General features: G+C 39.7%; 5 protein-coding genes across 14 annotated transcripts in view; all 5 read right to left on the bottom strand.

Moving 5' to 3' along the window:
* The window catches only part of smad10a (SMAD family member 10a), a 74269-nt gene extending 66759 nt beyond the window's left edge, over nt 1-7510 (bottom strand). Inside the window, exons 1-6 of the mRNA XM_028460890.1 lie at nt 7427-7510; nt 3769-3868; nt 3560-3673; nt 3213-3269; nt 2673-2810; nt 598-645 (exon numbers count right to left, since the gene is read on the bottom strand). Of these exons, the coding sequence (XP_028316691.1) occupies nt 598-645; nt 2673-2810; nt 3213-3269; nt 3560-3673; nt 3769-3864 (453 nt within the window). The 5' untranslated portion in view covers nt 3865-3868; nt 7427-7510. The remainder of the gene's footprint in view (nt 1-597; nt 646-2672; nt 2811-3212; nt 3270-3559; nt 3674-3768; nt 3869-7426) is intronic.
* A 1377-nt stretch (nt 7511-8887) lies between these two features.
* LOC114472654 (semaphorin-4A-like) lies at nt 8888-40636 on the bottom strand. 2 transcript variants are annotated; one of them, XM_028461968.1, is made up of 15 exons: nt 40440-40636; nt 32118-32283; nt 31313-31473; nt 28635-28694; nt 27554-27652; nt 27396-27489; nt 21589-21711; nt 21374-21501; nt 17716-17897; nt 17493-17637; nt 17149-17335; nt 16948-17066; nt 14810-14976; nt 14599-14693; nt 8888-10784 (listed from the first exon to the last, which is right to left on the bottom strand). In XM_028461968.1, exons 2-15 carry the CDS (start codon nt 32221-32223, stop codon nt 10003-10005), a joined length of 2448 nt encoding a protein of 815 aa, XP_028317769.1. In that variant the 5' UTR covers nt 32224-32283; nt 40440-40636; the 3' UTR covers nt 8888-10002. The 2 variants fall into 2 exon arrangements, with proteins under 2 accessions (XP_028317769.1, XP_028317770.1); XM_028461969.1 differs by lacking the exons at nt 28635-28694; nt 31313-31473; nt 32118-32283; nt 40440-40636 and having other exon boundaries at nt 21589-21736; nt 27554-27653.
* Nucleotides 40637-46545: 5909 nt separating this feature from the next.
* LOC114472236 (ankyrin repeat and MYND domain-containing protein 2-like) lies at nt 46546-58346 on the bottom strand. 3 transcript variants are annotated; one of them, XM_028461426.1, is made up of 11 exons: nt 58267-58346; nt 57542-57606; nt 55847-55985; nt 55672-55770; nt 55447-55607; nt 55165-55370; nt 54943-55078; nt 51873-52001; nt 49662-49785; nt 46907-47036; nt 46546-46840 (listed from the first exon to the last, which is right to left on the bottom strand). In XM_028461426.1, the coding sequence occupies exons 1-11, from the start codon at nt 58331-58333 to the stop codon at nt 46780-46782; spliced, it is 1317 nt and encodes a 438-aa protein (XP_028317227.1). In that variant the 5' UTR covers nt 58334-58346; the 3' UTR covers nt 46546-46779. The 3 variants fall into 3 exon arrangements, with proteins under 3 accessions (XP_028317227.1, XP_028317228.1, XP_028317229.1); XM_028461427.1 differs by having other exon boundaries at nt 54970-55078; XM_028461428.1 differs by lacking the exon at nt 57542-57606 and having other exon boundaries at nt 58267-58345.
* Nucleotides 58347-59739: 1393 nt separating this feature from the next.
* Nucleotides 59740-66361, bottom strand: s100v2 (S100 calcium binding protein V2). Its single transcript, XM_028461973.1, has 3 exons — nt 66210-66361; nt 61975-62106; nt 59740-60620 (listed from the first exon to the last, which is right to left on the bottom strand). Exons 1-3 carry the CDS (start codon nt 66216-66218, stop codon nt 60456-60458), a joined length of 306 nt encoding a protein of 101 aa, XP_028317774.1. The 5' UTR covers nt 66219-66361; the 3' UTR covers nt 59740-60455.
* Nucleotides 66362-72204: 5843 nt separating this feature from the next.
* Nucleotides 72205-85001, bottom strand: LOC114472608 (uncharacterized). Of its 7 annotated transcripts, XM_028461924.1 has the most exons (8): nt 82839-82921; nt 82652-82765; nt 79091-79190; nt 78547-78739; nt 76708-76787; nt 75055-75192; nt 74835-74942; nt 72205-73446 (listed from the first exon to the last, which is right to left on the bottom strand). In XM_028461924.1, exons 3-8 carry the CDS (start codon nt 79168-79170, stop codon nt 72642-72644), a joined length of 1404 nt encoding a protein of 467 aa, XP_028317725.1. In that variant the 5' UTR covers nt 79171-79190; nt 82652-82765; nt 82839-82921; the 3' UTR covers nt 72205-72641. The 7 variants fall into 7 exon arrangements, 6 of the variants coding, with proteins under 6 accessions (XP_028317725.1, XP_028317727.1, XP_028317724.1 ...); XR_003675153.1 differs by lacking the exons at nt 79091-79190; nt 82652-82765; nt 82839-82921 and adding an exon at nt 84317-84974 and having other exon boundaries at nt 72205-72455; nt 72528-73446; XM_028461926.1 differs by lacking the exons at nt 82652-82765; nt 82839-82921 and adding an exon at nt 84906-85001.
* Between the last annotated feature and the right edge of the window lie 17964 nt (nt 85002-102965).

The following is a 102965-nucleotide window of genomic DNA, read 5'->3' as shown; positions in this document are numbered from 1 at the left end:
AAAGATGGAAATCCTGGTTTTAATCACTAATAAAATGATTCAAAGTGACCAAAAATGGTGGAAAAGGAGATGAAATGAGATTTTTAAAAAACACAGAAATTGGTTAAAAGTTGCAAATTAGAGTGGATAAAAACAGACAGAAAAAGTGTTCAAAGTTGAACCATTATATTGGGATAATTAGTTTAAACTGGTAAATAATGGGCATGACAAATGGTGAATGTGGTTAAATTGGTAAAAAATAAGCATGAAATATGGTGAAAAGAGGTTAAAAGTGATAATAATGGGTCAACATATGTGACATTAGGTGTAAAAGTGGTAGAAATGGTTTATAAGTGATGAACATGTCTGGAAAGTGGAAAAAATGTGCAGAAAAGTCATTGAAATGTGATGTAGAAGTGTCAGAAATGGGAGAAATGAGGCAAAAATACAGTAAAAGTAGCAAAAATATAGCAAGAAAAAGTGTTGAAAATAGGTTAAAATATGGTGAGTTATGTGTAGTTGCAGAAAAGGGTAAAAATAAGCAAAAATAGGCCAAGGTTGAGAACCCTTGCTCTACATGCACTGTACTCAGAGTGAAACGTACGAACATTCACTTACTTTACACTTTTGCTCGATCAGTCCGGTGCATTTCCTGAAACAATGTTGCTGCAGTGGACAGTGAAGAAAGAAATAGATGGTCTTAAAACTAATCTTAAAATTTAACTAAAAACTAGTCTTAAAACTTAACTAAAAACTGATCCTAACTTTAAACATCAGTGATGAAGAACTCTTTGGTCATCAGGACTTTAAACACAACTTAAACACATCTTTACCACGTTAGTTGCAAAGTAACAGATTACAAGTACTCACGTTACTGTAATTGAGTTGCTTACATATTATATTATATTATATTATATTATATTATATTATGTTGTTACCCACATTTGGCATGCTTTAGAGTACATAAATGTATCTATACTTAGAGCCTGAGAAGGTTTTTTTTTTGTTTTTTTAATTGAAATAATTGGTGTTATTTTATTTAAAAAGTAATTGTACATTTTGACAAACCTTTTATTTTATACAGATGTCTTTGTGTAAAATAAATTAAGTTCCAATTGTGGGAGATTTGGTCTTTTTCTTTTTATATATGAGATATTTACTGTGTGCACGGGAACCGTACCAAGATTAACTTTTATTTTGAGTACTATTTAATTAAGATACTTTTTACTTGTACTTCAGTATTTCATGTATGACTTACTTGTACTTGTATTTGAGGACAATTTCAATCAAATAACAGTACTTCTACTTGAGTAGAATATATCAGTACTCTTTACACTTCTGCACCAAAGGTGTCTGAGTTTGTCCTGCACACATTGTTTCAGTCGAGCACCAAACCACTCAGAGCCTAGCTGCTCACTAGCTGCTCACTAGCTGCTCACTAGCTGCTCACTAGCTGCTCACTAGCTGCTCACTAGCTGCTGCTCAGTAGCCGCTGCTCACTAGCTGCTCAGTAGCTGCTCAGTAGCTGCTCACTAGCTGCTCAGTAGCTGCTCAGTAGCTGCTGCTCAGTAGCCGCTGCTCACTAGCTGCTCAGTAGCTGCTCACGAGCTGCTCAGTAGCTGCTGCTCAGTAGCCACTGCTCAGTAGCCGCTGCTCACTAGCTGCTCAGTAGCTGCTCACTAGCTGCTGCTCAGTAGCCACTGCTCACTAGCTGCTCAGTAGCTGCTCAGTAGCCGCTGCTCAGTAGCCGCTGCTCACTCGCTGCTCAGTAGCTGCTCAGTAGCCGCTGCTCACTAGCTGCTCACTAGCTGCTTACTAGCTGCTCAGTAGCTTCAGTGCTAATGGCTAACCCTGGATTTCCACTGGATCCGTAACGCCTCCACTACGTAACTCCAGCAATCCCCACCGCCTCCGATTTTGCTGCGTATCTGTTGCAGCAAGAACTCAGAAGATCCCGCGAATTCACGTATTATTGCGCATTATACTGTATATTGTACATAAGATTAAACATGGATAAGTGCAATATTTATATGTGACACACAGAAAAATAAATAAACTCATTAATAAATGATTTTTAAAGTACTTGGATCGAGTAAAACGTGGTATCAACTGAAAGGTCTGGTTCCCTCGAGTCCAAATGTGTGCTTGGTTTTTGGGTAAAATCCAAATTGCGGCCGCTAGAGCCGAAACGCACAATGCACGGGCCGAAAATGCTATTGATTCCTCATTTTGTAAAAAATGTGGTATCAGCGGACAGGTTTGATCTCCCCAATACCGAATAAGAGCTCAGTTTTGGGCTACAGTCTGAAATGGTCCCATCGGAGGCCCCGGAACGTGGTTGCTTTCCTCTGCCAGGGGTAACCTTAGTCACATCCATTGACTGATTCATTGACTGAATTACGATCTTCCTTGAACACTGAGTATTTTACTTTGAAAATAATCCAGATATTGTATTCTGTCTATGCACTACTTCCTGTTCTGCACAGGCTTATTTTTCTTAAATCACTGCAGCACAGCTCCAGCATCCAGCAAAATAGAAGCTTTGCGTATCTGCTGCAGAGGGCTCAAGCATGACTCAGCAGTTACGTAGCAGTGTTCGGAAGCAGTTACGTAGCAGTTTCGGATACGGTGGAAATTGGGGGTCAGAGTCAGAGCAGCACCATGTGATCTACGCTGGTTTGTAAAGCACGTACCACAGCGTGGAGCTCCAGGCGGCGACAGTGTTCACAGTGGTAGGAGTCCTGACGGTACGGCAGGTGTTTGGACATCAGACCCAGGGCGGCCGTGGTGAACGCTGCACTGATGAGGTGAAGCACCAGCACAAACTTCACCTGCAGCAGCACACGTGCAGCAAGCGGTCAGACTACAGTCAGCTGATCACGCTCACATGGGTCATACCACGCACTTCAGTTAAAAACATTCTGTCAGACACGGAGTCAAGCTAAACTGACTTCACGTGAAGGATTTACATTCACAGGTGGTGAAATAACCCAAAGTTGGGGTCCAAAATAAAAATGAAGTCAAATAAAGAAAAATAGTTTTATATCCCAATAAAGAATAACCTTTTATTACAAATTTCCCACATGCAGTTATGAGTTTGTTTAATAAAACATCGCTAACATTAGCCATTTGTGCTGAAAACTAACACAGCTATGTTAGCATCTGTCGCTTTAAACAAGACTCAGCTCTACTGGCTACCATGGTAACCATGACTGAGATGAAGACGAACTCACCCAGAACATGGTGGGCCTCCTCCCACTGTGGACCAGCACGGAGCCCGACAGCGTCACCTGCAGGTCACAAACACATCATTGACTCCTGTTATTATTATCATCATCATTATTGTTACTATTATCATCATTATCATTATTATCAATATTGTTATTATTATCATTATTATTATCGTTGTCGTTATTATTGTTGTTGTTGTTGTTGTTGTTGTTGTTGTTGTTGTTGTTGTTGTTGTTGTTGTTGTTGTTGTGGTTGTTGTTGTTGTTGTTGTTGTTGTTGTTGTTGTGGTTGTTGTTGTTGTTGTTGTTGTTGTTGTTGTTGTTGTTGTGGTTGTTGTTGTTGTTGTTACCTGCAGCACCACGATTAGGAACAGAGCCACGTCCCCAGTGAAGTGGACCTCGTGGATCTGGAGCACTGAGGAACTGAGGCAGAGGATCAGCGCTCCAATCACGATCTGGATGGCCTGGGGGGGGGGGGGGGGGGGGGGGGGGGGGGTGCACAGGGAGAGTGAGTCTGTGTGTGCAGAGGTCACACACTGAGCCACACTCACACACTCACCCCCAGAGTCTTGGGCTCCATCTTCAGGTGGGACTGCAGCTGGACTGCAGTGAGCGTGCCCACTGCAGTCCTGGGGTCTTTGTCATCAGGAGCCATTGTTCTGAGGAGGAGGGGGAGGAGCCAATCAAAGATCAAAGCATGAAGGACAAGAGCAGCTGAGCCTTTTATATACACACTAACAGACAACCATTCATATGAATGATCAGCCAATCACATCAATCAGCCAATTGTGGGCGTGTGGCCATTATAATGCATTTTGATTTGTCTTCTGTTCTTTATTTGCACGTGTTATATTGTTTGTCAATTTTATTAGTTTGCCGTGATTTACTGCAGTTCTGTTGCATGTTTTTGTTGGCTGTGTTTTAGTTGAAAACCTTTTTTTTTTAGTTAATTATGCCAACCCACTACCTTTTGGACAATTGCTGGCGTTCAGAGCAGCTGTGGAGCGGTGGAGCCCCCTTTCGGCGGCTGACCATCAACAGAGGGACCTCTTGCACCGCGGAAGAGCCCCCTGTCGGTGGGACAGTGCCATACCCCCCAGAACGAGCGTACTCCACACGTTCCAGGGGACAAAGTGACAAAAGGAGAACTGCCACTCCCGACCAGGAGGGGCAGTGATGGGTACAGTGAGCAGGCCTGGGTACGGAGACACACATCAAATATCTCCTCCATTATCGCTGGGTCCTGGGACAGTGAAATCCTCACAAAGTTCTGCCTGATAGGTGGTGAGGAGGGAGAGGACATTCATGGCCCTGATCGAGAGGGTAACTAAGTCCTACAGGACAGGTCTGACTGGAGACGGTCCGATTTTGATGGCAGCATTGGTCTCCATGGAGACACGGCAGGCTGACGTGGGAGTAGGTGCGTCACTACAAAGTGGCTCCACCGGCAGCATCCTGAGCAGTCGGTGATGGAGGCATCTGCTACCGGGGTCCGTGGCTACCCCAGGGATGCGCTACTTCGATGAGCAGCTCAGGGAAGACAGGAAGGATTTGCCTCGGTGCGCCCCTGGAAACGGGCAGCTTCTTCCGCTCATAGCGGGACTTGGTGGTTTCAGTCACAATGACGGCCTAGGAATGGCCAGCTGTGTGGCAGCACGTTTACAAACGTCCATCATGTCCAGTTTTGGAGGATGGGAGACGGGCGTCGAGCCCTCCATCTCCTCCTGAGAGGCGGCGAAGGAGGCCGACAGCCCGTCCCGAGCCAGGGCGACGAACAGCTTGTTCTCATCGTCCGCACTCGATATGAGTGGGTTGGAAGAGTCCTCAAACTTTCCACAGTCTCTCACGAGGACATCCTCGTCAAGTGGGGAGATATTCCCCAGGTTCAGCTGAGAGCCCTGAGCAGCAGCAGCATCCAGAGGAGTTACCTTTTCCCAGTCCACCGTGGCAGGAACGCCGGTGCTAGCGAGAATGCGTTTAAACGTGAGCCGTAATGTCCAAGACGTCATGGACAGCATTGTGTTTCCAAAAGCATCTGGGTCGCTGAAGTTCGGAAGCTCGGATACAGCAGTTTGGAGCTGAAGCCGGGCCGCACACTGCAGTGAGGACCCAGGAGGGAGACCAACGTGTGGCAGCTAGCACCTCAATGCTAATATGTAGCAGCTAACACCTCAATCAATGTTAAACATATAGCAGCTAGCACCTCAATGCTAACATGTAGCAGCTAGCACTTCACTGCTAGCGGGTTGCAGCTAGCACCTCAATACTAATATGTAGCAGCTAGTACCTCAATGTTAACATGAAGCAGCTAGCATCTCAATGCTAAACATGTAGCAGCTAGCACCTCAATGCTAACCATCTAGCAGCTAGCACCTAAATGCCCCCATGTAGCAGCTAGTACCTCAATGCTAATATATAGCAGCTAACACCTCAATGCTAACATGTAGCAGCTAGCACCTCAATGCTAAACATGTAGCAGCTAGCACCTCAATGCTAACATGTAACAGCTAACATCTCAATGCTAACATGTAGCAGCTAACACCTCAATGCAAACATGTAGCAGCTAGCACCTAAATGCTAAACATGTAGCAGCTAGCACATCAATGCTAAACATGTAGCAGCTAGCACATCAATGCTAAACATGTAACAGCTAGCACCTCAATGCTAACATGTAGCAGCTAACACCTCAATGCTAACATATAGCAGCTAACACCTCAGTGCTAACATGTAGCAGCTAGCACCTAAATGCTAACATGTAACAGCTAGCACCTCAATGCTAACATGTACCAGCTAGCACCTTAATGCTAACATGTAGCAGCTAACACCTCAATGCTAACATGTAACAGCTAGCACCTCAATGCTAACATGTAGCAGCTAGCACCTCAATGCTAACATGTAGCAGCTAGCACCTCAATGCAAACATGTAGCAGCTAGCACCTCAATGCGAGCATGTAGCAGCTAGCATCTCAATGCTAAACATGTAGCAGCTAGCACCTCAATGCAAACATGTAGCAGCTAGCACCTCAATGCGAGCATGTAGCAGCTAGCATCTCAATGCTAACATATAGCAGCCAGCACCTCAATGCTAACATGTAGCAGCTAACAGGGACAATGGTCCTAGTGGAGCAGACAGTGTCTCCAATCCACACTGACACTCAGACAGGGTTCAGAACCAATAATAAATCCATGAGTGACAAATGAACAAAGTCAGTGATAAATGATTGTAGTGACAGTCGACCACTCTGTGGTAGAGGATGTGGGCGGGGCTAGAAGCGCTGCTACAGATAGCATCGTCTGACCCAACTTATCAACTGTTATGTAGAAAAACTATTTCAGACTAAATTCATCATCTTCATCAGTTGTTCTGTTTATTTCATGATATCAACAGATATTATAAATATTTTACACTGTTCAGTTTATATTTCTCTGGAATAAGTGATGTTTTTATTTTAATACAAAAACACATTTGTTTTATAAAGTTTACTAAAAATCCAGAAAAGCATGAATATATTTCAGTTAAATATAAGTTAGTGTTTTGTGAATAATGTAATCATAATATTATTTATTAATATTACACATTATGTTATCACTCAGTGATGGAAATAATAAACATTAATTAGTTGTTAAAGATCATTTATTGTTTTCATTGATTCAGTCATAAACCAACATATATTTAAACTTAAATGTTACTTCTAGTGAGAAATATTGAAGGTTTGATGGAAGATGAACTACATGAAGAACAATGAATCACACACACACACACACACACACACACACACACACACACACACACACACACACACACACACACACACACACACACACACACACACACACACACACACACACACACACACACACACACACACACACACACACACACACACATCTTTGGTCCTCTTGCGTTTTTATTGATCAGCAATAGTAAATGCAATACTTCATTATTACTTTACGACGTTATTAATACAATCCCCCCCCCCCCCCCCCACCCCCCCCCCCCCCCACACACACACAATAAGCTCTCTCTATGTCTGTGTGTGTGTATATGTGTGTGTGTGTGTATGTGTGTGTGTGTCCTCCAGCTCTGCAGCATCCTGCGGGCCTTCACAGAGACATGATGAGGACATGAGGACAGGTGACACCCCCCCCCCCTTGTGTCTGTCCTAAGCCCCCCCTGTATAAACTAAAGGTGACCCCCCCCCAGCAGCAGCTCCTACCTGGGTGGGGCGGTGTCCCGGGTCCTGGTGCAGTCTCTAACTCCTCTGCAGTCAAACAGGCTGTGGGACAGTCAGCAGGGGGCGCCAAAACCATGACGTCAGAGCCGTGACGCTCCGCACAGAGCGTGTGTTTTTAAAGGTAAACAGCAGCTTTAGTTGTTTATTTCACTTCTACACAAACCTCACTGATTGGTTGGATTAAAGCAGTGATTCCCAAACTTTCCAGTCCCGAACCCTGAAGCCACGCCCCCTTTAAACCAATTTTTACCTATTTTCATTTTGCAAATTTTTGTATCCAATTTTTTGCCTCTTTTCAAAAGGTTCTGACACTTTTTTCAGACTTTAGCTTCTTTTGTCAATAAACATATATTTTTTTCCTATTTTTGTCCATTATCGCAAGTTCATTTTGACACTTTTATCCAATTATTGTCCTTTCTTGATTTATTTTGGCCATTTTTCATCCAAGTAAGCTAACTTTTGCCAAATAAATACCATTAATTTCCTTTTTTTCCTACATTTAGCCTCTTCTTGTTCCACATTTTTGCTTTTATTCACTATTGTTTGCCACATTTTGCTCATTAAAGCTATCCTTTGCTATTACATACCACCTGGTTCCTCATTATTTACCCATTTTTTTGGTCACTCTTGACTCATTTTAGTCTTTTTCACTCCTTTCTTTCCATGTTTTTGCTATTTTTTTCCACCTCTTGCCATGTCAGCCTCCACTCGTTCCTCAAAAATCAAAAACAAGGTAGCAGACCGGATGGGCCCACTTTGGGTCGATGACCGGTATGCCAGAGGGCCAGCGCACCCAGATTGAAACACTTTCCTAATGTTAGATTCTATTCACACGTCTGTGTTAATGCGTTTCAGGAGAACCAGTCTGTGTTCTCCTCTCCCTCTCTAATCCAAACTTACTGTATTTCATCAAACATAACTTTATATTTTGTCTTTGTTGTGTTTCCATGGTGATGATAGAGTAGATCTGTGTTTCCTCAGCTGCTTTCACGCCAACATCTAATGTTTCTCCACAGGTCACAAACATCTGCTCATCTGTTCATCATTGCACAACACAGTCACATCCATGTTTACTGAGGAAGAAAAATAACAAGAACAAGAGGAAAAATAAGAAAAGGAGGAAGAAAAAGAAAAAAAAAGAGCAAAAAGAGGAAGAAAAAGAGGAAGAGGAGAAGGAGGGAAAAAGCATAAAAAGAAGAAAAAGAAAAAGTGGAAGAAGAGGAGAAAAGAAGAAAAAGAGGAAGATGAAAAAAAAAAAGTGTAAAAGAAATAATCAAACAGAAGATGAAGCTTCACATGATGAAACATTAAAACTCATTCACTCTTTATAAATACATTATACTGTGATACTGAGGAGAAAGTAGATACTGTCCAAACAGGAAGTCACATGACCTGATGAGGAAGTGTCTCACCTCATGTTGAACATCAAGTGGATAAATGTCACTAGTTCACTCACACTTTATTAATCCACAGGAAACCATGATGACTTTTGAATGAATCATTACACATATTCTTTACAGTTCAATGACCTTACATAAGGACAGACCTGTGATGACATCATTGCTGTGATGTCATCAATGCTGTAGTTACATCATTAAAATAAACACATGTTCACACCCTGACATTCATCCTGTCATCGTTACACAGTCACTCACTGATGAAGGCACAGAGTCACTATGACATCACTGATGATGTCACAGATCAAAGGAAAAGCTGTGGCTCCTCCCACCTGCTCTCAGACACCCACAATGCAGTGGGAGTGCAGCCCTTTGGCCCCGCCCAACAAAAAAACAGCTGTTAGCTCTCAGGATGATGCAACAGCATCGCACTCTTAGGTAGACACACGCCCCCAGGTCATGGACACCTCAGTGGACACGCCTCCAGGTCCTGGTCCCACGCCGCCCGTCCAGCAGCAAGACAATAAATCAAAGAGGTTTGGAGATGAAGGCACACAGTGGAAACTGGGGGTGGGGCTTCACTGCAGCGCTAACACTGCTAACAATGCAGCGCTAACACTGCTAACGCTAATAGTGCTAACACTGCAGCGCTAACTAATATTGCAGCACCAACTCTGCTAATGCTAACACTGCAGCACGAACACTAACATTGCAGCACTAACACTCCTAACGCTAATGGTGCTGAAGCTAACATTGCAGCGCTAACGCCAACACTGCAGCGCTAACGCTAATAATGCTGATGCTAAAACTCTAACGCTAATACTGTTAGCACTAACACTGCTAATGCTACCACTGCAGCGCTAACAATGCTAACGCTAACACTGGTAATGCTAACACTGCTAACGCTAACACTGATAATGCGAACACTGCTAATGGTAACACTGCACTGCTAACACTGCAGCTTTAACACTGCTAATGCTAACACTGCTAACAATGCTAAGGTGAGTGAGACGATCACTCTGACGTCTGTTCATTGCTCTTGTTGGATTACAACCAATGACTAATGGCTTCTGACAGGGGGCGGGGCTTCACTGAAGCCGCCTCCAGACTCTCCTCATTGGCTCAGAGCATTGGTTGGCTAAGTTTCTCTGATTGGACGGTTCAGATGGGCGTGTTTGGTAGGTGTCCATTGGAGCCTGTCAGGGTTCCGTTACACGTGAATCCACTGGTGTTTGCTGCAGCATGAAGTGACGCCGTGTGTTTGAAGAGCGAGTTCCCCCCTAAAGCCTCCACAGACGTCCTCCTCTCAGACGGCGTCCTCCTGTTGGGTGTCCCACCCTGAGGAGCGGTCCTGCTGGAACAGGGCGGTGTGATGGCGTAGAGCAGTAAGGTGGCGAGCAGACTGAGGCAGAGAACCAATAGGACGCTCACAGCCAGAAGCTCCTTCAGGTAACAACCACCTCCTGATGAACCTGCAGGTTCTCCTTCTCTGAGGTGCGTGTCCTCTGGTCGGGGCGTGTCTGTGGGTGGGCTGAGGGGCGTGTCCTTCTGTCTGGTGGTGAACTGAGGGTCTCTGATTGACAGGGTGGGCATGTTCATGCTGGACCTGGGTCCTGGTCCTGGTCTGGCCCTACTGCTGGTCTGAGTAGACTCTGGTGGTCCTGGTGGACTCTGGAGCAGAGGGCTGCTCCTCTGCTTCACCTGGTAGATGGCCATGGTCTGTTGGTAGCCGTTCTCCTCAGACAGACACAGGTAGTGGCCCAGGGTGGCAGGCGTGGCCACGAAGCTCAGAGCTCCGCCCTCCAGGTGCAAGTACAGGTCCGAGGACAGACGGCTGTTAGGACGCTCCCACACCTGACGGGACAGACGGGATGCCACAGGACACTGGAGACGCACCACCTGGTTGAGGGACACCGACACCAGCTCACCTGGAGGACACGACACTGACACACACACACCATAGATAAGGTCAACATTTATAAGTGAAATATGATCCTATCCAGGGTGTAGCGCTGCCTAGCGCCTGAAGAAAGCTGGAGATAGGCACCAGCAGACCCCCACCACCCTGAAAAGGAGCAAGAGCTGCAGAAAGTGGATGGAAATAATAATCTGCCTTCAACACACAGTATCTCTAGTCAAATCCTGCCTCACATCTCTTCTCCTGGAAACCATCAACTCATTGTCCCACCACCTTCAACACCCACACTTCAAAAACCTGGACTTGACCATGAAAACAACTTCTGTCCCATCTCAAACAACCCAATTATTTCAAAAATCCTTGAGCAATGTGTTGCCCATCAGCAGAAACAACATCTTCTTTGAGTCATGGATTCCCACCCATCACACTGAAACAGCTCTGATCAAAGTCACTAATAACCTACTGGCCTCAGACTTTGGATCCCTCTCCAAATAATAATAATAATAATAATAATGCATCAGTTTTATATAGCGCTTTATCATAGACACTCAAAGTCGCTTTACAGAATTAAGGCATTATTCTTTCACTCCACACTTAGTGGTGGTAAGCTACTATTGTAGCCACAGCTGCCCTGGGGCAGACTGACGGAAGCGAGGCTGCCATAGTGCGCCATCGGCCCCTCCGACCACCATCAACACTCACTCAAACACTACATTCATACATACAAACTCCTCCTCCTTCTTCACCTCAGCTCCGCCTTCAACACCATCGACCACTTGATCCTTCTTCACCGTCTACAGAACCTCATCGGCATCACGGGGTCAGCTCTCTCTATGTTCTCTTCCTACCTTACCAACGTTTCCAATACATCTCCAGAAACAAATGCACATCCCACACCCACCCAGTAACTTATGGAGTCCCCCAAGGCTCGGTGCTTGGTCTCCTCCTCTTTATTCTTTACATCCTACCCCTTGGAAATATCATTCGCTGCCAAGGACTCAAATTTCACTGCTACTCCGACAACCCTCAACTCTACCTTTCCACGAAAACATTCACCCCTGGCCCAGTCTCCACCCGTACAAGCTGCCTCTATGAAATAAAATCATGGCTGACCACCAACTTCCTTAAAAATCATCATAATTGGTCCTAAATCCCTCCTCCACTCCGCTCAGGATTTCACATTTGACCATCGATGGTCACATGGTCAACCCCTCCGCTCATATCAGAAACCTACTCTACCTTTCTGCCTTCGTCCCACCCTCTCCAAACCCGTCACAGAAACTCTAATCCACACCTTCATTTTCTTCAGACTCCATTACTGCAACAGCCTTCTCTAATTATGCTTCGTAATTAATTAATCTAATTCATCTCTTTCTTAATCTCACCTAAAAATACTGAGGAAAACCCTTAACTTGAGGTATTTTCATTTAAATTAATGACATTATTGTGGCAGATCAAAAGACTGATATACAATAAAGTGTCTTTATAAAGTCATTTATTGAATTTAACACATTTCCATTCCTCTGTATATGACACTAGTCCCAAGGGCTGCTGACACCTTTAGTTTAAATCCACTGGTAGATCTTTGAAACGTCCCCTGTAGATGACTTCTCCTGTGTATGAAAGTGTGTGATTCCTCAGACACCTCATCCACACAGTTGCTCCGGTCAGAGAGCACACAGCATGACAACAGTGATCAACTGTTCATGAGTTCACTGATGTAAAGGATAAACCATGTGATCAGATGATATCTTCCTCATTTGTGGGGTGTGACCCTGGATTTCCACTGGATCTGCACCAAAACTGCTCTGCTGTGTGACTTCAGCACAATCTGCAGTCCATCAATCCCCACCACCTCCGTTTGCTGCTCATCTGTTGCAGTAAGAACTCAGGAGATCTCACTAATTCACGTGTCATCACGCGATACATATGTGTGATTCTACCATGGATAAATTCAATATTTATATGTGAAATACAATTTTAAAAGTGCTCAGATCGGGCCAACCATGGTATCATTGGAAAGGTCTGGTCCCCCTGAGTCTGAATATGTGCTTGGTTTTTGGGTAGAGTCCGTATTGCGTCCGCTAGAGCTGAAACGCACAAGTGTTCATTTTTTACAAAATGTGGTATCAGCAGACAGGTTTTATTCCCCTGAGTCTGAATATGTGCTCGGTTTTTGGATAGAGAATGAAATGGACCCGTTGGAGGTCCCGGAAGGTTGGTGTTTTTCCCCTTGAACACGTAGTATTTTATTTTGAAAATAATCCAGATAGTTTGTTCTGTGTTTATGTACTACTTCCTGTCCTGCACGGGCTTATTTTTGTTAACTTGCTGCAGCACAGCTCCAGTGTCCAGCTAAAATAGAAATGCTGTGTATTTGCTGCAGAAGGCAGCAGCATGACTCAGCAGTTATGGTGCTGTGCTGGAGCAGATTTGCATGCGGTGAAAATTGACACATTGGCTTTAATGGAAACTTATCAGTTATGTTGCTGTTTCACAGCAGTTACGATGCAGTTCATTCAGTAGAAATCCAGGGTGACAGAGAATATTATTATCCATACATTCTGCAGTCAGGACCCCTTAGCGGCCGAACACAACGGTGTAAAAAACAATAGCTACCCGTTTAGATGCCTGAACACAAATGAAAAATAGGAAATGTATAATAATCGCAAAAAAACCCCAAAAAACCAAATACATTATGACTGATTAATGTTTCTGTCAATCCAGTCCTTGTATTTTTTCAGTGTAACAGGGACATTAAATGGACCAATAAGATCAAATGATACGGCCAGTTTAATATGCTAGTTACAGATAGCATTTTGGATTCATTATTTTTGAATGTCGGACCAGCATTTCATGAATAAAAGTGTGAAAGTGGAAGTGTTTTTTTTTTTTTTAACACTTCATTGGGGAGATCTTGCCGTCACCAAAGGTGGAGGTCAGGAAAAGGTTGGAGAAATACTGATGTGTACTTTAGTCAATCTACAAATAATAAAACATACAAATAAAATAAAACATCTAGTGATATAAGTTAGCACATCATAAACAGTAAGAACACTTTTATGATCAATACAATTATTGAACACAAAACTTGTTGCTTTTTCTCACCTTCAGAAAATAATATTTATCACTGACTTTGTTCATTTGTCACTCATGGATTTATTCATTTTGGTTCTGAACCCTGTCTGAGTGTCAGTGTGGATTGGAGACACTGTCTGCTCCACTAGGACCATTGTCCCTGCTAGCTGCTACATGTTAGCATTGAGGTGTTAGCTGCTACATGTTAGCATTGAGGTGCTAGCTGCTATATGTTAGCATTGAGGTGTTAGCTGCTATATATTAACAATGAGGTGCTAGCTGCTACATGTTAGCATTGAGATGCTAGCTGCTACATGTTAGCATTGAGGTGCTAGCTGCTACATGTTAGCATTGAGCAGCTAGCTGCTATATATTAACAATGAGGTGCTAGCTGCTATATATTAGCAGCAATTAATAGCATTATTTTTTCCTGTAATAATTAATCAATTACAATTAATGCGTTAAAGTGACCCCCCTAATTATTATTATTTTATTTTGAAAATAAACCAGATGTTTTATTTTGTCTGTGCACTACTTCCTGTCTCACACAAGCTTATTTTTGCTGAATTTATGCGTTGTTGTTCTGTCAAAAATAGAAGGTCTGAGTACGTGGTGGAGTCGTTACTCAGCAGTGATGGAGCACAAACACAAAAGGAGAAAACTGATACATTGACTTTGATGGAAACCTATCAGCTCTGTCGCCATGACTCAGCAGATACGCCTCAGTTCCACATCCAGGAGTGGGGTTGATCCTTACTCACCTGCTGACATGTTGTTTGGACTCAGTCCGGATCTGTGAGCCGACGACAAACTGCTGCAGGAGTCCTCCACACCCCCTCTGTCCACGTCCTGAGCCCTACACACACACACACACACACACACGCACATGCACATGCACACGCACACGCACACACACACACACCTCCTGAGTGAAGCATTCTACAGGACGTGTGAGACGTGTGATGTTCTTACAGAACCCTGTCCCTGAAGTGGGAGACCCTCACACAGGCCCTGCTGACGGGGTCCCAGCCACAGAACGGGTCTCGTGCCAGAACGCACTGGGCACAGGTCCAGTAGAAAGAGCAGTTGGCGGTGGGAAGCTTGGCCACGCCCTCTGACGTGCCCACATAGATGGTTTCCTGCAGTGGGACAGCACAGATCAAAGTAGTGTTGTGGTGGTCATGACCGGTCTTGGTCTCGAGACCAAATTTTAAAGGTCTTGGTCTCGTCTCGGACTCTGAAGCATTTTGACTCGGTCTTGTCTCGGACTCGGGATTTTCCGTCAAGACCGTTAGAGACCAGCACTAATTCCTGCTATTTTTAAACTTTTTTATAATGTGATAAAAACACGGAGAAGAACGGGATAAAACAATCCTTTATTCATTATTTAATCCACCCTGTATAATGACCACAACCTTCCTTAATGTGACTGTGTGTGTGTGACACTCATACGTGTGTGGCTACGATGTCAGTTTGGAACGCGGAGCGCAAGGTAGATATGAACTAATCACTGGTAAAAATCCCAGTAAAACTCCAGAAAACAATCACCAGTAATAAATATTATCTCCCTGGTAAAGACAGTAGCTCTAATAACTGGTAAAATGATAAACTGATGATATTACAGCCTGTGAATGTGGTACAGGGGACGCATTTACTCCGCCTCTGGGTCCTAGTGCCAGCCGAGCGGTGAAGCATGTTCCATTTACCGTGTTTACTGAGGTCTGTGTGTGTTTAATAAGTCTGTGTGTGTTTAATAAGTCTGTGTGTGTTTAATAAGTCTGTGTGTGTCCGTGTGAAAGTCTACATGTTTATGTCTCTGTCCATCCACTCTTTTCATTATATCCATGTCTTTTAAGGCTTTATTACATAATATCAGCTGTAGTCCAGGCCGCCGCCATCTTGGATTATGTTGTCCCCAGCGCGTCATCACCACAGAGTTGCACTAGCCCAGAATAAGTCAAATAACTGTAAAGACGTCTTATATTAGTCTATTTTCTTTTTAAAGTGGTGTTTTTTTGTGTCTTTAGACTCTAATTACATTTATGTATATAATATGTTCCCCACAATATAAACAGGTTCATAATATAATTATTTTTATAGTTTCTGTTTCCACTGTATCCAGAATAATAATAATAATTCTCAACAAAAACTATTGATTGATTTGTCACATGACTGTTCCAGGGTTTGTTTTATTTAGTTTCACATCTACCTGTAGATCTGTGTTTTTTACACTGATGACAACTTGTTTGTAGTTTTATTTCAGAAAGTTTCACTTTTACAGTTACAGTTGGAAACCTTTGTTAATTGAATATCCTAGTTATATTACAGTAACTAAATTAAACTTTATCAACTAAGTGAATTAATAAAAAATAACCTGTTAAAGGATTTTTCAAACTAAATAATGATCTTATTAAATCTGTGACCTGTTAAACCTGAACAACTCAAAGAATCAGAATCAAGAATCATTATTTATTGGTAGAAATACTTTTAAACACTTGCTGTACATTCAGCTGACATAAAAATATTGTTTTCAAATATGTAGAATAATTGTGAATTTATCAGTAGCAGCAGTAGTTTTAATATTTTAGTTAATTTTTTGCAGGCACCTTTTTGTCCATCAAATGTATTTAAAATAAACTAAAATTAAAGAGAGAATGTTATTTAACTGTTGAACCTTGTCATAATTTTATTTATTTATAGATTTTTTTAAATTGAAAAAAAAAATGTTTATGGTCTTGGTCTCGGCTTGTCTCGGTCTTGGTCTTGACTCGGTCTCGGCTCCCGAAAGTCTTGGTCTTGTCTTGGTCTCGGTGCATTCTGGTCTCGGACAAGTCTTGGTCTCGGATAGTGTGGTCTTGAACACAACACTAGATCAAAGACCTGAGTGAGGACGTGAGGAGCTCCATCATTTCATTACCGTTGCCATGGAGACCTCCATCGGTTCCTTATTGTTGCTATGGAGACCTTAATAGGTCCCTTAACGTTGCTATGGAGACTTTAATCGTTTTCTTTACTGTTGCTATGGGGACCTTAATCTGTCCCTTACCGTTGCCATGGAGACTTTAATCTGTCCCTTACCGTTGCCATGGAGACTTTAATCTGTCCCTTACCGTTGCTATGGAGAGCTTCATGCTGCTGACAACCTGAGGCGGGGCCTCGTAGACCTGCACCTCCTCCACGATGTGGGCGCCGCCCTGCAGCAGGATGGCTTTGTGCAGGTAACCCGAGCCTGAAACAACAGAACAGTCTCATGGTTCTCAGCATGTGGTTACTGTCACACAAAACCAAGGACAGCACAGACTGCGATGTACCCGTTAGCAGGAAGAGGACCGTGTAGAGGCGGCCGTTAGCGGCCCTCGCCCTCTGCACCGCTACGTGGCTGTAGCGCTCTGCAGACACCAGGGTTAGGCTCCGCCCCAAGGGACGCACACTTTCATCAGCCAGGAAGTTCTCTTTAACGAATCGCAGAGCGTTGTCTGACGCATTGTGCAGCCCACACTGACAAACAGGAAGTGATGCAGCAGTGTTCATCATCACCTTAGTGTGTCCTTACAGGAAGTCATGTGACCCTATACTGTATATGGATATTTAATCCAATCTGAAACTAAAGTTAGGCCACGCCCCCCACAGGTAAGTGTGAGTGTTGGTCCTGTACCTCTCCAGGGTTGGCGACCTTCTCCTGAACACGCGTGCTCCACTGTAACGTGTCCCGGTTCAGAACTTTGTAGTTTCCAGAGAACACAGACTTGATGTCAGTGAGTGTGAAGGAACAGACGGCCGAGCGTCCAGAGTTCACAGACCTGAGGGTGAGAACACACAGACATGTTACAGCGTGTAACCCTGAGAGTCTGCTCCTCTCTGATAGGCTGAGGACCAACCACTGGGAGGTGAAAACGCCGTAAAACATTGTGTCATCCTCAGAAGCGCCCTCTGCTGGTGGCAGCGTGTCAATATCCTGGATCACGTTGTAGGGAAGCTCGTTGTCAGCCTGACACAGTAGCTGAGCTTTGGCAAACGTGGTCCAACGCCGCTGTAGCGTCCTCTGGCCTCCCACGTCACTCTGAGGAGACGACGTTTATTAGAACCCATAACACACGCTCATTAACCGCTTAATAACAGATCTTCTAATGGCAGATCTTCTAATGGCAGATCTTCTAATGACAGATCTTCTAATGGCAGATCTTCTAATGGCAGATCTTCTAATGACAGATCTTCTAATGACAGATCTTCTAATGACAGATCTTCTCGCGTCTGCATTTGTGGGAGTGGAATGTAACAGCTCATCTACATACTGCCTTTCTTTAGTTTTACAAACACTTTAGTTATTGGTTGTTAGAAACACTTTTAGTGCTGTCAATAGATTAAAAGATTATTGTGCGATTAATTAATTACGCTCTGTGATTAATTAATCTAATTAATCTATTTTTTAATCCCACTTAAAAATTGCTGAGAAACACCCTCAATTTGAGGTATTTTCATTTAAATGACATTACTGTGGTAGATCAAAACATTTATGTATAACAAAGTGGCTTTAAAAAGTCATTTATTGTTTGTTTTTAACAGACTAGAACCATTTACATTCCACTGTATGTGAGATTAGTCCCAGGGGTTGCTGACACCTTTAGTTTAGGTCAGGCGTCTGCAACCTTTACCATTTTATCTAATCTCACCTGGATTAAAATCTTTCTGGAACCAAAAAAAATAATCTCAATGAAGACAATACAGTGTCTATACAGTTAAAATAATATCAAATCATTTTGTGAGTTAATGGATTTGTAGGGCTACAAAAAATAACTTGAATTTGATAACGCATGATCATGTAGGTCAACACATGCTAATTGCTAATTTCCTGCAACGTATCAAGCATGCTTATTAACCCAACATGTTAGCAATTAAATGAATCTGTTCCCACACAATTAAAATCTGTATTTTGTTCCAGAATAGTGTTTTTGTTGGTTTAGTTTTTTACCAGGGATTTAAAACTTAAGGTTAACCACAGGTGCAGGAAAGTTGATGGTCTGTAGATGTTGTAGGAGGTGAAGTAGGAATGTGCTGAGTCATTAAACAATGTCATTTATTTTTAGATTAACCAACTGTTTTATCATAAATGTATTTGACGTTAATATCATTAATACCCTCTGTAAGGAATAACCATTCATTATTATAATTTTTTTCAAAACTACAGGGAGCCACATGTTGCAGACCCCTGGTTTAGACCATCAGGGGTCAGTCTACAAATAATAGAAAATACAAATGTTAGCACATCAAAAACAATAACAACACTTTACTGATCAATACAATTATTTAACACTAAAGCTTTTTCTCTCCTTAAGATAATATATAATAAATAAAACAGACCCGTCTATCACAGTCTTGTAAATTAGCACATCAAAAACAACATTGTTCATCACAAAACAAAGTACTGTAATAACATCAAGTAATCACTTCTAGTAGTAGCCCCGCCCACATCCTCTACCACAGAGTGGTCGACTGTCACTACAATCATTTATCACTGACTTTGTTCATTTGTTACTCATGGATTTATTATTGGTTCTGAACCCTGTCTGAGTGTCAGTGTGGATTGGAGACACTGTCTGCTCCACAAAGACCATTGTCCCTGCTAGCTGCTACATGTTAGCATTGAGATGCTAGCTGCTACATGTTAGCATTGAGATGCTAGCTGCTACATATTAGCATTGAGGTGATAGCTGCTAGATGTTTAGCATTGAGGTGATAGCTGCTACATGTTTAGCATTGAGGTGCTAGCTGCTACATGTTTAGCATTGAGGTGCTAGCTGCTACATGTTAGCATTGAGCTGCTAGCTGCTACATGTTAGCATTGAAGTGCTAGCTGCTACATGTTTAGCATTGAGGTGCTAGCTGCTACATGTTTAGCATTGCAATGCTAGCTGCTACATGTTTAGCATTGAGGTTCTAGCTGCTACATGTTTAGCATTAAGGTGGAAAAGCTCAGCTGGAAGATTGGAGGCTAGCAGACCTACGCTGATCCACAAACTCTTTCTTGCACAACTGGGCTTTAATTTTCCATCCGATGTATTTTTTTTAACTGAAATTAACGCCCAAAAAGACTTCTCCTCAGCTTCAACCATTGTAGCCGGTGCATCAGTATCATGGGTATACCAGAAATGCGGGCAAAGAGAAAGGTTCCGCGCTATTGGATGTGCAAATAAAAAGAAGCGATTAACACGATTGATTTTTTTTGCTCGTTATTTTTTCCTGTAATTAATTAATTGCAATTAACACGTTAAAGTGACAGCCCTAGTTCCTATGCGGTACTCAGCGTAACTATAGTAACATTTAAAACCACACGTTTGATAATTAGAAGGAAATGAAAAGGAAAATGAAAAGGTCATTGAAAGGAATCCAATGACTGATCTCTGTATGTGAATGAAAGGCAGATCATTAACTTGTTCCTGATGCAATCAGTCCAAACCTGGTGTTTAGTCTGTACTGATTATGAGCATGCACACTACCGGAAAATGGATTTTTGCCAGTTCCGCTGTGAGTTTTGCGACTTCTGCCATGCTGAGATTGAAAATTCAATTTCAAAGCAATGTGTTTGTATTAATTTTTGTTTTTGTTTTTAAGTATTACATGTATTGTTTGTACAAAAAAAAAATATATTCTGACGCTGTTGTATTTATATAAATATGATCATGACTATCATATTTTTTTTTTTTATCATTGGTCGATTTTTTATCGATGGTCGACAGATGTGACGTTTTAAGCATTTTTAAAAATTAGTACAGTAATCTCTGTGTATGGGTAATCCAGCACGGGTACATCTCAGTACGGAGTGGTCACGTACTGTGATTGTGAGACAATCTCAGTACGGAGGTAAACTCTGGGCTACCGGACTAAACACGCCCTCACTTTGTTGTTGTTGTTGTTGTTGTTGTGCACACTAGTTAAAATCACTCTGTTATTCGAGAACGGATTGGCTTAAATTTGGTAGCTATAATCTGTGGATGGGAACTCCCAAGTTTTGAGGGGCTCAAAAGAAAAAAAAAAACAAAAGCCAATTTCATAATTTCCATTATTCTCGATAGATGGGAATGCAGTTTGGTATTAATACTCTATGAATGAATATGATGAGACGCTCTGAGCCCTTTTTTTTTTTTAAATGGGGGCCCACCCCCCCATTTCCGGTAATTTCCAAATTTCTGGGAATATATTGTTTCAAAGGTAATTCCACGTAGATTACGATTATGCCTCACACAATTTGAATTTTCGGCAATTTTCATTAAAGTCGTTTTCCCATTTATTTGTGAGTTGGTGGTACCGAATCATTGACACATGACCAATTACTCCATATGTGCCACGGGGGCGCCAGGGCCCCCATTTTTTTACTCGGTAGAACCGAGTCATTTGACTGAATTCTCGGGACCCTAGCACGTGCTACTCGGCGCGGAGATAGTTCTTCTGAGCTTATTAAAATATCTGGATGTGTGTTCTGATGTTTTATGTCCTTTTACTGAAGCTCTTAGAAGGGAATGTAGTAGTACTGGTACTCACCTGGCAGACCTGGGACACACGAGACACCATGAATTTGTCGATGAAGTCGTACTCTCTGCCCACCTCGCTGAAGAAGAAGTAGATCTTTTCTTCATGTGGAACGAAGCTGGCTCTTATGAAGGTGGGATCTGCAGCAACCAGTAGAATGTTTTTAGTTAAAATGAACCACAATGACTCAGCAGTCTGTAAGTATGAACTGAACACAGTGTCCTCACCCTCCAGCCATCCTAACGTGTCATCCAGCTTCAGATCAACGCGTGTGTTCTCACTGAGGTGGCGAGAGATGACGGGACGGTTTCCTCTGTAGTCTGCTACGGTTCCTGTGTAGAGTTCTCCATCTGAGGGACACACAAACATCTCCATCTGAGGGACACACAAACATCTCCATCTGAGGGACACACAAACATCTCCATCTGAGGGACACACAAACATCTCCATCTAAGGGACACACAAACATCTCCATCTGAGGGACACACAAACATCTCCATCTGAGGGACACACAAACATCTCCATCTGAGGGACACACAAACATCTCCATCTGAGGGACACACAAACATCTCCATCTGAGGGACACACAAACATCTCCATCTGAGGGACACACAAACATCTCTATCTGAGGGACACACAAACATCTCTATCTGAGGGACACACAAACATCTCCATCTGAGGGACACACAAACATCTCCATCTGAGGGACACACAAACATCTCCATCTGAGGGACACACAAACATCTCTATCTGAGGGAGACACAAACATCTCCATCTGAGGGACACATGAGGTCAGTTGTAGATATGTCAGCCTCTTCTAAATCACACATTTAATAAAACTCTACAATATTCGTATGGTTTACAGTTTGTTTTTCCAAGCTTATATCACATGATGGCAGCCAATTGTAATCACAAATTGATGAAAGAACAAAAGAAAAAAATTTAATTAAAAAAAATCCTGTAATTTCTCCAAAAAATTATCTAAATTACACAAAAATTGGTCAAAAAAATCAAGGAAATTTAAAGTAAAGTTCCTACCTGTCACTTATGTCTTTGATATCGTCGTCCCTTTACATATTTCTCATATGATGTATATGTGGAAACATTAAAGGTCCAGTATGATGCTATTTGTCACTCATCTCCACTTGTTTTCAGAACCCCAACATAGTATTTCAGGTTTATTTTCCCAAACTCGCCTGTTACCTGGAGTTTTAGCCTCTGAAAAGTCACTTTCATTACGCTTCTAAAAACTGGCTGTTTAAGGGCCTTCATGAATATTCATGAGTGGGTGTGTCTGTAGATGCTGACTTCATGCCTCGCTTTAGTAGAGGGTGATCAGTGATCACCAAAACACACCAAAATCGTGAATCAAAAACACAAGCCCAAGATCTGTCAGAAAAATTGCAATTAGATTTTTCTGTCACAATTGTGCAGCCCTACTATATACTGGATTATCTATATACTGAATGTAGGTAGGAGGAGCCAGGATTGTCAGCAGGAGGAGTTTCAACCTTATGATGTAATATTGGGGCAAAAATCCAATTGTCCCGTTAGGAGCTGACTTTTTACAAAATGTGGAATAACAAGTGAGGAAACAGAACTTTCTCAATTTGAGGAATTTTTCATAATAATAATATAATAAATATAGCCGCAAGCATCGATAAACGACCCTTGCCTTCGCCGCTTTTGCTGCGCCACCTTTGCTGCGCCGCCTTTACCGTACCGCCATTGATGCGCTGCCTCAAGTTCATACAAAGACATAATATAACAGTGAATTTTATACTATCAATACATTATTATTGATTTGTTTAGACAGAAATTTAATATTGAGATATGAACTAAGACATATTTATGATTTTTGTTGTTGTACTAACACATCCCAGAACAATGCCGGAGTTGTAGTAGTAGTAATAGTAGTAGTAGTAGTAATAGTAGTAATAATAGTAGTAGTAGTAGTAATAGTAGCAGTAGTAATAGCAGTAATAGTAATAGCAGTAATAGTAATAACAGTAATAGTAATAATAGTAGTAGTAGTAGTAGTAATAGTAGTAGTAGTAATAGTAGTAGTAGTAATAGTAGTAGTAGTAATAGCAGTAATAGTAATAGCAGTAATAGTAATAACAGTAATAGTAATAATAGTAGTAGTAGTAATAGTAGTAGTAGTAGTAGTAGTAGTAATAGTAGTAATAGTAATAGTAGTAATAGTAGTAGTAGTAATAGTAGTAATAGTAGTCATAGTGATAGTAGTAGTAGTAGTAATAGTAGTAGTAGTAATAGTAGTAGTAGTAGTAGTAGTAATAGTAATAGCAGTAATAGTAATAACAGTAATAGTAATAATAGTAGTAGTAGTAATAGTAGTAGTAGTAGTAGTAGTAATAGTAATAGTAGTAGTAGTAATAGTAGTAGTAGTAACAGTAGTAGTAGTAATAGTAGTAGTAGTAGTAACAGTAGTAGTAATAGTAGTAATAGTGGTAGTAGTAGTAATAGTAGTAGTAGTAACAGTAGTAGTAGTAATAGTAATAGTAGTAGTAATAATAATAGTAGTAATAATAATAGTAGTAGTAGTAGTAGTAGTAGTAGTAGTAATAATAATAGTAGTAATAATAATAGTAGTAGTAGTAGTTGTAGTAGTAATAGTAGTAGTAATAATAATAGTAGTAATAATAATAGTAGTAGTAGTAGTTGTAGTAGTAATAGTAGTAGTAACAGTAGTAGTAATAGTAGTAATAGCAGTAGTTCTTCTTGCTTCTCTCGACGAGGACAGTCGCACTCTGTGTTTCTCCCTCCCTTCCTTTCTTATCCCCCTCTGCTGCTGCTTTGTCTGGTCTTGTGAGCCTAACAAGAGCCTCTCTCTGTAACTCATCCAAAACCGGAATAATGGAATTAATTAGTTGGTCTCTCAGTGCTATCGATCAGATTGTTTCGATGAAAAGAACCAGGGGTGGTGAACCCGCATGTCCAAGCGGGACGTTTGCGGCTGGATACGCACTTGACCCTTGGAACAAGTGGCGAGTTGTATGTCTGTCCATCCTTTCCGTGGAAGACGTGGAGGACATCTACATGATTGAAATAATGATAGTAGGCATGCTGCTGATCGGAGCTGGTGGTTTCCTAATCTATCGTAAAGTCCGTACTACGCTGTCGACTGTTTTAGAAAAGCTGCCAGTGATTTCTGAAGGTTGTAGCAGGGCTCTGAACACTCAGACTAATGTGTTGATCGATATCAAAAGCAAGCAAGAGCTGCTTTTGGATCGTCTACGCGTTATGGATAACAATTGGGAGAAGTTGGAGGCCCGGCTTGGAAGTAGTAGTTAGGCCACTCACTGGATTACAGCAGAGAGACCCAGGACAGAAGGCTATTGAAAAGTGACATAGCCTGTATCAAATCACATTGCTTATCTCCCTTTCAGCTCCCCAGCTAGCCAAGGCTAAAGCCAAGGTTGTCTCATCTCTTATCATCAGGAAGTTTCTGCAGACGGCGGCTCTTACCCCCCCACTCCCTCCCCCCGCTCCTTCCCTACATTCCCACCTGGAACTGTTGATGCTGAACTTTTCCACACGTCATCTGGCTGTTGTCAGTAGTGCAGCTACAGGTCTTCAACTTCAAATGCTTCGTCGGCCATCTTTCCCCACCTCCCATCTGCAGCTGCATGGAGGCGTGGTTGCAGCACCCATTGGCAGCACGCCCATGTCCCCAAATGGCTGGAACCCTGCTGTTCTTCCCACCCGACCCCCTCCCCCAGCCAACCTCCCACCTAACCCTTCCCACATGCCTTGTCTCGAGTTGTTCGACTGTGTAATGCTTACGTTTATGTTTGTGGAGGCATTTTTTTTCCTGGTTTCACACTGCTTTCTCTGTTTAGGGAAAGCAGTTTCAAACTGGCAGTTTTTTCCCCCTCACCCCTCCTCTCCTCCAGTTGTTGATCCCTTTTTCACCTAAATATGTGGGCGCTGCAAATGGGTGCTCTGGTGTGTTGATGTGTCTTCTGTCACTGCAACTACCAAGTCAAATTCCTCGTATTGTTCTAAACTGTACCTGGTCAATAAAGCTGATTCTGATTAGTAGTAGTAGTAGTAGTAATAATAGTAGTAGTAGTAATAGTAGTAGTAGTAATAATAGTAGTAATAGTAGTAGTAGTAGTAGTAGTAGTAATAGTAATAGTAGTAGTAGTAATAATAATAGTAGTAGTAATAGTAGTAGTAGTAATAGTAGTAATAGTAAGAGTAGTAGTAGTAGTAATAATAGAATTAGTAGTAGTAGTAATAGTAATAGTAGTAATAGCAAGAGTAGTAATAGTAGTAGTAGTGTAGTAGTAATAATAGTAGTAGTAGTAGTAATAGTAGTAGTAGTAATAGTAATAATAGTAGTAATAGTAGTAGTAATAGTAGTAGTAGTAGTAGTAATAGTAGTAATAGTAGTAATAATAGTAATAATAGTAGTAATAATGTAGTAATAGTAGTAATAATAGTAGTAATAGTAGTAGTAATAGTAGTAATAATAGTAGTAATAGTAGTAATAATAGTAGTAATAGTAGTAGTAATAGTAGTAATAATAGTAGTAATAGTAGTAATAATAGTAGTAATAATAGTAGTAATAGTAGTAATAATAGTAGTAATAGTAGTAGTAATAATAGTAGTAATAATAGTAATAATAGTAGTAATAATAGTAGTAATAATAGTAGTAATAGTAGTAATAGTAGTAATAGTAGTAATAATAGTAGTAATAGTAGTAGTAATAGTAGTAATAGTAGTAGTAATAGTAGTAATAATAGTAGTAATAATAGTAGTAATAGTAGTAATAATAGTAGTAATAGTAGTAATAATAGTAGTAATAGTAGTAGTAATAGTAGTAATAATAGTAATAGTAGTAATAGTAGTAATAGTAGTAATAATAGTAGTAATAGTAGTAGTAATAGTAGTAATAGTAGTAATAGTAGTAGTCATAGGAGTAATAATAGTAGTAATAGTAGTAATAATAGTAGTAATAGTAGTAGTAATAGTAGTAATAATAGTAATAGTAGTAATAATAGTAATAGGAGCTCCAGTGTGTTAAAGGTTGAGCTGACAATTTTCAAGATTTGGCCAATTTCCTATAAACACCAAATGGAGAGAATATCGATACAAAATAACACGATAAAAACTAAAACATGCATCTCAATTACTTTTTTGAAACATTTTTAATTTTTTTTCTCCCCTATATTAAATTGTCTTCACACTGTAGGGGGCGCTAACGTGCCAATTTCCATATTTCCACATTGAGCTGGTTTAGGGCTGAGGGTTTAACAACAACAAATGCAAGTTATGAAAAATCTATTGATCACTATTCCACTTCTCTAGATGATCTCCAGTGATTTTGAACCCTGTCAGTGAAACGCTCTAGGAGAAATGTGTTAAAATACAATGTGAGCAAAAATAGCAATTTTGCAATTTTCAATTCAAGATTCTGGACTTCCTGTGTGTTTTTTGGCATGGTCTTAATAATAATTTTTACTTGTCTTGTCATGGTCTACTTTTGTTTCATTTGTCATGATTCTTTGATGAATTAATCTTTTTGGCAATTCCTATCTCGTAATGCATTTTTGGCGTACTTGGGGGCGCATGATTGAATTTTGAAACTCTACATAAAAGAAAGAAAGAAAGAAAGAAAGAAAGAAAGAAAGAAAGAAAGAAAGAAAGAAAGAAAGAAAGAAAGAATAATAATCCAACCCAATAACAATGTTTCCCCTTTTTGAGTACCATAAACTATACTTTTTTGGAAAGTGCAGGGGCATGTCTACCACATGACAAGGGTCCCTGGTCACTGACGGGCACGTGGCGTTTGCATAGGCTCCGCCCCTTCCCTCGTAGTGTGGCCACTACGAGAGCAAGAGGCCCTTCACCAGCTCGTGGCACTCGAGTCTAATAATAATTTATCTTTAATGTAAAGGCCTATGATCTGTGTCCCACCTGAGATCAAACGGGTCCATATTTGGCCCCTGAACTAAACCGAGTTTGATACCTCTGCCTCAGAGTGTGTGTGATGTGTGTATCTTACCCACAATGATGGCCGTGTTGCGTTGGTAGGGGTCGTAGGGACAGCGCCCCCTGCCTTCATCAGACCTCAGGCTCATTGTAAACGTCTCTGTGTCCTACAATAAAGATGTGTGAGAGCTGCTGTTCAACCTGAGGTACCCACCACCCTAACACACTCACTATGTAGGTGCAGCGGGGGCTGAAGGCAAACGTCCCACAGGCGTAAATGTGGGAGGAGTTTAGGAACTGCAGCACACGGATAAAGTTGGGACAGTCGGCCTAAAAACACAGGAACACAAGCTACTATTAAGGCTTTTAAAAAGTTTAATGGTCATTTATTTATTATTAAAGCAGAACTAAGTAACTTGTGCTTAGAGCTCCCCCTAAAGGTCCCTTTGGTTATGTCACTGTCGTAAAACACTCCACACCTCCTGCCCCACCCCACAGCTACATGCACACCTTTGCTTTCCCAAGACAGTAGCGTTTTCACACATTTAGTCCCATGTGACCATGTGACCAGTATGAGGAAGAGAGACAAGTAAAATAAATAAATGATGTGGGAGTAATACGGAAGGGAGTGTGGAAATGTGTGTGTGTGTGTTTGTGTGCTGACATAGCGGCTCTGAGGATGGATGGATGGATGGATGGATGGATGGATAGATGGATAGATGGATGGATGGATGGATGGAGCGATATTTGTGTGTGTGCTGCCTGATGGAGCACTGGGTTGCGAGTGTGTGCGCGTGCCTGTTGCCGTGATGACGGTACTTGATTGCTGTGTGTTGCTGCTGAGCTGTCACTGCATGGAGTTGCTCTGTTCCTCAGACAAAGGTCTTTTTTTTGCTGGCTCCGCCCTGATATAAGTTTGAGAAAAGTGAATTTGTAGACCACCCTGTGCAGCCACGGGGCTGGTCATAACCTAGCATTAGTGTGTATCCTGCTGCTGTAAAGCACTACGTCTGCCACTGGCTCGGAGGCAGGAAAGTTGCTGTTTGCAGGGGGGATGAGAGACCCCCAATCACCCCATAAACACTCACAAGGACTATGAGGAGGATTTGTTAAGGTGAAAGAGTTACTTAGTTCTGCTTTAACGTGTTCTATTCATTCATTCTGAAAGGTTTACAGGGTTTCAGGGTCAGTTCTTCAACCCAAAGCTTCAGTGAAACTCCTGATGGAAAGGATTAGTGCAGTAATACACAGTGTAATATCAGCTCAATGTCACTACATCTGAGTGTAACTTCATGTTTTCATGTTCACTCACCATCTTCTTCCCCTTCATAGAGCACTGCTCCAGGTCTTTGCCTGAGGGGCTCCAGTCCAGCTGAAAGAACACATGCATTCACTTTGTTAAAGGTCTGTTTATTAAATATATATAATAAATAATACTGGGCAAGGTAGCGCATTATCATTGTGTTAACGCAGTAATTAATTAATGCAGACAATTATTTTATCACGCATTAACTCAGTTTTTTTAAGGATTATTTTATTTTGAAAGTCCGTTGCTCATTGGGTCAGATGTTATGTCACATGATGAAAAGAACTCAAGGGACAGACACATGGAGAAAGGTACGGAGCTCTTAAATGTGTGTGTGTGTATGTATATGTATAAATATAAAAATTTAAAAATTAAATAAAAGAATAAAAATGAAATAAAATAATTAGAAAAATTAATAATAATAAAAAGTGAAAAAAAATTCTACATACGTAAGTGGATGTGTGTGTATGTACGTATGTATGCTATATATTTGCACATATGTTGGTAAACACGCATAGACACATACAATCTCACAGGACACTCTCTACTCCCTTGTCAACTCTTTCTCCTCCAACCCCTCACCCTGCAGTGTGACTCTAATCAGAAAGTATCCTGTCTGTGGCGCTTTAATACTTCATTACTTAATGACAGTGAATTTGGTAAAATGATAAGAAAAGAATGGGAGGACTTTCTATTAACAAACGATTCTCTGGAAGTGTCTCCGTCCTTACTCTGGGAAACCAGCAAAGCTGTCGTCAGAGGAAAGATTATATCATATTCTTCTTATAATAAAAAACAGGAACAGATAGCAGAAAAAATGATTGAAGAAAAAATGAAGAAACACAGAAGAATACGCAGCTAACCCGTCTGAACTTTTATGGAAAAACCTCCAAAATACAAAACTTAATCTGGACATCATCTTTGATACAATAATAAATCAGGCAAATATTTAGCAAATCAGCTCAAACACAAAGAAAATTCCTTTATAGCAGCAATTTCTGACAATTCAGGTCAAACTTTAAACTTACCTCAAGACATTAATAAGATTTATCATGATTATTATCAAAACCTATACTACCTATCTAACGTAAACCCTGACCCTGAAGATATGAAAACATTCCTCAATAACAGAGATTAACAATAAATGTTACGTAGGAGGTCAGATGAATACAGCAGCAGGACGTGACACAGTTACACGTTCTGTTAGATTAATAACTGATATTTTAACGTCTACCACAGCAGAAGGAACCACGTAAGTCACCATGAAAAATCATCCAATCACAAGCTCCACAAATATACACTGTTTATAAAGTGTTAAATAATGTAAAGTCTGTAATAAATGTGTCTAATAAGTCATTAGTGAATACCAGAGAACCATATGAGTGAGTATGAGAAATTATAATAAAATATATAATAAAATAAAATGTTAATGTCTAACTTAAAGACAAACAATGTGAAATTAACAGTAAATATGCAACGTGTTGATTTGTATATAAACTGTAAGTATATTAAATAAACACATGTGATTCATATACACATTTATGTTTTTATTTAGGCTGTTTTATAATTTAGGAATTAGGGCTGGGTAATATATCAAGATTCAAGATGTATCAAGTTTTCTATTTTGGCGATATAGAAAACTATAATATCACATATATCAATAAATATCGTATTTTGTATAAAAATACTAGTTTTAGGAGTCTCTGCTTTTACTTCTCAGAACAACATGTAAAGCTCAGATGGATTAATGAGTGTGTTCTAACCCAGACCTTCACCATAACAAGCCACACTACAGAACTCACTCACACGTGCTGTCTCTCACAGGTGAAAAAGCCAAAAGTGGCACATATTGTGCATCTGTTTGTTAATAAATGAGCCTGTGCAGCATTTTTCATCAGCATATTTACTACTTAGGGGTTCAAGTTAATAATTAATTTATGATTATGGTCCAAAGCAACATCAAATGCAGTTTTTTAAATCACGGGACATGAAACTCGTGTTGCCGGCTCGTGGGCCAATCTGTCAATAACTCCAGGGCCACTGGGAGGAAAACGAGCTGCTGAGGAGTTTAATCCCATGTTTTTGGTGCATATATAGTTAATCTGTGTGTGTCCCACCTCCATTACACAGAGGGGATCCCCAATGATCCTCCAGCTTTTTGTGAAGCTGAGCTCCGCCCCTTTCCTCCAGCTGTTGAACAGATGTTCTTCCTATGGAGAGTAATCTACATTTTCTCCTCCGCTTTTATGTGTGATCATTTATTTTTCAGCTGTCACAGTCTGATGGGTGTGTCCACCTCAACTATTAATATCTCCACCTCACATTGTGTGAAATTTGTTTTATTTGCTCTTTTTCTCCCTCGGTCCACTGTGAAATTTGTATTAGTGAATATTCATTAAGGGCGTTCACCTGACCTTTTATAGGCACCATATGGGCGGAGCAAGATGTTTCCTCACGTGCGATAACTTTCGAGTTAATTGTATTTATAAACAGAAACAGGCGTGTGACGTACGCGTGCCCTTGTTTATAAATCGTTAAAAAAAAAAAAAGTGTGTACTCACCTCCTGGTTTTTATTGTACGCTAGCTGAAGTGTGCTTACCTAGGCACACTTTTATAAATGAGGGCCCTGATGAAGGAAATATGAGCCAATCAGATGATCAGAGTGCAGGACATGTACACACACCTTGTCTCTGAGTACGATGGCGTCCTTGTGTTTAACATCCAGAGCCAGAACACTGTCACGTGCCCCCACGTAGAGCACGTCTCCACCCTGGCTCAGCAGCAGCGTGGTTGTGTTGGTCACATCACGGCTTCTGAACACAGCCACACGCCTTCCTGAACTACCTGTTGGAGACAAAAACCCAGGGATTAGTCACTTTACAGGAGAAGTAGATCTAAACTAGACCACCTCAAACCTCCTCCACATTAAAAAAAGGATCAGAAACCAGTCAAACTTAAATAACAAGTTGGGATGAACAACGGCCGGGCCCGCAGAACGTCTCCGCGTCGAATAGCACTTACCACGTTCCCGAGAATTCAGTCAAATGACTCGGTTCCACCAAGTAAATAAAGGTCTCAGAGACTCTAGACATCCGCTCATAGAATATCCATGTCAGATTACAGCCTGATTCAACGAGCGTTAACGGAGGAGTAGTCATTTGAAAAATGGGCCCCCATTATACATACAGAGTAATGGCACTTTGGAGCCCCCTGGGCCCTAGATAAAACATTGGGCTCTGTGCATGGATGCGTATACATCCATAGATTATATCTACCACATTTCAGCTTGATCCGTTCATGAATAACAGAGGAGTAGTGATTTTAACTAGTGTACACAACAAGAAGAAGAATAGAGTGAGTGGCGTTTAACGAGTCCTGTAGCCCCGCCCTAATAAAAACATAGACGTCCCTCTTTGTGATGGTGTCCTTCATGTTCTGACATGGAGAGTCAGGAGAATCATCCGATCGATAATGAGAGCTGTACTCACCCATGGGGAAGGAGACCCTGGGAGTCAGCGTGGTGGAGCCTGGGTTCAGAAAGACCAGCAGAACCAGGGACAGGAGTGTGGTCCTCCCCATCACAGCCAGAACCATCTCAGGTAGAGCAGAGGAGGGGAAGCTACCATCACAGGTTCTCCTCAGGCCTCAGATGATCTGAAAGAGACACAGATGTTGATCATGTGACCAGTGTTCATCACTGTGTTAAATAGTAAAGGTCAGTGGGTCAGGTAGTGATGGACCCTCCTCACCATAAGGGGGCGCCACGTGTGATGTTGGAATCATCTAACATCACTTCATTGATAAAATATATTTATTTAGAGAGCAGATGTTTTTTTTGGTTGAAGAAGCATCAGTAGCTGACAGTGAAATACCAATAGTGTCCAGAGGGGGCAGTAGACAGCACTATAACACACAGGCTAGGGCTGCGTCCGAATACTCCCTCCTATCTCCTTTCCTATCCACTTAGTTAGGAAAAAGCCATCACATTTGTTTAGACAATCAGACACACTTCCACTAGGTGATGTAATAATCTGATGGTGGTGAAAACTACACATTTCCTAAAATGTACTAAAAGCTCATTTAAAACACTTTCTGCTGACATCATCACAAATATCATAAGGTTAGAATGTAAATCAAAGGAAAAGAGGTTACCAGGCTACGAGGAACAAAAGGTCAACTAAAAGAACGTCACATTGAGAATGGTTGATCACACTAATAATATAAATTATGTTGAATAAAACATAATGTGGATAAAAATGTCTCTGATCCTTTTTTTAACCACAGTGTTTTATGTCAGTTATAATCTGATAATATGTCTAACATATAATAATATATGGGACAGATCACCCATCACCAATATTTTTTTAAAACCTGACCTGCTGATTCTGATTTTAGTCTATTCCAATTTTTTTAGAGCATACACCTTGAATATTACAATTTTATTTTATTGTAAAACATTGAACAATATCCATGAAACAATACTAAAGTGTTGTATTAACTGCACATGAGGTAGTTATCTCAAATATAAATCAAAAGTTAAATAAAATTACTGTCCAAAATACTAAATTATATCACATTTTAAAAACTAAATAAACGTGTCCATCAGGTTCGTCTGTAGACATGTTGAAGCGCTTTGCTAAAAAATAAAGTGCACAGTCAGCAGTATTTTGGTTTTACAAATAAAGAAAATGACAGGGTTTGAGGGAGATTATAAAATAATAATCTACAGGACAAACTAACAAAACATCTTAAACCACCAATAAAGAGTTTTAAGTTTCCTTGTAGAGCAAAAATTTAAAAAAAAAATGTCCAAATGCAGCAGCTTTGTGGATATTTAAATGTAAAATTATTATTCTAAAAAAAATCTGCAACTGTTTACAAGATAAAAGCTCCTAAAAGTCAAACATTCTAATAAATAATAGTTTATCATGTGTAACATTTTCATAAGTCAAAGTGTAATAACAGAATAAACATGACACAGGTCATAGTTGTTCTCACACTTATTCAGCTTTTTATTCATGTAAAAAACACCATCATTTTCTTCTTATTTGCTCTTTTCACTGATCATAAGCTGTAACAGCACTCCACTGGCTGTTTGCGCCGTTAGCTTTAGCATTAGCTTGATTTCTAGCTTCAAATACTGCAGACTCAGCGGTGTGGTGGTGTCTTATAGTGAATGACGTAGCGTTTAATTTGCTGCTCCACCAGGACTTATTACCACGTAACAGGAATTACAAATTGCGATCCTTTGCTCGCTTTTTTTGTGTACTACTGCCGAACTGCGAACATGCTAAGCTAACCCTGCCTTTGCGACTGTCATTGTTGTTATCCCGTGTAGCAGAGGCATGCGCAGCACGCACACGCGCTGGTAGGCGGGGCCTAGAAGAGGCCAGTGACAGACTTTAAGACATTTGCAGAGGTAGAAAAAATCGGTTTCATATGCAAAGATCATCCGATCGCAGATCCCCCAAAATACTCGGGTGTGCGTGTCCCTTTAAATGTTGTCGCTGCAATGAATTGTGGGTCATCATTATGTGTCTCCTTTGGTAAATGATGCATCAGTGTTTCCTCGACTAAAGGAGGTAAAAAATCAGTCCCTCCAGGATTTCGCGGGCATTTTTTGTGACTGTTGTGGACTGAAATACCTGATTTCTAGGAGTGTGACGATATCTCGATATATCTCGCACGATCAATTATCGATATCGATTTTTTTTTTTTTGGATGTAAGATTTATTTTATTATTTTTCAAAACCTTTTCTGCTTCTTCACTAAAATGTGCAGGTACGTCGTCACAGAAATGTTGTCACTGTTTGTTGAAGGAACCAATACATTGTTTACTGGAATATTTCACTGGTTTACAGAAAGCACAATTAGAGACACTTATTCATTTACATTGATATGTTGACACTTATTTACAGAAATGTTGCACTAAAATAGTGTCACTGTTCATAGGACACTTATGTTATGTCATAGATTATCGTAGATTGATTTCTGACCAATATATCTATAATCGCAGTATCGTCATATCATGAGATAATCGTTATCGTGAGCTGTGTATCGCATATCGTGAGGTACCCAGAGGTTCCCACACCTACTGATTTTGGGGCCATTTTTCCAAAAGTTGCGGGAAAAAGTTGCAATGTTTTCTTCAGCCCTAAAACATACTTTACTCACAATTAAGTTAATTATTTCTTCCAATTATAAATACATATTGACCAGACATGTTCTAGAAAAATATGCTTTATTGTTGAAAAGCAAACACCAACACAATTTTGTAAAACATGCAAACACTTATTATTTTTTTAGCTTATACACTGAACACACCCTGAACACAAAAGATGCAACAGTTTTTAATCAAAATGATCATCAGAAGTTCAAAGTAAACAATAATGAACTTAAAGAATCTTAAAGTGCATAACATGAACCTGTCATGAAGACATAAAGAAAAATAATTAAAAACTACAAAGCATTAATGAACATACTGTATGTAATGATATTGTGTACTTCCTGTTTGTTCTCCACATAGGGTTGTTCACTGGCTTTTATTCTATTGACGTGCTTTGCAGAAGCAAAATATTTGTCCATAGATGATTTCTGCTTGTGCAAAAAAAGTTTACCTCCACTCTTATGAAACAACGTTAAGTTCTGTTTTACACGATCTTTAGCCAATATTTTTGTTGGCAAATGCAAAGTATTTCTATCACACGTGACTTCATTTAATGTTTCTACGAGCACTGGTTGAAAACAGGATGTGACATCGGCATTTTTTTCTTCGTAGGTTCCTTTAAAGCAGCGCAAAGCATAGACATAATATACATAGATGCACTGCTGTAGTGGGCGGCAGCAGTCAATGCGGCGTCTACATATATATGTCTATGGCGTAGAGCCGATAGTACATCCTCCGCTACTTCCGTAGCAACTACAAGCGCTAAAATGCCAAAAATAATGATAAGCGAGCTTAAATATTTATGGTTTTTTTCAGCAAAGTTACGGGCTTTTGGAAAAATTGCATTGCTGCACTGATTTCGCAGAGTTTGCTTGATTTTGCGTTACGAGTTGCTATCGCGAAATCCTGGAGGGACTAAATAAAGAAAGCATTGAGTCTCTTTTCCTGAGCTTAAAGAGAATTTGGACGCTCTTTATCATGGCCACCACTTAAACACTTCCAGAGGTGAAGGAACAGTGCAAAGTAAAGGAGATAAGGACTATTTGGACGCAACCTGTCTAACAGTTCCTCCTATTTCCTTTCCTATGCACTTTTCCTTAACCCAGGAAGTGTTTAAGGGGTGGCCATGATAAAGAGCATCCAAGTTCTCTAAAAGCTAAGGAAAGGAGGCTCAATGCTTCATTTTTACCTCCTTTAGTCTAGGAAACACTGATACATCCTTTACCAAAGGAGACCACTTAATGCTGACCCACAATTCATTGCAGCGACAACATTTAAAGGGACACACACACCTGAGTGTTCACAGAAACTCTCAAAGACTGAAAAATGATGGAGATCATGTGAGTTACGAATGCAATAATATGCCTTGAACAACTTTAAATAATATAAAACCCATATTTGATGATACACAGACATATCAGATTATAACTGACATAAAACAGACACTGTGGATCTAGAAAAATGGATCAGAGACATTTTTATCCACATTATGTTTTATTCAACATATTTGAATCACCTATGAATGCTTAGTGTGGTTGTACATGTGTATGTTTACGTTATGTAGACCTATATCTATCTATTTTGGATTAATGTTGATTAGTGAGTGGAAGGTGAGTCAATGTGATGTTTTAGTTTCACATTTATTCCTTGTAGCCTCTTTTCCTTTGGTTTACGTTGGGCCATCTACTGGTTGATGGAGAAACATCTGACTACCATCATCTGCTGACTTCACACTATGACAGGTGGAGGACCATGCCATGGCTCCTCCCACCCACTGGTTAGCTGTGTGTGGTTAGCATGGTTAGCAGTGTGTTTGGTTAGCATGGTTAGCTGTGAGTGTGGTTAGCTGTGTGTGTGGTCAGCGTAGTTAACTGAGTGTGGTTAGCATGGCTAGCTGTGTGTGGTTAGCATAGTTAGCGGTGTGTGGTTAGCATGGTTAGCTGTGTGTGGTTAGCAGTGTGTTTGGTTAGCATGGTTATCTGTGAGTGTGGTTAGCTGTGTGTGTGGTCAGCGTAGTTAACTGAGTGTGGTTAGCATGGTTAGCTGTGTGTGGTTAGCATAGTTAGCTGTGTGTGGTTAGCATGGTTAGCAGTGTGTTTGGTTAGCATGGTTAGCTGTGAGTGTGGTTAGCTGTGTGTGTGGTCAGCGTAGTTAACTGAGTGTGGTTAGCATGGTTAGCTGTGTGTGGTTAGCATAGTTAGCTGTGTGTGGTTAGCATGGTTAGCAGTGTGTTTGGTTAGCATGGTTAGCTGTGAGTGTGGTTAGCTGTGTGTGTGGTCAGCGTAGTTAACTGAGTGTGGTTAGCATGGTTAGCTGTGTGTGGTCAGCGTAGTTAACTGAGTGTGGTTAGCATGGTTAGCTGTGTGTGGTCAGCGTAGTTAACTGAGTGTGGTTAGCATGGTTAGCCGTGTGTGGTTAACATGGTCTGCACTTCCTGTGGAGGCTAAAGAGAGCACACCTCAGCTCATCAATTCTCACCACCTTCTACAAAGGCACCATTGCGAGCGTGCTAACCAGTAGCATCTGTGTGGCATGAGAGCAGCAGTGCCTCAGACAGGAAGGCACTGGGGAGGGTGGTGAGATCAGATGGAACAATTATTGGGGACACATCGCCACCTGTTGGGGACCTGGTGAAACAACAAGAATCACCAGGGACCCCACTCACCCTGTCATGGACTGTTCTCCCTCCTACCCTCAGGCAGAAGATACCACAGCCTGTCATGGTGAACTGGGAGGCTTCGTGACAGCTTCTACCAAAGCTCCATCACACTTTTCAACACCTGCAAAAACTTCAGATTTTAAGACCTCAACATTATTTATTATATCTACCTCTTGTTGCACATGCACTAATTTATATTTATATTTATAGTGCATCCCTCTCTGACCTGACGCCTCATGTAAAAACGATATGTACGCTAAAAAAAGTGTACGTCAAAACCCACAGCAAAATCCTGATATTGAGTGGGCGTGGAAAGGTGCGGTCTATCACGTCAAGTCCTGAGGTGGCGTACATACGTTTCTACATAGTTGATGCATTAAATTCTAAGGATTTATGAGGCACACAATCAAAATAATACAATACATTCACACATGAACCTCTGAGCTGCTGTTGACACGTAGCATTTACACACTTTTTGTGAGTTTATTTTTTTATCTGTCTAATGTGAGTCAGACACATATTGTTCACTACGTCAGAGTTCTGTGCTCTACTACAGGTGGTCAGCTGATCTACTACAGGTGGTCAGCTGATCTACTACAGGTGGTCAGCTGATCTACTACAGGTGGTCAGCTGATCTACTACAGGTGGTCAGCTGATCTACTACAGGTGGTCAGACGTCCTCTGAGTAACAGACACTTATGTCTGAACACATTCAGTCCAGCCATCATTAGCAGCCACACACACACACACACACACACACACACACACACACACACGCACACGCACACGCACACGCACACACGCTACTTTTTAAAGACCCCATTCTTTTGCTATTCTTGTAAGGACCCTACTTTACAGCCATCCTAGAAACATATGAAATGCCTTCCTTGACCAGAAAAAAAAACTATTTTAATGCCATCACCACAGAATTCTTTTACACACAAAGAGAAGAAAAATATAGATTTTTAAAGCCCCATATATTTTCACTAATCTCTTTAGGACGTTTTAAAAAAAAAATATGATTTTACTATTTTTGTAAGGACCATCAAAAGAAAAAAGAAAATTCCCTCCAATTACTTTAAAGTAACATATCTGCATCATTTTTTTCTGAACTGCAACATGTTAATAAAGAATCTGAAAAGGGTTTTTATATCAATCTTGTGAAACAACTAAAAAAATACTAGTTTACTGGTTAAAACATGATAATAATAAAGTTTCCTTGTATTCTTTAAAGAAGTAATAGAGAAAATAAAATAAAGGGAATTTTGGTTTTAAAACAGCACAAACAGTGATTTACCTCCATGTTTCCCTTTGTGTTCACCTCTGACCAAACCTGGTTTCATATATTATCTATTATCTAAGTTAGGACCAGGGTTTTGGTCCTAACTTGTCCAAAGGTCCTAAGTAGAAAGGTGCTTTTACTGCTCGAGGTCCTCGGAAGGGTTGTAATGTAAGAACACACACACACACACGCACACACACACGGTGTGCGCGTGCGTGTGTGTTTGTGTCGCGGGGGGGCGTATCGTGCAGAGGAGGGAGGCGGTGGGGTTGGTGATTGACGTACCGGTACGACTTCACTTTCATGCATCGCTTTAATACCAAAGCGTTTTACACTGAGTCATCATATTTATCTGTTACACATCCATGGTCTGTTTGATGATCAGGAGACAAAGACACACGTTAAGCCTGAAATACACGATCAGAACTTAATTTTGCGATTATTATTAATTATTATTAGTATAACATTTTACATGTCTTCCTTAATCCACTATCCAGTTCTTAACACACACACAGTCAAGCATTCAGTGAACTGTGTGCGTCTATATTAATGTTTACATTCATTCCAGTATCTTCACTGTTGAATCATCTCCGTCTTACACGTTGCTGTTGGACTAAAATGTTTTAAAATCTCTTCGTTCCTGTGTTGCTGGTGGTAAGAGCAGCTTTTTCTGATGACGTTGAGGGGAACGTACAGAGGTAAATGTAGGCGTGAACAGGGAGGGGACACATGTGCTCATATCCACGTTGATTCAGATGTTGAAATGATGGGTGTATGGATCCAGTCGTACTCACAGATTTGAACATCTGAATTTTTCTGAGCATACGCCTGTCTCTGGATTGAGACGTACGCTTTTTTCATTCCATTTTATAAGCAAGTCTTTGTACATGAGACGCCTGGTTTTTATCCATTATTCATTTTTGTTTTTTTTACTCTTGTATTCTCGCTGCTTGTCCAACTGTTTTTGTTGTGGCTAATGCAGTCATTTCATTCAAAAGTGTCCCTGATGTTGAAATACAATAAAATAATCTATCTCTCTATGGTTAGCTGTGTGTAATTAGCTGTGTGTAATTAGCTGCGTGTAGTTAGCGTGGATAGCCGTGTGTGGTTAGCTGTGTGTAGTAGGCGTGTATAATTAGCTGTGTGTGGTTAGCATGTGTGGTTAGCTGTGTGTGGTTAGCGTGTGTGGTTAGCGTGTGTAGTTAGCGTGTGTGGTTAGCGTGTGTGGTTAGCGTGTGTGGTCAGCGCTGTGTTTAGTTAGCGCTGTGTTTAGTTAGCGCTGTGTTTAGTTAGCGCTGTGTGGAGTTAGCGCTGTGTGGAGTTAGCTGTGCTTTCATAAATAATGATCCAAACTGAGGTTCTGTTCTCTTACCAAAGTGAATCCATCCTCCTGCATCATGAGTCACATGATCTACTGAGCTCCACTTTAGAGTCCAGCTACAAACATGTAGGAGCCCCTTCATCACACACATACAGGACTGTAGTCCTCCAGGACCTCAGCCTGAGTCTATCCACTGAGTAAGAGCCATTTTTAACCTCCTGTGGAGTCCTGACGCACACACTAAGCTCCTTATTTTACACACACACACACACACACACACACACACACACACACACACACACACACACACACACACACACACACACACTAATATGAGCTAAAGTCTAATATCTCCATCCTATAACGTGCTGCTCTTCGTTACCGTGCACGAGCCGCTCCGGTGTCACGTGACTGCTCTCAGTGGTGGTCTCGCGTGAGTTCTCCGGTCTTCCTTTGGTCCCGGTCCAGCTCCAGGTCTGTGAGAGCGTTTTAATCACCGTTAAAGGTCAGTGTTGTCCGTTAACGGATAAAGACAGACAGAGAAGAACTAAAGCTGTGTCTGTAGTAGAGCCCACAGTGCCCCCTGCAGGCCCACAGACACACTGCAACTCATAGACATACAGCAATTCTATTCTGCAACTAGCACTGGGTCACACACAGGATACATTAACCTCATTATATAACTTTATTAACCTCACTATATAGCTTTATTTACCTCATTATATAACTTTATTAATCTCACTATATAACTTTATTAATCTCACTATATAACTTTATTAATCTCACTATATAACTTTATTTACCTCATGATATAACTTTATTAATCTCACTATATAACTTTATTAATCTCACTATATAACTTTATTAATCTCACTATATAGCTTTATTTACCTCATGATATAACTTTATTAATCTCACTATATAGCTTTATTTACCTCATTATAACTTTATTAATCTCATTATATAACTTTATTAATCTCACTATATAACTTTATTAATCTCACTATATAACTTTATTATCTACATATACTATACTTTATTTACCTCACTATAGAACTTTATTAACCTCACTATATAACTTTATTAACCTCATTATATAACTTTATTTACCTCATTAGATAACTTTATTTACCTCACTATATAACTTTATTTACCTCATTATATAACTTTATTATCTCATCTACTATAACTTTATTAATCTCACTATAACTTTATTAATCTCATTATATAACTTTATTAATCTCACTATATAACTTTATTAATCTCACTATATAACTTTATTAATCTCACTATATAACTTTATTAACCTCACTATATAACTTTATTAATCTCACTATATAACTTTATTTACCTCATGATATAACTTTATTAATCTCACTATATAGCTTTATTTACCTCATTATATAACTTTATTAATCTCATTATATAACTTTATTAATCTCACTATATAACTTTATTAATCTCACTATATAACTTTATTAATCTCACTATATAACTTTATTTACCTCACTATAGAACTTTATTAACCTCACTATATAACTTTATTAACCTCATTATATAACTTTATTAACCTCACTATATAACTTTATTAACCTCACTATATAACTTTATTAACCTCATTATATAACTTTATTAACCTCACTATATAACTTTATTTACCTCACTGTATAACTTTATTTACCTCACTGTATAACTTTATTAATCTCACTATATAACTTTATTTACCTCACTATAGAACTTTATTAACCTCACTATATAACTTTATTAACCTCATTATATAACTTTATTAACCTCACTATAGAACTTTATTAACCTCACTATATAACTTTATTAACCTCATTATAACTTTATTAACCTCACTATATAACTTTATTTACCTCACTGTATAACTTTATTTACCTCACTGTATAACTTTATTAATCTCACTATATAACTTTATTTACCTCACTATAGAACTTTATTAACCTCACTATATAACTTAATTAACCTCATTATATAACTTTATTAACCTCACTATATAACTTTATTTACCTCATTATATAACTTTATTAATCTCACTATATAACTTTATTAATCTCACTATATAACTTTATTAATCTCATTATATAACTTTATTAATCTCACTATATAACTTTATTAATCTCACTATATAACTTTATTTACCTCACATTATAACTTTATTAACCTCACTATATAATTTTATTAATCTCACTATATAACTTTATTAATCTCACTATATAACTTTATTAACCTCATTATATAACTTTATTAATCTCACTATATAACTTTATTAATCTCACTATATAACTTTATTAATCTCATTATATAACTTTATTAATCTCACTATATAACTTTATTAATCTCACTATATAACTTATTAATCTCACTATATAGCTTTATTTACCTCATTATATAACTTTATTAATCTTATTATATAACTTTATTAATCTCACTATATAACTTTATTAATCTCACTATATAACTTTATTAACCTCACTATATAACTTTATTAATCTCACTATATAGCTTTATTTACCTCATGATATAACTTTATTAATCTCACTATATAGCTTTATTTACCTCATTATATAACTTTATTAATCTCATTATATAACTTTATTAATCTCACTATATAACTTTATTAATCTCACTATATAACTTTATTAATCTCACTATATAACTTTATTTACCTCACTATAGAACTTTATTACCTCACTACAATAACTTTGATTAACCTCACATTATAACTTTATTAACCTCACTATATAATTTTATTAATCTCACTATATAACTTTATTAATCTCACTATATAACTTTATTAACCATCATTAATATAACTTTATTATCTCACTATATAAATTTATTAATCTCACTATATAACGTTATTAATCTCATTATATAACTTTATTAATCTCACTATATAAACTTTATTAATCTCACTATATAACTTTATTAATCTTCACTATATAGCTTTTTATTTACCTCATTATATAACTTTATTAATCTTTATTATATAACTTTATTAATCTCACTATATAACTTTATTATCTCATTATATAACTTTATTAACCTCACTATATAACTTTATTATCTCACTATATAGCTTTATTTACCTCATGATATAACTTTATTAATCTCACTATATAGCTTTATTTACCTCATTATATAACTTTATTAATCTCATTATATAACTTTATTAATCTCACTATATAACTTTATTAACCTCATTATATAACTTTATTAACCTCACTATATAACTTTATTAACCTCATTATATAACTTTATTAACCTCACTATATAACTTTATTTACCTCACTATATAACTTTATTTACCTCACTATATAACTTTATTAATCTCACTATATAACTTTATTTACCTCACTATAGAACTTTATTAACCTCACTACATAACTTTATTAACCTCACATTATAACTTTATTAACCTCACTATATAATTTTATTAATTTCACTATATAACTTTATTAATCTCACTATATAACTTTATTAACCTCACTATATAACTTTATTAATCTCACTATATAACTTTATTAACCTCACTATAGAACTTTATTAACCTCACTATATAACTTTATTAATCTCATTATATAACTTTATTAACCTCACTATAGAACTTTATTAACCTCACTATATAACTTTATTAACCTCACTATAGAACTTTAGGTTATTTACATAACCACGGTTCTATGAGTAATATGAGTGAGATGTCTCACTATGGGATGCACACTCCCTGCAGCCCTCAGCTGTGTATGTGGTTAGCATGTGTAGTTAGCGAGTATAGTTAGCTGTGTGTGGTTAGCGTTTGTAGTTAGCTGTGTGTGGTTAGCGGTGTGTTGTTAACTGTGTGTGGTTAGCGGTGTGTGGTTAGCATGTGTAGTTAGCTGTGTGTGGTTAGCGTGTTTAGTTAGCTGTGTGTGGTTAGCGTGTGTAGTTAGCTGTGAGTGGTTAGCGTGTGTAGTTAGCGGCGTGTAGTTAGCTGTGTGTGGTTAGCGTGTGTGGTTAGCGGTGTGGTTAGCTGTGGGTAGTTAGCTGTGTGTGTAGTTAGCTGTGTGTGTAGTTAGCGGTGTGTGGTTAGCGGTGTGTAGTTAGCTGTGTGTGGTTAGCTGCGTGTATAGTTAACGTGTATAGTTAGCGATCACCGCCAAATACACTTTCACAGTGGAAAAGGCTTTGCGCTTGTCAATCAGGTCCTGCAGGAATGACAGAGTCACTCCCACCGGTCACTGATAGGGGATATGACTCCCTTGGAGACACCATCCCACAAATATCCTCCAGTTGCGATCAAAAAGAGACCTAGTGGAGGAGGCTCAAGTGCTCTGTATGGTGGAGATCACATTCTGTGAGAGTCCCACGGCTGAATGATTGAGCAATTCAAGGGCCAAGCCCACAGCCTCAGTCCCTCTGGGTGTCGGTGGAAGATCGTTTGTCCTGCCTGTGACAGCAGATCCCTGAGCAGCGGGAGCTGCCAAGGACGAGCGCACAGCAGCCGGTAAATCTCCGCCAGCTAGTGCATGGCTGGCCAATGTGGGGCCACCAGGATCAGTGCATGGCCCTGCTCCCTCATCCTGGATAGAGTGCGGAGTGTCATGGCCAGTAAGGGAAATGCATAAAGCAGCGCGCACTGCCAGACGTGCGCTAGTGCGTCTACGCCGAGGGGAGTATTTGTTCCACGCAGGGAGAAAAACACTGCGCACTGCGTGTTTTCCTCCATGGCAAACAGATCCACCTCGGCCCGTCCGTAACGGGCCCACAACTGTTGCACCACCGGTGGGTGTAACCTCCATTACCAGTACACTGGCGCGCCCCTGGACAGCAGGTCCGCGCCAGTGTACGGGTAATGGAGGTTACACCAACTGGTGGTGCAACAGTTTAGGACCCCGGGAACGTGCATTGTCCTCAGAGAGAGGAGATAATTGCAACTCCATAGGATCAGTTTGCGTGCTGGCAGCAGCAACCGACGGGAGCTTAAGCCGCCTTGGCGGTTGATATACGCTACCACCGTGGTATTGTTTGTCCTCACCAGGACATGATGTCCCCTGAGAGACGGGAGGAAGTGGATCAGCGAGAGGAACACCGCTGACATTTCCAAAACAGTTTATGTGACAGCGTCGGAGGTCTGCGTTCCAGCAGCCCCTCACCGACCTGCCCTCGTACATTCTGCCCCAGCCCGTCATGGCGTGGAGCAACAGAGCAAATGGGGGGTGCAACAAGCAGACGTGGGACGGAGGGAGCGGGGTAGAGCGCGTTTAGCTTACAGAGCATTTTGACGGAGCACATGTGGGGCGCGTTTATCGGAACTGGGGGGCCGGGGAAAAATGCGCTGAGCACGCTAAGTGCGCCAAGCGGAGTGAGAGAGCGTAAATGCGCAGCACATACACGATTCCACACCAAAGAGGAGATCAGCAATCAAATTTAAAATTTTTATTATACTTTTGTTTTTAATCTCTATTACATTAACATTATTTTTTGATAAACACAAAAACACTTCTATATTGTTGTGGTATCATTTCTAAAGTGATTACTGCTAGTAGTGGGACGGGATATTGATGGTGTTGTGTTACGTTTAGTTGTTCAGCGTTTACATTCACTGAATATTATTTGCTGATTTTGCTCATTCCTCACTTGCTGCTGGAGCACAGAGAACAAATATGATTGGTTCTTCAGTCAGGTCTGTGCTCCACGTACGGACCACCTGGTCTGGTCTGCGTACTGTAACGGACTGAGTTCTATGTTCTGGTTATGTTCCACTTGTGTGTATTCAGTGGTTAACTGATGCTGAGATTTCCCATGGCCATGAAGGCATCATGGTTACGTTCAGCTTTCTCTGCCAATGTGTGTCTTTGTTTACATGTGTTCTGAATGTTGATTGGCTGGGAGGCTGGGGAAAGGGCGGGCGTAAGCGGGGAAAAGACTAGTGAACAATTCTGTTCCCACTGTAGTGTGGGTGTATGATGGTGTACGACGGTTCTTTGTGTTTGTTTGTTTATTTGTGGTGTGTTACTACGACCTCCATTAAAGCCTGTAAAACTGTGATAACGGCTTGAGTCACGTCATTAAATTACCTTTTGGGTTGCGGTGAGTGTGTGCGCCCCCCCCTCACTGTGCAAGGTACCGCGCTAATAATCTACTGGCTGCAAAACGTTGAAAACGTAATAATTTACGTCGGGTTTGCTTCGGGCTCAGGCCTACAGTTTAAGTTAATGGGTCGAGCTCGAGTCGGGTCGAGCTGGATTTTTTGGGCCTGATCTAAACTCTAGTGGAGAGATGAATGTAAAGTTGTGTTTGTGGTGACATCAAATTCAATTCAATTCAAGTCAACTTCATTTTGTATTGTGCAAATTACAACAAAAATCATCTCGAATTTGTGCAGCTGAAGTTTTGATGCCCAGCGACTAATGCTAATGCTAACAAAGGAACATTTTCACATCAGAATGTTGTATGTTTGGCACCAACACAAATCAAATGATTGTAGGAGTACAATGGGAGGAAAGTCTTCTTATTAGTTTGTTATTTAATAAATAAATACCTTCCAATTGATTGATTTGTTTGTCAACATTTCAGGAGGAAAAAGAAAAGCAAGAATCAGAGAATCCGTACAGCTGGTCGTTCACAGGTGGACGCTTTAAAGCAGCTTTATTTATTTATTTATTCAGACGCTGTTTGGACTTTCAATAATGTGATTAAAGAGTGTTGATGGTGTGGCTTCAGTCTTTGGAGGAACAAGGTTTCTCCCTGGAGGAGGAGGAAGGTTGGGGAGGTTTATCCCTGGAGGAGGAGGAAGGTTGGGGAGGTTTCTCCCTGGAGGAGGAGGAAGGTTGGGGAGGTTTATCCCTGGAGGAGGGGAAGGAGAAGAGGTCTGCTGGGCATCCTCCAGCAGCAGCAACCTTCTCCTCTGCTCTCAGACACAGTTCCTGGAGGAAGTGGGCCGTCTCCATCACCAGCTCACTCTCATCATCATCATCTACGAGGAAGTACAACATCTACCAGTTAAAGAGGCAGTATTATGAAAAATTCCCTTTCTAATGGTTCTACTACAGTGATATACATCCTTTAGCCTCATTCAGAGGGACAATGTTGAAAAAGTTCTGTTTCCTCCCTTGTTATTCCACATTTTGTAAAAAGTCAGCTATAAACGGGACAGTTGGATTTTTCTCATTGTGACGTCACATCGTGGAAACTCCTCCTCCTGACAATCCTGGCTCCTCCTACCCTACATAAGACTACCTCACAGGTAAAACAATCATAGCGAAGGCAGGTTGATATTACAGTTATGTTACGTATATAGATAATCTAGTAAATAGATAAACTGAAGAGCGCTCACAATCAATTTCACTTTTAGTAGGCGTCGTACCACCTTGTATCACCTTGGGGAGTGGTGGCCTAGTGGTTAAGGACGCTGGGCTTGTAATCGGAGGGTTGCCGGTTCAAGCCTCACCGGGGCCGTCACTGTGGGATGTTGAGCAAGTCCCTTAACCCCGAACTGCTCCCCAGGCGCCGCAAAATGGCTGCCGACTGCTCCTCAGGGATGGGTTAAGTGCAGAAGACAAATTCCAATAATGTACTAACATTACATGGCCAATTAAAGGCGAAAGCCCGATTTAATCTAATTAATCTAATCTAAATATAACATAAACCCTTGTTGATGATTCCATGTACGTGCTTTAAAACCTGAGGAGATCGCTCATTCAAAGCTGCCGCGCACTGACTTTGGAATGAACTCCCACTCGACCTGCGCTCCCTGGACTCCGTGGATATCAAAAAGCGCCTAAAACACATTTGTTTGCAAAAGCAGTCTAATCCCACCGACTCACGCTGCCTTTGACCGTCTGTATTTGTTATGTTTTTTATTATGTTACTGTGTTATGATGTATTGTTTTATTACTGTGAAGCACATTGTAACTATGTCTGTGAAAAGCGCTATACAAATAAAGGTTACTTACTTTATGGGATGATCTGACGTGTTTGTGAAAGAATGCGATGCAGCGGTTGGACAAAACACTGGACTATTGTCTTAAATGGATTATTTCTGTGGTCAGAATAGGTGAGAAGGACAATAAAGCGACGTAGCAGCTCATGTGAGTGTTTCAAACAGCTGATAGTTGACAATAGCGACCGGTCACATTCAGTTCCATTTTTAGTAGTTGTTATATCATCTCGTATCGCTTTTATGGGAAGATCTGAGGTGTTTGTGACTCGATGAGACGCAGCATTAGGACAAAATAATGGACTGTCATCTTAAAATGATTATTCCTGTGGTTAGAATAGGTGAGGAGAAGAAGAAATACTGTTAATGATTTACTGCTGCTGTGATAAACCAGTGGGCGTGTACTGTCGCTGTCCCCAATCAACGTTCTTGAAGCCAAAATACGGTGCTTAGGGGTGCTTCCATCTTGCAAATTTGACGTCATTTGGAGCCAGAGTCTGCACAGTAGGGTCTGGTGGGAGGAGCCCTGGTAACGCGACCCGTCCATTTAGCGTACTACCCTGATGACTTACCCAGCTACGCCAAGAACATAAGTATCTTTCCCACTGGAAATTTTACCAACGTCTTGTTCAGATGATCAGATCATAGAGGTTAGTACTAGTACTAGGAGCTGAAAAAAGACAAAAAACTGAACGTCTCGGCTTTCCTTCACGATATAACTGCTATTCACACAAGAGAGCTACACAAGATCCACGGCTGTCAATCATCGTCATATATGACATAAAATCCTGTTTTTCATCTTCAAACAACTTATTTAAAACAAAGTTCATATGAAAATGAGCATTTGAACAAAATGTAGGGTGATAACAACTAATGACCACAGCATAGTTTAGATTAGGAAAAAAATATGAGACAAGTATTTTAACTTTACAGTTTGACCCACATCCCATCTGTTATCATTGAAGAGGCGGGGTTTATGACCTATGCTGCAGCCAGTCAGCAGGGGGAGCTCTAAAAATAAAAGCTTCACTATCCCATGAGCATGCGTCGCTCATTCTTTTTACAGTCTATGTGATAAACACACACACGCTGAAGCAGCACGTGCTTCAGCGTGTGTGTGTTTACGCCCACTCGTGAATATTCATGAAGGCCCAAAAAACAGCCTGTTTTTCGGAGCGCTCTGAAATTGACTTTTTAGAGGCTAAAACTCCAGAAAACTGGGTGAGTTTGGGAAAATAAACCTCAAATATATTGTTGTTGGGGTTCTTATAGTGCAGCAGATTAGTAAAAAAATAATTCACTTTGGTATAAAAGCATGATATTTGGCACAGATACTCTCTGAAGGCCACTATTTTGGTTAAAGGCGTTGGGCACTCAAAAATTCAATATGTCTAACTCTGCCCGTGTGTGATGCACATATTCCAACTTGGGTAAACCATCTTGAAAAATGTGCGTCATATTGAATTTTTGAGTGGCCAACGCTTTTTTCCTAAAATAGTGGCCTTGAGAGAGTCTCTGTGCCAAATGTCATGTTTTTATACCAACGTGAACGACTCTCTTGAAATATGCAATTAATCTGCTGCACTATTACAGCAATTGGACATGGGTGAAAAATAGCATAATATTGGACTTTTAAGCATGATATAAACATCATGTGTTCACCTTTCATTTCCTTTAACCTGGGCACGTTCATCTCCACCTCAGAATTCTGCTCCTGCAGAACTTGACACATCTTTTTATGAGTGAACCAGTGGATCTGTTGGCACGCCAGGCTGCAGTAGGACACCTCAGAGGAACCATAACCACTCTCAGATACAGTCAATGTGTATATGACATCATGGAGGAAAAACACTCTCACATTACCATAAAATCAATTTACATTCATATAAAACAAATTATATACTAAACAAATCATACATTATTATAAAATCAATTATATACTAATAAAAATAATTATACCTTATTAAAAATACATTTATACGAATGTAAAAAATCATTATACATTAATATAAAACACTCACATTAATATGAAAATAATAATATACTAATATAAAAAATCCTACATTAATATAAAACAAAGTATTTATTAATATGAAATAAATTATACTGTATATGAAATTAAAAGAAATAATACATTCATATGAAACAAATTTATACAAAAATAATTATACATTAGTAAAAATAAAGTGTACACTAGTATGAAACAAATTACAGTATATACTAATATATCAAACAATACAGTATAATACTAAGAAAGAATAATTATATATTATTAAAAAAAATGTTATACTAATGTAAAAAACATTCTACATTAATATAAAATAAAAATATACTAATTTAAAAAAAATCCTACATTAATATAAAACATATTTTTTAATATAAAATAAATTATATACTAATACAAAATAATTATACATTAATAAAAATAAATTATATAAAAATTTAAAAGAAAATATAATTAATAAAAAAGAAACTACATACTAATATAAAAAGTATAAATAATTTAAAACAAATGTTCTGACTGAGTCATGTGATTGGATGACAAACATTCAGTATCACTCCTCTGTTCAGGCGTTCTAATGACCGTTTATTATTTTATTATGATTTATGTTTATGTGACGCCATGGCAACAGCCTCGTCTCCCTTCCAGTTGTGGACCTATTTGTGTAGGCGGAGCCAAATCAATGATTAAATAAACCAATAATAATCTCTGTTGACAAATAAAATGTGTTTGTAGAACTGTTGATAAAAGATAAATAGCAGAATGGAGGGATTATCCACGAGCCAATCACAGCAGAGATGATATTTCAGCACAACAGCACCACCTACAGGCTGATATTGGTTAAATACAAATTAAACAAATGACACTGAACAAAAATATTAATGCAACACTTTTGTTTTTGCTCCCATTTCTCATGATCTCAACTCAAAGATCTAAAACATTTTCTATAAACATAAAAGACATATTTATCTCAAATATTGTTCATAGATAATATTGGGGGGGGGGGGGGGGGGGGGGTCAGAAAACCAGTCAGTATCTGGTAGGGCTGGGACGATACCCTTTTGTTCCGATTCGATTTTAGCCCAGATTCTTGGATTTAAATTACGATTCTGATTTTACAAGTATTGCGATTCTACAGTAATGATTATCACCATTTTTTCTTATCCAAACACATAAGTTGAATCCTAAACTTCTAGGAATATGTCACAGTTCCAAAAAACAATGCACATCACATCACATTCAGTCATTCACTGGTTTATCATTATTTATTTAGTGATTTATATTATTTAGACTAAAAATAAAAAAAACTCCATCAGAAATGAGGTAAACAACATGTACAAAACAACAAATTAGTTCAGAACTTTTTGAAGTTAGTGCTTTGGAGTGTCTGTGTTTTTGTGTAGGAACAGGAGCTGGTCTATATATACTGTATATAGTAATTATATAGTAAACAATGTATTACAGTGTGAAGATCAGCCTCATTTTTCTGTCTGAGCCACAGTTAAAATCTTGAACAATATTTGTGAGAATTAGATATTTTGTGTTTATAGAAAATATTGTTGATCTTTGAGTTCAGCTCATAAAAAATGGAAGCAAAAACAAAAGTGTTGCATTTATATTTGTGTTCAGTGTATATAGCCTACTATTGAAAACATAAGTGAAAAAAGAAATGATGCATTAATATAAGAACAAATTTACAAACTGCACAACAAACACGTGATGCAACAAATGTAGATTTTAAATGTCAAAGAGTTTCAATAACATTAAGTAAACTTGTTTAATACTATTGTAATGTTTGGTTGATTTAAAGTAAATCTTTGTGTAAAGCTTCTCAGCCACCGTACAATACAAAGTAAAGCTACGAGACTTACTGCTTTACACAGAGAACACCTCTTCTCTGCTCCTTTTTCTCCACACGTAGAACAATACTCTGCATCTTCAAAGGTCATGTGACCAGTGAGAGCCTGAGTCAGCACTGAGAACGCTGACGGGTCACTGCCCTGGAGACATCAAAACATTACAAAGATTTAACAAGATTTAACACATCACATGTTGTCCTCGCTCTCTCTCTCTCTCTCTCTCTCTCTCTCTCTATATATATATATATATATATATATATATATATATATACATGGTTCTTTGTGTTCAAACATCCATCCATGCTAGCTAGGTTAGCCAGTAACAAGGGTTGTTTGGATTTTAACGATTCTGATTCTGATTCTCAATTTCGATTCCTGTTCTAAACGATTCTCGATTCTTTGTGTTGTGCAGGTCAACAGGTCACAGATTTTACAGGAGAATATTTTCATTTGAAAAAGCCTTTACACAGGCCATTTTTATGAATTCACTTAGTTGATACAGTTTAATTTGGTTGCTGTACTGTGACTATTCAATTACAAAGGTCTCCCACTGTAACTGTAAAAGTGAAACTTGCTGAAATAAAACTACAAACAAGTTGTCATCAGTGTAAAAAACAAAGAGCTACAGGTAGATGTGAAACTAAATAAAACTAACTCAAACCCTGGAGCAGCAGTGACGTGCCGTGACCACTAGGGTTGGGTAGGCACGTTGCAAATCGAAATCACCAATGACAATTTCATATGTTTCTGCTGTCAAGTGTAAATTCAATTCAATTCAACTTTATTTGTATAAAGCAATCTACAACAAAGTCATCTCAATGCACTTATCAAAATATAAAATTCATAATAAGAACGAAAAAACCCAACAAGATCCACACGAACATCTAACAAAATCAACATCATAAACACCATAAAAGAAACATAAACAATTTAATTTTAATTTTAATAATTTTAATATAGCCTCCATACTCTCCCAACAAGATATATCTGATGACACAGCAGCACATCTGTTGTTTGTGTTGGAAACACAAAAACACAGACAAAAAGACAACAACTCAGTGAGGAGCATCCACAAAGTCAATCCTTCCTTTTGTTCCATTCACTATAGAAAATACCAACAATGTTCTGACCTTACCTTTGCTGAAGCTCTGGTAGCTCAGGTGTTGGTCTCCATCTTTTAAAAGCTGTTGTTTTTACTCAAAACAAAGTTTCTTTATCATCTCTAGCGCTGTCATCCTGACTGTAGTGTTATCTCGCCCACTAGCTAGAGAACGTAGCAGCAGCGGTCACATGGGATCAATTCACTAATGTACTGTAAACTTACGTATAGCGTATATATATATATATACCTCATTGTTGTTCGTTATTTGTTATTTGTTGTCCGTATGTCTTTAGTTAAGTTATTTGTTGTATAGTATTGCTAGTTGTTTTTTTTTTGTGTGTTTGTTGTGTGTTTTAAGTGCTCTTTTTATGCACTGCAGGTTTGCACTGGGGGTTGGGGGGGATTGCAATTTCATCTGTGCTGTATGTTTAACATGGGGCATATTTGACAATAAAGAACCTTGAATCCTTGAATATATATATATATATATATATATATATATATATATATATATATATATATATATATACATATATACATATAGCATTTAGCTATAGTCCAAAGGCAGCTCTCTACGCTGCCTTTGGACATAGATGGTTGTCATCTTGGCGACCTGACTGCGCATGCGCAAACACGTAAAAACACGCAATGGGAACGGAGGCAGAGGAGCAACGTGCCTTTGGGAGGGGGCGTGGCCTCCCTCTGCCTTACAGCGGCGTGAGACTGTCCAGCTGTTCCAGGAAATAGAGCTGTTCAGTAATTTAGGCTATAAAATGCACAAAATGCTGACACTTTCAAATTTATAGGTACTGTAGGCTATTGGAAATGGAAAAATAAATAATTTATAATTATATTATAAATAACACAAATAATCAAAATATCAATTCACCCTTGGGTAGGCACTGCCTACCTTGCCTACCCTGACGGCACGTCACTGTGGAGCAGTCATGTGACAAATCAATCAACAGTTCTAGTTGAGAAACATTATTATTATTCTGGATACAGTGGAAACATAAACTATAAAAAAGTTGTATTTTGAACTTGTTTATATTGCAGGGAAGATATTACATACATAAATGTAATTGGAGTCTAAAGCCACAAAAATTGCACCACTTTAAAAAGAAAATAGACTAATATTAAACATCTTTACATGGAGTATAAGACAAAAGAGCAGTTTTTGAATCCTTAAATCTGTTGATTAAAGTAAAAGTTTCCCAAGTATTTTTTCTCTATGTACATACGTAAATTGTATATGACTGTAAAAAAAATAAATGTTTTCTACAAACAGGTAATTGTGTGAATTGTATATATTGTAATAGTTTTATGGATCATCAATATATATATATTTTTTTAAACTATCGCTGCCGTCACTGTCTATAATTCCGAGGCAGCAGCCCTTCCTCCGATACAGAGAGAGAGCAGCAGAGGACTGTCCTACACTTCCTCTGTTAACGTCTTGAATAAGGCTACATTCTGGGTGAACCTTTAAATCGTAGAAGCAGCGCTGTCTATGACACGGCCGGAGAAGAAGTGATCAGCGCTCTCTCTCTCCTGTTAGCCTACGGTCAGCGGCTCCGCAGCCAGACACACACACACACACACACACACACACACACACACACACACACACACACACACACACACACACACACACACACACACACACAGACTGCAGTCACTACAGTCGCGTTCTGAACGCACCTTATACAACCCCCATGTAAACAAACAAAGCAAGCCGTGGAAACAAACTACTGCAGGCATTTTTGAATTGAACAAACAAAATTCAAACATCTTCGTAACAATTCCGGAACCGCTTCCTATTTGGAATCGGTTCTCGGTGCCCAACCCTATTAGCCTGTAGCTGTGTTTTAAACATCCATCCACGCTAGCTAGGTTAGCTCGTACCTGTGTTTTAGACATCCATCCGTGCTAGCTAGGTTAGCAATTAGCCTGTGCTACACATACATTCACTTCACTTACAAGTTCTACTGATGAAATGCTCCTCACCAGCTGCTGCAGGAGTGACGTCTCACAGTACGGAAACTTCCTGATGCAGTCCCTGATGAACTTTTCCTGGTAGTGAGGGAAACCATCGCTGTCCCTCCCCCTCAGCAGGCTGAGCATGACAACGCACACACACACAGAGTGACGACAACCAGGCCAATGTGTGCCACACACACCACGCTGCTGCCCCATCCTCACCTTTTCACCAGTGTGTCCAACTGATCATCCTGTTTCTGGAGGAACATCTGGCACTTCTGCAGCACACAGCTGATGTAGTGCATCTTCATGGCCATCACCTCGTTCATCACCACACACTGCTCACACAGCAGCTCCATCACCTGGTGACACTTCTCCAGAGATGCAGCGTCTACCAGCTCCGGGTTCTCCTTCACCAGCATCACTATCTGCACATGGTGGATCCATGAGACGTGGAGGTGATTGATCAGAGATGATCAGAGGTTACTGATCAGGAGGACTCACCCTGACAGGGTTCAGGTTGGTGGTCATGATGATCTGGTGAAGAGGACCAACCAGACTTGGGGGCAGCTTGGGCTCCATCTCCGCTCCTTGAGGTCTGGTGAAGAAGTCCAGCCTCGCCCGTGAGAAGAAGTTATTGATGACTGTGACACACTCGTGTTGGCCTGAGAGAAGAGTTTGGTTCAAATATAAAACGATGATAGAAAGTGTTTGATGTTTGTCCCTCACCGACGAACGCTGCCATCTGAGCCGCGGTGCGACCCACAGAGTTGACCACGTCTGTTTCTGCTCCGGCATTCAGCATCATGGAGGTGATGTCAGCCTGTCCTGAAGGAAGAGGACAATTGTCACACGTATCTTAATCCACCTGGAATGATGTGAGTCTGTGTTGTTGTGTTGTTACCTGACAGGCCTGCAAACATGAGCGCCGTGTAACCGTGTTCATGTTGGTTACAGTTAACGTCAGCGCCGTTCTGCAGCAGCAACGCACACATGTCAGCCTTTCCCTTATAGGCTGCGTGCATAAGTGGAGTCATACCGTTCTATGGAAATAAACAGACTTTAGCAGGTTAGCATGTGGACATTAGCATTTTAGCATGTGGACATTAGCATTTTAGCATGTGGACGGTAACATGTTGGCATGTGGCTATTAACATGGTGATATTTGCATGGTGGCATTAGCATGTTAGCATGTGGACATTAGCATGTTAGCCTGTGGAAATTAGCATGTTGGCATGTGGAAATTAGCATGTTGGCTTGTGGACATTAGCACGTGGATATTACAATGGTGACATTAGCATGTTAGCATGTGGACGTTAGCATGGTGACAGTGGCATGTGGACGTTAGTATGGTGACATTACCATGTTGAAAACAGCATAGTGACATTAGCATGGTGACATTAGCATGGCGACATTTGCATGTGGACATTAGCATGTGGATGTTAGCATGATGACATTAGCATGTTGACATTAGCATGGTGACATTAGCATGGTGATATTAGCATGGTGACATTAGCACAGTGACATTAGCACAGTGACATTAACATGCAAACATTAGCACATAGACATTAGCATGGTGACATTCGCATGTTTACATCAGCATGGAGATGTTAGCATGGTAACATTAGCATGGTGACATTAGCATGGCAAAATTTGCATATTGACATTAGCATGGTGATATTAACATTGGAACATTAGCACATGAACATTAGCATAGCGACATTAGCATGTAGAAATTAGCATGTGGACATTAGCATAGTGACATTAACATGTAGACATTAGCATGTAGACTTAGCATGGTGACATTAGCAAGTTGATGTTTGCATAATGACAGTATGTTGACATTAGCATGTTGACATTAGCATGGTAATGTTAGCATAATGACAGCATGGTGACATTAGCATGGTGATGTTAGCATAATGACAGCATGTTGACATTAGCATGGTGATGTTAGCATAATGACAGCATGGTGACATTAGCATGGTGATGTTAGCATAATGACAGCATGTTGATATTAGCATATTGATGAAGCAGAAGGAAGCTAAAGCCTTGTCCATACGTATCTGGGTATCTACTAAAATTAATATTTTTCCAGGGTTTGGCTTGTCATCCACATGAAAACGCAGCATATGATTTTTAAAAACGCGATTTTTGAAAAAACTCCAACCAAAGCGAAAATTTGGCAAAACACCGGTTTTGCGTTTGAGTGTGGACATAGATAACTGGAGTTTTCTGGAGTCACGGGGACTGTGCTGGCGGCACTGGTGTGGGGTAAATCAACATTTACATGATGATTTGTTGAAAACATTTCTTTGTATCATTAGAAGAAATTTGACTCGTTCAATGTTTTCTGAAACACATCTGAGTTGATATTTAACTTATATAGATATATAACTGTTACTCCACCACCACCATGATAAACAACCTATTCTCTAAGTGTGTGTGTGTGTGTGTGATGAGAGCGTCTCCAGCTGACTGTGACACACACAGATGCTGATTGTAAAACACATGAAGGACCGTCAGCCTCTCACGAGTCACCTCCATATGTCCCGTCACCATGGATACCATATGATCAGAAGGGGGCGGGGCTCCAACGTACCTCATCCAAACAGTTGATCCGTACGTTTTCATCAGAAAGCAGCTGCGACACCTGGTGCACGTCACCTGCAGACAGCCCCCCTCCCTCAGTGAATGGACCCTCAGTGTGTGTGTGTGTGTGTGTGTGTCTCATCAACTCAATAAAGTCTGACTTAAGCCCACTTTGTTTCTGAGTGAAGAATAAAGTAACTTTCCTTTGATGTGGTAATGTATTCAATGGTCACATGATCACATGGTGGAGACAGACTACATGTCTACTTATAGATGTTCTTTACTCCATCCACTGTAATCCTGTCACTACAGGTCCTTTAAACCAGAGGTTCTCAGGCTTGTTTGGCTCTAGTTCCTCTTTCTCTTATTTCAGAATCCATGTCCTTTGTTCAACGACTACATTTTGCTCATAATTTTTGTTTTTATAAAAAACAACTATAGATCAAAATGATGGAATGAATGAGTTATAACACACATTTTAAAGAGTCTATTTTTGTAAATAAGTGAATTAAACAGTATTTAGTGCCTCCTGAAGAGATTTATCTCTATAGTTTTTATCATTTCCTGTCATGGCGTGAGAATGACTTGTATTTTCAGTTCATGTTCTAATTAAGATCATATCATTATTATGATTATCATTCTTAACTAGCTATAAAGACTATAAAACCTCATATTTCTATAGAACATTCCTTGCTCTCTCTAGCAAACATGAAATAAATGGATGAAATCACTCACCCTCAGAGATGAGCTGAAGGATTCTTCTCTCTGATGTGGTCAGATCTCCTCTCTGAGCTGCTGCCATCCTCACTCTGACCTGGACCTGTTGGTCTAAAGGTGAAGGGCTGACCCCCCCAGTGCTGTACCACCCTCAGGGGAGCCCCCCCCCAGGGCCGTACCACCCTCAGAGGACAGGAGGGGAGGTGTGTGCTGTGCTCGTTCAAATGAAGAGCTTTAGAAAGCATGAAACTGAATCAGATGAATATAAATGTGCTTTATTAAAATATGAAATGATTGAAGCTCACTCTAAAGCAAGGCTCATGAACTCATTTTAGTTCAGTGGCCAAATATGGACATGTTTGATCTAAAATGCACCACAAAGGTTGGGAATTGAACAATTACAACATTAGTGCTATTTTAAATTTCAATGTATAAATGACATAAAAGTGCGTAGATTATATAAGGCACTGACAATATCCAAGCAATAGGTGACAGGTAGTAAAAATATCTAATCAATTTGGGGAAATTTTGTCAAATAATTTGAGGATTGAGCAGGATTAGGTTTAATCCAACAATAAAAATAAGTAACATTGTGTTGTACAAGCATGGGAACCACTTTCAATATTGTGGAAACTCAACTTGAACAATTGTAAAGTTCTACTTCCAAATAAATTTGTTGAAATGTGTTCATTTGCATCGATGCCAATATTTGTTTGGATATGATGCACTAGTTTAAAATTACTCCCAATTTATGCTTCATTTTAATAAATAATTCCCATAAGAAGTTTTTATTCATTCTTTGAATATTGGCAAAATTCAACAGCTGAAGTTCCTGTGGAAATTAACCAGATATTTTACACCCCTTCACAACCTGACTGAGATATACAGTACAGTACACAACTGCCATGTTTGGTTATTTACACAATGATTCATGTTTTACCTGTGGGCCAATTTGAATGTTTAAAAGGGCCGGATTTGGCCCCCGGCCGTCAGTTTGACATGTATGTTAATCTAAAGTGTCTATACAACGTTTGTTTTTTTAATGAAATAAACCGTTTAAAAACGATTAGTGGAAGCTCTGCAGGATAAACTAAGCCTGACTTTAGCTACACTGACTGCATCTCCATGGCAACTGATGTGTTTTCTCTTTGATGAAACAGATATTACTGTCAGGTTTGTTTATCAGCTTCAGAGTCAACTGGTGCCTCATATATAAATATTATATATAAATATATTTAGATTTAACATTTGATTAACTTGTACAATGATGAATCAACACAAAAAACAAACAATGAAAGCACGTCTTCAGGTTTCACTAGAAGTTGGTTTATTTAAAAAAAAATGACAGACTTGGCATTTTTCCAACATGCTAATTCTACTTCCTGTTTGATCTTCTTAATATTAATTTGGTTAATATCATGAAGTGGTTACACTGAGTCCATCAGATTAGTGAGTTACAAAGTAAAGAGACAAACGACACAGACGAGTGACTTCTAGTGAGGACTGACATTTATTCCAAATATGTTCATTAAAGGAAAGTTTCACATAAACGCAGTGATGTCATCAACAGCTGACACTGTTTAAAGATGGACTCAAAGTTTTTAAGGAGTTTAATCACTTTTAAAAAAACATGTTTGTTTATGACAGAGTGAGCGACTTTTTGGAAGAATAAAAAAAAAAGAATTTATTATAAATGTTAGAAAATTAAAAAAAATGGATTCAAAGCTAAGCATAAGTTTCCTTTATGAATTTAAGTTGGACAACAAAGAGTCGTGTAAACAAGTCTTAAAGGAACAACATCAGCAGTGTGATACTCTTTTCTACCACAGGAGGGAGTAGTGAGTCACTGACAGGGTGAGAGAAGCATCAGTGAGGGAAACCTTCAGAGCTGCTGAATCACCATGGTGATAAAAGACACAATCATCACCATGGTGATAAAATACACAATCATCACCATGGTGATAAAAGACCTTTGGTACAATGGTGATAGAGAAATAAAAGACCTTCGTCACCATGGTGATAAAAGGTGATCATCTAAAGCGTAACAGCGTGACGACTGTAACACATACACTAAAGATCATTAAAAGCAGGCGGAGCTTAGACAAACACTAAATATGAAAGCTTGTTACGGGCAAAGATTAGTGTGTACTAAGATGGAGAGGAGGGAGTGAGATGATTGGATGTCCAGGAGGAGGAGGAGGAGCTCCTCACAGAAGAATGCAGCTGCATCCTCTCTGGCCGCTGAGGAGGCCGTGCTGCGAGGAGGCCACGTTCTGGATCAGCTTCCAGAAGTGACTGAAGGAGATGTTCTCTCCATCACCGACTCCCATCTGCTGCAGGATCTTAGACAGACCGTCTCCTGAGCCCAAACCCTGTGGACCACACCCACAGCTCATTCATTCATTCACTCCATAACCCTCTACAAAAGTGGTTCCCAATTCAGGGGTCGCACGATAATTCCAGAATGCTCCTTGGGAGGCGATAACGACAGATTTACGGCTCTCACATTTGCAAGTCACTTTACGTAAGACACGCAGTAATTAGCTCATATTAACATGCTGCGTTAAGGCTCGGCTTCGGCCTGAGCTGCTCTGCGCACTCGGCCTCCCCCGTCAAGTGACGCGTCTCACGCTCAGGCCTCGCTATGCGTTCGTTCGGCTTCAGGCTGTGGGCGCGCGCCTGCCCGCACCGTCTCTAAATACAGATCACGTGTTAACGTGGAGGATGATCTCAGAGTAGCTGTAGAAAAAAATAAAATCTGTTTTATTTTTTTCCAAATTACGTTTTATTTTTTACCCAAATTCTGGTTTCAACTTTTTGAAATTCCATTTTTTTTTTTTTTTTCAGAAATATTTATTATTTTTTTGCAGAAAATACTAGTTTTTAACTCCTGCGCGGAAACAAAATAAATACTAATAAATAAAAAAAACCAATTTAACACAAATGTGTGTGAAAAATAAGTAGATATAAGTTGTAGTGACATGGATTATTCTGACTGTTCCTTTTTAATTATTTATATGTCATAAATGCATTAATTTCACCTGATTTCCTCTCAGGGATCAATGATTTGCTGAATCTGATCAGGTTTATTGATTAAGTTTTGATCAACTTAGTTTAAATGAACCTAATTTAAATGATCCTATCTTCTGTAGCTCTGATGAGATGTTATTAGAATGTAACATTCTAATAACGTTGCTCCTTTTATTTAGTAAAACGTTGTCCTAAAAGAACTAAAGGACAACACAGACTGAGCTATTCTTAGTTAGTCAGACACAACAGGTCAAACACTGAGCAGGTGAAGATGATTAAAGCTGATCACGTTCTCACGCTGTGCTACACCAAAAACAGACGGAGCTTTACAGGCACAGCAAAGTTAAACGGGCACTGGTGGCTCTGGAGTTAGGAGTCAGTGATGATTGTTTTTAGACGGTGTTTTGGTGGTTTAGGCAGAGTTTAATGCAACCAGGACAGGAAGGGGGCGATGCACTTAATAAGTGGTCCACGGAAACATTTCCCCATAAAAAAATGTTCCTTGCCTCATGGAGACAGCGTTTCATGCCGATTCTGTCCATTTCCACGTTTAACCGTTTTCATTGGTCGATTCCATGATTCCATCCGTGATTCTTTTAACATGGGTTTTATAGAGCCCTCTAGTTGAGTCTAAAATCAAACCCAGAATAGACACTAACCCTACTTTAGACCCTAACCCTGGTCTGGATCACTCACCTTCACCAAGTTGGGCATCTGAGAGCTCAGCAGACCTTTGAACTCATTGGTGTTCAGAGTTCCACTGTTGTTAGAAGAAGCAGAATGGAACTGAGTTACCAGGGTGTTGATGGCCTTCTCCAGATCTGAGTACTGCACAGATAAGCAGAGAAGACGTAGGCGGGGCTCATTAAACATGATTAATAACACGTCAACTAAGGTCACGCGACAACATCGACCTGCCGTGCGCGAACACACGCACACGCACACACACACACGCACACACACACACACACACGCACACACTCTTCTATTTCTGATGAACGTAATCAGATAGAAACAGGGTGAACATACGACTCTTCTCCTCCTTCAGCAGAGGGAGGAGTTAGACTTTATGTACATAGAGACATCAACTGTGTCCTAATAGTCCTTTCCTATCCACTTTTCCTTAACCTAGGAAGTGGAGTTAAACTCAATGCTTCCTTTATAACTTCCTTTAGCCTAGGAAACACTGATGCATCCTTTACCAAAGGAGACCACATAATGATGACCCACAATTCATTGCAACGGCAACATTTAAAGGGACCCGCTCATCAGAGCGTTCATGGAAACTCACAAAGACTGAAAAGAGAACATATAAGTTACTAATGCAATAATCTAAAACCCATATATTATTATGTGCAGCCATATTATCAGATTATAACTGACATAAAACAGACACTCTGTGGTTCAAGAAAAAAATGGATCAGAGACATTTTGATATTTGTGACTCTGTGTTTCTATAAAGAGCAGATTCTGGTCTAATCAGAGGGTTCATCAAGCTTTAGTTACCTTTAATGAAAAGTGGATAGGAAAGGAGATAGGAGGGACTATTCAGACACAGCCATTGAGTCCTGCTGCTGATTGGAGAGATGTCTCTATGTGGCGGCCATCTTGGTACAGGCCCGTGGGTTCTACAGCATATTAGAGTCAATGCTGTGTTTATCCTAATAAAGTGATTGTTGATCGATCGTTTGTTAATATTTATTCACACAAGAATAAATAAAATGAAATAAACCCATAAATAGCTGTATTTAGAGAATAGCATTTCATTATTATTTCCTCCACTAACAAGCTCATATTTACAGCATATTTTTATCTATTTGTTTGTCCATTAGCAGGATTAGCTCATAAGTAATTAATGGATTGTGGCCAAGTTTACAGTTACTCAGAATAATCCAGTGGTTGTACAGTTAGTCAAAGTGCTCCGTCAGAACCACGCCCTTCAGTGATAGAACACAAGCCAGTGCAGGCCCTGTTTACCTGATGCAATCCTGCCTCACACAGAAACAGCTTTTGTCTCACGTTTATAGTTTTACTCCCACATGACCACACCCCAGAGACACAGAACGATATGGAGCTCCTTAAAGCAGCAGCGCTTTATTCTGCTTTATTCCTAAAGAAATTCATTGTAAATGTCTCAGGAACAGAAACCACACCCTATGTTCCGTTGTGTTTAAAACATTATGTTTTAAAGCTACGCTATGCTACGAATAAAACATGACTTCATAGAAAAGCTTTTATCTTCTGCTGCAGAAACACTTTATTCTGTTTCTGTCTACACATGTAGCCTGTTAGCATACACACAGTTAGCATTATGCACTGTAGATTAATACACACCAGGTGAACAGGGCCGGCTATGCTAAGAGGCTAACAGCTTAAACGAGTCATCCTCTCATTGGTCCAAATATTCAGTATAAACCAGTTGAGGATTATCAAACTGCAGACCAGTTACAACCCGTCCCCATGAACTGTATTATGGTTTAGAAGATGGTGCTAATGGTTTAAAACCCAACATGAACATGTGAGGTTCATTTCTTTTCATATTTGATCATGTGACGTAGTCTTAGGAACATAAAACTCTTCATAATCTTAGAACTCTTTATTTCACTTTCATTTCTTTTTTCAGTGGCTGCTGATGTTGACCTGCTCAGGGTCAAAGGTCACCCCCAGCTTACATTGGGTGTTGACCAGGGCCGTCAAACTCATTTTAGTTCAGGGGCCAAATACGGACCAGTTTGATCTCAAGAGGGGCCACAGAGTTTAGGTAAAACAAACAAACATTAAATCAGCATTAATGTGCCCTTGTTTGTCATTTCATATATATATATATATATATATATATATATATATATATATATATATATATATATATATATATATATAATAAGTATGTAAAGCACCTGCAGTATCCAAACAATAAGTGACAGGTATCAGTCCCTGCAGAATCTTCACTTAACATTTTCTTGGTTTTAAGAACTTAATTTAATTTGGGGTATTTTTGAGGAACAATTTGAGGAAAACTTCTGAATTTCGGAAAAATGAATAGTTTGAAATGAAAAAGGACAGCCATCAAGTGATCAAAGCAGCAGAAATGATATGAGAGCACCTGCAAATATTGTGGAGTTTCTGGGAATGAGTGTGATTGAAGGACAGATTTCTACAACTGAATTATTCTTTTAAATTTACACAATGATTCATGTTTAACCATCATTGTTACATCCCCTGTGGGCCACATTTGATCCTCTAAAGCAGAGATAGGCAACTTTAATCACAGCACGGCCACAAAAATGTGTTGATCAGACGGTCACATGATCAACATTCATGTCAGCATTTAGAATAATAACGATCTGAGCATTAATACAGTAAAGAACAAAGTTTTTATAGTCATTTTGTGTGTTTTTCTCTCATTCTGCGTATGTTTGTTGTTGTCTTGCTCATTGTGAGGCATTTGGTGTATTTCTGTTGTCCTTTTGTGTATTTCTCCTGTAAAATACATGTTTTTGGGAATCATATTGTATTTGTGTGTCATTTGGAGTAATTTTTGTGTATTTCTGTTTTTGCTTTGCTTGTTTCTTAGTACTGCGGGTTTGCTGAGTCATTTATTGTGTTTTTCTTGTCTGGTGAACTTTTATTGTCATTTTCTGAAACTTGGTATAATTTTCTGAGTAATTTTGTGTATTATTGTTGTCGTTTTGTTCATTTTTATAGTAGTTTCTGTGGTTTTATCTTGTCCTTTCCTGAAATTTCCTGCAATGTTTTATTTCTGTGTGTATGTGTATGTCTTGTTTTGTGAATTTTTCTGTCATTTTGTACATTTACTTAAGGGGCCGCATAAAATTAGACCGAGGGTTGAATCTGGTCCCCAGACCACGTTTGACATTCAACAAAGTGAATAATCTAACTGTGAGTGCATGTCTGGTTAGGTTTCAACCAATGTTTCAGCGTAGTTTTAAATGCTAAATAGGTAGCACATGTTCTGACATGGGCTGGTAGCCTGTCAGTCTTGGTCCTACCTTAGATGTGAGATTTCCATAAATGTAAAAAAATTAAAAATAACTATAAAAATAAGTTTATTTAGAAGCCACGAAATCAGTGTTTTTCAAACATTGGGGTTGGGACACCACCTGAAATATTAAAATAGATTTTACAAATTTTATTTATGCCGCAAGAAATGTATCTGATCTCAAACATGATGAAAAACTAATTATAGTTAAAAAAAAAAAAAAAAAAAAAGTTGTTGGGGCCTAAAGAAATTCTTGATATCAAAATGGGGTCACGACCCAGAAAAGTTGGGAACCACTGCACTGAATACGGTTTATTTCCACTTATTTACAACATGAGATTCTTTAAAATGTGTGTTATCACTCGTTCATTCTATCATTATGATCTATAGATGTTTTTAAAGTTCTCTAAGCAAAATGTTGTAGTTGGAAAAAAAGGGCATAAAAGCAGTGCACGTGAACCAGTGCACGCGCTCATTAGCAAAGGAATGTTTCTGATTATAAACGAACCAAAGTCAGCTGAAGGAGAACATGTAAAATACACACAGGACGATAATAAACACAAAAAGTGGACTTTCATAAACCAATGAGTGAAGTCACTTCCGGGTCCGCTGACCAATCAGAAGCTTCCTTCAGGTGACACGGTGGACGGGTGCGCGTGCCCGCGCTCCAAGGGAGGGGCCGCGTGCGTTCATGTGAAAGTCGCGAAACAAACTTGAGGAAAAAGTTTGTTTCCCTGAACCCCGGAAACTGAATAAGTCCATTAGTCCCTCAGAGACACGTGACCGTCACTGTGCTCGTGCTGCTCGTCGTAAACTTTGTCCAAACGTCGAAGCAAAAAATGGCTGAAAAGTTTGTGTGCGCATCGCTCACGCACGAATCTGTCTTTAAACGGACAGTGTGTGTGTGTGTGTGTGTGTGTGTGTGTCTTACCTGAGGCATGGTGAGGACCGAGCAGTGGACGGCCGTCTGTTAGTCTGTCAGTGTCAGTCTGTGCGGCTCCTGTGTGTGTGTGTGTGTGTGTGTGTGTGTGTGTGCCGCTGGCAGCAGGCCTGGATCCTCCTCCTCAGAAGGCAGATCTACACATGTGTCAAACTCATGGCCCGGGGGCCAAATCCGGCCCTTTGGAGCATCCAATTCGGTCCGCAGGAGAAAGTTAAAATGACAAAGAAAACATGAATCACTGTAAATGAAACCCAACAATATTTGTAGGTGCTCACAGTTTTCCTGGCGCTTTTTAAATTTTCCACAAATTATGACATATTTCCCTTCATTAAATAGAAATTTGTCATATTTGTCTAATTAAATTAAAGTGTAGATCCTGTTAGGACTGATATCTGTCACTGATTAGATATGGACACTTTCTTACATAATTTGTATTTTATGGTTACGTTAAAGTGTAAACTAGGGCACAAACATGTTAAAATTATTAGTTTTACAGCATAAAATATGGGATCAAACTGCTTCATATTTGGCCTCTGAACTAAAATGAGTTTAGTCTGTATCTGTGTCTGTAGTTAAATCTGTGTCTGTAGTTCAGTCTGTATCTGTAGCTCAATCTGTGTCTGTAGTTCAATCTGTATCTGTGTCTGTATTTCAGTTTGTATCTGACTGTAGTTCAGTCTGTATCTGTGTCTGTATCTCAGGCTGTATCTGTTTCTGTAGTTCAGTCTGTATCTGTATCTGTGTCTGTAGTTCAGTCTGTATCTGTGTCTGTATCTGTAGTTCAGTCTGTATCTGTAACTGTGTCTGTATCTGTGTCTGTAGGTCAGTCTGTATCTGTATCTCAGTCTGTATCTGTATCTGTAGTTCAGTCTGTATCTCAGTCTGTATCTGTAGCTCAGCCTGTATCTGTCTGTATCTGTAGTTCAGTCTGTATCTGTAGCTCAGTCTGTATCTGTAGCTCAGTCTGTATCTGTGTCTGTAGTTCAGTCTGTATCTGTCTTTAGCTCAGTCTGTATCTGTAGTTCAGTCTGCATCTGTGTCTGTAGTTCAGTCTGTAGTTCTGTCTGTATCTGTAGTTCAGTCTGCATCTGTGTCTGTAGTTCAGTCTGTATCTGTGTCTGTAGTTCAGTCTGTGTCTGTAGCTCAGTCTGTATCTGTGTCTGTAGTTCAGTCTGTGTCTGTAGCTCAGTCTGTATTTGTGTCTGTAGTTCAGTCTGTATCTGTGTCTGTATCTGTAGTTCAGTCTGTATCTGTGTCTGTAATTGTGTCTGTAGTTCAGTCTGTATCTGTGTCTGTAGTTCAGTCTGTATCTCAGTCTGTATCTGTAGTTCAGTCTGTATCTGTGTCTGTAGTTCAGTCTGTATCTGGAGTTCAATCTGTAGTTCTGTCTGTATCTGTAGTTCAGTCTGTATCTGTAGTTCAGTCTGCATCTGTGTCTGTAGTTCAGTCTGTATCTGTAGTTCAGTCTGTATCTCAGTCTGTAGTTCTGTCTGTATCTGTAGTTCAGTCTGCATCTGTGTCTGTAGTTCAGTCTGTATCTGTATCTGTAGTTCAGTCTGTATCTGGAGTTCAGTCTGTATCTCAGTCTGTAGTTCTGTCTGTATCTGTAGTTCAGTCTGCATCTGTATCTGTAGTTCAGTCTGTGTCTGTAGCTCAGTCTGTATCTGTATCTGGAGTTCAGTCTGTATCTCAGTCTGTAGTTCTGTCTGTATCTGTAGTTCAGTCTGCATCTGTATCTGTAGTTCAGTCTGTGTCTGTAGCTCAGTCTGTATCTGTGTCTGTCGCTCAGTCTGTATCTGTGTCTGTCGCTCAGTCTGTATCTGTGTCTGTATCTGCATCTGTATTTCAGTCTGTATCTGTGTCTGTAGTTCAGTCTGTATCTGTGTCTGTAGTTCAGTCTGTATCTGCATCTGTATCTGTAGTTCAGTCTGTATCTGTGTCTGTAGTTCAGTCTGTATCTGTGTCTGTATCTGCATCTGTATCTCAGTCTGTATCTGTGAGAAATGTCCTGGAGTCAAACTCTACTAAATAAGGAGGAGTAGAAGAAGAAGCAGGAACCAGTCTGACTACATTCCTGTTGTGTGGATCCTCCCTCAGGTCCATCAGATCAACACCAGCATGGACTGGTTCTACTGGGAGGATCAGCATCTACATGTAGTGGTAGTAAACCTGTGGTTCCCTAACATTCACAGTCCTGTAGCCTTTCAGATATTTAATCTGAACCCATGTACGTCCTGCACACGTAAAAACATAATAATATGTCATATACAGTGAAATGTGTCTGAGTTTAACTTCCTGTAGAGGAGTAATATATAATAATAATCCATTTAATTTATCATTCTACCAGCATTTTCAGTGAGAAACGATCTCTTATTTTGAAAAAATAAATCTTATTTTGTAAAAATAAACTTGAGTTGGTTGAACATATATCAGTAATACAACATATTGATCAATTAGAAACTGTGAAATACAGCTTTAATGAGAGGATGAACTGTCATGATTCAGAGTCTGATCGTTCTTCACACAAAGTCTGTATTTGGTTTTCATGTTTGTCAAAGCTAAAAATCTACTTTCACACAAAGAGCATCACAAACATGTTTGGCTAGCGCAAAACAATGTAGCTCTCGTCATAGTTACACTTTTTTCAAGATAGTTTGTCAGTCACCACTAGAGGGCAGTCTGACAGGACAGTGTGTCATTAGTGGCAATGCACGGAGGCTCCTGATTGAGTCACGAGGCTTGAAAGGAGATTGCGTCATTTACATTCATTTAAAGTGCGTTCACACCGAATGCGACTGAAGTGACTTGATTAGATTCAAAATCAATGTAAATGACGCGACCTCAAGCGACCCGATTTGCGCAATCCTGGCGTCTAGGTCTGTGCGACATAGTTGCTCAAAGTTGAAAAATTTGACTTTTCAAATGAGAACCCCCCCCGGCCATCACTGCAGAGCCGAGGCCGCAGCCCCTCCCCCACTACAGAGAGACGGGCTGTACACTTCCTCAACTTACCTGGGCAAAATGAAAGCATTGATATAAAACATTGATTTTGAATGTAATCTAGTCGCTTCAGTTGCATTTGGTGTGAACGAACCTTTAGAATGAAATCTAGTCTCCAGAGTGGTGGAAGTCACACCTTTACGGCGCTACAGTAAGTGACCTCCCTTTAAGAGACTCAAGCAAGTCCAACAAGTTACTCAAGGTTCAAAATGTTGAACTTTAAGCGATTTCGAGTGACGCTGTGTCGCGACATCCAATCAGTGATGAGTTTCTCCCTATGTCTCAAGCTGCGTTCCCATTACCCTTGGAAATGCGCAAAATCAAAATAGCGCAATTAAAACTGGTAATGGAAACGCTTGAATTTTGAACAAATGCTCAAATATCACTAAAAAGTTTTTACGCTTTCATGAGGAGGAATTTCAGACTTTTCCATATTCAAATGTACGGTTAAAGCTCAATGGAAAGATTTTTTACACAATTACATGTCACAGGACTTGACATACCTGGTCACATGACCACTTCTCTCTGAGAAAGCATGACGCGGTACAGGTGTACAGAAGAGGAGACCCAGACCTTTCTTAGCAGTGGACAGTATTAATGCTGTTTTCACACCGGACGCTGCGTGGATTTTAGAGACACAGGCACCATATTTGCTTCATATGTGCGTTTGATGCCAACCCTTTCTTTTTACCATCACCTATGGAGGACCCCAGTAAAATCAATGCTGTTTACCTTCTGTGGAAGCTGAAGCCATCAAAATGTTTGACTCCGGCGTTCCTGGTTCACCAGGTTAACCAGCGACACATCCAAGTCTGAGTTTCACTGCTTTCTTCAGGAGCTGAGCCAAATCCTTCCTGGTCCGGTCCCGATAAAAAAAAGTGGCCGTGTCGTAGAGCTCCGGGTGGTCATAAACCGCCACAATTTTCTCCTCCATGCTGAAATGGGTGAAAACACCAGTGTCCGTGTTGACGGCAGTAGCTTGGTTTACATTACAGATTTTCGCAAAATTAAATCGACATTTCTAAATGTTGACAAAGCATAATTGCGCTTTAAACGTGTTTCCATTTAAGGTTGTTTCGGGCTGAAGCCTCACAACTACGTGAAATCTCATCCTGTGAGACTTCTCTGAAGGAAGATGGACGCTCCAAACCTCCTCATATTAAACACTCCAAATTCCTTTGTTGTTTCTTGCGTTAGAAAAAAATAATGATTTTTAAGTCTAATGCTAAGAAATGTCTGGGTTTCCTCGTCTGTCCACACGTACCGTTGTACCATGTTTTCTCAGAGAGAAGTGGTCATGTGACCCGGTACGTCACATTCTGCAAAGTTTATTTGCAGAAAAAGTGTTAGCGACACATTTCAATATCGAAACGTCTGAAACAACATTTTTCACAATATTTGAGCGATTGTTTCCATTACCAGTTTTTATTGAACTATTTAGATTTTGTGCATTTCCAAGGGTAATGGAAACACAGCTATTGTGTTCCGTGCCTGCGCGTCGCACAAAACATTCGCTGGAGCTCAGCAGAGGATGTACTTTTTGCGGCAGCTGAAGAAGTTCAGTCTGCCAACAAAGATGATGGTGAACTTCTACAGCTCCATCATCCAGTCCATCCTCTGCTCCTCCATCACCATCTGGTACGCTGCAGCTACGGCCAAGGACAAGGCCAGACTGCAGCGTATCATCCACTCTGCAGAGAAGGTCATCGGCTGCAATCTGCCCTCCCTCCAGGACCTGTACGCCTCCAGGATTTTGAGGCGTGCAGGAAAGATTGTGGCCGACCCCTCCCACCCCGGTCATAAACTGTTTCAATCTCTCCCTTCTGGTAGGAGGTTTCGGTCCATCAGGACCAGAACCTCCAGACACAAAAACAGCTTCTTTCCCTCTGCCACCATCCACATGAACACACCCCAAGTCACCCACTGAACCCCCCCCCCCCCCCACCCGATCACCACCTCCACCAGCTTGATACCTGCTGCACTGTATATATATATATTTATATTTATATTTATCCTATTTATCCTTTATTCTCTATCTATCCTTTATTTATCCCTCATCCTTTATATTTATCATTATTATTATTATTATTGTTGCTGGGTTGTGCTTTGTTGTTCTGTTTTTATTTCTTTTATTTCTTTTTGTTGCTTGTTTTGTGCACCAACCACCAAGTCAAATTCCTTGTACTGTCCTCAAAACTGTACATGGCAAATAAAACATAAAACATTTCTGATTCTGATTCTGATATGTTCAGTTATGACTTTGTTTGTAATCTGGTCGCGTAAACATTTCGCGCCGCGTCCGGTGTGAACGCAGCATTAGTGCCACAGTATACTGTATGTGAAACAACAAAGTAATGCAGAGTTTTCTAAGGAGGTTTTTAGCATCCATCTTCCTGCAGAGAAGTCTCAAGGGATGAGGTTCCACTAGAGTTACCAGGCTCCTCCCCCATTAGAAATATTTTGAGAAATATTGTTTTTATTTTGCGAAAATCTGTCATGGAAACCCAGCTTCTGTCTGTAGAGCTGAGGCTGCACTGAGAGGGCTGCACACTTCCTCTACTTACTGGGGCTAAATGAAAATAGAATAATCTTTTAATAAGTCTTTTCAATTCTAAGGATATGTTGAGTGAACTCATCCTTTAGTAACTCTGTAAGTTGATCATTTAAAAGTAGAAGTGGAGCTGTCTATAAGTGCTGTAAACGTACGACTGTAGAAGAAGTGTTCAGCCCTCTCAGTGCTGCACACACACACTATTCACTGGTTGTCACGTCACTGGAGCGATGGAGCAACCAAAAAGCACGACTCATCACGGGCGACACGTTGGGTGTGAACACTGTTGCTAAATGCTTCTTCATGTGGATCTTGTTGGGTTCTTTCTTTCTTTCTATAAATGTTATATTGTTAAGCGCTTTGAGATTACTTTGTTGTATTCTGCACTATATACAGTTAATCAAGCTGAATTGAACAGACGTGTAAAGATGATTCTATTACAATTACTTTACTACTGATCAATACATCTGATTTACAGATTTACCCTAATTATTAAAATCTTTATTTAAAAAAAGGTTCCTTAAAGGAAGAAAAGAAAATGTTCTTCATTAACACTGTGCAGATAGTGGGAGTGAGTGAAAAACAATGTGTTTGTCTACTTTACAGGCTGAGAACCACAGGTTGAGAATCTCCCTGATGGTGAGATGTTCTTCACACAGATGGACCAGATGTTCACTTCCTTCCTGTAGTTCATTAAGGATTAAAACAACCTTTGATCAATATACACTTATTGATCCACTGCAGGCTTCACTCACAGTTTAGTCTCATCTCCTCATCACTGATCTAACAGATCCAGGAGGACCAACAGATCCAGGAGGACCAACAGATCCAGGAGGACCAACAGATCCAGGAGGACCAGGGGGTGTCAGTCAGTGAAGTGTGTGCTGAGCTGCAGCTGAAAGTCTTCCAGATGTTTCATCAGTGTCTCTCCCCTCCCTGCTCCTCTGGTTCTGGTTCTGAGGTCCACTGGTTTCTAGTTCTGTGCTGTTGACGTGATGGACCCCACACAGTGACTCTGGTTCCAGGAGGAGCTCCTCTAACATTGACTCTGGTATTAGGAGGACCTGCTCCATGGTCCCCCCCTCCTCCCCCAGACCTCCATCTGTGAGCTTGACTATCTGGACCTGGGTCCTTCCACAGGTCCAGGTGTTAGCAGACCTCTGGACCTGGTGTGAGCGCCCCCTGTTGGGCGGAGTGAGTGTACGCCCCCCCCCACAGTGAGAACAGGAACCTTCAGAGGACTGACTGTGAAGCCCCGCCCCTCCTCTGGGTGCACGCCCCTTGTGTTTGTGAGGAGGCGGGGCTTGTCCCTTTGCGTGCTGGTCCCTGAGCAGCATGAGGCTCCTCCTGAGGCGGCTCTCCCTCCTACGGGCGGCGTGGAGCTGCCTCAGAACGTTCTCTAAGGAGTCCACCACATGGTCGTAGCGTCTCCTCCACAGACCAGGACTCAGCAGGGCGTAGCTGTGCTCCTTAGCCAGGTGGAAGCCTGCAGGGGGGGGCAGGCGCCTCATGTAGCGGGATGGGGAGAGGGGGCGTGGCCCTGGAGAAGAGGCGGGCTCAGGGACCTGATCACATTCATTAGATGGACTGGTGTCCTCCTTAGGGGGGGGCTCACACTTCACAGCTGATGATGATGATGATCCATCTCTGCTTTGGATCCTACGAGAACGTCTTCTGATGACAAAAGGTCAGAGTGTTCACATGTATTATTATTATTATTATGGTACAATGAATAAAGAACATTTATATCATTTAGAATGATAAATAAACATGCTGTGATCATTATAAACACTCACTATGAGCCGCACTAAGTACACTAACCAGGGTTTTTCACATGGTAGAGGGATTAGAAGTGTGCCAATACATCAATTATTAGATTATTCGCGATTCGACACGTGACGAATCGATAACAGTTCATAAATGTTCAAAAATATATTATTTTTAATAATAACTAAATGACAAGAACATGGCCGCTGCTCACGAAACGAAAAGTTAAAGTCTCGTATGCCGCCCGAACACTTGTAGGAGCGGACCAGGTGAAGGAGGCGATAGCAGCAGCTAACTAATGCTACAATTACTGAGCGTGAGATCAATGAAAGATGCGTCCTCGTTGGGCGTATGTCCTCCACGGCGATGTCTGTCAGTGCCCAATCCTTTAGCAGGCCTGATTGATTCAGATCCTTTCAACGCATGCGCGTAGACTACGTCACTTTCTTTACCCGTAATAAACAGGTGGAAACTATTTGTGCAGTGCTGTGACTGCAGACTTGTTCAGTGGTGACAATACTGCGTTCCTGCAGTCCATTTTTGACAAAAACAGGGCGACTTCCACCCTCAGAGTGTGGTTGGCTGCTATCTCGACCAGTCATGCAAAGGATGGTCGAGGATCCTCAACCTGCCCATTTGCAAAACAGAACATCCAGTGCTTTAAGCACCGCCTCTGTCAGTCATCCAGGATTCATAGAACCGTAGTTACATACGTAACTTTCCTTTTATATGTTTTTAAAGCTTATTTGATTGTGCACAGCAAAATGTTTGGTTTCTTGAGGGATTTATGATGCTCATTTAAGTTTTGTTTGGAAGTTGGTTATTTATTTTTACTGAATAAGCTTTTGTGTTAGATCAGATTAATTAGTTGAACAAGCTAGTATTGTAGTTATTTTCATATATAATTATTTATTTTGTATTATAATTACTGTTGGATTTGGTGATTTGATATAAATAAAGATAACAGTGATACATTTGGTTACTTTAATTCATGGATACCGACACATATACAGTACCTTGTCGCCACAAAGTGATGAAAAGAAAAAAAAGATGCATAAAAAAATTGTGATAATCGTTGATTAATCGAATCGTAGCACCCTGAATCAAAATCAAATCGAATCGTGAGGTTCCTTAGAAGGCACACCCCTAAAGGGGATCACTCAGTACATTTATAAAAACACTATTTCCTGCATTTTGAGGCCAAATTTAGTGAAGTAAAGCTAAGGGTGTGCAAAAAAGCCCTATTATATATAAATATAATATGTTGTGTAGAATGAGAGTTAGTGTTGGCTCACCTCACAGAACTCTCCACTCCTTTCTGTCGTGCTGATGTTCTGTGTTTAGCTCCTGTAGAGATCTCAAACATGGTGGGAACAGCCTCTTCCTTCAGTCTCCTCACCCCACTGTGAGGAACACATGGTTTATTCCACTGTGAGGAACAGATGGTTTATTCCACTGTGAGGAACAAGACACACACACACACACACACACACACATAGACACACACACACTGACCTACAACCAGTCAACTCAAAGCTCTGTGGGGTGAAATGTTTGGAGCAGAAGTAGACAAAGTCCGTCTTAGGATCCCAGGACTTGGGTCGACGAGCGTTACTGATCCACAGGTGTCGTCTCGTGGCTCCTTTAGGTAACCTGTTCACACACAGGGTCAACGACAGGCTGGAGGAAACTGGAACCATCTCATCACAAGACAGGAGGTAGTTCCTCTGAAGACACTTTAGATTTCACAAAGCTCGTTAAAGCTAAAGCCTTATTCATAGTAGATATATAAAATGATCTGTGACATCACAGAGATAGAAACATCCAGTCTGTTCTTTACATCTGAAAAACACCGGGGGGGGTATTTCATAGTAGAGCCAGGCCTACGGTTTAAACCTGGTTTACCCAAGCCGTCCGTGACCACGCCCCCTTTACCCAAAGCGTTTAGCCTAAATGCACATCTTCATAAGACCCACGAGATTGATCACAGATTTACTGATTAGAGACGAGGGCGCATGCACTGCAGCTTTTACTGATCAAACAACCAATAGAAACCACTGCTGAGACCAACAGGATGTGACATCATCTGTTACTGAGCAGTGAGAATAAAGGACGGACACGTTTAAGAAGTTTCTGAGGTTTGAACATTTTAAAATTAGTAAAGGGTTAAAGTTGGTGTTATTTAGTCGATTTATCACAGAAAAAGACTGAAACATGTGATCACACACTGATCATGTGAGTTTTTAACAGTGTTTGATAAAAGATGATGATGTTTCTCACAATTCAATAATATCTCATTTATGGTCAGCAGGAGACAAGTGAAGGCTACAGTGATTGTGACGTTATTAGATATTCTTGTGTCTGTAATCTTCAGCAGATACCTCATTACTGCCCCCTAGTGGATGGTGGATGGATCTGAAAAACATGTGAAAAACTGAAAAACACGTGAAAATCTAAAAAGTACAAATGAAAATTGTAAATACTGTATATTTGTGGATTTGAAAAACATGAGAAAATTGTGGATTTATTTGTGAATATTTTTGAGACAAATCTCTCCCCATAGATTAAAGCTCTACTGTGCGCATCATCCGCGTGTGTCCGTGTATGTGTGGGCGTGTCCGTGCGCGCCAGTGTCCTCCACGTGTGTTTGTTCCAATATTACTGCAGGTCCCACATAATACCTCATTGAAATTTGAAAAGCGCGTCCTGGAATCAGTCTTTTGAATAAAATGTTATTTTTTGTCTCTACAGTGTGTGTGACTATTTAATAGTGAAGGATCTATATACAGTATATATATATCTATATACAGTATATATATATATACATATATATACACTGTATACCAAGCATGAGTAACTATAACTACATTTATCATCACCTTCACCAAGTCAATAAATAACTTTTGGTTTTAAAGTAGTTTTTTTTAAATTAACTTTAAAAACTAACTTTAGCCACGCGATCGCCCTATGCTGTGAAAAACTCCTAGTGAGAACCTGTACGCACTCAATATGTAAAGTCTTTTGTGACTGAACAGGTGTAACAGACGAGACCCTCAAACTAACCCAGGAATAACAAACCAGAACCTCACAGAAGAACTCTGAACATGTGCTCGTTGCCCTTCACACAAACACTTGGAGCCCACTCCATGGTCCTTATTAACTTCTTACCTATGAAACGTGATTCCAGCCTCACGAGTCTCACGGTTGTCCCTGGAACTGCAGCCGCCGACAGAACAATGTCTCGGCATCTGCAGAGAAAGGAAACGGTGAGTTATTAAACATCGTCAGTTATTTCTAATCCAACCTCAGTGTTTGACCTTCATCCAACGTTAGGATTAAATGTTTAGAAGACTTTTTAAAACCTCAAATGAATGTGTGTTTGTCCTTCAGCAGAATTAGTTTGAAGAGAGAAACAAACGTGTTGAGATGCTGGATTGTATCTACATGTGGACCATTAACCACAGTGAAGGAAACCTGGATGATTCATTTCATTTGAACAAACCACATTAGTACGACTGATGCCTCCTCTTCCTCAGCTAAACCAACCTGATCACATCATCCATCAGTGGATGAAAGGCTTTTCTAAGGGTGTACTAACGGCTCCATGGTCCCACTAGTAGAGGTGGGTCAAGCAACGCGCCAAACGGGCACGGTTGGCCACGCACATACACAACTCAATAGGTGCACAAAACGTGATGACGTTAGTACCGTGCAACGTTTTACTGCACATGAACGTTCCTCAATGGCAGTTATCACCATAGATATCTATAATAAAGGCCAGGGGTGCATCTGAATAGTCCCTCCTATCTCCTTTCCTATCCACTTTTCCTTAACCTTGGAAGTGTTTAAGTGGTGGTCATGATAAGGAGTGTTCCAATTCTCTAAAAGCTAAGGGAAGGAGGCTCAATGCTTCCTTTATAATCTCCTTAAGCCTAGGAAACACTGATACATCCTTTTCCAAAGGAGACCACATAGTGATGACCCACAATTCATTGTGGCGACAACATTTAAAGGGACCCGCTCATCAGTGTGTTCACAGAAACTCACAAAGACTGTAAACAGACACTCTGAGGTTCTAGAAAAATGAATCACAGACATTTTAATCAACATTATATTTTATTTAACATATTTCATTCACCTAGGAATGCTTAGTGTGGTTCTACATGTGTATGTCTACAACATTATGTAAGCCTATATCTGGCATAAATAGAACTATTTAATAAAATCCTACTTATTTTGGATTAATGTTGATTTGTGAGTGAAAGGTGAGTCAATGTGACGTTCTTTTAGTTTGACTTTAGTTTCTCGTAGCCTGGTAACCTCTTTACCTTTGATTTACATTCAAACCTTGTGATGTTTGACATTATATCAGTGGTTAGAGGCACAGGGGAAAGTGTTAAAATGTGCTTTTAGTCCATTTTAGGAAATTTGTAGTTTTTTTCACCACGGCAGACCCAACTAACGTTCACCACCATCTGATTATTACGTCACCTAGTGGAAGTGTGTCTGAACAACGTGATGGTCTTTCCCGAACTTCTTTAGAAAGTCTCCTAACACCTTTCCTTAACCACGTCATCCATAGGGTTAAGGAAAAGTGTATATGAAAGGAGATAGGAGGAATATTCAGATGTCTCGTCCACGCTGCCGGCCAATGGAGTTGCACGTTCTCACTGGCGGCCATCTTGGTCAGCTCGCTCACCCATAACATTGTGTAGTAGTGATGCATGTACTTTTTAAACAACAATAACTTGCTCAAATTTCTACTGATTTTCAAACTGTTTGGTTTGTTATATATACTGTATGTCCTTAAAACACTGCACTTATGGATAATTATTTTACACTTCTGGTCACCTACTTATTTCTCCATTGGACTTCAGACAAGTGCAATGAATATGTACACACACACAAGATATTTATGTCAAATCTATATATGAGTGAAAACTCCAAGTACAGAATAGCAACATGTATGTACGCTTTTATAATAGGAATATCACTGATATAATATACCCTTTGAAGATGAGCTGGAAAGTTGAATATGGATGGAACAACACCCTCTTTAAGTCGGACAGTCTGCCCCGTCCTGTCGAATTCCTCCCTTCTGAAGTGTTCGCTGCAGATCATTGTCCTGTTATTGGCAGAAAAATCCTTCCTTCTTAGGGCAAGTTCCCACTTCCTCCTCCTCTCTTTGGTTTTGGGAAACCTTAAAAACGTGAGAAATGTATCCAGATACATAAGTTATTGTCAACATCTTCAATCATCATTTCCTTTTACATTAAGGGTAAGGACACACCTATATACACCTAAATTATCATTTTTAGGGTAATTGTACAGTATGTATGTACTTTAAGAATAACCACATTAAAATATGTCCAAAACAAACATTCAGTGATTATGTAAACAAACATATTCTAAAAAGACTTGTGTCAACAACAAGCTTTAAATGCATTTATGTCAGCCCCGCTGTCCTTAGTAACAGGAAATGTATTGTGCATTCTTCCACTAAGTAACTAATGATTACCCTAAATATAGTCATAGTATTATAATATCTTACAGGTGAAAGGTGATCCCACGTGCTTTGGTTGCAACACAGCGGCGATTAGAGCAGCCATAGGCTGCACAAAAGTCTGGCATCTTCTTCACTCAGTAATTTCCTGTAGGAATCATAATGTAAGATGTTTTTGAGAGATATTTTTTTCTGCATTTTTCAATGTTAGGCTATGACACTCCGAGCTCTGTTGCGTTAGCTACATGTTGGTTTCTTTACATAACCCAGAGATGTCCAGAAAAAAAAATTGTATGCTTTAAAAAAAAGTATAAGTTTAGTCGGGGGGGCATGCCTCCCCCAGAAAATTTAGCAAAAATGATGCTATATGGTGGCTTTTGGTGCATTATATTAGTGTAATAGTGGCTTTTTTTCTGTCTATTGTATAGAACTTTTCTTAACATGATGTATTTTCTCACCTAGTTTTTGTTTGCATGATGCATTTACAAGTTAGAATCTGGTATCCATGATAATGATGACACATAATTGAGCATCATTATCAGTTTACCTCTTTTCAGTTGAAAATGTACCAACTTATAGTATAGCAGTAGTATGGGGGCTTGGTCTCATGCTGCATTCACACCGAATGCGTCTTCTGCAGCACTGTACACGTCTGCTGCATGAAACGTTCCACAGGATCACAAAATGTCCCCATTCGCTTCATATGCAAGTTAGAAGCGAAGCACCGCCCACCAGTGACACATCCAACTCGGTGAGTTTCACTGCCTGCTGAAGCGAGGAGCTGCGTTCCTTTTTCTCCTCTCATAAACATAAACCACCAGTGAAAAAAAGCTGGTGTGATTAGCGGCTAATGCTATGCTAGCTCAGTGCTACAGAGATAACTTTTACCTGCTACTACCACCTCCTCACTGATTCTCCTCCACGCCTAATCCTTCCTAGTCCGGTCCTGGTTATAAAGGCCGTCATACAGCTCCAGGTGGTCACACACAGCTTCTACTCCATGGTTGAATGGCCAAACATTATCGTCAACAAAGACTCTGATTGGCTGTCGTCATGCGAAACAGTCGCAGGAGTTCAATATTTTCAACTCTTGCAAATGTGCGAATATGACAAAAAAATCAGGATCTCGCTCGCAGGACCAACGCTCTAGACACGCGGATCTGACCAAACCAGTGCACAGTCTATCCATTGACTTTGTATATAATCTGGAAGTATGGACATGTCTTGCTGTCTGGCACTGGAACATATCTACATGATGAACAACTTTTGTGTAGTTTGCTTGTAGTTGGTTTTGGTAATATACTTAGTTGTATCAATGCATATTTTATATATATATATATATATTTATTTATTAATAACATATCTAACACAAGCACATTAATATTAATAATATATCTTACATACGTGATTTTCATAACCCAGTACCCTGGAGGCAGGACTTTTAATTCATGATTCATCGTGATATTGATCATGAATGTTTTTTTTTAAAAAAAAAAAAAATACATATTCAATTCCATACAGAAGAATTAAAAAACCCTTCAAAATCTACTTTTTTCAAATTTGGTTTGTGAATAATTCTTACCAGTAACTCTTTTCTTTGTGTAATCTTTCTTAAAGATAATGTTTATGTAACTTAGTTGAATTCTAAGATGCATTATGTTATTGGGGAAATGTTTAGAGAGAATGATTGTTTTCCTTCAGATGCAGCCGCCAGATATTAGTTTGGACTAGCAGAGGGCGCTGGTAACCCAGTGTTTGGTTGGGATGCAACTATTCGAGCAGTGAAGAAGAGATGCTATGCTCTAGCAGACAGAGCTAATAGAAAAACCTGACTTTTACAGATATTCTCATAACATTACAGATATTTTTTGGGTGCTAAAGGGGTATGGAATCATTTATGAACATGTTTAAGAGTAGAAGGCGGCCATAAAGAGAGTAGTAGGCCATTACGCCCGCCGCCTACGCTTCTGGAGATTCCTGAGAACACTAAGGTTCATGAAGCAGTCGGCTGGAATGGATCATGGTGATAAATCAGCCAAAACCCTTTTTCAATGTACGGGGCCACCCCCAGCCTAAGAAGATAAATGGTAAAATCACAATCATGGGACACAGTCATGCTTGTGGTTCTCACCTGCGTGTGAGCTGTTAGCAGGAGCAGCAGGCCTACTAAATTTTTGTTGTGACTAATTAGAATAAACATAACTAAGAAGTTATATTACTCTTGTCATCTGTCCTTGGAGATGTTTAATTAAAAGAATCAGGAAGGAGGTAGAGAAAACCTTACAAAAGTGGTGCTGTGACCTGGATTGGCTGATTTCTGAGCAAAGGATTGTCTGTTTTTTAAGAACAAGATGGAACAAAGCAGCATTCTCCAGAGGCTTACTGAACTGGAGACAATAGTGAGAAGACAAGAAACCAAAGAGGTAACTGGACAGCGCTGATGAAGGATGAAGTAAAAGTCACTCAGTTTGTAATAGAAAGATAAACAGTATAAAGTTCTTAAATCACTGTGTTAGGTTTGTTCAGGATTGATCAGTGCTCTGGACTCTGAGGCTGATGTCCGTAAAGAGGACGGACAGACGGAGTGGAGATCAGAATATCCTGGATGCAGACTGTATCCAGGATGTTCTGATCTCTGCTCCGTCTACAGTAAAAGTCAGACAGTTTGTAATAATAACATAACATCATGAAGTTACCAAATCACCACGTTGGATTTGTTCAGAAGTGATCACGTCCGTATTCTGACTCAAAGTCCGACTCGCTGTGATCGCTCTGTGGTAGTTCACAGTAAGAAGAGCGTATGAAGTGGTGTATCAGTGGTTACAGTAAAAAGTCACCATAAAGAACTGTAAATGTACTGATATGTAGACGTGGAGCAGTGAGGAGGAGACTTCATGTAGTAAAGGAAACTTATCAGTTGAAACACGGACATTTCTGTGAAACCTAGCTTGAGTACAGCAGCCCGCCTACCTGCCCGTTCTGATTGGCCGAGTCTGAAGGCATCCTCATCAGCCAATAGGGTGTGGCCTAATTCAGGCTGCAGCATTTGTGTGGATTTTTCTTAGAAAATTGCTAAACTATTGGAATGCAGCCAATAAAACAGCGCGCTTAATTCCCAGAAATGACGGTAAATGGTTTGGAAGGAGCTATCAGATCCAAGAAGATTGTGTTCATGATGAGAGACCTATAGGTGTGAGACCTGCCTGGAACACTCCTGGATTTGCACCAAGGAGAACGTCCCATCCTGCGGGTGCAGAAAGGCTTACAGGAACACCAGAGCGTACCGACATCAGTAGCAGCTGACCTTCACTGTCTCAACAACAACACTTTTCTGCACAGATGTGAAAAGAAAACGACGCACCGAACCACAAGCCCAGCTCCATATAAAGCTGGAAAATAGATTTTCCTCACTGGTGAAAGAGAATGAACAAGAGTTCTGCTCTAGTTCACTACACGCAACCTTACAGCATGATGACACAAGACAGAGCTTCAGGAAAACAGAAGTTACAGAAGAGAAAAAGAGGGATCCTCATACGCTGATCATTGGAGATGTGTCTGTGAACAATGCTCAGAAGGTTTCCAACAAAAATGTGAAAGTTATTTGCTTACCTGGAGACATGGTATCAGACCTGCTGTCAAGATCTTGCACATTGTGGAGGAAGAATTCTTGTCTGCTGCTTGTGCTGATCATTCTCTAGGTTTTATAAAAAACTTGAATCTGTTCTGGGAACAAAAACATATCTTTAAAGCAGATGGATTGTGTCTGAAGGAAGGAGTGAAACTTCTGAGATCCAACCTGTTCTACTACACCAGGAGCTCTGGTATCAGTGTGGATGAAGAGAAAGGAGAACATGCAACATCTGAGAAGGAAAAGAGCATGGAAGGGTTGCCTTCACAAAAAGAGGAGGAGCTGAGTTCACAGGAGATTGAGTCAGGATGCAAAGAGGATGAATCCAGCCCCCAACTGTGAGAGGGACCCACGTACCTTCTCTGAAACTGCTCCTCCACCCCCCACATTGAGTGTCTCTCCTACTCCTGAATCATTGGATTTGGTTGATCAGATGAAAGGAGAGATGGTTCTTGATGAGACTGGACTGAAGATGAAACCACTGTCCACAAAGAAGAGAAGAGCGCCACCTATCCCTCCTCTGATGAAAGGATGGTCCGATAATTAGAAGTGTTAGCTGTTCACTGAGCTGTATGTGATGTAGTACCTCTGATTGTAAGAATAAACTGAAGAAGTTCAATATTGCATATTAGAGTGTCTTTAGGTTGACACGATTAAATCATGTCAAAATGAGGATTAAAAGGATTATTTCTGTATTTCTTAATGTGTGTCTGACAGTCCCTGAAACTCTACACCAGGGGTGCACAAATTATTTTTATTGAAGGGCCAAAAATTCATAACATCAAATTATGGAACATTTAAATGTCATCAAAGACATTAGATGTCATTTAGATGACATGCAAATATAAAGTCAACAAAATGGGACACAACATACCTAAATATTACATAAACCACTGTACCGTTTAACATACATGTTGGTTGAAATAATTATTAACTATTGAGAGCAGAACATGCTCCAAAGTGACTGAAAAAGAATTAGAAAAATGTTGTATACAAAGAAAAACATTTGGTGCATGGAGAAACATAAAATACAAAACGGGGCAAAATGCTACATCCATGACAACAGAGAACAACCTTCTTAGACACAATCCTCAGTGCACATGCAGAGGCCTGTTGGTGGGAAACATGAAGCCGATTTGATGGCCCTGCTCCACATGTTTGGTTTGAACACTATGCACTGTTTCCATGACCTCAAGGTCAGCAAAGGAGTTGGTCTGCATGTGAAATATGATCATGTCTGTGACACCTCTGGATACCAAGGAGGGTGAAAGTATACAGTTAGAGACAGACACATGGAGAAACACAGACGTCTTCCATCTAGATGTTGGCTTGGTCTACTAAACTCCAATAATCCTCATTAAAATGATACTAGTCTTGTCATCTGTCCTTAGAGCTGTTCTATTAAAAGAACCGGTAAGAAAGTGGAGAAAACCTTACATTTTAAACAAGTTAAATCTGGTGGTCTCAGCCTTACACAACTATGCTGCATGATTCAGTCGTTTTTTAAGAGAAAAGCTGCAATTTTAATATTTGGAAATATCCAGAATTGTAGCCACGTTAATTACGTTTATAAGAAACCAAATAGTTTGTAAATCCGTCCAGATTTCAGCGAGATAAGAGTATTTACGTTTGTGCAGATCACTCACCTCCTCCCAGGAACCACAGACTCCACCAGAGCCTGTGTTAAGATGGCCGCTGATGATGACGTCAGAGACTCCGTCTGTGTTAAGATGGCCGCCGGTAATGACGTCAGAGATCCCGCCGTAACACATCTAGTGTTTATTATAAACATCTATGGTCCCGACCGGGTTAGGTGTTCTGCCTAAGTTACCATGGTAATTTAGCCCGCTAAGAAGTTAGCCACCGTCGTAGTGCAGCACACACGAATAAATCCCGGAAGTTAGCGCGATAAGAGGAAATTAAATAACATACCTAGAGGGTGTTATCGTTCAACTGGTGACCGTGTTATCTGATGCTTCCCGTTAAACACCCACATCACACAGCTGCAGTTTGTGTGATTAAAAACACTTCTGGTTAAAGACAAACAACTTTCACAGCCGCTGAAAGAAGATCGAATAATTAGAAAAGCTATGATGTTATACGTTGGCGATCATCAGGTAAACCGGACACCAGCTGAGCCGTTACACGGACCAGAGGAAGGATAGTAAGGACCAGTGTCGGACCGGGACAGGAGCTGATAATGAGCGGACGGAGGAGAACAACACGAACACGTACCGCACTACTACTATTACTGCTATCGGACCTCACGAAGATGGCTGCTCTGTTTTCCACTCCTCCGTAGCGGCCATTTTGGTTTTTGAAGAGTCAAAACTTTATTAACACAGCAGAGCAGCTTTCCTCCTCACATACAGAGTAATTCATTTTAATAGAAAAACGGACTGTTTTGAGGAGATAATCATGTCATTTATTTCTGTTTAATAATGTTATTGTTTTACCACTTTATTTAGCTCACTGCTGGCAAATATAATAATCTGTGACAATTTTCTTGGCCTTAGACATAATTTTATAATAAAAATGTTTATTTAAATTACTTAAAAAGGTGACAACACTAATGCATTTAAAATTCCCTGATAACTTTACATACAAAAGTGTTAGTATTTTTTGGATTATAAGGCGCACCGGATTATAAAGTGCACTATCAATGAATGGGTCTGACTGGGTCTATTTTCATACATAAGGCGCACCGGACTATCAGGCGCACCGGTTTATTATTATTATTATTATTATTATTATTATTATTATTATTATTATTATTAAGACACATTAAGCAAAACAAAATAGTCAGATAATTCAAACTTTATTCAACTCATTAACAATAACTCTCAACATTGTTCAGGTTTAACACATAAAATACAGATACATTACACTCATTTTTTCAGTTCAGTATGTTGAAGCACAGTACAGGTACATATCGCTTCACGAAGCGCCTGACTACGGTTGCCCTAAAGTGCCAAAAATCCATCAAGCAGTGCAGCTTCATAATTTACCAAAGTTGTACTAAAACATTTTGACATATTAATTTCATACATAAGACGCACCTGATTATAAAAATTAAACGATTTTAAGTGCGAATTATAGTTTGAAAAATACGGGACACTCCATAACAACAGTAGTTTCAATCTGCATTTCTTTTAACAATGTAGTCATACAATACATTTCCTGAAACAGTGAAGTTATGAAAAAATTCCAAATGTTGAATATTTTTAACTAAGATGAATGTGAAAACATAAGGGGCCACAAAAATGAGATTTTCTGATCTGAGAACCATATGATCAACATCCACAACAGCATTAATAGAATAATGAGCATTAAAAAAGGAAACAACAATGAGTTTGTGTTTGTTTTTATTTGTAATTTATTGTTTAATTTTGTGTAATTTTTCTTTCATGTTGTGCTTTCTGTTTCTGTCTTGTGTGTATTTTTGTATATTAATTTTTTGTGTTTTGTTGTCGTTTTGTAATTTTTCTCAAATTTTTGGCGTTTTTTGTTTGGTTGCCCTTTTGTGTATTTATCTTGTCTAGTGTACAGTATGTTTCTGTAGTTTTGTATGTTTTTTTAAAGTCATTTTGTGCATTTACTTTGGGGGCCGCTCGGGTTTCTATGATGTGTTGTTACATGTTGAATACATCACTGCATGTTCATCATCTGACTGATCACCTGTAACCGTGAAGCACGTGATAGGCTTCATCATGACCAAAGGCTGTATAAGCTAAATTAAATGATGCATTAACCGTCACAGCTAGCTAACTTGTTTATGTAGTCGACTAATCTATTAATTAATTTTCTTCTATTTTTCAGCACATATTTTGAACAGCCTTTTTAATGTTTAAATTTTCAAACTTGTGTCAGTCACAATAAAACATGTATTTATAAAATAGTCATTTTTTTTTTTTTACATAAAACATCTCTAATTACAATAAAAAAGGTTTAAATTAAATAATACAAACTTAAAGTGTCAGTGGTCTTAAACAAGTCATAGTAAACAAACACTTTGTTTAAAAAAAGTAAGTGAAAAAGCTGCAGCTATGCTCACAGGTTGTGGAGGTAACAAGGTTTAAATGAACTACAGAGTTTAAAGTTCAAACAGACAAGCAGAGCTCAGAGCCAACATGGATAAAATAAATATTTATTTATGGATGGAGATGTATATTATTTAAAATTTTCAGTGCAGGATACCGGTAATTACCTTAAGCATGATCACTTCAGATTCTTTATGTAGTAATACATGTTTATTTAATAATATCAAAATGACATTGAATAAATACATGAATCATTAGATTAAAGGACACTTTAAAGCAGACTACTTCACAAACTTCTTCAATGATTTTCAAACAGACAAATGTAATAACTATTGGAATAATCAAATCTACATGAGACTGACAGGCCCCGCCCACCAGGTCATGTATGCATGTGTCTGCTACACAGGTTAACAACAACAGTCACCAGGAGCATGGTTAGTCTAGCATGGTCAACCTAGCACAGTTAGTCTAGCATGGTCAACCTAGCATGGTCAAGCTAGCATGGTCAAGCTAGCATGGTCATCCTCGCACGGTTAGCCTAGCATGGTCAACCTAGCACGGTTAGCCTAGCATGGTCAACCTAGCACGGTTAGCCTAGCATGGTCAACCGAGCACGGTCAACTAGGGATGTGAATCTTTGGGTGTCTCACGATTCGATTCAAAATCGATTCTAATTTCAACCGATTCTCGATTGATTGATACAATGCATAGTGTGTTAAGGTTAATCATGGCATCAAAACAACACCGTTTGTATAAGCTAATTTTAAATAAACTGATTCCAATGATGTCATCACACAAAGGCTAACTTAAGACAAAAGGTAACTTTTTTTCATGCTAAACAAATAAAAACTTACTTAATGTACAAGAAATAACTTGCATAAATAAAATTGCCAAAATAAAAGCTTAGGCCAGCTGCCCCTTTCTTCCAGGAGTAAGTCTGTTTTTTCTTTTTCTTTCTTGTTTTGTTTTGGTTTTGTGTTATTACATGTATTGTTTGACTTGCAATAATAATGATACAAAAAAAAATAGTCTTTTGAAGTTTATGAATTGATTTAGAATTGTGGATGATTAGAATCACAATTTTTATGTGCATCGATTTTTTCCCCAAACCCCTACAGTCAACGTAGCATGGTCAACCTAGCACAGTTAGCCTAGCATGGTCAACCTAGCACGGTCAAGCTAGCATGGTAAACCTTGCATGGTCAAGCTGGCATGGTCAACCTACAGTCGATTGGTCAACCTAGCATGGTCACCGTAGAATGGTCAACCGAGCATGGTCAACCTAGCATGGTCAACGTAGCATGGTCAAACTAGCACGGTCAATGTAGCATGATCAACCTAGCATGGTCAACCTAGCACAGTTAGCCTAGCATGGTCAACCTAGTACGGTCAAGCTAGCATGGTAAACGTTGCATGGTCAAGCTAGCACGGTCAAGCTAGCATGGTAAACCTTGCATGGTCAAGCTAGCATGGTCAACCTACAGTCGATTGGTCAACCTAGCACGGTCACCGTAGAATGGTCAACCTAGCACGGTCAACGTAGCATGGTCAACCTTGCACGGTCAACGTAGCATTGTCAACCTAGCATGGTCAACGTAGCATGGCCAACCTAGCACAGTTAGCCTAGCATGGTCAACCTAGCACGGTCAAGCTAGCATGGTAAACCTTCACGGTCAAGCTAGCATGGTCAACCTACAGTCGATTGGTCAACCTAGCACGGTCACCATAGCATGGTAAACCTAGCACGGTCAACCTAGCGCGGTCAACATAGCATGGTCAACGTAGCATGGTCAACCTAGCACGATCAACGTAGCATGGTCAACCTAGCACGATCAATGTAGCATGGTCAACCTAGCACGATCAATGTAGCATGGTCAACCTAACGTGTCATAGTTCAGCCAGTTCAGTTTTACACAGTAAAAGAGAGAAAATGATTGCAATTTCTAATTCACACAGGGCTTTATTCTCCAAAGCGCATCAGTAAAAAAACCCGGGTCTGTTTTTGTCTGCGTGCTATTTTCCTGCTGTACTTAAGTCAGTCACTGCATACCTTCATCCCAGTTATGCACTCTTGGTGGAGCGGCCCTGAAATGTTGGCGTTCCCATTCAAATCTGGGTGAGTCACACAAGCACGCCAAAGGATTGACCATCAGCATTATTAATATGTTCATATTTACAGGTTCTAGACGGGACAAAATGTGTTGCATTTAATTCTATTTACACTCCTTTATCAGGGAGGGGGTGAGAGCAGCTTTGTGGAGCTGATGGCACATTGGCTGCTGCAGCTTGTTACATTGAGAGACGTGAGACTGATTAAACTATTTTAACACTGTGCATAATGTAAAGACAGTGTTTGATCCACTACAGAGTAAATAACAAGTGAAACATTGATGATGATGATGAATAATGTGCGCTGATCATTTCTGAATGCAGGAATGCAAGAAGTTAATAAAACCAGGCTTTCCACACAAACAAACGTTAATCTGGCGTTAATACGAGGGGAAATCAACCTGTTACATTATTTATCAACGAAGGCATTTCAAAATAAAAGTGGGCTTCATCATTTTAATGTCAGATTCAGATTTTAATGACATTTACAAGCGTTAGGAAAACTCCATGTTCTGTGATTTCTACACAGCCCAAAAATAATGACATCATGGCCCCGCCTCCTTTGCTTCAGACCACCTTCATTCACAGACAGCGCGCTTTGGGTTGATTTACGTGTGGTGGGCGTGTCAGGAACCTGGACTGGAGAATAGGACCAGTAACGCGGAAACAAGTCGTGGTGCAAACAAAACGTTACCTCATTCACTATTTAATAAACCACCACACCGCTGAGTATGTAGCATTTGAAGCTAGCCATCACGCTAATGCTAAAGCTAGCAAGAGCAAAGTTAGCCACTGTTAGCTCTTGCTGCACTTTATTTTTTGTAGAACGTTTGACTTTTAGGAACTTTTATCCTGGTAGTTATTTTTTAGACTAGTATATTTTAGGGCCAGGAAAATTAGCCCGTTAACGATTTGCATCAATTTTTTCACATTAACGCGTTAAAATTAATTGACACATTGATTAAATTGACCACCGCTCCTTCCCTAGGCACAGTACAGAGCAGAGGAAGCAATGGGCCATAGATACTTAGAGCGCCATTGTCTCAGAAGAAGAAGACACACTTCTGTTTCCTGTAGCTAATGCTGCTACAGCCTGAGCTAGCGATGAAAAATGGGAAATGTAATCACCACCACAGTAATTCCTTCTTAATGTACTATCTACGAGCGAAGCATCCGGGTTCAGCGGCGGCGTCAGGCAAACAACTCTGGAGGAGAAGTTTGGTGCGAGGGAGGGTAATAAGAATCACAGTGGTATAATAAATGTAATTCAGCTTCATTAAAACAAAAAGTGCATTTATTACTCCTAACAGTATATTTGGAAATTAACATGTTACAGGGATAAATGTTGTGTACAATTTTGAAAGGTTTTTTTTTTTAAAATTACATATACAAAATTGAAAGCTTTTTTCCACTTTATATTTTCAAAGTGTGAGTTCAAAATTGATTTATCTCTGAATATTGATCATAACATTACTTCCTGTTTACTACAATTCAGTTCAATTCAACTTTATTTGTATAGCGCAAATTACAACAAAGTAATCTCAATGCAGTTATCAAAATATAAAATTCATAATAAGAAAGAAAAAGCCCAACAAGATCCACATGAACAAGCATGTAGCGACAGTTTGAAGAAAAAAACTCCCTTTAACAGGAAGAAATCTCTGTTAGAACCAGGTTCAGAGGTGGCAGCCATCTGCGTGGACTGGTTGTGGTTAGTAAACAGAAGGACCAACAGAACAGGATAGAGAGATAGAACATCAAGGCAAGGCAAGGCAAGGCAAATTTATTTATATAGCGCATTTCATACTCAAGGCAACTCAATGTGCTTTACATGATAAAACATTCAATTGTTTAAAATCAATAAGAACATTTAAATCAATAAGAACATTTAAAATCATCAGTAAAATCAATTAAAATCATCAGTAAAATCATCATTACATCAACAACATGACTAAAAATCTCTCTCTCAATCATATGCAGTAGAGAAAAAAAGTGCCTTTAACTTTGATTTAAAAATGTTCACATTAGATGCTGACTTCAGCTCCGCTGGCAGTTTGTTCCACTTCTTTGCAGCATAACAACTAAAAGCAGCATCACCATGTTTACTGTGAACTCTGGGCTCCACTATCTGATCTGTGTCCATAGATCTGAGAGACCTGCTGGGTTCATACCTGACTAACATGTCACTGATGTATTCTGGACCAAACCCATTCACAGATTTATAACCAGCAGCAGAACTTTAAAGTCTATTCTGAGGCTGACTGGGAGCCAGTGTAAAGACTTTAAAACTGGAGTAATGTGCTCTGACCTCTTTGTTCTGGTTAAGACCCGAGCTGCAGCGTTCTGAACCAGCTGTAGCTGTTTGATGCTCTTTTGGGGGATTCCTGTCAGAAGACCATTACAATAGTCCAGTCTGCTGGAGATAAAAGCATGGACCAGTTTCTCCTGATCTTTCTGAGCCATTAAACCTTTCACTCTGGAGATGTTCTTTAGGTGGTAGAAGATGTTTTTGTGATAGATTTGATCTGACTGCTGAATGTAAGATCTGAGTCAATCAGAACACCAAGGTTTTTGACTTGGTCTTTAGCTTTTAAAGATCGAGACTCAAGATAATTGCTGACAGCAGTCCTCTTTTCCTTGTTACCAAAGACAATCACCTCCGTCTTGTCATGGTTTAGTTGAAGGAAGTTTTCACTCATCCAGCAGTTTATTTTTTCTAAACAGTCACACAACACCTCAATGGGACCATGGTCATCTGGGTTCAGTGATAGATATAGTTGTGTGTCATCTGCGTAGCTCTGATAATCAACCTTACAGTTCTGTAAAATTTGTCCTAAAGGAAGCATGTAAAGGTTAAACAGAAGGGGTCCAAGAACAGATCCCTGAGGAACCCCACAGGACATTGGTAATCTGTCAGATTCAAAGTTTCCAATGCTTACAAAATAGCTTCGCTCCTCCAAGTATGACTTAAACCATTGCATTACTTTTCCATTTAGTCCAACCCATGTTTACAATCTGTGCAACAAAATTGTATGATCTACAGTGTCAAATGCAGCACTTAGATCCAACAGAATGAGAACAGATACTTTTCCTGAATCAGTGTTCAACCTTATGTCATTGATCACTTTGATAAGAGCAGTTTCAGTGCTGTGATGAGAACCAAAACCTGACTGAAATTTATCAAATATTTTGTTGAATGTTAAGAATTGACTCAGTTGGTTGAAGACCACCTTCTCAATGATCTTGGCCATGAATGGAAGGTTGCTGATTGGTCTATAGTTAGCCAGTATAGAGGCATCCAGTGTTCTCTTTTTTAACAGCGGTTTCACAGCAGCTACTTTCAGGGATTTTGGTACGGTGCCTGATTGGAATGATCAGTTAATTATCTGACACTAATCAGTGACAATTGACTTTACAACAGTTTTAAAGAAGTTTGAGGGTTTTGTGTCAAGGCAACACGTTGATGGATTCAGCTGCTGAACAGTCTCCTCTATTGTTTTTGGGTTCACTGTAATAAACTCTAACATTGTAGTTGACTCCTCCCTCAGTGGTTGAAGCTGTTCAAGCTTTTTGTTATTTTGCTGGTTTGTTCTGATGTTTGACCTTATTGATTGTATTTTTTCATTGAAATATACAGCAAATTCATTGCATTTTCCAGCTGACAGTAATTCAGGGGCTATCTGATCTGGGGGGGTTGTGAGCTTTTCAATAACAGAAAACAACGTGCGAGAGTTGTTGACATTTTTGGCAATAATTTCAGAAAAGTATTGCTGCCTTGCTTTGAACAAGCCATCATTGAATTTTCGCAGACTTATTTTGTACAGTTCTAGATGAATTTGGAGTTTTGTTGATTTCCATTTACGCTCAGCTCTTCTACAGTCAGATTTCAAATTCTGCATTATCTCAGTCCTCCTCCAAGGTGTTTTCTGTGTGTTTGGTTTTCTCTTAGTTTTGATTGGAGCCACCACATCTATGACATTACAGACTTTTCTATTATACTCATCCAGAAGATCATCAACTGTCTCAGCACTCAATGTTGGTGTCATTGCTATGGCTTCCATAAACTGTGCACTTGTGTTCTCATTTATGTACCTTTTCTTTAAACACACATAACTAGGGGGAACAGATGTTACAGTCTCTAGGTCAAAAAAGACACAGAAATGATCAGATAGAGCTAAGTCTCTTACATCAACAGCAGAGATATCAACACCTTTAGAGATAACCAGATCCAAAGTGTGACCTTGAGTGTGTGTCGGACCAGTCACATGTTGTCTAAGACCAAAAGTATCCATTAAAGCATACAGTTCTTTGGCAGTATTGTCCATGTTATTGTCTACATGAATATTTAAGTCACCTGTTATTATTAAAAAGTTGTATTCAGTGCATACAACTGACAGCAGTTCAGCAAACTCATCCATGAATTCTCCAGAATATTTTGGGGGTCTATAAACGACTAAAAACAGAACTCTTGAATCACCCTTCAGTAAGAATGACATATATTCAAAGGAGATAAAATCACCAAATGTTATTTCTTTGCACTGAAATATTGATTTAAAAATGGCAGCAACTCCACCACCTTTCCTGTAAGTACGACACTTATTTAAATAAATAAAGTCTTGTGGTGAACTTTCATTGAGAATAGTATTACTGATACCATCATTCAACCACGTTTCATTAAGAATTAAAAAGTCCAAGTTATGTGTCAAAATAAAATCATTAATTAGTAGTGACTTGTTAACAAGAGATCTAACATTAAGAAGAGCTAATTTTAAAGACTTTACTGGAGACACTGGTGGACTTTTTGGATGATATGTTATAGGAGTCAAATTTTTATCTCTATAAAGCTTTTTGCTTTTCTTTAATTTCACAATTTTACCTGTGTTACCTGTCACCACAGGAATTAAAGAAGCTGCATTAACTCCATAAGGCCCTGACTTTTTCTGGTTGTTCCTAAAAATAGAGCTATTGCAGTCTAGACCCAGCACACATCAGGCCTGTGTCGCTCTAAGTTGAACACAGCTGGCCTGAGGAGAAGAGTGATCCTGGGCCTGGTATCGTCGAGGAGGGATGGATGGTGCAGATTGACCATGGTGGGGTAAAGGGTGGGGTGTCAGTCTGGTGCCAGCCAGAACCAGCTCGTTCATCTGGGCAGTTAAATGCAAGAAGGCAGGGGTAGGAGAGAAGCTGGATGAGGTGGAAGTAGGTGAATTTTGGGGTGAAGCAGGTGGGTCCTGAGATGTGGGGGTTGGGTTGACCTCTTCATTTTGGCGATTTTTATTTCTTGCTGGAAGCTCATTGATTCCATGTTCTTTCCTTGTTGTTTTGTTCTCTGATGGTACATGTTGTCCTCTGTCTTTATCAGAACTGATAGCAGTGTGACTGGTGAAGTAAAACAAGTTGGATGTGAAGAGTTTTACTCCAGCCTTGTTTAGACACAGTCCATCTGCTCTAAAAAGATGACGACGTTCCCAAAAAATAGGAACATTTTCTATAAAATTTAGTGAAAGGGCAGCACAAGCCGAAGACAGAAATTTATTCAAAGAGTAAATCCTTGAGAATTTCAGATCTCCTTTGCGGACTGGAGGTATCTGGCCACTGATGAACACTTTAGGCTGTATACAGCTCACAGTTTTTAGCAGATGGGTGAAATCCTGCTTTAACACCTCAGACTCCTCCTTGGCTAAATCATTTAACCCAAAATGAATCACAACATTTTTCAAATGTGGGTAATCTGCAACAATATGCAATATTTTGTCAGCCAGGTCTGATACTGTGTCATTAGGTAAGCAGATCACTTTCACGTTGCTGCTAAACATCTTCTGAGCATCTTTAACAGAAACGTCTCCCACTATCAGTGTGTGAGGTTGTTGCTTTGGCCTACCATGTCGCTTTTGTTTTCCTGAAGCACTTTCAGTCTTCGCAGTTCCAGAAGGTTGTGTGTTGACCTCATTAGAGCCAGATCCTAGGTCATTCAGCAGTGGGGCGAATCGATTACCCAGTTCTACATGAAACTGGGTTTGTGACTTGGTGATACTCCTGCCTTTAGCAGATGTCCACTTTTGTGCCTGGACAGACAAGGGAGTTGATGTTGAGGCTGCAGTCTGAGAAGCCAGTGCAGGCCAGTCCGTCTCATTATTGATATCAGGGCGCTTTGCTCGGCCCGTTAGCCTTTGAAGTGGATATGACTTTTTCTTAGGCTTAGCTCCCAGAGTATTCCAGGGAGGACTCACACCTGTTGGCTTATCAATGGGAACAGGATCCTCTCTAGGCCTGATAGCTTTGTTAGCACGGGCTGGTAGTGAGTTAGCTTTATCCACTCCGCTGTTTTGAAACAGCGGCACAGTCGTATCATTATCATATCCACAGTGTCCATTAACCTCAATGTTTACTTGTATTCCTCGCACTGTAGTCTCCAGTTCAGTAATCTTTTGGAGGAGACTACTGTATTCTGTTGTGGAAAGAGCCATTCTTCTGCTAGTTAGCTTGCTACTTGTAGCTAGCTTGCTACTTAGCTTTCCAGTTGAGCCAGCAAATAAAAAAGCAGTAGATGATTACCTCAGAGCCAGAGTCAGATGGTAAATGATAGAGTTTGATGTTGAGGTATCGTATCATTTCTCAGAAGAAAAAGTTCATGTTTAGTAAATAAACTCCTCTGTGAGCTCCACTCTTCTCTTTTGCTGCTGTCAGCTCAGCTGCCGGAAGCAACATCAGAGTGTCTCAGACTAGTTGAGCCGCGAACCACAGATCAGGAAGTGACATCATCAGCTTCATGACACCTGAAACAGAGCAGAGAGAGAAGGACGAGGAGAAGACACTGACTGCAGAAAAACATGATACATTATTATCAAGTCAGCCTGTCTTGACCTTGGGCCTCACTCCCAGTGCTTAGTCAGCACTTATTGTAAAGGTGACCAATCTCTTCCTGTTTATTGATAAGCTAACAGTGACTCCAAGGTCTGTAAATGCGACTGTTCACAGACGAGCCCATGTCTGCTCTAGTGGTTAGATTATGTTATGATTCCATCCTGTAAGTCATAACCAGCTACATCAGAATTTGAATCTTTTCTCGTTTATTTGTAATATAACAGCGACTCCAAGGACTGTAAAATGCTCAGCCTCTTCCCAATCTCCATAGGCTATACCTACTTTCCCATAAATATCGTCTCTGAATACATGAAGCAACTCACCAAATCTGCGTACTCTTTACCTCAGCTCTACTGAAAACGCTGCTGCGTGATCTGAAGAAGGGCAGTATGCAGTTTCGAGGTCCTCCAGCAGGCGGCGGTAGTCCCACTTAGATGAACGAGGGTTTCAGCGGACTATGGCACTTGCAGCTCCAATTAGGCAGAATTTCAGCTGGATGGCCTTTGTCTTTGCTGACCAGTGATTGGCCACTGCACAGCTCTCAAACTTGTGCAAAAACTCTCTCCATGGTGTGTTCCAGGACGTAGAGTTGGCACGATCATAGTCCTCGTCACTGTCTGATGGAGGAGGCTGACGAAGTGCAGAGCGGCCGTCACATGGAGGTGAGTGACAGGGGTGTCTGGCTGAGGTACATCCATGTTTAATGGTCTGCTATGCGTTAACACAAGAGTATAATATTGGAAGCGTGCTTGTTTCTGGTTTAAAAGTAGCTGGTGTGCTTTGTACAAAACTTCCCATGTGAGCAAAGGGATTTGTGTCTGCATACTGGACATTTGATGACATGTTTGGAGCATTATAGGGGAGCATGCTAAGGGTCATGGCTTTGGTTGTCAGCTCCATAAAAAGGATTGGTGGAGGAGAGCGGAGCAGGACTGTCGAATGACGCAATCAAATCTTCTCCATTAGCCAGTGTGTTAGCACAGCTTTCATCACACAGAAATGTGTTATAATGTTACATTTGATCTCAGCCCCATGTTCATTGGCCCCCACAGCACTTTCTTCATTGTCCTGGACATTAGTTTGTGACATAAATGGGTTTGAGTAGTTAGTTTCTTGTTCGTACACATTGGGAGGGTAGCGAGCGGGCGCCATCTTAGATTAGCTTCGCAACGCTAATATTACTGATGTATCACAGTTATTGTCCTCCTGTTTATGCTGCTCACCTCTCCTTTAACAACGTGAAGGTTCCTTTGTGGTCTCCAGTGTTAAAACCTTTCCTGTTAAGTGTCCCAACCGTGGTTGATTGACACAGGGGAGATATGTAAACTCCAGGGCCGGAGGCTGCTCCTCCTCCGGGCTTAACTTCCGTATACCTCACGCTCGTCAACGTTGGTACCATCACTCCCGTGTATAAATAACAGGCTGTGTGAATGTCTCAGAGCTGCACTTTATTTTCTTTCTGCACTATGGACATAGCCTCACTATCTATCCCGGTCACTGTGTAGGACTCTCCCATTAGCATGCACACGCCTCCTTCCTCCACAACTTCCTTTCACACACACCTGCGTGCGCGCACACACTACGTCACGCACTGAGCTGCCCTACCTGAAAACACATTGAAGTTAGACGCATCACACTAGTTTTCTGCTAAGCTATGTTGCAATGTGAATTTATTTTTCTATTGTGATGATAAAATTGTTTAATTAATGTATTTTCAAAGCAATTGCAATCAAACAACATAAAAACCAATCGGAGAATACGTAGAACTATATACAAATCAGAAACTATTTAAAGAAATTTGATTAGAAAAGGGTGATTTCACTGTCATGTGCATTTTTTGTGCCACGTGTAAAATATGTGTGAAAAAACCTGTGAATTATTATGTTGTTAACTTTTAATGTGAATGATTTAAAGCAGATTTGAATGTTTTGATATATTGGGTAGCGATTAATATTACCCTAATTTATGCAGGATGGTTTTTGAATGACCTTATTCAAGACGTGTTTGATGAGAGCCTGGACTGGAGCTGCTGGATTCTAAGCTGAGAACGTTCTGGACGCTCTAACATCTAACACATTGGTGGACCTGGGTTTTGAGGACTGAACAGAAAAATAATATAAGGATCAAAAGACTGTAGGGAATCAAAGGACTAAACTGATTACGGGGTCAACAAAAGAAACTTTGTGGGTTCATCTTGATTATAAACAGTGGTCTATTTTTATATCACCTTCATTCCTCTTTAGAACCGAGATTCCTGGGTACAAGTATCGATCTTAGTTGTTGACTTTATACATGCTACAATTAAAACTGACGGCGTCAGGGAGTGACTTGGCCTCCAGTTTGTCATGTTCCTCCACATCGACATTTTCCGAGCCCTCCCGGTGTTCGATGCAGCTTTTACCGGCTCTGGATCCTCCGACAACACCCCTGTGGTTTGGGGGAAAAAGAGAAAGAGGCACGAACAAGAGGTCGATTCAAAGATAACAGAACTGGAGAATGGAGAAACATGGTGAAAATCATGTTTGGGAACGATGAATGTGCTTGTTTTTCACAAACCTTGGGGGACCTTTTGAGGAAACTCCCCCCAGACAGAAGAGATAATGTAATGTACAAAATCCTGCAACTTATCATGGACAATGGGCTGTAGTTTTACTGTGAATATGTAAATGTGTGAATAAAGGGCATGTGTGTGTTGTTAAAGTTGTTTCAACATTTATTTCCTACACAATCCACAATCGCAGGAGCGGAACGTGATAAAGTTCTCACATGGAGCGCTAAAAAAATGTTACAGTGCATTTTATTTGTAGAGCTATTCATGTACCAAAATGTTATGCATTTATGCTTTTTAGTTTAGTTTCCAAGCTAACCCTAACCCTAACCCTTATTTTGAACATGAACACACTGTATTTACCACAAAGACAAAATCAAAACTCCAGGCAGAGAAAAAATTGCTAAAAAATCCTACAATACAAACTCATGATCATAACCCTTATAATATCTAATACTATACTTATACGTATATACTTATACATTAATCTTTGTATTATACACCAATGTATACTATTAAGGGAGACATTATTCATTGACATATATAATTTCACAATTTATGTATTCCACTATACATTTATCTGTCCAAAAGTGCATTTTGTGTGTTTATGGTATGCAGTGATCAAAAGTTTATTTCACATCTCATCCTTTTAAATAAATAGTTTATGAATATATTTGCCTCATTTGAAAAGCTACACTTTCTGCCATTGTCAGTGGTCCAAATATTCTGTGTTATGAACATAACGTGTTGCTTGTTTTTGAAGTTAAACTAATGCTTATAATCTTGTGTTGTTGTTTCCCCACATATGAAATTTAATTAGCACTGATAAAAAAGCATTGCATTTAATAAAAGACAATACATGATTACATAAACGAGTCTGACGTACTTTAAAATTCAGCAGCACCGTGTGTGTGTGTGTGTGTGTGTGTGTGTGTGCACATTTAACCTGCAGCTCTAAACACATAAAACAGTACTAAACAATTGTTTTTTAATTATTCAGTGTACCTCAGCTCACCACCTCATTTTGCCATGACACGTTCCTTGTGGTGACTGAAAGAACGTCATCGGGTCATTACGACCAACCAGGGCAGCTCTGGTGAAGGAGCCCTGGTCGTCCGTTCATGGTCCACAGATTGGATGAGGTTGGAGTCACTGGCCACCACTTGTCTCCACTCACCACGCAGCACTGACCCTGAACTGTCTGTGTCCACAAAATCCAGCATCTAGTGACGTGTGTAACAGCCGAAAGAAGCCCGGCCCGCGACCCACTGTGGTAAGCCATGAGCCATTCTCTAACCCAGCTGTGAAGGCCAGAACCGCCTGGATCGGCTGAAGGGGCTACACTCTGTGGAAACACAACAGAACTCAACGGTGGCACGTCCTGCTGTATTTCTTCAAACAGCACCTCCAGGTCCAACCCTGACATCATCTTCAAGGTACCAGAACAAACTTTCATCAGCAAACTTCATCCACAATAGATCACATACATACTTCCATAACTACACACTTACACACACTCACAACATGTTCCACACACAGTTCATCTCATTCATGTTTGTCTGTCTTCCTCTTTGTTTTATGAGCTCTTTTTATGAATTTATTCTTTGATTTTATGATCTTATTATTCAAATATGTATCCTGCATTTTTATTCAATATTTAGTAGACTAGCATTCTCCTAGAATAGTGATTTCACTTTATTACATATAATCCTCACTTTTATTAGCCTAGAAATGCATTTTATCATGATTTAATTATTCCATTTCAATTGATATTTTGACTGTGTTAATTGTTGACTTTTGAATAAAAGGTTAAACATAATCTTTGATTCCTCTGATTCATTAAAGCTGTGATTATGGTGTAGATGTTGCTGTTCTAATTCACTTTTCCCTGGTTTCACATTGATGAGTTTAGTCTAAAAACTTAGACATATTTCTCCTGTTAAAAGGAGTGGCACCCCACAAAATTTGAAGTAATATTAATAATCATAATTATTATTCTTATTTATATAACCCATTATTAATAACTCCTCCTACAAAAGGAAGAAAAGATACTATAGAATGAAATAATACAAGTCATAAACACTATGTACACTTTCACTTGTGGAAAGACAGATCAGAAAAAAACTCACACAGTGAGCAGCATTAATGAGATTAATAATTATTATATATCAGAGTCATGTGGTAAGCATATCATTAACTCATAAAACAAAAACAAGAAAAAAAAGAAAAGAAGTGCGGTTATAATTATGTAGCGTCGCAAGTTGGATTCGCACAATGGAGTGAGTGCTTTTATAGTGTAAGTAGTCTCTCCCTGCACGTGGTGGTGCTTTTATGGTGACGTGTTTGCCATCCAGACTTCTAACTTAGGAAGTTCCACAGACACCAGTAATCTGCTGCAATGGCTTCCCACTGGCTGGTTGAAGGACATGGCAGAAAGTCTGACTGAAGCACTGTCCAAAACGCCTTGTACACCTCTGTCACGATGCAGGACACAGTGCTTGAAGCTAGCTTGTAGCTAACTGCCACGGCTTGTTGATTTCCCCCGACGCTAAAATTCTCAGTGTCACAGTTAGTCTTTGGGCGCCATCAATAGGAATACTGATGGTCAATAGACATACCATTCCTCTCTCAAACACTCCCTCTATGTCTGCTTCTTCCCTTGTGTGTTTGCTCCTGTTCTCCTTCTGGCTTTTGTCTTGCAGGTCCGTGGGATCCTCAGTGTGGAGTTACAGAGACTCAACAACTCTGTCTCCACCCTTTTCTCTGCACACACCCAACACAGCATAACGTGGATGGCTGTTCATCATAGGAATGGGATCCACACAAGGTTCCTGCTGCTTAACAGAAGGTTTTCCTTGCCGCCATGATGAATTCATGTTGGGTGTGGGATACATATGTATGTGTATATACGTATATATGCATATGTGTGTATCCATAAAATGAAGAGTCCGTCCTTAAGACTGCTCTACTGTAAAGTGTCTTGAGATACCATTGGTTATGATTTGGCGCTATACAAATAAAGATTGATTGATTGATTGATTGATTTGTTGATACTGTGTGTTGACTGATGCAAAATCAACGGCTGTATGCGGTGAAGTAGATCGTCAACGTCAACATACGAAAGTATGCAAAAGTGCATATCTTCATCCACATTCCTCATGGGGCGAACCAGTGTGGAAAAATGGTTGTATGGACCACCACGGCAAAAGTCGTTTATGCTGCTCTTTTCTCAATAACAGTATTTTCTGCTCAACGTCAACAAGATCCAACTGCAAAAACAACAAACAAGCCACAAGTGGCAGGGCGGCCAATCACATAGGCTCATGTGATAGGCTCAACGTTCAATAAACCAATCGCGTTCAGACTTACTGTAACCCTAACCCTTATTTATTTGGAAGTTGATTATTTTTAACTGTATAAGAATTACACAGCACAATAGCATGCCGCATTGAGCTCCGCCCCGAACTCGGGATGATGTACTAACTACCACCAGATGCCGCTATTTGGGCAACATGGTAGAATTCTCAACATTTAATTATTAATAATAATAATAATAATAATAATAATAATAATAATAATAATAATAATAATAATAATAATAAAAATAATAATAATAATAATAATTAGTTCATGCCTGAAAATGTACCTGCAGAATAACTTGAGTTTACTTCACACACACAACTCAGTTTTATCTACCCACATAGTTTCCACATCTTAATTTTTTTTTAATCAAACAATAAGATTTTTAATTGTGTTATTTGTGAAAAAGTGCAAATGAAGTGTTTTTTTATGATTATAATTCTGATTGATTTTTTTAGATTGCTCCTACTGACTTTGACTAACCATTTATTTCTCCTCTCTGGTTCGGTTGGGAAGTCATACATTTTCGGAGCGATTGGAGCATCCCCATGCAGCACAGCAAACCATGGTAGAGACTACATTCAAGGACATCACGAATGAAAGGACCAGACAAACTGCATGACATTTCTGACTTTGTTAGACATTTATTTAATGAATTCATCTAGGTACATAAGTGCATAGTAAAAATCTAATGTCTATTTTTATATAGGTATAAACATAATAAATATGTTTTCAATGTGTCCTGTCTGGATGTGTTTTGTTTTTTAATGACCCCCTTTTCCAGATTCCTGCACATGCAGCTAAAGATGTATTTCTGTCTTTTGCAAAACAAAAAGTAGACAGTGAAGTTATTCTGAATTTGTAAATGTAATGTATTCATGTATATATAGTGTTTTATATATATAAGGGTATCTGAAACATATAAATATCTGAAAGTGAAAGATGACATTAAATCATTAAGATTACATAGACCCTTAATTACCATGGGATTACTGAAATGGAAGAAAATCAACTAGTATGAATTTTTAACCCCCCCCCCCCCCCCCCCCCCCCCCCAAATAGAAGTTGTTTGTATGCATAAAAGTTGTATGGTATTAGTATGTCAATAGACATTGGGATGTGATTGATCTTAATACCATACAAGTTTAAGAACATTAAAGAAAATTCAAAGCAATACATCCTGTATATAATACATATCAACAAATTTTTTAACCAAATTAATGTTATATTAACTATGTCAAAAAAGCAGGTGATTTAGCTGTTTACACCGATCATTAATACAGAAAAAAAAACTATTTATGAAGCTACATAAACATATATTGTACATACACATTCATATGACGGTGTACTGTATAAATATTGTAAATCAATGCA

This window comes from Gouania willdenowi, chromosome 11 (genome assembly GCF_900634775.1).
Source record: "Gouania willdenowi chromosome 11, fGouWil2.1, whole genome shotgun sequence".
NCBI lineage: Eukaryota > Metazoa > Chordata > Actinopteri > Blenniiformes > Gobiesocidae > Gouania > Gouania willdenowi.
Note: the sequence above shows the minus strand (reverse complement) of the source record. Positions and strands in the feature narration are given on the sequence as shown.

Excerpts from the sequence above, each read along its gene's own strand:
- LOC114472608 (XM_028461921.1), bottom strand. The coding sequence starts at position 84,462 with ATGTTTATAATAAACACTAGATGTGTTACGGCGGGATCTCTGACGTCA. Across the intron at positions 78,740-84,316 it reads TCTGTGGTTCCTGGGAGGAG|GTTTCCCAAAACCAAAGAGA; the intron begins GTGAGTGATCTG and ends CACGTTTTTAAG. Across the intron at positions 76,788-78,546 it reads TTCCAGCTCATCTTCAAAGG|ATGCCGAGACATTGTTCTGT; the intron begins GTATATTATATC and ends CTTTCTCTGCAG.
- LOC114472654 (XM_028461968.1), bottom strand. The coding sequence starts at position 32,223 with ATGGTTCTGGCTGTGATGGGGAGGACCACACTCCTGTCCCTGGTTCTG. Across the intron at positions 21,712-27,395 it reads CAACACGGCCATCATTGTGG|ATGGAGAACTCTACACAGGA; the intron begins GTAAGATACACA and ends TGTGTCCCTCAG. Across the intron at positions 17,638-17,715 it reads GGCGTTTTCACCTCCCAGTG|GTCTGTGAACTCTGGACGCT; the intron begins GTTGGTCCTCAG and ends TCTCACCCTCAG.
- LOC114472236 (XM_028461426.1), bottom strand. The coding sequence starts at position 58,333 with ATGGCAGCAGCTCAGAGAGGAGATCTGACCACATCAGAGAGAAGAATC. Across the intron at positions 55,771-55,846 it reads CATGTTTGCAGGCCTGTCAG|GACAGGCTGACATCACCTCC; the intron begins GTAACAACACAA and ends CTCTTCCTTCAG. Across the intron at positions 47,037-49,661 it reads CAGGTTAAAGGAAATGAAAG|ATGATGATGATGAGAGTGAG; the intron begins GTGAACACATGA and ends ACTTCCTCGTAG.
- s100v2 (XM_028461973.1), bottom strand. Across the intron at positions 60,621-61,974 it reads AGATGCCCAACTTGGTGAAG|GGTTTGGGCTCAGGAGACGG; the intron begins GTGAGTGATCCA and ends TGTGGTCCACAG.